General features: G+C 37.8%; 5 protein-coding genes across 9 annotated transcripts; 2 read left to right on the top strand and 3 right to left on the bottom strand.

The window, feature by feature from the left end:
• Nucleotides 1-3,063: 3,063 nt before the first annotated feature.
• lingo3a (leucine rich repeat and Ig domain containing 3a) lies at nucleotides 3,064-7,360 on the top strand (the record flags this gene model as incomplete). Its single annotated transcript, XM_038299207.1, has 2 exons — nucleotides 3,064-3,179; nucleotides 3,849-7,360. Coding segments are annotated over 2 exons (2,005 nt in total), but the record flags the coding sequence as incomplete, so codon positions are not given.
• Nucleotides 7,361-23,360: 16,000 nt separating this feature from the next.
• On the bottom strand, nucleotides 23,361-34,495 carry nfil3-4 (nuclear factor, interleukin 3 regulated, member 4). Its single transcript, XM_038299270.1, has 2 exons — nucleotides 34,285-34,495; nucleotides 23,361-24,355 (listed from the first exon to the last, which is right to left on the bottom strand). Exon 2 carries the CDS (start codon nucleotides 24,352-24,354, stop codon nucleotides 23,623-23,625), a length of 732 nt encoding a protein of 243 aa, XP_038155198.1. The 5' UTR covers nucleotide 24,355; nucleotides 34,285-34,495; the 3' UTR covers nucleotides 23,361-23,622.
• A 2,008-nt stretch (nucleotides 34,496-36,503) lies between these two features.
• si:dkey-172o19.2 (nuclear factor interleukin-3-regulated protein) lies at nucleotides 36,504-38,683 on the bottom strand. 2 transcript variants are annotated; one of them, XM_038299269.1, is made up of 3 exons: nucleotides 38,404-38,683; nucleotides 37,420-37,918; nucleotides 36,504-37,272 (listed from the first exon to the last, which is right to left on the bottom strand). In XM_038299269.1, the coding sequence occupies exons 2-3, from the start codon at nucleotides 37,912-37,914 to the stop codon at nucleotides 36,883-36,885; spliced, it is 885 nt and encodes a 294-aa protein (XP_038155197.1). In that variant the 5' UTR covers nucleotides 37,915-37,918; nucleotides 38,404-38,683; the 3' UTR covers nucleotides 36,504-36,882. The 2 variants fall into 2 exon arrangements, with proteins under 2 accessions (XP_038155197.1, XP_038155195.1); XM_038299267.1 differs by having other exon boundaries at nucleotides 36,504-37,918.
• An 18,639-nt stretch (nucleotides 38,684-57,322) lies between these two features.
• atp8b3 (ATPase phospholipid transporting 8B3) lies at nucleotides 57,323-91,861 on the top strand. 3 transcript variants are annotated; one of them, XM_038299247.1, is made up of 29 exons: nucleotides 57,326-57,545; nucleotides 57,715-57,738; nucleotides 57,955-58,020; nucleotides 58,358-58,449; nucleotides 58,567-58,680; nucleotides 59,287-59,385; nucleotides 59,997-60,058; nucleotides 60,558-60,630; nucleotides 60,880-60,950; nucleotides 63,495-63,586; nucleotides 63,685-63,843; nucleotides 67,023-67,111; nucleotides 67,201-67,394; nucleotides 70,164-70,372; nucleotides 74,130-74,161; nucleotides 74,835-74,991; nucleotides 75,380-75,568; nucleotides 75,673-75,785; nucleotides 77,414-77,581; nucleotides 77,774-77,885; nucleotides 77,993-78,068; nucleotides 78,161-78,284; nucleotides 82,521-82,707; nucleotides 82,812-83,035; nucleotides 83,321-83,404; nucleotides 83,482-83,706; nucleotides 88,244-88,382; nucleotides 88,646-88,776; nucleotides 90,852-91,861. In XM_038299247.1, exons 3-29 carry the CDS (start codon nucleotides 57,993-57,995, stop codon nucleotides 91,044-91,046), a joined length of 3,438 nt encoding a protein of 1,145 aa, XP_038155175.1. In that variant the 5' UTR covers nucleotides 57,326-57,545; nucleotides 57,715-57,738; nucleotides 57,955-57,992; the 3' UTR covers nucleotides 91,047-91,861. The 3 variants fall into 3 exon arrangements, with proteins under 3 accessions (XP_038155176.1, XP_038155175.1, XP_038155174.1); XM_038299246.1 differs by lacking the exon at nucleotides 57,715-57,738; XM_038299248.1 differs by lacking the exons at nucleotides 57,715-57,738; nucleotides 88,244-88,382 and having other exon boundaries at nucleotides 57,323-57,545; nucleotides 90,852-91,035.
• Nucleotides 91,862-94,309: 2,448 nt separating this feature from the next.
• Nucleotides 94,310-121,377, bottom strand: onecut3a (one cut homeobox 3a). 2 transcript variants are annotated; one of them, XM_038299249.1, is made up of 2 exons: nucleotides 119,907-121,350; nucleotides 94,310-99,722 (listed from the first exon to the last, which is right to left on the bottom strand). In XM_038299249.1, exons 1-2 carry the CDS (start codon nucleotides 120,943-120,945, stop codon nucleotides 99,430-99,432), a joined length of 1,332 nt encoding a protein of 443 aa, XP_038155177.1. In that variant the 5' UTR covers nucleotides 120,946-121,350; the 3' UTR covers nucleotides 94,310-99,429. The 2 variants fall into 2 exon arrangements, with proteins under 2 accessions (XP_038155177.1, XP_038155178.1); XM_038299250.1 differs by having other exon boundaries at nucleotides 99,505-99,736; nucleotides 119,907-121,377.
• Nucleotides 121,378-137,949: the final 16,572 nt, after the last annotated feature.

Genomic DNA, 137,949 nt, shown 5'->3' with positions numbered 1-137,949 from the left:
TTTGATGCCACGGTGAAGAAATTCTTTAAAACTATAGGGTTTTTGCTCACATCGTTGTTCGGAGCTGTTCCTCCCATTCAAAAAAGCCTGAGAGCTAAAGGAACGATAGTGTGCGCTTTTTTCTCTCTGTCACTGACAGGCTCGTTAAGCGTTGTCAAGGTAACCGTGCTTCAAACAGATTTTACCTCTGCTGTTTTAAACAGCACATATTAATCTAATGGAGGGTGAAAGCACTGATTTAACATTGGGAAATGGATACTATATGACTGATGTCCATGACACTTCCCTTGCCACTCAACACTGATAGACTTTCAAAATAAGACTCCAGGGACCCTACAAAATAAAAGCCTCTATATTTTTTACATATATTTATTGCCCTATATGGCTCAACATTATGACCCAAACACAACCCCATTTTAGAGAATAGACTCTAGGAGACTGTTTAAAACACACCCTAAGGCAAATTTCAAAATAAAAGCCTCCCATTTCCGCTTCATCTACTGCCCTAATAACATGGAAAAAAGAGTGATTTAACGATTGGAAAGTCATCAACTATCATTGCTGGGTCTGAACATTTTCTCTAAACACAACTCTGTTGGACTTTCAAAATAAGACTCCAGGGACCCTACAAAATAAAAGCCTCTAGATTATACTAATGCAATAATTGATGCAAATGGCTCAACATTATGACCCAAACTCTTCCAGGTTGTTTTTATTAGACTCTAGTGACCTTTTCAAAACACACCCCAGAGCAAATTTCACAATAAAAGTCTCCCATTTACTCTGTAATACAGCAGCTATTCACCTAATAACATGGAAAACCAGTGATTTAACATTTGGAAATGGATTCTATATCACTGCTGGGCATGACCCATCTTTTGATGCACATCCATGATAGACTTTCAAAATAACACTACAGGGACTCTACAGAATAAAAGCCTCTTCCTTATACACACTCATACATTCTGGCATATTGCTCATAGCCATTTGTAATTTCATCACTGCAATGGCTCTGAGTATGCGGGCGGAGCCCGCCATTGGTGATTTCATCACTGCAATGGCTCTTAGAAGGCGGGCGAAGCCCGCCAATGGTGATTTCATCACTGCAATGGCTCTTAGCAGGCGGGCGGAGCCCGCCATTGGTGATTTTTTTCATCGCTGCAAGGGCTCCTAGCAGGCGGGCAGAGCCCGCCAACTGCGCTTTACCCACTGCGGTTCAATATGGACAAACCATATTACCCTTGTGCATCATACGCTGTGCACGTCTATTTCCCAGATTTCAGCACAAGTGGCACACAGCTCTCTTTGCCCATGACCTAGCCCTCTTTCCTTCCCTCAGCAGCCCTCAAAGGCGTAAGCAGTTGGTCTGGGGAGCCCCAATGTCACTTGCCAGGGCCGTATTGGCCCAGTTACCCAGACGGGCAGTAGGTGGCCCCCCTCAAAATTTCTTTAGAAATTTTCTAGTTAGTCTTTAGTATCTAACAGCAGTATACTGCAAAAAATAGAAATCTATATAAGTCATTTTGAAATGTCGAAAAAAAGCCCCAGAGTTAAAAATAATTTGGCAAGCCAATACACTTACAACAGCAGATATGTTCCCCGGAAATGTCATGAAGGAGCTAAATATAAGAAAAATAAGAAAATAATTAAAAAACAATATTTCAAAATTTGAGGTCCCAAACCAAACCATCTAAAACTATAGAGAAATGAATTTTATGGTTGTTATCGGAGGATATCACTGAGGACACTCTTTAACTCTTACTTTAGGTTGACCGTAATTATTTTATGTTACATTGTTCAACCTGCACATCAGCTTACTATGGATCTCACTGCTACTTACTAATGCAGAATAATGCTATTTGCTATACAATTGTCCAGGGAACTCTGATTGGCTGGACACTTCTAACAAAATATGTGTTTGCAGAACAAATAGATAGATAGATAGATAGATAGATAGATAGATAGATAGATAGATAGATAGATAGATAGATAGATCATTTCATCATCCTCAGTTGCATTATTAATCTCTATTTATCACAGTAATATTTCTTAAAATTATCATACTGATTTGCATTGTGTTTTAAGCATTCTTGTTGACTTGGGACTTGTTATTCCTGGCTTGACTTAAGGGTTACTTGTGACTTATTGTGAAATATATATGTATATATGTTTTGTGCCAATAAATATTCCAATACAATTTAATATTAAATATATCTGTGTAAATGTAGCTAATTGATTCCCACCTCTTCTAGAACCCTCTAATTAAGGTTGCTGCCATTTGATTTATTATTTATGTCAACGAGAAACTGAGCAAGCACAGCAAATAAAGTGGTGAGAAAGTTTGCTGAAAAACTGGGTGATTAAAAGTGGACTGCTTAAATTATTATAATACACCTAATTGAAAATACTTTTCAAAGGTTTAAGATTTATCTCTGCAATCAGGCCTTTAATTACAAAGGGCTAGATATGTTTCAAATGGGAATTTGTAAACGATGGTAGTGGAATAAGAAAAGCAGCAAACAACTAAACCACAGTTTTTTTTAATGCCATGCTCGACCATTTAATGCTCTGTATATTCAGAGCAGATGTGTGTGAGACTTATGTAAGATACACAGTCCGATTCACCATTTCATTTGCCTTTGATAATGCACATCTGGGTGTTACCCTTGATGCTGTTAGCTGGCATGTCATGCTGGGTTTATGGGGAGATTCCTACTTAGTAGATGACATCCATCATGGAGAAATTTGGTGGAATTTGTTTATGTTTGTGTGTCTCTCATTGCAACCCATTGGTCACATGAAGACTTATCTCCATGGGTTTATAGTTCTCTATCCCATGGTTTTGTTTTTCAGCATGGATTTTTATACAAAATGGTTAAATCTGTTTTACATCCATTGTTTGACGTTCTGCATATTGAAATGATAAATTTAGAAATGGGCAATCAGAGTCCATTTGCAGGGCTATTTGCTGTTTGAAATCCAGTTTGTTTAGTTCATCATGTATTTTAGGATATCTTACACAAGGTTTCATGAATAGGATGATCCTAAAACTTTGTTACTCAGTATACAATGCAAGAACTGGAAGGACACACAGAAAGATTTATTACCCATCGTATTGCCATCAGATTTACAACTGACTCATAGGATAAAGGGAGACTCGATAGCTGTAAGAGCCATTTGTAGTTTGGTGTTTCATTTGGTTTGATCTGGGTGGCAATATTTTCACCTATATTTCACTTAACCTCTGGTGGCGGTGTGGGGGTGAAAGCTATGTAGATGCAGAGGTGACAGAGCAAAAGGTTTTGGCTGATTGTTTATCATATGGGTTTGACTTGCAGCTACACATTGGTTAACCTCTGTCTTATCTTACTGTAATTTGTCAACCATCCAGCCTGCTCATATCGCATCTTTAGATTTTCGACCGTCATTCATTTTCCGTTTATATTCAATAACTGGGAGAAACCCCAAAGCTACCTCTCAGTCTCGACAAAGTTTCTCTGAGTGCATTAGAATCTGGATAAGCCACACTCAAAAGTGATTAAAATGTAATGACTTGATAGTCGCTACAGTAGTTATTAAGATCTTTGTCTAGCATAAAACCTTACACGTTTCAATAAGGCATAATTAACCATTGTTAAGGTAACTCATTCACCCAGACATCAGAGCCTTTGGGGATTATCATTGAGCTTTAGCTTTCAATTTGTCATTTCTGTTCTTTGTCATTTGAATTGATAGAAATGTTTCCTGAATTCGTTTAATCTCAGTCTTTTTTATAGCTTTATCTACATTTGTGCTGCTTAATTTCACATTCTCCTTTGATTTAATCTTTTTCCTCTCTTTTTCCTCAGGTCAAGACCCAGTGATTGAAACCCAAAAAGAAGACAGAAGAAGAGAGAGAAAGGCCATGGGGATTTATAAAGGGAAAAATGTATGTTGGCACCAGCCTTTCTTCTTCTTGCTGCTGATGATCACAGTGTCACCCACCCAAAGTCAAGGATGTCCTCAGCGTTGCGATTGCATTACCAAGCTGAAGACTGTGTCCTGTTTTGCTAAACGCCTTTCCTCCCTGCCTGAGGGAATCCCACCAGACACCAAAGTCTTGGACCTAAGTGGGAATAAACTACGCTGGATAGAACAAGATGATCTTCTTCCATATTCACGCCTGGAAAAATTAGAACTTAGTGATAATATGATCAGCGTCCTGGAGCCAAATGCATTTTCAAGTCTTCAGAACTTGCAGACACTTTCTCTAAGGGGTAACCAGTTAAAACTGGTTCCAATGGGTGCTTTCTCACGTCTCTCCAACCTCACCTCATTGGATTTAAGTGGAAATAAGATTGTAATTCTTTTGGACTACACTTTTCAGGACCTAAAAAGTCTGAAGAATCTGGAAGTTGGTGACAATGACTTGGTTTACATATCTAACAAAGCTTTTCTTGGTTTGGTAGGACTCAGGGAACTGACAATTGAAAGATGCAACCTGACATCAGTGTCCAGTCAATCATTATCTTATCTACATAATCTAGTAACTCTGAGGCTCCGATATCTTAGCATATCCTCCTTAGACGACCAGAATTTTCGAAAACTTGGAAATCTTAGGGGTCTGGAGATTGATCACTGGCCATTTTTGGAATACATATCCCCTCATAGCCTACAGGGTCTTAATTTGTCTTGGCTGTCCATCACCCACACCAACATCACCTCTGTACCAACATCTGCACTTCGTAGTCTGGCTCACCTCACCATCCTCAATCTTTCTTACAACCCAATAACTGTGTTGGAGTCTTGGGGCCTGCGAGACCTCATCAGGCTGAAGGAGCTGCATCTAGTCAACACTAACCTGGCAGTAGTGCAGCCCTATGCGCTTGGGGGTCTGAGGCAAATACGGCTTCTGAATCTTTCAAGCAACAGGTTGGTAACCCTAGAGGAGGGAGCCTTTCAGTCTGTCAACACTTTGGAGACGCTTCGTTTGGACAGAAACCCTCTTGCATGCGATTGTCGTCTGCTCTGGATCCTTCAACGTAGGAAGACCCTCAATTTTGATGGTGCCTCCCCTGTGTGTATAGCCCCTGTTGAAGTCCAAGGACAGGCTCTGAGTGCTTTCACTGACTCAGCTCTATTTGACCACTTTACCTGTCAGAAGCCTAAAATCCGCAACAGGAAACTGCAGCAGATATCTGCACGTGAAGGGCAAGTCGTTTCATTTATCTGCAGAGCAGAAGGTGAACCCACACCAATTATATACTGGATTACTCCTCAGCGTCGGCGCATAACTACAAAAAGTAGTGGACGCTTGACTGTATTACCGGAGGGCACCCTGGAAATACGTTATGCCCAGGTAACAGATAGTGGAACCTACATTTGTATAGCTAGCAATGCTGGTGGAAATGACACCTACTTTGCTACACTTACAGTAAGTGGACTGCCGCTGGATGCAGCACTCATGGCTAACCGCACATATTATGCGGGGGACCTTAATGACACAAATTTGAATGACACCAAGGTGTTCTTGAAGTTCACCCTTGACCTTAAAACCATTCTTATATCTACAGCTATGGGCTGTATCATGTTTCTGGGAGTGGTCCTGTTCTGCTTCATTTTGCTTTTTGTGTGGAGTCGGGGGAGAGGACAGCACAAGAACAACTTCTCTGTTGAGTATTCTTTCAGAAAAGTTGACGGACCTGCAGCCAGTGGAGGCCAGGGGGGTGCACGCAAGTTCAACATGAAAATGATTTGACTCTGCAAAACTCTTGGTGTCTTCTATTTGTTCATTTATAAACTAAGATGAAAAGTAACAGGACAAATGTGGAAAAACGTAAAAAATTGATCATCCTATGGACAATTTATTAGATGTTTTTTTTAACTGTTGTATGCATGCAAAATTTCAAACTACAGTATGATGCTTTGATACATTTCTACAGCTATTTGTTTTGTTCATATAATTGTAAATATTAGTTCAATTCAAATGAAATAGGTCTCAAAACTTTAATGAGACTGTTAAAAACCAAACCACTTAAGCACTCTACATTCTTCCAGTATTAAACCTTCACAAAAGTCATGCTGATGCGTTCTTTCCTGAAATGATGTCATCCTCACCTTTGACCTCCAACCCTCTGCTCCATTTGAGGTGACTCAAGAACACCCTGCTGATGAAGACACAACTACAAGGTGGTGCTTAGTAATTGCCAAGGACTATAACTATTTAATGCAAATTTAAACCTGTATAAGATGCAGGCATTTCACAATGGATTATCCAATGGATTTTTTTGAAAATAGACCAACTTAGTACCAGTCTCTGGAACACTGCCACTTTCACTACAGAGCACATTGTGCCGAGCTGGACAGATTTATTTAAACCCTGGATAAAGTACTGTAAAAAATAAAAAATAAAATAAATAATAATAATATTTGCTTTAGTTGCAAAAGTTGGGTCTCACATTAGATTTGTTGTAAAAAATGGAACCTTTGAGTTATTTATTTAGCTATGGTACTTCTAATATCCCTTGAAAAACAAGAAAAACTAAAATCTTTAAACAAACTAATACCTTATTACCTTATAGCTTATGTATTCAAAGACAGAGACCCAGTTCTGTTAGCTACTGGCCTACAGTGTGCACAAAGCCTCATATTTATGTCTTTATGCCAGACAAACCTGTGGGTTAAGATGAGTTTAGTATTGAGATTTTAGGACAAAGAAACCCCACCTCAGATGGGTTTGGTATAAAACGCACAATAAATTGTGGAAATGTACCTCATTGAAGTGATGTATACTCTGTTATAGTGGTGGCCTGCTTCTCTTCCAAAAAGCCTGGGAACCATATTAGAGTTGATATTGTCATTACACTGTCATGGTTACAGAGCAAAATTAACTCTCTACTTTTAATCCATCCCCTTGGGGAGCTGTGGGCTGCCATTGTGTGGCTCCCGGGGAGCATTGTGGGCGTTAAGGGTCTTTGCTCAGAGACCTAGAGTGGCAGTCTGTGGGAGTGGGGCTCGAGCTCAGAACCTTAGAATTCCAAGCTCTATGCCTTAACCACTAGGTCACCACTCCCATCAGAGTCTCCTGTCCAGCATCAAGAACTCTAGGAAATACCAGGAATTTCAGAGTCTTTAATAGGATACTAATCTGAACCATATGCTTAGATCGACTTAGCAATGATTTGCTAATAGCGCTGAAACAATTAATCAATTATTTTAATAACCGTCAACTAATTAGTAAATAATTAACTGTTAACTAGAGTATAGAGACTCTGAAACATGTCTTTAGCTGACAGAGCAACCCAATTAGCAGTAATTATACCAAAATTTTTTTTTTTTAAATGTATAAACATGTTGCATTTAGGATAAGAAAACTTTCTCTTCTTTCTCTAACCAGAACTCCTCAAGTGAAAAAAATTTAGTTTTACCTGGTTTAATGTTGTAAAAAGTCTTCTTTAAGGAATGTTTTGCTGTTGGATAATTAATTGAAAAAATAATCAACAGATTTATTAATTTGCAAAACAATTGTTAGTTGCAGCCCTCCTTGCTATGCACAAAATCTACCCTTCATGTTAATCCCAGTCCTTGGAAGTAAATCCTAGAAAACCTGTGAAGGTAACAAAAGGGAGGCCAGCATATTAAAGAAAACAGGACTCAGAGGGCTCTAACCTTGTAAAATGTTACAGGAAAGACCATGCGCTCTCCCTATGACAAAAATTGAGGGCCCAAAGTCCTGATAGGAGGGTAACCAGCTGTTTTGAAATCAAGGTTTCTGTGGGAATCACTTAATAAATGTGCTGAAATTTCCAGTTGAGGAATAGACTATTACAAGAAAATATAGCTGATCTAATGGTTTATTCTTATCCATGGTTGCCAACAAACTTTTCAGCCACTGTAATAGCTCTATGGAAGCGAAAACTCACTTCTACCTGTATAAGTTAAAGCTGTTAAAACATTGCAGTCAATATACAGTATAAGCTATAATGGGACCCAAGAGAACATCTGTGTGCTGACAAATTACGAGGACTCATTGCTAGTTATGTCTTTCATGTTGTCTTTTTTGGTAAATATGTGCAAGGATCTTATCCTCTTTCTATGAAAAAATAAAATAAAAGTGAATTCGTGTACATACCTTGCTTCTTAGGTTGAAGAATTTGTATTTATAAAAAGAACAGCCTTTGGTGTGTATTGATTACCAAAGTTGTATGGACAAATGTGAAGTATAGAAGATGTATCATATATTTTGTAATAGCTGATTTTAACTGATTATTAATCTGATTTTACTGTGCTACTGTTTTTAACCTGCTAAAGCATCCCTCTGCAATCAGTGAACTTCAGTGCAACTGTAAACACAACTGTAAATATACAGCCATCATGTAAATGTTGCTGCTTGTTGCCGTTAACCAATCATAAAGGACATTCACTGTGCAGGAGGTTTCAGTTCAGTTGCCTATTTTTAGCTTTGTAAGTGTCAAGGTGAGGAGCTTTGACTGAGCCAAGGGTGAGGAACCTTTGTAAACATGTAGAGAAACTGCTAATGTAAAACTGAGCTGGGTTTATTTATACATAAAAGGCTGTAACTCAGGGGCATTAGACCCCTAAGTATGGACATATGAATGGTAGATGTATGAGGTGTGACAATGGGACATGGGACCACTTTAATATGCATCATTATGATCTAAATTAGGACCTAACTTTGCAGATGATAACCCTGCAAGACTGCAATACTCTAAAATTGTCCAGCTATTTTACACAATTACAATATCCAATATTGTTGCTCTGCTGCCCTCTGTTGACGTAAAACAGTTATTGAGTTTTGCATCAACAACCTGTAGACTACCCCATTTTCTCATAATGGAAACATTTAAAATTTGGAGATGACTGACCTGAATCTAGGGCTGCAGAAAATGTAAGTTTATTTTTGCACTTATACCCTGTTTCTAAGTTTAAAACTAAACATTAAACATTTCTAGTTCTCTACCAGATATATCATGCTTTAGCAATTTCCTTATCCTTAAAAATGATCCAGTGTATCTATAACATAGTTCTATCGACATTTTATAGAAAAAAAATTAACCACAATATTTTTAAGAAAAATGGGTTATTTTCATATAAAATTCCCATGTACAATTGTTGTTTTATTATGTGTTACAATGCCATTATGTGGTTTCATTATTTTTTAATCTGATGTACATTTGATTACAGAGTCAATATTAAACCTGTGACATTTATTCTCAAGGTTGATCTTGTAAATAGATGACATTACTTTTAAGAAATACCAGAATATTAGAATTAAAATCTCTTAAAAATTAGAAATCAGGTTCCACCATTCAGCTGAAAATGTTTTATCACTGACTCTTTTCAACTGGGTGATCACCCGAAAAAAAAAAAAAAAAAAAGATTATTTAAAGATTGTGCAAACAGGAATTGTCCGAGGTACCTTTCACACATTTATAGCCAAAAGACAATAAACTACTGCAAATGTAAAAAAAAAAATCACACTATCATGTTACATGATAGTGTTTGAAGCAAATGAGGAAAGCAGCCCCATTAAGCCTCAATGGTAAACAATAGAAGATTTTCTACTTTGAATTTTTATTCTTGTGTTTTTTTAATCTGTACAAGAGTTTTACCCTTTTGATTTAGACATCTGTAAATGCATGTCCAGACTGTGCTTCTTACTTTGAAAATTTTTGGATTGATTAATTTACCACCAGCCAGTCAGAATTGAATTGTATTGAAAGAATAGACTTGTGAAAGAAGTCATACATATTTTGTCGTTTCAGAAAGTACAGAAATCAATAAAAGCTTAAGAGCAGATACAGTATAAGCATTCACTTCATTGAATTGTTTGTATATAACTGCCTCTCCAGACATAGACATAAAGAAACCTGAACTAATCTAAAAATAAACAAACAAAAAAATGTCAAATGCAAAAATACACTGCAAAAAATATAAATCTCAATAAGTTATTTTTTCTTAAAATAAGTGTGTTTTTCCTTGATTTGAGGAGATAAGTAAGACACTTTGCCAATGGAACAAGACAATTTCCTTTTAAAATAAGAAAAAACTATTTTATCGTCTTATTTCAAGTAAATATTATCTAACTATCTTATTTTAAGAGTGAAAATACTCATTCCATTGGCAAATCATCTTATTTACCTGCTCAAATTAAGGCTAAATATACTTAATTTAAGCCATTTTTTACTTATTTCTGGATTGTTTTTGCAGTGTAATCAATTTTTAAATTTCGAGATTTCTCCTTATTTGAGTAGAATGTGGAAAAAAGGTAAAACGCTCTCAAAGAATTTGCTTCCTGATGAAAAATTCTTTGCCTGATGAGGTGCCTCCATTTTTGGTGCCACCAGGGAGGAGGAGAACCTGTAAGATCTTTGAATTCCCAAGACTGGTAAGTGATTTACCTCATCATGCTCCTGTAACATCACTACTATTATGGAAAAATTCCAGGTAGTTACACACATTTAAAGTTACTGCTGTTTTTTGTGTGTGTGTGTGTGTGTGTGTGTGTGTGTGTGTGTGTGTGTGTGTGTGTGTGTGTGTGTGTGTGTGTGTGTGTGTGTGTGTGTGTGTGTGTGTGTGACACATGGTTAAAATGTACTTACCGGTGTGCATATTTTTACATATGTTAGTAGTTGGGCTACCATCCCTGGAAAAAACATAGGCTTTTTGTAGCCCTAAACACGCTTCTGCCATAGTCTTAGTTGGATTTTTGTCAACTCTCATCTAGTCAATCCTTTCTAAAGATCCAATTTGATTTATGTTGGGCATTGTTGCCCTTTCAAAACACTTTATCCAATTGTTAATTATGAAGTTGTTAAAAGAGATCAAAATAAACATTTCTAAGTAATCCTAAATTCTGAACACTTGGTGTGAAGCTACTGCCATGTTTGACAGCTGTTTTTGTGTTGTTTGGTTTGAAAGCCATACATCTACTTGTCTAAGGCAACGATGTGTTTCACATGGGCTAATGGTGTGAGAAACCTTTGACAATTAAGCTATCTTAAGAAGGTCTGGCTATTTAAATTGGAAATCACTGTTTTTTAACATGAAGCTAAGGCGGAAATTCAACTGAAGAAACTATGATTACTTCCATTCAATCTGAGGCTGATCCGCCTCCAACGCAGCCAACCCGCTTCAAGCCACTTTCCTTGATGCCCAATCATCTTCCAGCACCCTACTTAAAGCCACTCCAAATCATCTCTAGGCCTGCTCTTCAACAAGCGCAAGATCCATCGCTCCTATGTCGGACTTTGATTCAGACAACCCACCTCCATCCCCTTCTCCACCATTGTAGTAAGCTCATCCGACTCCTCCTCGATGCTCCTTCAACCTCACCTCCAGTGTGTACTCCCTCCAGACTTTCATGGAGTTCCCTGTCACTTTAAACGGTCCGGCAGAAGACCGCCATGTTGAGCCTGGTTCTGCCAGAGATTTCTTCCCAAAGGGGAGTTTTTTCTCTCCACAGTCGCTTCATGCTTGCTCTTCATGGACAGTTTATGCAAACTTTGTTCATTCAGTGACATCTAACTCAAGCATCACCCTGTACACCAGCCTCTATGGATTAACCAAACTTCATCTATCTAAACTCCACCACCAGTTTCAGGCCCGGGGGGAATATCCTTATTCTCATACATCAGTTTATCTGCATTAAAGTATAAATCAGCGTTTATGTTTCCTGCCGAGGCCTGAGCGCCAAAGTTCAAACTATTGTACCAATAAACTCTTCTAATTGCATCTTTCTCTCTCTGTGAGTTTTTCAGATTGAAATAGTTTAATTAAGATTTTAGATCTCCCCTTTAATTTCTGTAGTTTTTTAGACATAACTCAAAATTTTTAGTATTAGTAATAGTCATATTGAGTTTCCATTCTGTCAAACAATTTATTAAGGTACACCGGTGTTTTTGTGTCCTAATGTATGGCACCTTCCTGTACATTTCTGCTTTTATGTATAATTTAGAGCCCATGTGATATCTCGAAAAACTGGAAACACATTTGCATGTATGCATCCAGTTCATATGTAGGAAAATCAGTGAACATGTATTTTAATCAAGCCTAGGCAGAAGTTAAACTGAAGAAACTAAATTACTCATCTGCCTCCAACGCTAGCCAATCAGCTTTGAACCGCACCTCAACGAAGCCCAATCAGCACCCAGAGTTCATCTTTAAAGGTCTTCAAATCCACGACTCAGCCTGCTACCCAGCCAAAGCGCAAGCAGTGGTTGCGCATGGCTGATTTTGACTCAGATGACCCCGATTCAACCCACCTCCATCCCCTTTTCCACAATCTTAGCTAAGCCCCATCTGGTTTTTCCATGGTGCTTCTTCAACCTCGTCCCTATCAGAGTGAAAATCCTCCTGGAATTCTCTGTCACATCTCAATCAGTCCAGCAGAAGACCGCCATTTTTAGCTTGGTTCTGCCAGAGGTTCTTCCCAAAGGAGAGTTTTTCCTCTCCACTGTCTCTTCATGCTTGCTCATCATCGACAAGTTCATACAAACCTGTATTTATCCAAGCTGGACATCTATCTTCCAGGTACACTGAGTGAAGCACTAGTATCAGCTCACACCCTGATACTAACCAACCGGCAGTCTATGGTCTGAGCCAACTTCATCTATCTCCACTCCACCACCAGTTTGAGGCCTGGGGGGAAACATCCCTGTTCTCATTCACTTGCTTATGCATATTAAAGTAAAATTAAGCACTAATGTTTCCTGCTGAGGTCTGAGCTCCAAAGTCTTAAAATAATTGTATCAACAAAATTCTTCAAACTGTCTTTTTCTTTCAGTGTGAGATTTTCAGACGGAAATGAACCATCATATCCTAGGGAATAGACAAGCTTCAAATTTACTGATAAAGCCACATGTTAATGACCAAATACTAAAGTTTTAATTAAAAATCCACCAATTCTTATATATATATTTATAAACTATCGCTGACAATGTCATTTGCCATTTTTGCTACTATTACTAAATTTTCACTGCTTTTCTTATAGCAAACATGACAAAATCGAGTTCCACAAAATGAGGAAATTGTACATGCCTTTGCATAAAGAAGAAAGGGAAACAGCACAGAAAGAAATCCTTATTGCAAATTTTTAAATACAAGTAAATGCTCTTTCAGACGTAAGACCTACTAAAAACAGTTTGAGTTGACTTTCAGATGACCATTCCTCCTCAGAATGCATAGCTCAAATTGAAAGGGGAAAAACGAATGTACAACGCCTGCGCTGCGGGGTCGGTTGCTGACACTTCTAACACTTTGTTGGTGCTTAATGCTCTGACAGTCCCCACACTTATGTCCACAAATATGGCAAAGTATGACTCATCGAGTGATAAGTCCACACCTCAGAGGACTGTGCATAAAGGGCTTTCGCACCTTTGATATCATAAATATCTTAATTTTTGAAGCATGCATTACATATTCTTGTTATGGTAATGCAACCTTCACATCAGTATTTTTGCCTAGTGACTACGTAGATGCAAGATTACCCCCCCCCCCCCCCCCGACACACACACACACACACACACACACACACACACACACACACACACACACACACACACACACACACACACACACAGGTGTTATCATTGTTGGGTTAATTGCTAACTCTTACTTTACTTCATCAGATGCAATGACAGAGACCGTAGCTCAATGACAGCTGCTTTCATAAAAAAAAAATACAAATAAAAACAAATTATCTATAATTCTTGACATTGCCTCAATTCTGCTTAATTCTATTTCTCCATTTATGCATCCAGGACAAATGAATCGGAGTATTTATACCGTCAAGAAGCTGTTTTCCTCTACTACTAAATTTAACAAATGAACTGCTCTCCTGCACAATACTCATTTTATTTCTCAAGGGAGGAACTTAAAAAGGTACCTTGTGGAACATTACATTTGACAGATAAAATTGTATTTTTTGGTTTATTTAAAATTTTGAAGCAATTAACTTTAAGTCTTTAGTGTCTTTATGTGAAACTCCCTCCTACATTTGTGTGTGCTGACTGCAGCCACCTTGCAGAGGAGGGGGTTGTTGAAGAGGAATTGACGCTTTTTTTTGCATAATACCTCAGATCAGAAGTCATGGAAATATGCATCACCAGCAACGCCCTCTATACTGGCATTCATGTGAAATTACACCACTGAACTTAGTAGTCTGCAGAATTTGATGTATACAATAAGTCACTGACTCAAATAGGGTACAACTGGCAAAATGTGCAGCAACTTTTTTCTCTCGTGCTTCTGTCATTTAGTTAGGAGAGGAAATGATGTCAGAATGCACTTTAGCACAGTGATACTGAACTTCTGTTTCAACTGAGCTATTTTTGGTGGTACGCTGGAAACATTGATTGGGTGAGCAAGATGATATAACGTGGTGCGTGCACACGTATGAGTGTGTACGTTTGTGTGTGCGGGGTGACTACACACATTGTGTTACCATGGTGTCGAAATGCGGTGGCCTAAATGGGATTGTAGTGGTTAGCAGTTGCTGAGCAGAAAAAAAAGTAAATCACCTGCAGAAAATATGAGCATTTCTTTTTGTCTTTTCATATGTAGGCCAATTAGGTGCAAAACATTATTTCGACATTATTTCTTTTGAATAATCATTATGTTCAAATTTCCGTTCTAATCCTGCATTACATCAGCCAGGGCCGAATGACACACTTTTTCAGGTTTGCTTTAGTTTTCTTTTGACGAAAGGGTGGCAGAATCAGTCTTGTATAGCTTCCTTATATTTGTTGCTCAGAATAATAATGCTCAGTTGTTTTGTTGTTGTTTTTTCCCACATATTTTTTGACAGTGATTTTTAAAATTGCTATTTTCAAAATATCAAATTAGGCACTTGATTTGTGTTCAGTGTCTAATAAAGGTACTGCATTATCATTCCATTGTGTGGCAAAACCAAAAGAACAGAGAGGAAAAGGATACTTTTTATAAAACATTACTATATTGCCTTGAGTTCCATTAGTAAATTAAAGTCTAGTTTTTCTTATTGTTCTGGAGGAAACAACTGCAAGTTGTGAACTTGTGATTATTGGAGTGAAATTCTATACAAAGTTCCAGAAATATGATTGAGATGGCGGTGAAGGGTGGAGAATGAATGTGAGTTGAAATAGTTGTGAAGAGATCCAAGCAGCAGGTCTGAGGAGGAGCAATCGGAGGAGCTGTGATGGGATTCATCTGAGGGGATCCAGAGTAAAGTTCACAGTCTGGGACACAAGGAGGCAGAGAAAGGAAGACCGGACCTAAGGCTGCAAACAGGAATAATGGTAATTTCCGGAAAGCTCCTTGTGTTTGTAAAATAACTAAAGCTGAAAGGACACAAGAGCCAGTCTGCATTGTTTTAAAGGAAAAATGGTAAGGAAGACACTGCCTGCACACAGACAGCCCTGTAAAGATAACACTCCACCAGATTTACTCAGACACATTTTCCTTTGTGCTTCATGAGTTAGTTCAAGCACAGTCAGGTCCTGAGGAAAGCTTTTGTAAATATACATTTTTAGGTCTTTTTTAAAAATGTTCTAACTGAATTTATGTTTTTGCTTTGACTGAGCCATTCTAACATTTAGTCACACTTCTATATAAATAGTTGCTTAATGGACAAGCACATCTCAAAAAGCTTGCAAAATTGAGGACATGTTCCACTATTTAAACAGATTTAATAGAGATAACTTATTGTGTAAAAGTTTTGAGCAAATATTAGATTTTTTAATACAGTCCAACAACAAACACAGGAAAAAGTTTTTTTTTTTTTTTTTTTTATCTGTTTCTCCCTCAGCAACTCCCTCTCCCTGACTATTCATGCTTTAAACCATGATACATTAATTTATAAACGGATCAACATAAAGGCCCATGACTTTCCGTATTTTAATTACTGGTGTTGTCTTTGTCTGATATTTAACTTTTTTGACTTAAAACAACCAAGACCTTTATTTTAAACTAACTAGTAGCTAAGTAGCAGCATTGTTTTATAGCTAGAATGTAACCCTATAACTTACAGAGTAAAGCCAGGTTTATATTTGTCAAACCAGAAGAACTTGGTTCGTTCATTACATGGGACTTTATGCTGTTAGCTGTGGGCTGGAGCTAACTTACTATATGTAAAATGGAGCCCAGGCGGAAGTTAAACTGAAGAAACGAATTGCTCTCCTACATCCACCTGCGACACAGCCAATCAACTTTGAACCACACCTCCATGAAAACCAATCGGCATCCAAAGTTAATCTTAAAAGGCCTACGCAACTTGTCTGCTCCTTTGCGCAGGCAGTGGATGGGCTGTGTGACTTCATTCAGATGACCCCGTTTCAACCCACCTCCATCCCCTCCTCCACTATGGTAGCTAAAGCTTCATCAGGGTTTCATTACTCCCCGACTCTTACTGCATTCCGCGTCGCGTTTCAACCTGCCTGGCAGAAGAGCACCATGTTGAGCCTGGTTCTACAAGAGGTTTCTTCCCAACGGGGAGTTTTTCGCTTCATGCTTCCAAGCTGGACTTCCATCTTCAAGGTCCCTGAGTGAAGCTCTAGTATCAGCTCACGCAGTCCACTGGATCTCCCCATGAAGCTCAGCATACCGTCTCGCTAGCCAGCTGTCTACAGACTTACCCACTTCATCTATATCCACTCCACCACCAGTTTCAGGCCTGGGGGGGAACAGCCCTATTCTTTGCTCCTGTTCATGGATATCTATCAAAATTAAGCGCTATGTTTCCTGCCGAGGTCTGAGCGCCAAAGGAAAAGTAATTGTATCAATACATTTCTTCTAATTGTCTTTTCTCTTCATGTGAGTTTTTTAGATAGAAATATTTACATATAAAAGTTTGGGGTATGACAACTCTTTCTCTCAAATGAATTTGAGAATTAATGGAAATCTAAAGAAATTTGTTTTGTTTCTACTTGGTATCTCATGGAGGATGAGATACCAAGTAGAGCTCTTTAGATCTCTACTTGGTATCTCTAACCCTAACCCATCTCATTTCGGTCAACCTGAGTCATGAGTCTATTCATATAGGCTTGCAAATTGACCTACATTTTACTCAATCTTCTCCAGTTAGTACAAAACGTTGCAGCTGAATAGTGCACAAAAACAAACAACAACAAAAAGAAAACCAGTGTTGGCTTCCTGTCTCTTATAGTAGCTTCCTATTAGAATTTGTATCCTTTCATCCTAGAAAAAATAATCTGATACTTGGTGAACTTGCCTTCTCCATCATTACCTTTGCTACATCTCCCTAACAACTTTTAAAACTCATCTATTTCTACGATGATACTCCTGCAGAACCAAAGAAGTACGTTTTTGGCTTACAGTCTTTGTTTATAAATGAGGCAGCAGGACAGACGGCATCCCAACCCGGCAGCAATGTTGCTCTCAGCAGTGTTGGAGTAAGAGCCTGGAACCTGCTGCTTTCTGAGCTGCTACTGACTTAAACAGCCAAGAGATAGAAGAAGGAGGGGAGAGGTCTGCTGCTCCTTCTGTTTTGATTTTTTTTCAGTCTTTGGTTTGTTTGACTAAAAATAATTTCACCACAGCAGACTTTAAACCTACTCATTATGTAGTTTATTCACTAAAACGCAGCACCCGAGTGTGTTGGGGTGGTAAGGCTGATCAAAACAGACATGTTCACCTCAAATAATGATAATGTCACTGATAGGTTGATTTATTTCAATAAATGACATTGAAATCTTAACTATAGATTCATAACATACAATAAATTGCAAGTGCTGCTTTCTGTTAATCTGGATAATACTGTAACTTGGTCATTTAGTCAATAATGTTTGGACTGTCACGCGTTGCTCTCAAAGACAAACCCAGCAATCTGCCTGTTAGGAAAGCAGATCTAGGTTTGATTTAAGCTCAAACCATGGTTACAAAGTGAACTCTTCACATGGAATGAATTCACAACAATGTCCATTAAAAACAATGTAAGAATTATTTAATAAAAATGATACTACTGTAAAAATGAAGAAAAACATAAAAATTGTTGAGACCTATTGTCAACAAAATCATGCATTGATATCAAAGTTTGCCATGGATTTTCATCTTCTAACTCGCTTAATCCCCAGTGGGGTCGCCTATCTCCAGCTGTCTACAGGGGAGAGGCGGGGTACACCCTGGACAGGTCGCCAGTCCATCGCAGGGCGACACAGAGACAAATAGGACAAACAACCACTCACGCAGACACTCACACCTAACCTAAGTCATGTTTTGGGACTGACCCAGAACCTTCTTGCTGCAAGGCAGCAGTGCTATCCACTGCGTCATGCGCCATTTTATGTTAAAGAAAACAAAGTTTTTCTTGAATAATTTGAAATGATGTCTAATTATCTTTGCTTTTAGAATAAATTAGAAAAGAAGAATGTGTTCAAACCAATACACAATGCAAATCCAAGAGGTAAACAAAACATTATTTGTCAGAATAGTATGTTGTTAAATGATTCGGGCCAATCAGAAGTCAAAACTTTCTGGGTAACTGATTCTTAACATTATTTGATTATCCCTGAGGGAATAACCAAAACAAAAAAATTATTAATGGTTGAGACCTAGAAAGCTGCCTAGACAAAGAGATAGTTACCTAGCAGTCATAAAGATACTTGTCTTAAACTGACTCTTAAGTCCTATTTAGCAGTTAAATGTGATGAGTAGATCAGAAAGCACACATGCATCAACACCATGTTGCTGTTTACACCTTTGTCATAACCTTAAAAAGTTATGACATGGGTTTACTTACTAGAAACCTGGTAAGACTCAGAGAGAGAAAAGTGTACTGTAGATAGCTTTCTCTTTGAAGCAGCTGTAATCTTCAGGTTTGAGTTTGAAGAATGAGGTACTTTCGCCAGAAGACATTCAATTGGTTCGTTGCTTCCAGGCCTAATCAGATACATCACAGATCCTGAAGCAAAGCAAAAGAGGGGTATCTATGTGTGTTTGCTCTCAATACTGTTCAGTATTCTATCTGTAAATATCTCATGGTTTTGTCCCTACAGATGATAATGGCTTATAGCAGATGAAAATCCAAATGTGTTTTCTTAGAAAGTTGCAATCTTCTGTAACATCAATAGAGGATATAATATCCGAATAAAATGCATTATCCTTTTTTAATGAAAAATGGGACTGTGGCCTAGTGAACAACAGCCCAGTCCAATTTCTCCTGAGCTCTAAGATACTTCTAAAGCTGCTTCTGGTTAAGCAGTGCATCAATAGAACCCAAGTATTGGATTCATTTAGTGACACCTGGGTGCATCCACAGCTCCCAACTTTTCACATTCCCCTAGATCTCTGGGTTTTGCTTTGTAATCCTCTTGAGCCAGCTCTTCTCCTTGCTGCTAGTGCACTTATTTTCAACCTTCAATTCAACTTTACCTCATTTTGCCTTAAAGGAAAAGTCTGGTCATATTCAGAATTCAAACTTCTGAAAGTACATTAAATATGAAATTATTACTTACTGATCAACAAATGATAACTGTGTTCTATTAAGAGTAATTTCATTTGAATGTGCATAACCGGAGACATCCACGTTTGTCAAAGAACACTACTGCCACCACTCGGTTGGTGATGTCACGGTGCGGTATCGGCTGTTGATCAAGTCCCAATGCTGTATCTGGTGTTTGTCACCATGTGCTTTTAACCAAGTCATCTTTAAAATGTTGGCTACATATTACGTGTTTTGTCTCTGGCCAAATGTTTGATGCCAAATCCTCCTTCTTCAAGTTGGCAATCCAACGACAAACCCACGGTGGATCATGAATTGGAAAGATGAAATAACAATTTTCTTTCACTTTTACCCAATGTATTACAACATCCAACTGGCATGCACATAGGCATTGTCAGTTTAACTTTAGCTCTCACGAATTTCAATGGTGAAGTCCTCTCGAAACTTTAAATAATTTTTGTTGATTGCAGGGGTCTCCAGTTGCTCCCATTGATTTTGCTTGTAAAGCGGGGAGAATGACGCAAGGCTTACCACACTATGACGTCACTGCCGGATGTGTCAGGAGTGAGATGCTACTCTATTTATATAAATACAAAAATCTGTATAAATACAGACTGCAGAAGAACCACAGTGCTGGTACTATTGGACCTTAGTGCAGCATTTGATACTGTCGAGCACCCCATCCTGTTAGAGTGCCTGGAAAACTGGGTCGGCCTCTCTGGTACAGCTCTCAACTGGTTTAAATCCTACTTAAAGGACAGGGACTTTTTTGTATCAGTTTGTAACTTTACCTCAGAGATGACAAAAATCACATGTGGGGTCCCCCAATGGTCCATCCTGGGTCCCCTCCTATTCAATATCTACATGCTCCCCAATGCCTGGATGTGCCATAATTTTCTTCAATTGAATAAAAACAAAACTGAAGTAATAATCTTTGGACCAACAGAGGAGAGATCTAAAGTTAGCACACAGATTCAGTCGCTTCAGCTAGTAACCACTGATCAGGCCCCAAATCTAGATGTAGTGCTGGATTCAGACTTGAACCTCCAAAAGCATTTAAAGACAATTACAAGGTCGGCTTTCTATCACCTGAAGAACATTTCCAGGATTAAAGGACTAATGTCTCAGCATGATCTAGTCAAATTGATTACTGCAACGGTGTTTTCACAGGTCTGCCTAAAAAGTGGATCAGACAGCTGCAGCTGATCCAGAACGCTGCTGCCCGTGTCCTCACTAAGACTAAGAAAGTAGAGCACAACACCCCAGTTCCAAAGTCCTTACACTGGCTCCCTGTATCTCAGAGAATAGACTTTAAAATACTTCTGTTAGTCTATAAATCTCTGAATGGCTTAGCACCTAATACATCACAGACTTGCTATCAGTGTATCAATCCTCCAGACCACTCAGGTCTTCTGGCTCCAGCCTGCTCTGCATACCTAGAACCAGAACTAAACATGGAGAAGCAGCATTTAGTTCCTATGCTCCACTTATCTGGAACAAACTTCCAGAAAACTGTAAAAGTTCGGAAAGCCTGAGTTCCTTTAAAGGTACACTATGCAACCGGTGTTGATTTTCCAGCGAGGCTCCCCCCAGAGGGCGAAAGTAAAAGTGCATTGTCGTAAATATGCACAGCTGTTCTCCTGGTTTCTCCGTCAAGCCAGGCGCGGTTGTTTTGAGCTTAGCAGACAGGCGAACGCAACGAATGACTAATGCTGCGTTCACACCGCAGCTGGCGCGACAGAAGCAGCGAGTTGACATGCAAAGTCAATGGTTGACACGCGTCAAGGCGCAGCAAAAGGTCCGGCGGCGCGTTTTGAGCAGCAGGCCCAGCGCGTCTGAGCAGCTGAAGCAGTGCGTCGGGTGCGTTTAAGCATCTGACGCAGGGAGAGAGACACAGCGCTGATGATCACTCCTCTTAAACAGTTTATTGACGCCTAAATTAACTTAAAATGCAGAAATCTGCCGGCAGAATATGCAGTTTGGATTATTTAGATGAAAACCACCTACCAGCTGCAGCGGTGAACCGCGAGGAGGCCAGAGGCTGCTGATGAAGGGATTCCTTCTGTCGGCGCACCGCTGGTATGTGGGGGTCTGAGCGGCTCCGACAGAAAAAGTATTGAAGGCAGGATAATAATCTGAATGAACTGACTGCACTGATTACGTTTTCAGGTGTATTTTCTCACTTAAAAACATATTAAAACTACTTTATTCCCACTGATCACAGCAAATATAGCTGCAAGGCAGAGAAAGGATAGTGAAGCTCCGCCCAATGCACCTCAGACACACTTTTGCACAGCGCAGCCAGAGCAGCAAAGCTGCTTCAGCCGTGCGTCAGAACTAACTGGTACAAGCAGCAAAAATGAAGCAGCAGACGCGATTTTGCTGCTTTTGCTGCGTGAACGTAGCATAACTGCACAAAGATCGCCACTGTGCTAGCAACGAGAATGCTTTTAACTGGGGGGTGTAGCCGTTCTCGCTGTAAAGCAAGACTGACTCTCACGAGACTTCTGAGCCTGTGGGTGCGGGTCGGTGCTCCTGCAGTTGCAAGTGCAGTATTTCCCCCACAGACCACCAGGGCGGCCCAGAATACCTTTGTTCAACCTGAAATGACTCATTTAATCATCCAAAACGTTATGGAACACATTAATTAACTGAAAAATGTTGCATAGCGTGCCTTTAAATCAAGACTAAAAACACATTTGTTTAGGATTGCCTTCGACTGTTCTAGTTAAACAGTTCAACTGAAACATCATTAGTTCAACTTTTTTTATTTTCTTTAGTCCAACTGTTTTTATGTTCTTTTTTGTTTCTGCATTTTTTATTTATTTTTTTTTCCTACTTGCTTTGATTCTGTTTTATTGTCCTATATTTTAATCATGTAATGCACTTTGCATTGTCTTTGTACTGAAATGTGCTATACAAATAAATTTGCCTTGCCTTGCCTACTGTATTTGGGCAAGAATGGCAAGAATTTCTGGACTCGGTGATCGAGACGAAAATGAATAGATAATGATCCATTGATCATTTCTTGCTGACCGGACTTTTCCTTTAATATACTATGCTGGGATTTTTAAATTATTGGTGCCTATTTAGCAAATATAATTGGTCTCTATTCTACATAGAGCAGTTTAAAAGACACCTGTCATCTGTTATCTCCATGATAATTTAGATCATATCATAACCCTTTTGTATTAAAACTAAATTTTGTGATATAATAGATGTATTTCTTTAGGTTTCTTTAGGCATTAAATAGCTGAAAGTCAAACTCATTAAAAAAACAGAACATTATTTCTTTTTTTTTTTAACCACAGGAATAACATTTCAATGATAAATCAGATTTGTACTGTAAACCTGTTTTTCCCCTAAAGAATTTGTGAAATTAGTAAAAAAAATACAAGTATTTAACAGTTTCAAACTTCTGTTTATTTGAATCTTTACAACACAATTTAAATCCTGTTTGCATTTAACACTAAAACATTCAAACACGCTGTGGTAATGGGGTTGAAACAGATGACTAAATGTGTCCACACTAGAAAAACCAAACTTCTTAGAAATTATATCTCTTTCTTCTACTTACTGCATAATTTGAGTCTAATGTAATGTATTAAAACACATTTTTAATGATCAGAGTTAAGTAAAATGCATAGAAATACTCAACTAGGCTTCAACGGCTGTGGGTTTAGAAGTCCACTTGTCAGTTTTGATCAACCACCAGATGTGGTAAATATGCTAATACTTAAGCTGCATGGAGAAATTTGGTAAGCTGAAAGTCCCTTTAGGTAATTCACAGTTTGTATTATAGCAGATGTGCAGAAAGGTTATGTCTAGAACCGCAGCTATTTATAAAGACGGCGTTTTAATCTTAAAGCAAGAACAGGCTGTAAAGCTGCAGAGGTCAGAGATGCATGATGAGCATGTTTTTTTGTTTTTTTTTTATACATTTACACATTTTTGGGGGCGGGGTCAATATGTAGTGTAAATGGTCATCTTCTTGTATATTCTGGCACAGCAGAAGATGATAGACTGTTCACTGCAGGATATGTCAACAGTGTGTTCTTTTTCTGTTTTAAATAGAATTGTGTGGCATCAAATTAAATGATTTTTTAGCAATATTTCAAAGATGTTAGTTAAAAATAGCCTTGTAACAAGTAAGTTTCACTGAAGTTCAAATAATCCCTCTTTACTTGTCAGTCTGAGATGTATTGCCTTTGTGGAGAAGATTTGTCTCTCCTTGTGCCAGCTTTGTGATGTGGAGCGGATCCGTGCAGCACCCCCGGTACCTGTTGCTCCTCCTCTTCATCAGAAGTAGCTCGGTTGGGAAAGGGCTTCAGAAGAGGAACGCCAGGAAAGGGTGTATAGGGTGGCAGTAGATTTTGAGGAAGGACAAGAGGAGCTAGAACACTAGATCCACTAGTACCAGATCTGTTTAGGTAAGAATATCCCCTCAATGTGTGAAGGGAGTATGCAGGGACTAAAAATGGGTTGAAAGACTGATGGCCCGACACAACAGAAGAATCTCTGGCACCCCAGTAGGAGTTCCCCTGCAGGGATTGGTGAAAGGTGCTGGGTGTGGCACTACTGTGGGGATGTAGCTGGTTGCTTTGGTGAGCCGTGTAGGCTGAGGATTGGGACAGACCAAAGTGAAGTTTAATGGCCATCAATTCAGCACTAAGTCTGGCGTTTTCTTCTTTCAAAGCCATTAGATGAGTCTCCAGGGCATAGTCATTCAACCTCCTCTTCTCCCGGGACTTTTTGGCTGCCTCGTTGTTCTTGCGACGCTTTTCCCAATAGAAGGCATCCTTCTTCTCCTCAGGTATGAATTCCCTTTTGCGACGTGGTCCTTTACGCACCAGATCACTTTCCACATGTAAAACGGGGCTCTCTTGACCTCTTTGGAAAGGAAGGGAAAGGGACTCCATGCTAAGGGTAAAAGTAAAGAGGAGATTATTATTTACAGAAATGCACAGATCAAACCCCCCTAGGTAAGGCTCTACATCTGCCCCTCCACTATACCACACCCAATCATCTGAGAAAGTGTAACACAAACATGCTGAAAACAGAGAACTGAAAACATTTTTTTCTAATGTTTAAAGATGAATTGTTTTAATAGCTAGGTATAGTTTTACAGTAGAGCTAAAATATACAGACATAGTTTACTATGCTTTTTAAGAAAATCATAGCTCGTCATTTTTTTGGGTTAGTTTTTTGCACACTCTTCAAAAGTTAACAAATTGCAAACTATACTAAATAAGTAATATGCCTCTTTTCCATCAGCTCCATTTGGCCTGGCTTTACTCCAACCACCCCGTGTTTAAAATATACCATTACTGCTTTTTCAGTACTGGTACTGGCTTTATTTTTTTGCTCTCACCTCAGATCGTATCATTCAGTGAAAGATTTTTACACCCTTTTTGTAAAAAGTGCTACCGCAGGCCAGTCATCCCTCCTGCCATCAAACCACAATGCGTCACTATAATGGCAATAACTTGTGCAATATGTAATGTGAAATTACTATTTTATACTCTGTACAATAACCTGTTTTTGTATTTGATAACCTGTGCAATAACTATATATATAAATACCCATTTATACAAATACCCATTTATTACAATTTGCAATAACCCTGCATAATGATCCTGTTAAATAAATCCAACTGTTGACTATTGAGCCAATGTAACGAGTAAATTACTCTACTGTGAGATCAGTAAAGGCAATCAGTCAATTAGTCAATCAATCAAAAATCTATATATTTTAGTAAAAGGGGCCTAAAAATGGTACCCTAATTATAATTTGTTATTTGTTTTTATGCTGAAATTTATGACTACCAACTGGCACAGGCTAGACATGATGTGTTATTCAGTCCAAGCTAAAACTTTTATGGTCAGCCATGTCAAACCCAATCCTGAGATTCAGTAAAACTAAAGCTGAAGTGTTTGATGCATGCTATTTTCAGTGATTGTGTTTAATAAAGCCTTTCAGAGCACCGCACCACAATATATCTCTATGCAGTAATGTGGTCAGAAATTTGACTGAGAACGTTGTGCTCTTTATTTCGTGCTCCTTTTTTCTACCTACCGAAAATAATAATAATATACTTAGACATAACTATCCCAAAGAATTGTATTCCACTAATATTATTTTTATAAAGCCATGAATCATGTGCATGTTTAAGAGTTTCTTAATGTAGAACAGAACTAAGTTTTTTTTTTGTTTTTTTTCAGCTCCAGAAAACCCATCAAGGCTACTGTGGTGCAGGCACTGTAACTGAGCACGATCATTCACGATCGACATCTTTGAGTTGCCTGACCCATTCTCACCTCCCACCTGTCTAGACCACTTGAGAAATGCAACAGGAAACACTGAGTACATAAGTCTTTCCTTATTCGCATTTTCGATGTGTAAAGGTTTTATTGATATTTAAAGTCAATGGGCTGTGGTACTGGTCAAGTTGGAGTCATTCTAATAAGTATGCTATAATATATGCTTGCAAAATTACTGTTTAGAATGCCTCCAAACCTCTCTCTCTCATGTGTGTATATATATATGTATATATATATATATATACATATATATATACATACATATATATGTGTATATATATATGTGTGTATATACATATATATATATATATATAAATATATATATATATATATATGAAGGATAGCATAGAGTTACTGATCATGGCAGCAGAGCGGCAGCAGGTTCTGAGTTCGAGCCCCACTTCCACAGATTGCCACTCTGAGTCTTTGAGCAAGTTCCTTAACCCCACACTGTTCCCCGGGCACCCCACGAGGGCAGCCTACTGCTCCCCAAGGGGATGGGTTAAATGCAGAGGTAAATGTATCCAATGTGAGATCAATAAATTTCAATAATATATTATCATTATACCTGACAAATAGATCTACCATACCAAAAGGATCCCAGGTGCTGCCTTGCTAACAGACCCCAGAAACAATCCAGCATCCTATAGCAGGGTGTATAATACTGGCAGGAAGGGAATACATGGAACGTGGCAGGTATAGTGTACAGAAACATCTGTGCAGAATACAAACTGGAGACCCCCAGGTCAAAATGGGAGCCACCTCCCAAGGTAGTGGAGAATGACAGAGCTAAGATCCTGTGGGGCTTCCAGATAAAACGGACCAAATGGTTGTGGCCAATAGGGGTGTAAATAATAATCGTTTTGTATCGATGCATCGATCCAAAAGCCGACGATCCGATGCATCGACACGTCCGCAAGATAATCGATTAATGTTTTTTTTTTTCCCTCCGGTCTATTTTTATCCATTTGCTCCTGGGCGTAATTCTTCCTCCCGTGCTGCGGTGGCGCTAAACCTATTTTCCCCTCCTACCGCGCTTCCTGGTTATACTCTTACAGCAGTTTGTTGCAGCAAGCTTCACACAGACATTTTTAAATTATGCTCAGTATTGAAGCGTGGTCTGGGCTACACGCTGTGGGTCTAGATACGGCCGAGGCGATGAGGAAGTGGGGGCGAGTTTAGTCCGACGACGGAGGGACAATGGGGCAAAAAGAGCGGAGATTCAGCTGGAAAAAAAGGCTCCCAGCGTTCTCGCGCACCTCGCTCTTCTAGCGGGTCAGACTTCACGAGTTGTTTTCCGCAATTTCGGTCATAAAAACAAAACTAGCCGGCCTCCTGTCTGGTGCACTGTTTGCGGTCAGCTACAATCTGGGAGAGGTGCAGCGGAGCGTCTTTCTTTCTTCTTGTTTAATGGCGGTTTAGCGGAGCGTCTCTCAAGGGGCGGTGACGTCAACACTCTGGAGCCTTCTTCTTCTTTTTTTTAATGGCGGTTGGCAAACAACTTATAGGTGCATTACCGCCACCTTCCAGAATGGAGTATGGACCAGACAAACTATTATATTCTCCCTAAAATACCCGTTCTTCTTAGAAAATTAAAAATACCCCCAAAAACTACATCCCCAGATGACCTTTGAAACAATTCCCTTATATGTAGTTTATTTTTATTCCTGTCTAACTCTCTACACAACATCTCTCTTTCCTGAATATATTTATTACATTCTAAAAAAATATGTTGGACAGTTTCTCTGGAGCTGAGGTATTGCATTGAACTCATTACACTGATATTGTGCAGTATTTTTGCAGTATTTTTTGATGCAACTTTTCTACTTCTGTTATTTGCTGTTGTTTCTAAAGAAAATGCATAATGATATTACAGCTTTCATTGATTTATTTCAAACTTGAAACTTTGTTTAGCCTGTAAGGTGTAAAAAAAAATAAAAATAAATAATAATAAAAAAAAAATTAACCGATTAATCGAATCGAATCGAATCGTGGTGTATTCTTAAGTATCGAAAATAATCGAATCGTTGGGTCAGGAAATCGATACTGAATCGAATCGCCATGATGGATGTGATTTACACCCCTAGTGGCCAACCAACCAGACGTGATCTTTGAGCTGAGGACAGTCGTAGTGATTGATGTGGCCATCCAAAATGATTGAAACATCGGAGGGAAAAGAACATGATAAACTGGAAAAATACCAATAGCTTAGGGAAGACTGAGAAAGAGCCTAGAAGGTGAAGGAAACAGTAATGGAGCCTAGGTGGAAGCTAATTGCTTTCCAACATCCACCTGCGACACAGCCAATCAACTTTGAACCACTCCTCCACCAAACCCAATCGGCATCCTAATTTTTTTCCCTTTTACCTGAGGTATTGCAACATCCAACTGGCACGCACGTAGGCATTGTCAGTTTAACTATAGCTCTTACGATGCTGCACCGATCTGCTCATCTTAAAAGGCCTCGATCCGCCCTAGTCTGCTCCTGTGCGAAGGTGGTGGGTGGGTTGCGCTGTGTGACTTCATTCAGATGACACTGTTTCAACACACCTCCAGCCCTTCCTGAGTCATCGTAGCTAAAGCTTTATCAGAGTGTCATTCTTTCCGGACTCTTACTGTGTTCCCTGTCAATCAATAAATTTCTCCTAACTGTCTTTTCTCTTCGTGTGAGTTTTGAAGATTGAACTGCCTTTTGTTATTGCAGCACTGGGGGCAGTAGGCCCACAGTGGAGAAGTGGCTGCAACAGATGCCTGGAGAAACATCAGAGATCTCAGTCCATAAATGCGCACCTCTAGGGACAGCTAGGATACTGAGAAGAACCCTCTAAATCCGGGCTATCGGTAGAGGAACTGAGCTTGTGATTAAAGATCCACCCACCCTGCCCAGGTGTATGAGGGGCTGGTGAGAGATGGGGATTTTACTGTATGAGTTGTTTAAATATATCAACCTTCTAAGTTAATTATTCATTTTTCAGGTTCATATTTTCTTCATCTAGAGAACAGGAAGTGCAGAAAGGAAGAACTGGATAAAGTTCAGGGTTTTCCGCTGCCAAAAAGTTTCCCTGGAACTTTACATAAAGGCGTTTGGTTGCTAATGTGTTTCACCCTTGGACCAGACCCAGTCAGAATGATATCAAGGGGTCATTCTAAGGTCTGTTTCTTTTTGCTGTTTTTTTCCCACTTAATCCCACCTATATACTCTATTTTAATTACTTGATTTAACCTGCTTTAAGCTTAAAGGGGAACACCGTTTTTTTTACATTGGGCCCTTGATTTTACGTTATTACATCGTGTTCTATTCACACATATGAGTTTTGTGTCATTTGGAGCTGTTCTGAAGATATTTGGTTTTTGTTATATCCAAGTAACGTCTTCCTATGGGCAACGACTTGAAGGCACAAACTAAACTGTTCATAATCTATCATTTATGGTACGCCAGCATTCATAACATGTTGACGAATCAAGGTCCCCCAGACATCCGCAGTTATATTTTTTATATTTATATCTTTTAAAAACGAAGCGGAGTGTGTATGACGTCATCCGCTCCGCTACTGTTCCTTCATCCTGTCTGCTGAACTGCTGCTAGTTTTACTCATATGCCTGGAAGATGTCTAGTGCTACTACCACAAATGATCTCGCTGTTGAAATTGAATTGAACGATTCAGATTACTGTAGCTAGCCAAATGAATAGAAGGGGTAGAGCGTAGCCGCCTGTGGCCCGGGCTGCCTGTCACAACTCCAGTCCGGCGTGCGGATGACGTCATACACACTCTGCTTTGTTTTAAAAAAAATATAAATAACAGCGGATGTCTGGGGGGCAGTGATTCGCCTACATGTTATGAATGCTGGCGTACCATAAATGATAAATAATAAACAGGTCAGTTTGTGCCTTCAACTCGTTGCCCATAGGAAGACGTTACTTGAATATAACGGAATATCTTCAGAACGGCTCCAAATGACACAATCTCATATGAGTGAGTAGAACATGATGTAATAATGTAAAATCAAGGGGCCAATGTAAAAAAAAGAATGGCATTCCCCTTTAACATTTGGATTAAAAGCCTCCCAACTGAGATTATATCTTTATCAGCTGGAACTAAATATTGACAACTTCTAGCACACTCGCACTCAACGTAGATTTATGAGCTGCTTTCTGGGAAGCCTTGCAAGATGGGTATACATCTTGAAACCATAGTGTTCACACTCTGCTTGTGATCACACACACTGACTTTAAGGCTATGTCATTTCAACTATCAATGTTTTCTTCACACCTTTATACTTGTAAAGTAATTTCAATTTGACATCATGGGCACATCGAAGGCTTGCAACTGCCACTCTGTATGTTGCACATAAGTCCTCTCTTGGGAGCAAAGTATTAATACAAAATAAAAACGGTTTGTTTAAAATATGTGTCTTTATATATAAGTTTAGTTTCTTTGTCCTTTCAAGCTTTGCTTGCTGTCTTGTTGTGAATTATTAGCATGCAATTGCAACCTAGCGCCTCATGCATCAAAGCCAGAGTTTAAAAGAAGACCAGCCAAGCACCCTGTGTGTGGTGGTGAGAAAACACATCAGGTTAAAAATATTCAAACCTATGCCCAGCAAGAATGCATACCCTCTGCCTGTGGGGGGTTACGTTTGAGAGACCCTGCACACCTGCATGTTTACTGAGACACTCTGACTGTTGTATATTTAAAAAAGCATCAACAGGAAGAGTGAGAACAATAATCACTCGGGGAGACACAGATGAAGAGAATATAAAAAAAAGGGTTCCTGAGTGAAAACTCTCTTGAGGTTGAGCCTGCTCTCCACCCGTGCTGCACCTGTTTCTTATTGACTAATTATAGCCAGTCTGCTTTTTAGTAAGGAACTTTCAAACTTCTTCTTTTGGTGTCTATCCGTTTCCATGCATTCTGCCATCTGTTGTTTTGTTGCTCTATGTGCTGCCAGTCATTGTTAAAATAACGTCTCATAGGAAGGCCTTGCTGCTTCTAATATATATGACTATGACCTGATTATACTCTGTTAGTGTTTGTTTGAAACTGTCATCAAGGAAAATTTGAGCAACTTAACACACATTTGCGACTTCACCCACATTTTTTAACTCTCAAACTTGCAGCTCTTATTTGATTGTACGAGCACTTTTACGGCTCCAACTATTTGCAGCGTATTGTTCTTTTTGCTGTTTTCTGTAACGTTTTCTGAACCATTTTCCCCATTAATAGCTTTAATTTACATAAAGTATTGCAACAAAACATATTTTGTGTGTTTACTTAAATAGTTTCTAGTTAAATGCCACTTACATTGCTATCATACTCTTCATAGAATTATATTTAAATGAGCTTTTAGTGCTGTCAAATAAAGGCTTGTGTACTGCACTGTGCTGTACTGTACTGATCCTTATACCAACTTCAAAATAGTTGTTTTAGGTCAAAATTAGGTATATTACAATAGAGTGACTCACATTATCATTTATATTTAGAAAGGAAAAACAGGTGTCTTTATAAGCTCTCCTTACTTAATGTGCGGTTTTTAAAAAAGCAGACAGAGAGTTTGGGGATAAATGCAAGGATCCAGTGCTACATTTCGACTTTAAGTGCATCACAGTTTGGATAGCTGCATTCAATCCTGAAAGGAAACATTAAATATTTTTTTAAAAAAAGTAGAAATAGTGTAAAAGCAACAATCTCAGTCACAATATGGTTTTAAAAGTAATTAATGAGAAATAAACTTCAATAATGTGGTAAAAAACAAAACAAAATAAAACAGCAGTTTTCCTTGAATTAGCCATCTTCTAGCATGTGCCTGTGCAGCCAAAGTTAATAATCAGAGATAAAGGGCCCCCTATAAGCCGCCAATCATTATGAAAAAATCTTAAAAATTAAAGTAAAGTAATGGAACATTAAAGTAAAGGAAAACTGATAAATATAAAACCCTGCCTATGTTATTGTATTAGTGATTAGCACATGACGATGTTTGCATACAGTAGCATAACAAGAGTATTAGGCCATTTAACGATCATCATGCCATTGCTGAAATACAGTGGTCGTGTCGTGGCACCATCATGCCGTGGGACAGATACTGGGGAATTAGCAAGAAGACTCTCCTTTCTTTTCGTATTCTCTGAAATTTCAGTTTGGAAATGTCAAAAATGGAAATCTTAATTAAGGAGCTTCTGATCAAGTACAGTTCAAGGTACTTCAAGTACAGCTTACAATTTGTTTTTGACATTTTTAATCACATTTGCTGTCTCTAATTTTATTTTGTTTTTATGCAGAAAATAATAAAAGTTATGGCTTTATTACTGAAGTCTCAATCATAGGAATATATGGTTCTCTCTTTTATCAGCAGCTTTTCTACCTCTGACTGATTAGGGTTATATTCCATAGCTGTCCGCATAGATTCCTTCAGTGCTTGAACACTATCTAACATTCTGCTTTTCTGATTGGTATAATCTGTAGTTTCCTCACTGCTAAATGTGAATGCATGCCAGAACCGGGCTGTGGTCTCTCATTCCAGGAAGGTGGTTGCCTTTGGTCTCTAATACACTTTGTGCATTTCTCAAAATAATCTTCAGGGACTATTCTCTACACTCTAATGATTTCCCCCACCTGCAAAGTTGTCACTTTGGGACAGGGTTGGAAAAGCGTGCTTTTAGTACCTCTCCTCTGTTCGGCTTATCAAGGACTAACCAATTTAATAATTGCACAGATGTAATAACATTGTTTTAACGTCTCTTCTGCTCTTTCCAGCTAATCAGTACAAATGTCTAAGAACCACAGAAATGTGTTTACATGTCTGACTATGCATAGAAGAAGAATGCCAGTCAACAGCAGTTTGCATCAATAGCGGTGAATGCATTACGGATTTTGAGAAGTAAAGGGTCCATAGACTATCCTACTTATAAAAAATACATTAGTTAGTAATAGAAACCCATGCTGTTGTTTGAGTGTTGAGTGCTGCATACAGACACATTCGGGTACCCCTACAAATAATCCAAAATATCGAAGGCCATACAAACAGGGGTTCATATTTTATAAAAGCAACTTGTCATCTCTGATACCAGATTCATCTTTAGATATAGTGTTCATAGAGTAAAGCTACCCTGGTATATGTGGAATGGCTAATATGTATTTAAAATAATATAATACTAATAATATGTCGATTTTGCCTCATTGTAGAATTGGCTTAAAGTTGAAAATACAGCAAGAAGTTAAGCAGATTAAAACTGCCTTTAAATACATACAGTTTTTTTTTATTTTATTTTGTCATGAATTGTCCCCAAATGTTATGAAAATTCTAAAAATGAAAAATAAAAAGCACTCAATGGGTTGTGACAATCTTCATATATGAAAACATAAGGAAAATGGAAAAATAAAAGCAGGTTTTATATTTACTAAATTCAGGCTCATTGCCATAAGTTTTACTAAGAGTATAAATCACTGATGAAATGAGGTTTCTCATTCAAATATCTATAACACTGTTATATTCAGATAAGCCTTTCTGTAGGTTTTCACTTAGCGGATGGGCTGCTCAAATGCAAAAAGATATTTATAAAAGGTCCCCTTTACTTTATGCCACACATTGTAATACTGTAAATAACACCTCTTTTAAGCCAAGGAACACTTTGAAAGCTGACCTTTTATTTGCCTTTTTCTTTCTGGATGCATTCCAGAGTGGATCTTTAGACCGTGCAATAACATAAACTAAAAAATATGCAAAATGTATTAATGAAGCTGAACTTGTGATTTAAGATCAATACTTGTCTGATATGCCACAAACAATATCACATTTATAAGAAATAAATGCAATAATTACAGCATTGAACAAGTTAATCAAAAAATGATTGCGCTACTATTCGCAGATGAGCATTATCTTCGTAAACGCTGATCCACTATTGCCTTGCTGTGCAGTAGATCAAAGTTCTACATCTATATTTTTTTTTCTTATTAGCTTATTATCAATATATGAAGAGAATAAAGAAAATTGATGGAAAGTATCTTAAAGAGAAACCCTGTATGGGTGTAAAAACTGTAAACAAAAAAAACAAAAAACAATGCTCTTTTTTGTTATACGGAATGAGAAATTAAAAAATAATTCATGATCACCTGTGTAAAAGTGTGTTTTACTGTTCTTTGCTTAAAGAAACAAACAAATACATATAAACGCTTTTGCGTAATCCCGTCCAGCCTTGCAAAGCACAGAGATACTTCCTCTTCTACCACCTAACACTTAATAGTTGATAATTCCTTTTATCTAACACATGACCATGAGAAAACACATTCAAGTTTGATGCTACAATATATTATAAGTTATCAAACCACTGAACACCACTTTTGATTGCACTTGAATAACATATTTGGTTTATGTTTGCGGACGTGACTTGGTTTTCTCACCTTATCTAACTACACTGAGTTGCAGTCACAAGTTAATGCTCATAAATACATAAGAAATGTATGATGATTTTTGGTCACTATTGCTTTAACCCTATCCTTCCCAAGGTTATTGTGAGCAGAATGTCAGCCTTACCTTCAAACACCACAAGCTGTTGGTGAACCTTATGCAGAGTTGAGCGTGGTCTCACTGAACATAAGAATCTGAGCTAGGTCCCTAACTCTACTCTGAGACTGTTTCAGGTAATAAGGCTCACATGTGCCAAAGGAGATATCGCAGTAGCTTGCTGCTCACCTCTTTCTTTCTAAGCTTTCTCTCACCCTTGTGTTGTTTTCCTGTACTTAAGTCTGACTGTCCACCTCTGTTGTCACATGAAAAGTAACTGACTCCCCCCTTGATCATAATCATACTGTGGTATCAGTGGCTTTCCAACACAGGGGTCTTCCCTCTGCAACGCTGCTGTCAATTTTAGACACATTCTGTGCATTGCACCATAAAAGTGCATGAGTTTAGTAATAAGCATTTAGTTCATAGATATATCTTTTATAGTCCAAAGTTGGGAAAAAGTAGGTTAATATAATCTTTAGACAAGCATAGTCTTTACAGAATTGCTACGTAAACTTAAGCTGCATTTTTTATATTAAGTTGTAAGTTTTGTCCAATGACTTCACAGTTCAGATTTTGACCTAATTCTTGTTTTTTTTTCCGCTTTAGAGTTATGGTTGCTGCAGTAAAAGAGACAGAACCCAAAGCTTTGACTTACTGAGGCTCAGTGAAGATGAGAGTGATCTAAGTAGGTATTTTTTCTGCAGCAGTTTTAAATAAATCTTGTTGCCTTCAGATTCGCAGAAAAAAAAACAGAACTATTTAGTTATCTGTGTAGATGTCAAAGGTGACAGAACATGTTTGCAAGTGTGTTTCTGCTTTTTTAAGAAAAAAAAAACTCTTCTTACTAGCTTAGATGTAACAGGCAAACGTTCAGTCAATTCACAGTTATAGCAACTTAAATTTGCACAACTGGAGCCTTTTATTCTGTCCTTACTATATATCTCTGCATAGACAATGTTGCATATCTCAGAAAGGTTTTACATTGAGGTAATTAATTTTTCCACCTTTTACAGTTTTAAAATTTGGGATAATGTAATATAAGTGTAGTTATGGACGTGCAACACAAAATAGAATCTATCTTTATTCAATCTTTTTTAGGATGTGCAACAGATAAGTTGAATGAAGTATAACAGTAATAACAAGTCTAAATGAAATATTAACATATTGTAAATGCTATTACAAAACATATCTTCTATTTAAGAAAATACCTTAAATACCTGTATGTGGTCTTTGAGTATACGTGAAAAAATAAATAAAAATGATAAATTGTGATGCTGCATCTGCGATGGACTGGCGACCTGTCCAGGGTGTACCCCGCCTCTCGCCCATTGACTGCTGGAGATAAGCACCAGCACCCCTCGCAACCCCACTTGGGACGAGCGTGTAAGAAAATGGATGGATGGATGTGATGCTGCATTAAATTTAGGCATTTTGGACTTAAATTAATCATAATAGTTTAATTAATTTAACTTTAAACCTAAACATTAAAGCTGCAAAATAAGCTGACCACTGAAACCTGCTTTTTTAATTTATGCAGAGCAACAACTCCAACAGGGGCAAATGGTCAGATGGCAATAAGTGCGAAATGCTTCTTGTGTTGTAGCGCCCTCTGCTGGACACTCCCTGACATCTCACACTACAGTATGTTATATTCCACAGAGGTCGAGAAAGCACTGAATTATATTTGTTTCTTGCCTAAGAATATTTAAATTAGAAACTAATAAAAATCTATACATGGTTTTGAAGGCTTACTATAATGACATGCAGGGTTTTGAGAAAAAAATATCTACTTTACCAAAAATAATAAACAATGCGGGTAAACGAAATCCAAATTTGTATCGAATGTGTTAAATAAAATGTGGATCTTTAAACTTTATATATTTCCTCTTGCATCAGAATTCAACGTTGATATAAAACGGGGGGGAAGGAATACTTTTTCTCAGTTTCCAGCAGCATCTCGGTTTTTTTTTTGGTTGCTTCCCACTTTTATATGAAAGCTGCGGAGCTTGCTCAGGGCGGAATGTTTTTTCGTTAAACTGTTGGGCAGGTCGGTTGAAGGTTTGTCTTTCCATTGAGTGAAAGTGAGCTGGGGAAACACGCAGTGGGGATCAAGGGGAAGACCAATTACTGCAGCACTCGGTTTCACTGGCGCAGTTTAAGAATTTTTTTTTTTTTTTATAAAGACATGTAGAAAATGAAGAAAAAAAACAAATTGAATGAATCAAATGAAAAACAATTAAAGTGATTATTTTTATTCCACCAAAAAGACCGGAATATGTCACGCTTAATTTGATTATTAAGCACAAAGGTACTAATGATTTTGTTAATAAAACCTCTAAACCATGTAACTTTATTACCAACAAAAGCATAAAAACCTCAAAAAAGCCACAGAAAATCGGTTTATGTGAACCAATTTGGCTGTAAGGGAACCATACATTAAATGCGCTCCGGATAGGCTACATTTCTACCCTGCAGGATAGGCAATGTCAATTTAACAACATTTCAAAAAACTTGCATATGTATCAATTTTAAAACTTGTTTTGGCGCATTTTCTTCTAAACAGATTTGTCAAAGCATCACCCTTTGCATATTTGCACATTTCAGCTGCATGTGTCCCTCTTGCTCTCATTGTTCCGTGCTCAAACGGCTCATCAATCTCCTTTGGATGTGCTCCTCCACGCCGACACGCTGGGCATGCCTCCCTTGCATCTGAACGGACCGGCCTGGGTAGACGGTGGGTTTCTGTAGATACGAGGGGCGCCACATTGCAGGGTGGTTCAGATGAGGTAGCACCCAGTTCGGATGTGGGTATGGAACGGTGGAGGTATGATGTGGGTCAAATGGGGACAGAAGCCCTGGCAGAGCTGAGAAAGGCTGAGGGGAAGCGTCAGCAGACATGGAGATGTCCTCACTGTTGACCTGTCGATGGGAGTCAATGTCCACCTCTGCCGGCCTGCACACCCCTGCACTTTCTCCATGGGAGAGGACCCGGGGCCCGGATAGACGCATGGGGCCCTGTGCGACAAGATAATGATGACCTAGCGGGTTATAAATTGTGTTAAAACAAGGAATCTTGCCCTCTAATTGGTTCAACGCGGTTTCCCGTTGCCTCACTCCAGAAACAGCTGCTGAGCTGATCCCAGGTTGACGCCAAAGTCCCACCTGTAGGAAAGCAGGGCTGTGGGGGGATAGAGGGAGCGTGGAAGCCAGCACGGATGCAGGGGATGCTGCACATGCAGATGCAGTTTTGCCTTGTTCCACACTCAGGTTAGTGTGATACTGCAGATTGAGCACCTGAGCTCGCAGCTGGGCGTTCTCCTCACTCAGAGCCAGCAGCTGGCCCTCCATCAGCAGGTCGTTGATCCTGCGCTTCTCCCGGGACCGTTTGGCCGCTTCGTTGTTCTTGCGCCTCTTATCCCAGTATGAGGCATCCTTCTTGTCGGCGGGGATCATCTCCCTCTTGCGGCGTCTAACGGGGCTCAGGTGGCTTCGGCATGCCCGTAAACGGACCAGGCGTCGTGCCAGCAGTGGCGGCCGCGCCACGGGGACCGCTCCGAGGTCTGGAGCGGGGTCCAGGACTCTGCTGCTGTCCAGACAGGAGGACGATGGCTGACAGGAAGCAGGCGCTTCGGACACTTTAGGGCTCCTAGTGGACATGTCACTGATGGGCAGTAAGGAATAAACATTATCTATCGAGATTATAAACGACACTTCTTAATTTTTTCATAAACATGCTCAACATGCAAAAGCAAAACAAAAAACCCTCTTATTTTATAATCTAGAGATGCATCATTAGTTACTTCACTAGATTTATAATACGAATAATCAGACATTATAATAATATGTTTATACATTTAAACGTGAATATATGTCTAATTAAGACCATAAACCATGTTTAGTTTCTGTGTGCATAACTTTAAATAATAAACCATCCGGCTTTATTTTCCTTAGGACAGCCTATGCACTATATATATACGAACCCATGGTCATTTCATCTGATTTATTTTAAATGTACAGCAATAAATACAGAAATACACATTTCAAAATATTACATTAGTTTAGTAAGTTGTATTCAGTTAGCTGCATGTAAACTTTAAAAAACAGATTGTGAGCCTGACGATCTAACAAGTTTTTAGAGACACTGACCTGAACCCAAGGATGGCACCTGGAGGAGGATTTGAAGCGAGTTTCAAGAAGTCTGCTGTCAGTGGGCACACACACACAGTTATACAAAGTAGCCCACTTTGATAAGAACCTTGATTTTTTTACCCACAACTTTATGGGGGTTGTGTGAAAGCCCCGGAGAGAGCTGCGACTAAAGTCTTTTGACTTTGAGCGCAGCGCAGCGCGCTCAGCTGCTGCTGCGCATTCAGCCTCCCTTTCTCAGCCAATCGCGTTCGATCCCCAAACAGCGCGTCTGTCTACCTTGCTGTGGAAACCGATCAGGGAAGTTCACGGTTAAGTTGTGGCCACGATTAAAGCAACAAGTGATGCTGAGATGAGTCTGGATGGATTCACTGTCCTAGATAATATTCTTATGAAGTTTCTGCGAATTGTTTTCTCTTGTATTCGCTTACCAATGGTTCTGTGTTGAACACAAAACATGCTTTAATCAAGAGAAAGTAAAAATCTATTAAACATAGCCGGTTCTCTTGTGTACCAAAGTTTATTTTCATTCAGTTTTGTCATCTTAAAAGTCTTCAGTCAAACTTTAAATTTCGTTTTTTGAGATCGAGATTAGAAACATGCATTTTGGAAACCAAATCCAAACTTACTTTTCCTCAGAAATGATCTAAAAACATTGTAGAAAAATGAAAGAGAATCAGAGTAATGACACCATGTTCCACTGAAAGATGGACAAGAACATCTAATTTCCCTTGAAATAAATGAAAGAAGCACATAGATATATGTAAATCACTCAGCTATGAACCATATTGTGGATTGATTCGTGCAAATTCAGATCCATTTGTGTGAAAACTGTCTACTGCATTGGTTACATCACTTATCACCCCTCTCCATTGCAAACTTCTCCATTTACTCACTTCTCCATCAGCTCAACCTCTGCACTGCAGAACTCCCCAGCCTGCAGAGGTTCTCACATGAGTCTAACTCAGTATATAGTGGATACATATCTTTGTAGGCTTTGGGGGTTCCAAAACGAGCATCTGGAACTGATGTTTACAGAGTGGATCCTTATAAGTAGCTGGATATTCACCTGAACGATAAATTGGACTGAAGGGACACTGATGCTCTTTGGGTCTGAGCAGACCAGGAGCGGAGCTAGATATTCTCATCCTCAGGGGCTTAGCCCACCAAATATTCAGTCATTATGAGGGAGATTTGGTTTACCAAAAAAAAAGGAACTATTGAATCTACTTGTGCACTCAAAAAATAATTAAATATCCACATTTACTTAAAGTTGAATATAATGGTTTTCATTAATAGAATTCATTAATATGTTCTCATTTGAAGGTAAAAGGAAAAACACTAAAACTGCAATTCATTCTTGGTGTTATTTTTATAATATTTGCAGTTCAGAGTTGGGTCCTTTATGCCACCTATGTATTAAAGGTATAGCGGAGGATGTTCTTTTTCCAGGTGGATCAGCAAAGTAAGTGGTCATCCTAATTGTGAATCATTCTGATGATATGTTTACGTACGTCCGTCCTACTTGCTCGTCTCCATTTTCACTTACCAGTGGTGAGTTTGACGTGATAAAATTGCAAATCTTCTTTTGGAAAGAAAGCGATGCAAACAGCAACTTTGAAACAGAGCGTGCACGAGGAGAAATGGACTTGTGCATGCTTTCAGAATCATTTGAAATTTTTTTTAAAGTGGAGAGGACGGGTCTTTTAAAAATTTGCAATAATCCTCTACTATACCTTTAAAAATGTATTGCATCTAATTCTGTCTGTTTTTCTTTTTATGTTGTTTTCTTTCCTGGTTTTTGTTCCACACCTGTGCCGTTCTCATTCTTGCATCTGCGTCAATCATCTTTCCCTTTCTGCACTAAGACCCAAAGATCAGCCAGAAGCACATGAAAAATATTATTTTTCAAAAAAATAAACTTGATATGATACACTCTTATATTGCTTACAATTATAAAGTTACATGCTCTTTGTTCGCATCTTTACCCATCTTTTTGAATCCAAGCATAGTGAGGGGGGAGGCAGGACAACAATATTGCCTGCTAATAATTTTTCTATTAACTAGCGTAGCCTTACTAGTGTGACTTCAAATAAATTAACCTAAATTGTCATGAGTTTAACATCAAATGGAAGTACAAAGACTATGGTAAGTGTGTTCTACTTTGTGACATCATTGTGAACCCTAGCCCACAGACTGATAAACCCAGTGCACTGAATAAGGTTGGTGCTTACTAGGGAATCCACCAACCCATACCACCTTCTGCAAACTGCACTAAATACTTACTGATTTGAGGTTCAAACTATCACTTACTTGTGAAACTAACCTTAGTAAAAGTACGAAAATTGCATCAGCTCCCCTTTGAATGAATTTAAGGTGGGTAAGTATGCCAGGTGAAAGTCAGGTAAACCTGGACAGGTCAATGGTCCTTTGTCCTTTGAAATGATTGATTCACTGTTACTGATTTAAATACATGGTTACTAAAGCTAAAGTCGTTTTTCGAAGCACACTCTATGTTGTCAGCAACCAAACAGATTTTTTTTGTCAAGTTTCCAGAAACAGGCCGCAGACAGCACGTCTTGTCTTCACCACTTCTTACCAGCTGTTAGATCATTTTTTTGTTTCCCTCCTTATTCTGACCTGTTTCTGTCACTGCAATCTCTCCCTGTTTGCAATAGAGTCATACATCGATCAGAGCATATCATTATTATCCACTGTTTTATGACTATTTATGACATGAAGATGTTTTCACACTGGTGCAGTTCTTCTATCCCTTGAAAAGTGTAATCAAACTTGCTGGTTATAGAGGTTCATAATCAGATCATGAATTATTTGCTTTGACGGGTTTTTAACATGATGTTTTTTTATGAACCCAGAATCTAAATTTGTCATTCAAGACCATTTGCACATTGTTTTTTTTAAACCTGCCCCGGAAGTCTTTGTTTCTAAGGTTATGCTTATTGTGTAGCTTTTTATTCCATTCTGTTGTAAACTAGCTGCTTTTTTGCCTCAGCTTTCCTTTGCCGCATGGTTATTTTAGGGCACATCTGGAAAGAAACAGCTTCATGAAGACCAGGGATTACCAAACAAACTGTAGGGGTACTGGTATTAAGTTCAAAACCGGACAAGTTTCTAAAAAGGTATCCCAAGCCCCGAACAGCTCAGGGATCATTGTCTAATCCATCTTCCAAAAACCAAAAGAGTGGAATGAATTTGCAGAAGGTCTAAAAACATGTGGAAACTGTCATCACAGCCAAGAACTCCATGTTAAATATGAAGGTGCTACAAAAAAAATCTTCAAATGAGGTGTAACACTGTTGAAATGACTAAGAGTGTCTTCTGAAATTCTAATCCCCTGACCTTTTAACCCATTTTCTTTCCTTCCAGCTAAGTAAGGTTTTAATGTTTTGTAACCTTAGATCTTTGCAAAAAAAAAAAAAAAAAGAAAAATCTAAAATGTTAAAATGAGATGACAATTAGAAAAACATAAATAAAAAAGAATAAGAAAAAGTGAGAATAACTTAATTTTATAGGTTTATGTGTATCCACCCTTTTCCATGAAGCCCCCAAATCAGTGATCTCAAACTTCAGTCTTTAAGGGCTGGAGTCCTGCAGCTTAAAGATACATCTGTGCTTAAAAACACCTCATCAAGGCATCTCACCATGATGACTCTCTCCAAACAAACTCTCCAAACAGGTTATATAGGGATATAGTTGTCAAGAAGTTAACACCCATATGGGATCATGAGAAAATATCATAATCTCATTAGTGTTGAAAATAAGAATGCATGTTTTAACTTTGCCACAAATATATGTTGGAAATTCCCCCAGAGATACTGAGGAATGACCTCAGGTCAAATGAGACCAAACTGAACTTTTTAGCCACAAAGGAAACTTCTATGTCTGGAACAAACCCACCTTAACCCTTCAATCCAAGGACACCATCCCCACAGCTTAACAAGGTGGTGGCAGTATCATGCTGTCGGGAGGAAGCAGGAAGCTTATCTGAATCGAGGGAAAGATGGCTCTTACTATATAAAGACATTTCTTGAACAAAGCATAAGTCATTCTGTAAACAGCTATGTTCAATAAAGTTCCCTGTCATTGTTTCCTTAATTGTTCCATAATAAACAAAATTATGCATTTTTAAAGTTGTAGACATGTAAATTAGATTTTCCAAACTCTAAAACAATCTAATTTAATTCGGCACTGTGAGAAATGATTCTTTTGTCTAGAGTTCATTAGTCAGACCAATACAGACTGCAGTAGCCCAGTCAAAGCCTTAAATTCGCTTCACAAAGAACCTTTTTCAAGTAAAAACATTTTAATTGAAGAATAGACAATACATGCAATGGTCAGATGTGCAAAGCCAGTAGAGACACACCAAATAATATCTGCAGATGTAACTGTGGTTAAAATTGTTCCTACAAGGTAATATTTGATAGTGCCCTAAATGCACACATTGCTAATTTTTTTTTTTAAATTGATTTAAAAGTCTCTGAAAACTTTCTATCTTCCTTCAGCTACTCAATTAGGAACTGTTTTGTGTTTGGGCATCAAGTGAAATATAAATTCAATATCTTAGAGACGGTATCTCTAAATTCAATTCTCTTCCATGTAGCTGCACATGGTTTATAAATAAAGTGGTTTCTGGTAGCATCATACTTTCAATAGTGTGGGTGCATAACATCATCAAATGTTATCCAGATTAGCAGTAAAAGTGTTCCTGAGTGATGTTGGTTTGTGCCGTGTGCATGGTAAATACCATTCCTGGTCCATTTCTCTCAATGCACTTTCATCCTCTACTACTAATTACTTGTATCCCTCCTTATCTTTTGTTTAGATTTTAAACTAAGGTATATTGAAGAATTTCTTCTTTATGTTTCAGCTGTTGTAAAAGGTATTTTAACAAAGGTCCTTCCTCTGGCAGTGAAAGCAGCCTTTCCCCTCCAAGTGGCATAACTGGACTAAACATTGCCACCCAAAGGAAAACCACAGTACATTGTACAAGCTCCTGTTTGTGCAGTTAAGACTCAACACATCTTGTTGTGTTCAGAGCTCAAGGGCTGTCCAGATCAACACAGGGCTGAGGGTGGTGTTGGGGGAGTGAGAGGTGGTGGTGGTGGTGGTGTAGGGGGACAGGGAGGGGGAGTTGTATCAGGTCTGTGTTTATAGAAAACTCCAGCAGATTTTTCAGTCTGACTCACTGTAACCACACGTGCCACAGTCAGCCGTGTTTTAACAGTCAGATTTTTTCTTTTACTCGGAAAAGAATGTCCCTCAGATTTTTAAAGAGGCAGTCCCACAGCAGGCTTGGTGAATTACATCAGATGAATTTGTTGACTTACAGAAGTGGAAAATTACAAAACAACACCGAAGAGTAAATGAAGATATGTCACTTCTAACTGTCAAGTAGGAAAATAAATCTGTGCTGCGATCCTGAAGCAGTTCAGACTAAAAATGCAGAATATTATAATATATCAATGATTCTGGAGTACTTATCTTTGTCACTGAACTTAATCGGTTCCATTTCAGGATGTTTAATTGACAATGTGCATCAAAAACCTGCTCAGAAACCATTGTGGTGGTGGGGCTGCATGCAACAGCCACATCCTGACTGCTTGTTGCACATGATTTCTTCATCTGGATGTCTGATCATAAGCTGTATTTCATTTAATGGCTTTACACTTATATCACCAATTATCTCCTGCAGTTTAGCATAACAAAGTCTAATTATGTTTTTCACATACATAACTTAAATTCCTTCCTTGTTTAACTTAAGAACCAAAGTCATTATCATTATACAGTAGCATGTATTAGTATGCAAAATTTTGCCACTGTATGGCATGCTATTAATGTTGTGAAAAAACAACAGGACTGTAGTTTCTTATAAGTGCTGTATTAAGAATTTATGACAACAAGGCAGTATCTCTGCAACAACATTGGAATAGCTAAAGTACTAAAAATTACAGTAAAGCAGCCTGATATTTAAGACCAAAAGAAAACTGATCCAGCATCTTTAAAGTTAATTGCTTCAGCTGTTGTTTTCCACTCTTACACTAATTGTTAAACTATTGCAGCATACTACTCTGATTCATCATCTAGCTGACAGGTAAACCACATCTTTTTTACAATTGCCTTTTACCATTCCTTCTGTTTTGACTAATTTCCTGCCATTAAAAACCATCCAAACAGTTTGTGGTTCCCCCTTACACTCAAAACATCAAACCTGTTGACGTGGTGCTGTGGGCCCCTCAGTGCTCTGTGTAAACAAATGCCCAGAGAGAAGGCACAAGATTGGATGAAGGCTTTAAGGCGAAATCCATTTACGACAACGTGATAATGCAATCTGCTTTAGAGGAACTTAATATTAAAACCTTTTTGAAAAAAAAAACCTTTTTTTTATGCCTGAAAAGCATTGACAATAAAATAAGCCTGAACCTGAAGCCTGTTTATTAATTACATACTATTGAAAATTCTAAATTGGATTTCCGTTTGTCAGATCCTCTTAATATTACCTTTTTTAAACAATGGTTTTTTTTTCTTGCCTGCTTATGACTCTTCTTTTAATCATCTTTCTAGGATCTACTCTTCAACTTCAGCTCCTGGTTTTTTGGAACTCAGATTTCCAGGAAATATTTATTTTCGGGATGCTTTAGCAAATTCTTAGTCATCCGGATCATGGCAACCACAAAACAAGGAAACACTCCTGGATAGGTGTTGAAATATTCTTCAGAAAATCTAAACGAAAGTCCAGTTGCATGCAATGTAATCTACAACACAGGCTTAAGTTAGGGGCAACTGGAACCTTCTGTCTTGTCTGGCTGAACCTTTCTGACCCACATGCAGAATCAGGCATGGACACAAATTTAAGTGTGGATTTTTATTTACTAACTCGGCCAAGCAGGATGGGGAAAAGGACAGGGAGTCCCTTTGGGGAAAAACAGGCACCTGTTGTGTAGGAGGATGAAGGTTCAGGATGGAGGAGGTGAATGCCCAAGAGGTGGGTTTCCAATTAAGGGAATGAGCTGAGCCTGAGAGCTGTCTCAGAGATGGTGGAGAGCAGGCAGGCAGAGTGAAGAGGAGCTGCAGATGGAAGCAGGTAGCGAAGGTCGGCAAAAAGAGGGCTTGACTCTGCGTGATCAGTGCGGGAGAAACTCGTTCCAATCTGAAAATCCAGAGAGACGAGAGGTGAGTGATTTGAAAAGCAACAATGGGAAAAGAAACTACTTCTCTCATAGAGGCAAATGTTGGCTAAACTGGTACCGTAGTATGGGACCATCAGGCGATGAAGAGATGGCTGCAGCTCCTTAAATAACCAACAGATGGATGTGCAGATAGATCTCAGGTGCGTCTGACAGCCGGCCACACCCACATTGGGTGCTCCAGGGGAAAATGGAAAACCTTCCACACAAGGTTTTTGACACCTTCTGAATATTTAAATTTTTTTTTTTTAATCTAGGGAAAAAGAAAATGAAAACAAGGAGAATTAGCTTGGAACTGTTGTCAAATTTACAGGTAGTCTGAGAGAAAAAGAAGTAATACAGCAGGTGAAATCTTTATCATAGAGAAAATTTATATTATTTTTTATGTATACTTTGTTTTTAGGACCTATTGCTCCTTACAAGTACCAAAGCAGGGTAACCACAAGAAAAAAAAACAAGAAAAAAAAAAAAAAAAAAAAAAATATATATATATATATATATATATATATATATATATATATATATATATATATATATATATATATATATATATATATATTTGCCCAACATATATATATATCCATCTTGTTTTGATAAATTTTGATTAAAGTGAAAAATGTAATACCACTTTGATTAACTTTGAATCATAATTAAATTTGGAAATTGGAAGTGCTGTAAATAATTTCAATGTCTTATCTGAATATTTTTCAGGCAGACTTAGAAGAAAAATTTGCAGTTGAAAAGACAGATATCCCACAAAAACACCTTTTTTCTTTAGTGCTGCCAGCAATGCTATAATTCATTAGTAAAAAAATATATATATACTAATCAATATATTTTTTTAAATTTATCAAACATAATTTATTTGATAAATGATGAATAACACTATTTGATATGATATTAAATATAATCGACAGAAAGCTAAGGCTGATCTATCTGACAACTCTGTCTCCCAGACATGACAAAAGGTTCAAAACAAAACATGTTTTTTAGCTGCCTCATGTCTGAACCAAATCAAGGCTAAGTTGAATTTTCTTTTGAGCAATTACAGTGGGACTTAGTCACTCACCTCTTTATTACTCAATCAGTCTTGTTTGTCGCATCGCCTGACCTTCTTTTTTCAGCGGTTCTGCTAACGCAACCTGTCAGACGGTTATATCATCAGTTCACCCAAATCTGTCAAAGAACAAGCAGCGAGTAATGAAATATGTGTCAGTCAGTTATTTAAACAATTATTATGTTACCTAATGCGGAGTCTCTAATTTAATCTTTCTTCTAAATATACAATATTCCCCCTTAAGATATTTTGACTGTAATTCTTTTTAAGAGTTGTTCAACCTTAACCTTCTTCTCCTTTTCTCTAAGGTATTTACCTAATGGACTCTCTAGGAATTTGATTGCTGAAACATAATGGAAATTAAATATTTTTAATTTCTGTCATTTTTTTAGAGAACAAGAGAACATTTTTATTGCATATATTAGGATTATTTGCTTACTTACGTGGCACTTAAAATCTTTTTTGAATTGTATTTTTCTGCAGAACAATAACTTGTGATGTAAATATTGTCTTTTTTTGTTTGCTTTGTTACTTGTTATACTTGTACATTCAACAGTTCAGATTCAGTGAAAAGAAAAAGAAAAATAGATGCATAAAAGAAACCTGGAAATAAAAGTATAAATATAACATGCATCCCTCTTCATTGTGGTTGATGTTAACAAGGGAAGACAACTCAAAAAGCGTCTTTCACAAATTACCTCCCTTAAAAACTCTCAGGGATTAGATGCCTCATAGTTTCCTCATAAATTTGCAGTGGACATGGCAGTATCCCACTCAACTGTGATTTTCCAAAAATAAAACACATTGTGCAGGAGAACAGGAGTTGTCATGAGACTGTAATACTGCACATAACCTCTGTGTCATAAGTTTCCCCATAAAATTATTTTAAAATTCCTAATAGTGAAAGAACTCACAGACATTATTTTCAATCCAATCCAATTGTATTTTTTAAGCACTTATAGAATAACCAGTGCTGTACAGAAAAATTAGTAAAACATCACAGATAAAAGAGAAAAACAGCTCAAACATGGGCAAAAATTTTTTTTGCACAATCAATTCATTTTTTTTTTATATAGCCCCTATTCACAATACATGTCATCTGAAGCAACTTTACAGAGACAATTAAACCGCATCATACAGTGAGAGTGGTTCAAAGTTTACTATCTAAGGAAAACAAGCTGATTGTATCAACTCATTGACTTGAAGGGAGTCCCTCACACCAAGCATGCTTGTAGCGACAGTGGAGAGGAACACTACCTTTTAACAGGAAGAACCCTCCAGCAGAACCAGGATCAGTGTAAGCGGCCATCTGCCGAGGCCGACTGGGGTTCAAGGAGACAGAAGCAGAGAAAGAAACAAAGCAATAAAAAGGGATAAAAGACAAAAGGAATACAAGGGTTGGTGGTCAAAAAACACTGTAAAAAAAGTCTATTTGTTGGCTGACAAAACAGATCATATATAAATCAGATCTTTTAACATCTTTTTTTTATCCGATATTATTTCTTAGCCTTGTGCTTTTCGAATCCATAACTGGCTTTTCCCAAGAACCATACATCATCAACATCTCGGCCCACAAAGCTTGCCTGCTTCTATACAAGTCAGGCAATATGGGGCTGTAACTAACTTGTAGCATACCATGTAGGTGGGAAAAAAACGGTTTAGTTCCAGTGAACCACAAAAATCTGAGAGGCAATTTAAAGTTACATTTATTTTTGCATGAAGCAATAAGGCTTTGAGAGACCAAGAGAGAGTCAGAATTTAAATTCAAGAGGATGGGTGAACAGAGTACAGCAAAGCTGCTTTAGTCTCTATCTGACATGGATCAAGCTGAATTTATGTTTTCAAAAGTGAAATCTTTGTCCAAAGAGTCCAGTCAGAGACTGCAGTTTTTGTACTACAATTAATACTTAACTGAACTATACTATACTTAAAAACTGAACAAATCTCCAATAAACCTTGCTAGGCAACTTATTCTTGGTAAAAAAAATACTTTTTCTCACTTCCGGCGCTCATAAGAACATCGACTGATAACACCAGGAGGGCTGGAAAACACCTTCTGTATCCCATTCTTTTTCTATGTTATAGTTCTTGACACAATTACCAAACTAATTGAAAATAGCTGTGCATAAACATCAAAATCAACCCAAAATTTCTATTTGGTGCATGCGCTGAGAATCTTAGATTATCCTATTTCCCTCATTTTCACATAAGTTTTACGATCATAAACCCTGTGGCAAAGTCTTGAAACTGATTTCTTAATTCTAACCTGTTTGAGTTCACCCACAAATTTCACTTAAGATAACTTTACCAGCAGGTGACTCATCAGTAGCTGTTAGTCAGATCACTTTGTTCCTGCGAATTTTGATGTTGTTTTACCCCCTCACACGTAAAAACTCCCACCTCACCCATGATCTAATTTGTACACACAACCCTCTGCTTTCATTTATCTTAATCTCAACCTGTGTTTGCCGTCTTAATGCAGCCTTTTTCTCAGTCACCCTGTTGAGGAAGGTCAGAGTGATTGCTGAGGTTCACATCTGCTGGACTGATTCCCTCTCCTTAACTTACAGCTCAGCTTCTAACCACTTTTTACAGGAAGCTAAGCCTCAGAGAGCGTGGAGGATGTTGCTTCTTCACTCGCAACTGCAGTGAGACTTTTGTACACAGTCACATGACAAGCTTACAGTAGCAATTGAAGTGGGCCCTGAAAACTGCTGCATTGTTTCTTCCCACGGACTGGGCTTTTTCACACACTGCACTGAAGAATTGTTGCTCTGAAGGTCCTCTTTCAGCACCTACATTTTTTACCATCTTGCACACCAGCATCAGGTGCAGCTGTGCTTTTGTGCCAGATCTGCATCATTTTGGCTCCAAAAGCCCCAGCTTTAAGAAGTGATTGCTAAAAAGTGATTACTGAAGTGAATTCAGATATTTTAATTGACATTAAACTAAGCTGGTTTTGTATTGAGATGCTTTTTTTTGAAGCCAGTGTTTTAGGTTTCCTCTAAACGCTTGCTAAAAAAGAAGTTCACAATGATTAAACAATGATTATATATATATTCATTCGGTGATGACACATTGGTTGACTTAATTCAAGAAGGAATTATTGTCTATTATGGTATAATAAGATATGTAGCATCCTGGTTACTATAGAAGAAAATGTAATCTAATAGCCACATCATCTTTAAACAGCCTCTTTTCATTAGAAAAGGGAAGTTAAATTTAACAACTTCTCTTGCATTTCTCAGTTTGAACTAATGTGACAGGAGAACTGTTAATCATAACTAGATACACTAAAAAAAAAACATTTGAATTGTGTCCGCATGTGTGAAATGACATCCTATCTAATTAGTCAGTTCTAAGAATTTGTAACATGTCAGTGTAAATAAGAAGTGGCTTTAGCATTTGCAAAAATATGTTTCTGTTCACAGCTGCTGCATGAACTGGCTTCACAGCTGTTTTACGCTACTTCTGTAAGACGTTTTTAAAAGTTGTTATATTTGTTTTATAAATGAGGTCAAAGTCTGTTTTTGTATGACTGGATAACTGATAATAAACCAGATTACAGCCACATTCAATTTAAGAAAAACCTGCTCACTGTACATGCATAACTGAGCTTTAAGTTATCTATATATCAAAACCTCAAGTCTTTTTCAAGATAAGATAAAAAAAAAAAGGCAGTACCACCCATTGCAGGCCACTGCCACCTAATACAGGCCACACATTAACCACACATGATAGTGATTACAAAAACACAGGTTGTTGGAGAAAAAAAAAAGTGATTACAATCTACTGTATAAATTACACACAACAGAACAGCTATATAAAGAATTTCCAAAAATAGTCATCTTACAAATAGTTCATCTGATGCGCGCTGGTAACTTCCAACGTTTGTGCTCTGAGGAGGTTGCAGCTACCTAGTTCGATCTCAGGTTAAATGAGGGGTAAATGCAGAATGGATGGGTTCCTAATGTGAGATCAATAAAATTAAGTTATTCTTATATATAGATCTACATATACACTATATTGCCAAAAGTATTTGCTCACCCATCCAAATTATTGGAATCAGGTGTTCCAATCACTTCCATGGCCACAGGTGTATAAATTCAAGCACCTAGGCATGCAGACTGTTTTTACAAACATTTGTGAAAGAATGGGTCGCTCTCAGGAGCTCAGTGAATTCCAGCGTGGAACTGTGATAGGATGCCACCTGTGCAACAAATCCAGTCGTGAAATTTCCTCGCTCCTAAATATTCCACAGTCAACTGTCAGCTGTATTATAAGAAAATGGAAGTGTTTGAGAACGACAGCAACTCAGCCACGAAGTGGTAGGCCACGTAAACTGACGGAGCGGGGTCAGCGGATGCTGACGCGCATAGTGCGAAGAGGTCGCCAACTTCCTGCAGAGTCAATCACTACAGACCTCCAAACTTCATGTGGCCTTCAGATTAGCTCAAGAACAGTGCGCAGAGAGCTTCATGGAATGGGTTTCCATGGTCGAGCAGCTGCATCCAAGCCATACATCACCAAGTGCAATGCAAAGCGTCGGATGCGGTGGTGTAAAGCACGCCGCCACTGGACTCTAGAGCAGTGGAGACGCGTTCTCTGGAGTGACGAATCGCGCTTCTCCATCTGGCAATCTGATGGACGGGTCTGGGTTTGGCGGTTGCCAGGAGAACGGTACTTGTCTGACTGCATTGTGCCAAGTGTAAAGTTTGGTGGAGGGGGGATTATGGTGTGGGGTTGTTTTTCAGGAGCTGGGCTTGGCCCCTTAGTTCCAGTGAAAGGAACTCTGAATGCTTCAGCATACCAAGACATTTTGGACAATTCCATGCTCCCAACTTTGTGGGAACAGTTTGGAGCTGGCCCCTTCCTCTTCCAACATGACTGTGCACCAGTGCACAAAGCAAGGTCCATAAAGACATGGATGACAGAGTCTGGTGTGGATGAACTTGACTGGCCTGCACAGAGTCCTGACCTCAACCCGATAGAACACCTTTGGGATGAATTAGAGCGGAGACTGAGAGCCAGGCCTTCTCGTCCAACATCAGTGTGCGACCTCACAAATGCGCTTCTGGAAGAATGGTCCAAAATTCCCATAAACACACTCCTAAACCTTGTGGACAGCCTTCCCAGAAGAGTTGAAGCTGTTCTAGCTGCAAAGGGTGGACCGACGTCATATTGAACCCTATGGATTAGGAACGGGATGTCACTTAAGCTCATATGTGAGTCAAGGCAGGTGAGCAAATACTTTTGGCAATATAGTGTATATATATATATATATATATATATATATATATATATATATATATATATATATATATATATATATATATATATATATATATATATATATATATATATATATATATATGTGTGTGTGTGTGTGTGTGTGTGTGTGTGTGTTTTCCGTTTACCTGTATGTAATATAGCTCCTGTTTGATCACAGGCAGGCCACATTTTTTATACAGCTAAAATAGCTGTAAATGAAAAGAAAAATAAAAAGAAATTGTAATGGAATGAAGGCAACACAAATGATAGAATTACTAGTTAAAATAAGAGGATTCTATTTAAAAAGATAAAATTAATTTAAAAATTAAAGAAAAAGTGGACTGAAAAAAATAATAATGTTTAAATAGTGAAGTCAGAGGTCTCTGGAGAAATGTTGTTCTCATTTTAAAGCAACCTAGGATTTCAGTGATGGGTATGAAGACTAGCTTAGAGCCAGAAGACCCGAGAGGTCTGCACAGTTGACACACTGACAGTAAGTCTGTAATGTGTTTTGGCACTAAGCTATCCGGTGGTTTATAGATTAACAGAAGTAATTTGAAGTTTATTCTCTGAGATACCGTTGGGCAGTGTAACAACTTTTCAGTTGCAATGGTGTGCTCCACTTTCTCAGTTATAGTGAGGACACGGGCAGCGGCATTCTGGATGAGCTGCTGATCTTTTAGGTTGACCTATTACTGTTGCTTTAAACAATTTTACAAAGAATTTATACATGAATTTAGTTGTAAAAATCTGCTAAGACAGCAGTCCATTAATCCCTGAGATGTTCTTCATGTCAGGCTTTCCTCCTCAGTCCTCAGGGCCCACTGTCCTATATATTTCAGGTCTTTCCCTGCCTCCAAACCCCTTGTCTGAATGAAAATGCTTTTGCAGCATTTCATGGCTGTTTAGGAGGTAATGCGAAAATTTCAATTAGACACATCCAAAACATGAAAGAAAGTGGACCCTGAGGGCCAGCATTAAGAAACCCTGCTTTAGGTGATACAGTAGAAGGCTGACTTTATTACTGTGTTTATGTGCCTCTGATGGTTCGGTGGTCCAAAAACTATTACTTTTGTTTTTTTTCTATTTACTTTTTTTTTTTTTTTTTTTATTAAGATCTGAGTTGGGGGAGCATGTAGATATTGAATAAAAGGGGTCCTAAGATGGACCCTTGGGGAACATCACATGTAATTTTTGTGGTTACATTTTCCTTTTAACTTTTTTATAACTTTTTTATTATCTTTGTTATTTTTAAAGTCACCCTCTGACACAAAAAATGCCCCCATCCTCCATTTAGGATTTAATTCAGTCCAGTTCTCTATTAGAAAGGCTAATGCTGTTTTCCAAACATTCTAAAAAACAAAGTGATCAACAGTGTAGAATGCTTTATTAAGGTCGAATAACGCCACCACTGTGGTTCCTTCACAGTCTGCATTTATACGGATGTCATTGAACACATTGACAAAGGCAGCCTTTCTACTGTGGTGTACTTGACAGCCTGACTGGAAGACATCAAAGCAACTGATCATTGTTATGAAGTTGTTTAAGTGCTAAACAGCCTTTTCTTTAATCTCACTGATGTACTAAAGGTTTGAGATAGGCCTGTAGTTCTACAGTAGAAACTTGTCAAAGAAGCTATTTTTCAACTTGGGAAAAGCACTTCACAAAAGGGACATGTTTATTATTTGTGTTAAATCAGGAGGTTATGACAAGCAAAGCTTTCTTACAGGAAGCTGTGGATAAAAAGTCAAGATAGCTGGAAGAATAGATTGGTTGGCGTATAATTTCTTCCACATTATTGAAGTTGGTTAATATGGAAAATCTTGTCAAGATCAGTTCTAGTGACGGAAAGCTTTGGTAATGGTCTTAGTATGGATGTACAAATTGCTTCTCTCATCTTTTATGTATTTTCAGTGAAGAAGTTAGCAAATTCTTTGACTGTGGCAAATAAAGCACAAGACTTGTTGCTAATGATCTCAAAGATACAATATTGTCTTGAATTTTTTCAGTGGCAGGTTATATTTGTAAAGTTTCTCTTTATAGACGTTACAGTGAACTTTTGCCATCTGAGTTCTGCTTTTTAATACTCCCTTTTCTGATTTGTGATTGGTGGAGCACTACTCGACTCAGACCTATTTTTCCCCCAAAGAACCTTTAATTTATTTGGAGCAATTGAATTAATGATGCCTGAGATTTTAGAAGAAAAGTTATCTACCAGCTGATCAAGAGTGTTTGAAAAAAAAATGATGTCTACTTGGTTAACTGAGTCATTAACTATGCTTTCAAAAGTAACAGAAAAGTGGTCATATAGGGATTAGTCACAGACACTTTGGAAATTTTTAGATATTACTGGTCCAACACCACAAAGACCATGTAAAAAGTAAACATGTAAAGATAAAGTGATAGCATATAAAACATCTGTTGCGAAAGAGTTTAGCCTGCATCAGATTCAACCCTACTCTTTAGAGGTTCGGGTTTGATAATGAGAAGAAATGAGCAGTTCAAGATCTTTGTGAGGGGTGAGCGATGTGACAGTATTTTATTGTGCGTATTTAAGGCAATGGCTTGGAAGTTCCAGGAAATAGAATCTGCTGGCAGTTTATCATCATGTCCACATGATAACTGCACGATGAGATCAGAGGTGTTGATTCAAGAAACCTTTCAGTCATTCCAGAAAAAGGCATGGGAAGATAATTTGACCGTATGTAAAGCATTTGGTTAATCTCTGTAAATGACCTGTGTTTACATGGCACCTTTTGAAGTCAGTTAACTCTAAAGGGCTTTACACTACATGGAGTTATTCTTCCATTAGTATACATTCAGACACTGATGGTGGCAGGCTACATTGTACACACAGCTGCTCTGGGGCAGAGCTGCAGCACAGGGGCCCTCTGACCACCATCAGAAGGCAATGTAGTTAAAATGTTTTACCTGAGGACATGGACGGAGAGAGCTGGAGTTTTAAACCCTCTGGTCACTGGGTAAACCCCTGCATCCTATGTAACTGTTACCCACATCTTCAGAATAGATAAGCAAAAATTGGTTCAGCACAAAGAAAGTAAAAAAAATAAGCTAAAAGTTACCACTAGGTATAGCACCCAGGAATCAAATCGTTACCTTCAAGGTACCAATTGGCTGAAGTTTGTTGGTGCAAACTGCTTGGTACTGTTCCCCAATAGCTTTCTATAAAAAACAGGCACACCACAACCAAGACATTTGATAAATGAAAGTTTATGGTTGTGATGTGACAAAATGTAAAAAAGTGTAATTACATTTGCAATGAAATGTTTACATCATTGCTTAGGAGGCTGACATTAAAATAGAAAAAGACATGAAAAAGACAAAATATTAAATAAGAAATACAACGTCGAATTTAACTATTGACTTGAATAACAAACCCCAAACTCTACGTATAGCTTATTCTTTGGTGAATGATAAATGTAACCTGAGCTACATAGTTAGCATGAATAATTTATTTGTGTAAAGTAGCATAAACCATGGCTTATCTTGTCAATCTTAATCTCTGCAGAGAGAGCATAGGCTAACACTACAGTTAATATTATTATACAGCAAATGTTTCTTTTTTTTTCTCAATTCATCCTATGAAAGCGGTTCATTGAAGTCTGAAGGGGTTATTGCTGGGATTCCCATATCCATCTGCATTGGGAAAGCTGCAGGATACACCCAGGACTGGGCACATTCTATCACACTCAAGTGAGTAAGAGAAAAAAAGAATATGTACGTATGTATGTATGTAGTGTATTTTACAAAATAGGAAAGCAGGGTTGAATTAGAGCTTTGGTCTGATTTTTGTAAAGTATGCTATATATCACAGAAGAAAGGGTAAGAAGTCAAACAGTTTATGTCCAGTTGCTTTTGAGCACACCAGTGGATAGATGATCCACAAATCTGTAAATAAATCATCATTGTTCAAGATCAGTCTGTTCTCATTGTTTTGGTTATTACAAGATGAACTTTTCAGTCTTTTACTTCACCATTATGCATCACTTAGCATTGATTTATGAGATAAAATTCCAAAGGAAATTTGTTGCTGTAAAGTGAAAAATTTAGAAAATGTCAAAGGGTATGGATGTTTTTGCAAGGCATTGCATATAATATACATGTCACTGATGTTCTACCAAATAATGAATTTTATATTGTGACATATAGAAATTGAAAATAACATGGAACTACTTTAAACATACATATTGCCGGTAAGACAACCAGCCTTCCTTTAACAGCAGCCTATGCCCTTCACATACTGGAGAACCCACCACCCTGCTCAGTCCCACCTGCCACCACAATTGTCACTGTATAATTTTGCTTCTTGTCCATTGGTTATGGGGTTTGTCTGAGATGTTGGGCAACGGTTAAACTGTGGGGGAAAAGTTTGGCCTATCGACTCTCATTTTTATTGCAGAGGTCTGAGAGCACCAGTGCCACACCACTAGTATGTTACCCTAACCACTCTGCTGCACAACCCAGCTGTAAAAATAGATAGGAAAAGATCGCCCTAGATATGCACGCGCATTCACGTGCAGACACATATAAGACGTAGATGCGCACACGTTCAGGTGTTGGTGTGTGGCCTTTGTGGGGGGCAACCTCACTCAGGGAAAAGAAATGAGACAAAGAGATATGAAACCACAAATAGTACATTTAACTGTCATTTGACAAGCATAAATTCAGCAAACTGTTTTTTTTTTTCTGTTCAGCACTGCCATTGTTTACAAATGTAGCCTTTTTGACCCCTGTTTGATAGTTAAACTGCAGTTTTTACTTGTCTCCACCAGGTGGCATTAGATTCATAGAGAAATATAAATTCTTATTACCTTTTATAACTTACAGATTTATTTAATTTAAGAAAATAAATCCAGCTTGCTAATTTGGAAATATTATATATGTGCAACATATACCACAAAAAATAGAACTAAATCAAATTTTTTTTGTTTCAATTTTATAATTTTATTATACATTTGAAAGAGGTCATAAGAAAGTTTTCCTTTAAACAATATATATAACATTACTGTTAAATATATAAAAACAAATAGGAAAAGCTGTAAAGAGTAGCGAAGGTTTGCCTGGTTTAAGCTTTTACGGCTTTCACATAATTGTTAACCAATACTCCCAGTGCTTCCACTTTACAAAAGGACCCTTATCACATTGCCGGAAATACTTTCTAAGACATTTCTAAGAGATTTAGGTCTGTAAATATTCAGTTACTGTGGGTTAATATTTCAGTCTTTCAAACATGGACCATGACACATTAGAACTGACATAGATATTTAAGTTGGTGACCGTAAAACTTCAATTTCATTAAGCAGATCTCTGATATCTGACAGGTTAAAAGATACAGAGCTCCTCCTCCTGATGTTTTTCCCCCAGGTGAATGGAAATTACATTGTGTAATCCTGAAGTGCGCACCTGGAGGGAACATGGTGCACATGATGTTGAGAGAAATGAATTGAAACATGATTTGCATTATGCAAAAAGGGGATTCAGAATTGCTTTAAAAACAGTCATGTTAATCTCTCCCTGTGGAGCTTTGTGAATTACGGTGCAGCTATCTCACTGCCATAGAGAAGCAAGGACTTAAGCAAACAGTCCACGTAAGTAATCTCAGATTATTTCTCTTACAAACAATGCAGAATAACTCACATTTTGATTATTATTTGGTTTGCAGGTTAAATTTTACTGCCTGATTTTTAGCTGATTTTGTTTCACACCTAATTTGCCTCTTTCAAGTTTAACTGAGAAAGCTGCTTCATTGCTTTGTAGTTCAACACACAGAGGGGCTGCCAGGTTAGTCTTTAGTTCAACATAGGAACATTTTGTTTATGTTTTTTTTAAAACAGTCAGAAATTGAGCTAAACTGACTCCTGGTAGGGAACTCAGTAGCAACAACATTCTAGTAAATATGTTACAGTAGAGGTAAAAATGTTAAAAATAAGCAGTGAGGTAAAAAAAAACTACAAAACCAAACAGACTTGATTACATCTGGTTTTCCGCTCATTGCAGCATTACCTGAGGGCAGCAAATGTCTGACGCTGTGGAGCATGATGGCCAAAGAAGATACTGAATCTGGTACCTTTTTTTCTTTGTTTTCCTTGCTTTCTGTGTTCTGTTTATCATTGTCTATCAGAACATTCAGTATGTCTGGGTTTATCCACACTCATGAATTCTTACTTTTAGGAGATCATCTTTCAGTAAATTAATTTGATTATAAGCCATAAATGAGGGTTTAGTCTATAAGCAGTTCAAAGTATGATGCCTTTGTACTTCATTTGATTCAGTGTTGTTTTTTTAACATTCTGTATATCATGCATATTATACAAAAGGATAAGCATGGATTTATACTAAAATATTTACAGGAACTGTATGAAAAAAGTCTCTAATACAAAGAAAAAAACTTGTCTAACAGGCTTAACATGGGAAGTGAAGGCAAACAGCCATCACCACCATAAACACAAGCAGAAAAAATCTTTCCTGTGCTTCACCTGGGGACGATACTCAGTAAGTCTCTGCTTCGGTAGGGTCACTGGCCACATTTTTCCATGTGTTTTGATTTATGTTCTCTGTTGTCTAACCCTCTGTTTTTTTTGTTTTGTTTTTCTTTTGTTTTGTTGCTAGGACAATGTGGTGCGCAGCTACAAGTACTCCCCCCTGACTTTCTTGCCCCTGACACTATATGAGCAGTTCCAGCGTGCTGCTAATGTCTACTTCCTCCTCATGGTGGTGTTGCAGGTCAGATGAAGCCTCTGCTATCCCCTTTCACTCCATTATGAATTTAAATGAAGCATTCTGCAGTGAGCTGGGCTTCAGATTAATATCTGTTTCACTTTATGCAAAGATATCAGAGAGTGCAGTGCAGAAGTACTTGGCCCGCATTTACGTTTTAATGTATTTTCTCATGACATAATCACAGTCTTCATAGAATTTCATTTGCACTTTTTGTGAGGTAAAACCTCAAAAATGGTTTCAAACTCTTTTTAAAATGGGTTTTAAAAAGAGTTTGAAACCTTAATTTGCAGGTTTCAAACTCTTTTTAAAATATTAAATCCATTCATCTTTATCCGTTCTATGGCTTCAAACAACCTAATGCTGTCACATCAATCCCATGCAATCCACATCAAATAGCCTGAGGGTAGTATCAGAACCATACAAGAAATGGAAAAGGTAGAAGTGGTGTGAGTTCTTTTGCAAGCCGCTGAACACTACATCTGCCATATATTCTGCTCAGTAACTTTTTTTTGTTAGTAATGTATTACTTTTTCTCTTGCTATTCTTATAACAGAATTAAACATCTAGATTTTATCTTTATTTTATCTCGAATGTAATTGTTATTTCCAGTGTGTCCCTGCCATCTCCTCCATACCTTGGTACATCACCGTCATTCCACTCTTCATCGTGCTTTCTGTGAGGGGACTCAAAGATCTAGCCAGTGACATGGTGAGATGACTGATTAGTGACAAACCAGCTAAGTTTAATGTTTGTTGTCCAAAAAAGGAATGATAGCGACCAAACACAAAACAAAGCTTTGCTGTATTCATGTTAAGTCTGGTCTTTTATTTAAGTCTTTTATTCTCTTGATACTCAAGCTGGTGTGTCCTCCCTTTTTCTTCTCCTTCATTGTCCTCATCGACTCCTTGTCCTCTTCGCATTGACAGAAGCAGTCATCCTCATGGCATTAATTTTCTTTCCTATCATTAAAGCTTTTTCTTTTAAATGCAGGCGTGATGTTTTGCATGGAGAATTCTCTGGTTAAGTGCATCACTGAGTTACGGTCGTTAACAGCTCTGGGTGAAACTTTTGCTTGACCCCTCTTTATTGACTAATCATTTAGTGGAAGGTGTAAATCTCCCAGCTGGTGTCACTGTAGAGCCTCGTAATGGCATCTCTCCTTTCTCCTTTCTCCTGTTCAGCCTTTCATGGCCGCCCTCATTCCCTCTCACTTGCTCCTTGTCCATCACTCCAAACTCCCATCTTTTCCGCCAGTTTCCAGCTTCCCTCTAATGCTCTCTTTCACTCTTCCCACCTGTCTGTCTCTGTACCCGGTGCAGGCAAGGCGACGCTCTGACTCAGAGATTAACTCCCGACCCTGTGACATACTCATCTCCCAGAGGTGAGGACAAAGGCAGTGGGTTATTCTCGCAGGAGTCAGTACAGCATCGCTTTGAAACAGTCCACTAATGAATCCCTGATGAAGTGTAAATGAGTGAATCCCTAAATGGTTCTTTTGTGAATCAGAGGAGTGCAGAACACATAGTAAATTCAAAGAAAATCAGAGGACTGTGACAAACATGTTCTTACAGTTCAAATGAAAGGTTTACATAGACATAATATCAGCAAAAATGTAATAATTCTTGCGGATTTTTGTCTCTAAAAATGTTTGTATATAGAAGTTGGATAATGCACCAAAATGTGTAACCAGACAGCTTTAAACCTATATGTTTCAGAGGAGATATCAATTAAAATAGATAATGGCAAGCAAACTTTTATTTTTGTTATTACTGATTAATCCTGGGTTGCAACTGGGCTTATACCTTCTTCTGTCACTCTGGATGAATTTATAATTAATTAAAATGTCAATTTTTAATATACATTTCTTGTTTTTCTTCCAGTTTTAAAACAGCACAGTGGAAAGATCTGTGTGTTGGAGATGTGCTGCGGATCCACAAAGATCAAGTCATCCCTGTGAGCCTGTAAATCAAGGAAAATAAGAAATGAAATTCAATTTTAGTTTTGTTTGTTTTTTTTTTCAAAAACTATTTGATTTGCCTTTGGTTCAATCAGAGTGTAAAGAATGTTATACAAGTGTAAAGACTTTATGCCTCTGTGTTTGAAGTTTGCATTGAATATAGTAACTTGGGGTAAAAACATTTCTGTACCAAAACACTTCTATTTGCTTTTTGAAACTATTTACACTTCTTTCTCTCTTCCCAGGCTGATCTTCTTCTGCTTTCCACTTCAGAGCCTCATAGTTTGTGTTATGTGGAGACGGCTGATATCGATGGGTAACAAAATGTAGAAAACTAGTGAATTTGTTTGCTAAAGCTGCTGTGAGAAATTGTCCGACTTGATCCATATATTTAATTATCAGCTTTTGAAACACATTCTGAAATGTTTATAGATAAAGTAGTTGAGGGTTTTTTTGTTCTTTTCATTTTAAATGTAAAGCCAATTGTTGACAGCAACATAAGTAACACTAAGTACACACAAATCAGAATCAAATACAGAAACTCGATCAATATGGGAAACTATAACAGACGTGCTTTCAAAGAAAAGAAAACAAAAACAAGAATTATAGACATGCAGCACCCTCAACAATGTAAATTACTCCTGCTAAGCACCATTAAAAAGCATTAGAACAAATCCATGTTTTGTTGGGGTATATTCTCATTCAAGGTTTGCAGTGGTTCTTGAAATGAACTCTCAGGATTTGTTTTATGCACCTTACAAGCCTCCTAGTTTGTATAGATAGGAAGGTAAATTTGCATAATACAGACACATTTTGCCAATGAGTCAGCACTTTAGTTGGTTGAAGCATACACAGGGACCAATTCCCTTTATTCCTGATGTTCTTTTTTAAATCATTAGATTCCTCTGTCATGCTCTCTCCTCTTCAGGCAACCCATCCCTATAAGATTTAGGTCTAAAGATAGTTAAACTATGAAAGGTTTATTTGTGTCTTATTAATTTCTGTTAATTTCACAGTGTGTTTTAGATTACCCACTTTTTGAAAGACTAACTGATGATCAATTACAGTTTCCCGTCAGAGGCTAGTGTTTTGATGTTTGAAAAGGTAGATTCCAGCTAGTCTATTAAGGTCTTTGGAACTTGCATGTTTGCAATGGTAAGATATATAGACATATATTTTTTTTCTCCCTGGCATACTGTCAAAACAATGGCTCGGTTGTACGACTTGGACTAATGGAGATTTTGACAAGGTCCAAATAGCCCATTGAAGAAGTAAATCAGCAGCATTACAGATCTTCCAATATACTTAACAGTGAGGTCTCCTAAAAATGTTGATAGACTGCAAAACATTGAAATCTAAATAAGTATTTTTTTTCTTAAAATAAGTGCATTTTGTCTTGAATTGAGGAGTTAAGTGAGGTACTTTGCCAATGGAACAAGACAATTTAAATTTAAAATAAGAAAAAGCTACTCAATTGTCTAATTACAAGGGTATATTATCTAATTGTCTTATTTTAAGAGTAAAAATACTCATTCAATTGGCAAATCATCTTGTTTATCTACTAAAATTGAGGGGAAATACACTTGATTTAAGAAATGTTTTACTTATTTCTAGATCGTTTTTGCAGCGTACTTTGTTTTACACAAGTTGCACAAGGAGTGCTTGTTGCCAAAACTGCATGTTTAAGAAGTAAACGATGCAAGTGCATTGTTCCAGCTAGAGTTTTTCCAGAAGCCTTACATTTTGGTACATACAGGTTTAGAAAAGTAGGACTGAGATTTTTTTTAAGTTGGCTGTTTTGTTGTTGTTGTGGCATGCCTCCCAAGGGAAGAGCTTTAAAAAATATTTCATGTTTCTTTTCATCATCTTGATTATTTATTTCGGAGAAGAAAAACAACAAAAGAAATCTCGCATCCTTGTCCAATTCCTAATTCTGCCAGGGACATTATTACCGAAGTAAAATAGAATAATCGTTCTAAGAATGGGTATTGGTATGAAGCTATGTTTTTATTTTGTTTTCTTAAAAATCATCACATATTTGCCCTTCTTAATTGGCATCTTCCCGTTTTAAAGTGAAATCTGTTCCTGCTGCATATTTATAAACAACTAAAAAGTAGCCTACAGTATATCCTGTGTGTCTTCTAACGCTTAACATTTCAATTTAATTCAGTTTATATACATAGCGCCAATTCACAGCTGTCATCTCAAGGCACTTTACAGAGGCAATACATTATGACTGGTTAAAAGTTTCTGTCAGGGAAAACCAATTGATTGCATCCAGTCATTGAATTGCAAGACACAATCCTCCTGAAAGAACTTGCAGAGACAATTTTCTCTTAAATTTTGTTGTTGACTTTTCAGCAATCCCTCAGACTGAGCATGCATGCAGTGACAGTGGAGCGGGAAAAAAAATCCCAGTTAAACAGAAGAACCCTCCAGCAGAACCAGGCTGAAAATAATCAATAGATAACACATGTTTAATTATTTTTTTAAATATAATTTCACCAACAAAATCATAAGAATAGATAAATGTATACTTTTCCCTAACTTTGGATTTTTTTTTCCCTTTAGAAAAATTTAGGCTTAAAGTTTTAAAGTTTGTTAAAAAGAAATATTTACAATTTCACTAATTTACCTGTAATATACTATTACTTATTACTATTAATTAATATATTTGTAGACTTTACCCATCTTTACCCGGTATGTTGATACATTTGGAGGATGATGTTTTAGCAACATCCAATTTTTTACCATTGTGAATCCAGAACTAGAAACATTTTTCACCCCAAACAAATCCTGTTCATCATTCATTTAAGGCTATAATACTTTATTTTGAAGAACTTTTTTTTTCTTCCCTAAGTGAGACCAACCTTAAGTACCGGCAGGCACTAAAAGCAACACACAATGAGCTGACCTCTCACCCCTCAGAGGAGGCCCTTGGAACCTTTAATGGTGAATAAGTTTTTCATTTTTTTATTTTGACTACAGATCCAAGTTGTTCTTATTTGATAGAAAAATGTTATTTAATCAGTGAACATTTCTTTATATAGGTGTTTTGCTCTGCGAGGAGCCCAACAATCGTCTGTACACTTTCAGAGGTCAGCTTCATTGGCAAGGAGAGTGCTTCTTCCTGGACAACGAGCATATCCTCCTGAGGGGAACAGTCCTACGCAACACCGATTTTGCCTACGGCCTGACTATATACACTGGTAGAAATTATATAGAGTACTGAAGAAAGTATAGATTTGCTCACCTTAGAATTAGTAGACGAATGTCATTAAATTCGGCTTCTTTGAAATATATTTGAGCGTTTCCTTTTTGACAAGGTGAACAGATGATAACGCAAAAAAATTTCAATGTTTTTTAAAGCAAACCTTGGAACAAAAACTTAACTTTCTTGCAGAACCTGTCTAATCTATATATTTCCAAACAATACCAAGAGTTTCAAATGTATACATGCATTTCCAGTGATATTTGGTTAAATTACAAACATATTGTTCATTTTAAAAAGTGATTCAAGTTATTTTTACATAACTCCATTGTTAACAAATGCAATCCAAAGTGCTCGACTTGAAATATTTGTTCAAGAGCTGCTCTAAACTATAAGTAATATTTTTTTGGTTTAAAGGACCCAACAGTTTTTGTGCGTCTAAGTTTTTCAGGGAGTTTGTTCCAAGGCTGAGAATCATAGAAACTAAATGATGTCTCTCCTCTTTTAGTTATGGTCCTGTTAATTCAAAGTAAGCAGGACTCTGCTGACCTGATGGGTCAGCATGCCTTAAATTCAACAAATACCTTAGAATGGTTTTCAGGCCCTTTAGTGCTTCATGGACAAATTCTAAGGTTTTTAAACAAGTTATTGTACAAACAGGAAGCTATTGTTGTGATTTAAGAACTGGGGTGATACAATTATTATTTTTTGGTGTTAGGATTTGGCAGCAACATGTTTTTGGAGGAGAAGCAGCTTTTATTCTCGCAATGCTTCATGTGGATGTCAAAGTTTGGCTTCAAGTCGACCTTGCTACCGTGGTGCAGTGGTTAGTGCGCATGACCCATGTATGGGTTTCCAGTGGTCCTCTCCAGCCCACTTTACAATAATTGAGCCCCTAGTGCCATAAAAAAAGAAGTTTAGGTTCAAATTCAGGAAAAAAACACAGATTTTCCTCAGATGCTGTGTGGTCCTTATTCTTATGGTTAGTTAGTTGTAGTCAGTTGAGTGATTAGCAAGTAGCCGGTTTAATCCCCACAGCCTCCACTCTGGGTTCCTGAGCAAAACCCTTAACCCCACAATGTTTTTAACCTTTTTTTTTTTTTTTTTTTTTTGGTATCTGAGGCTTTGCTTTCTTGGGACCAAAAACAAGGATTTTTTATCTGCATTATGCTAACTAATATTTTGTTTCATCATCTTGTCAATATTGGTCAGCCAGCTTGATCCCTTTGAAAACCATCTGGAATGTGAGTTTGAGATCATTCCTTTAATTCAGCAATTTTACCATATTGTTGAAGAGAAAAGAGAAAATCTTTCTTTATTTTTTCACAAAAACAATAAATTGCATAAATACAGCTGCTACCATCACCTAACTTGAAAGTTTATAAAGAGTTCTCAAGTTTTGGGTCACATGGATGAAAAATTATCATTATTATTACCGTGGTCCGATGTGGACATAAAATAGCTCAAACTTTACCGATTCCACCAATAAAAATGGTCAAATAACCAGACAGAATTACACCAGAAACGTTTAGAGAAATGAAAAAATTGAGTATGGTTGAGCTCCAATTCTCTATTGGATGTTTATTACGGGGATATTTGTTACAGGGGTATATGCAAATTTCTCAGTCTGTGCTTTAAGCTTTCATACATGTTTTTGTGATTCATTGAAATTTCTTGTTGTATAGTCAGCAACTAAAACATGAATTATTAAATTCATTATCAGATTCCATCCATAGGCAGGAAATGTCACTTTTTGCTTAATTGAGTATTTGATCTCTTTATTCCAAAGGGTTAAAAAAGAAAAAAAATGTAAACAAAATTTAGCTGCTGTTAAGCAGATCAGCAGATCATCTACCTTCTGCTATGTTTTTTCTGCTCAGCTCAGTGACAAATTTCATTTCACTTAGTGCCATATTTAGAATACAGAGTATTTCTGTTTATGGCACTAAGCGCTTACCTCTTGCAGCTCTGTCTTTGAATAGTTAGTCTTGGAGGTTATAAATACACTTTCCTTCTGTCCTCTAAGCCTACATTCACACTGCAGCCTAAAGTGACCCAAATCAGATTTGTTTGGCCCATATGCAACCTGTACCTGATTTTTTCATGGCTGTCTGAACAACACAGATCCGATTTTTTCCAATGCGACCCAGGCCACTTGGCTATGTCGATGCTATACAAATCTGATCTTTTCAAATGCAATCTGTGTCTGAACGGCCCGGTCGCATCCATCCAACCTGAACGGCATTAATACCCAACAAAGGTCACTATTCTGGGTCTTGCTATAAAGAAGTGGCAAGAAAAACAACAACCATGGCGGTTGATGATGCGAAGAGCAGTATTTATGTTTATGCATCTTGAAAAAATTGTGTTTTAATGGTTGGAAAAGACTGTTAGATGCGCTCCGGCACTACCATCCATATTTACTTCCGTAAACACAGTGCATGCTGGCCTCTACTATCATTGTGTCCTCTACTGCACATGCGGGACACTTGCATTGTATGAGTGCAGTTCACACAGGAGATCATATAGAAGTCGCATATATTTGGAAATGTGAACGGCAATGCAAAAAAAATCGGATTTCACAAAAAAATTGTAAATGAGCATTAAGGCCTGCAGTGTGAACGTAGCCTAAGGGATTGTTTATTAGATCATACTAGGCCAGGCACCAATGCCAACTGACCCCACCAGATATAACTAAAGGGTTCAAGCAATGAAGATTATCTAGAGATTGGCATCTATCAAAAACGGTCGAAATTTTCCTCTCAGCTTAGTCTTAAAAGAACGAAGCAGTATCCTTGAACCACTGGGCAACACCTACAATAAATTCACTAAGCTGACAAGTTACTATTTGGTTATTTATAACATATGTATTCTGATGCTGAATGTATATATTCAATTTTCAAATGAACTTTAGTTTTGTTAGCAGTTTAGTTAAGTCTGACAGATTATCTCTGGAAAACATAATGTTATACTTTATTGATCCATGTGAGGTTCATTTTTTTTCTTCCCTTAACCTTCACCTTGGGGGTCACACATCCCCTTAAGGTTACAGGGATTCAGCATGTTGCTCTAGGCTACATCAGCAGAGACCCTGAACTCTAACCCAGAATGGTCCTCTGACTTGGTGTGCTGAAGAGGTTGCATGATGACTTTTTTTTTTTTTTTTTTTTATCCCAGGCGCAGACACAAAGATCCTGAGAAACTGTGGGAAACTCAGAGTTAAAAGGACACAACTGGAGGGAGTTTTCAACTACGTTGTGATTGGGGTGAGTACCTGAAAGGCAGGGGGAACAACCAATGGGCACAATTTTGGATGTATTATAATTATTTCATGCTTTTATTTTTGGTTTATCAGATTGTGCTGTCAGTTCTGTTCGCTGCTCTACTCCTTGCCATTGGTGGTGGAGTGTTTTCATATCAGGTCATGAGCAAAACACAGGTCTTCTCAGCACTGGTCGTCAACGGCAACCCAGGATACACTGGATTCCTTGTCTACTGGAGCTACATCATCCTTCTAAGCCCGGCGATGCCCATTGCACTCTATATCACGTTAGTTTCATTTGCATTACTGCAATACCTAGTGGGGAGCCAGATTTGTTGATGCAGTATTAATATCAAGAGAAGAATGATGATAAAATGTCATTAAAGCTTAGAAAAAGAAAAAAAAAGTATTCAATATACAGTGGAGCATTATAATCATATAAAAAAAAGGACTTTTTAACAGATGCCCCAATATTTCACAGTTTCCAATATACACTGAAAGAAAAAACTTGTTCCTTATCAGGTAAATGATGGCCTGGTTGTTTAAACAAAGTACCTGCAGTCTGCAGTTGCAGTTACCTAGTTTGAAGGCCTCAGATTTAAAATCCGGGTGTCACGGTGAGGGGGTTAGGTTTGAGAGGACCCAAATGCAGACATAAAAAGCTGAAGTTGTTTCTTGAATATTAAATAAGCGAAAAAGTTCAACTGAAGCAAAAATACAAAATATAAATCCACAAAAATAGAGAACCAGGAATACTTACAACAAGAAGAGGGCAAAAAATGACAACAAACCAGCAAACAGTGACTGAACAGGAGGAGAACATATGGCGGAGAGAAACAAAGACGAATCTAATTAGATGCTTGGGAGCAGGTGTGAACAGAGGCAGGAAGGGAGCTAGGGCAAAGGAGACTGACACAAGAAACAAACAAGTAATATCTAAGAACTCAAATACAATCAAAATAACTAGAACACAAGAATGGAAATAAGACCAAGGAAAACTCAGAGATAAAACCTGAACAGAACCAAAACCATGACACTGGGTTCCTGACCAGAACCCTTATCCCCAGATTGCGCCCAAGATACTGTAAGCTGCTAATTGCTCTCTAATGTTTTCAACACAAAGGAAAACATTTCTTTGGAATGTAAAATTTGTAATGACAAAAAAAGATGATCATAAACAGAAATACCTCTGCAATAACTTAAAACTGAATTATTAAAGAAAATCCATAGCTTTGAGAATTGATTCAGTCAAATATTTCATGTAATCAAACTGAGTATTTTATCTATAATAAAAGGTATCGATGGCATCCTTAATTTGTAATTTTGTCTTTGCCCCTTTTAGCCACAATCTCTGCCAACAAAAGATTACATTTTAGGAATACATGTAACAAAAGGAAGTTTAGGTAGCCTATCCTTTCACATGCATTGCCTTTCTCAGATTACCTCTCCATTATACAACCCCATACATATTCATCAGGTTTAAGATCTAGGAAAAGTCTTTATCCCAACCTCTCATGAGTGCATATAGGTCATTAAACTGATTGAAGACCCTTGACTTGTAGCTAAAGCCAAGCTATTTGACAATAAGCAATGCGTAATATTGCACAAAGCCTTTGTAGTTTTTCAGAATTTATAGATTTTAGGTTTCCCGTGCCAGTTGCATAAAAGAAGCCCCTAAACAAAGCCAAGGCCTTTTAATGGAGCCCTGCACAAAGTCAGCCCCCTGGGGACGCTGTCCTGCAGGTTTTAGAGGTTTCACTGCTTCAGGACAGCTGATTCTGATGATTGCAGTTCAGCAAAAGCTTTTTAATGAAAGTTTTACTTTTTAATTTCTGAAAGGTATATATTTAAACATTATTATATCTATTAATGTGGAAATGGTCTTGGTGATGAAATAATGACTATTGATTAAAGTGCTATTTCATCCATACTTAGCTTAAACTAAATGTGGATGGGACCTGGAGCAAATGAAGACATGGACAAGTCCATTAAAAACTGTCCATTGCTGTGTTTGAAAGAAAAACAGAATCCCAAACCGGCCCCTAAACACTAAGCATAAGCACTAACACTTCGTTTGTGTGTTCCTGCTGAGAGTCTGCCATATTAAAGGGGTCATAGAATGATTATATAGGGTATTTGGTGCTGGTCCTTAAGGTCTCTGAATTATGATGACCAGATTTTGGTTTATCAGATAAATATCAACTTTCAACAAAATACTCAAAAATTAAGTAAAATATTTTTTATTTTATAATCAGTTATTTTACATTCCACTTTTGGACAATCATTAATACTTTTGACTGAGAGGGGTACTCATGGCAAGACAAAATGCCCAAAGGGGTAAACAAGTCAAAATAGGATGGGAAACACTGGGATAGGGGACAGTTTGGGATTGAACCAATGCCTCATCATTCCAAGGGATTTTATTCCAGATATTTAGTAGCATTTTAATGTTAATTCTTATCTCTATCAATATAGTTGTTCTTTTAGATCTTTATCCTCGGTGTCCATCATGTTAACAGTGTGACAGACAGATCAATCTTGGAGTTTGTTTTGATGTTATTTGAATGGTGTCTTTGGCTTTAATACTAATGATGATTCTCATTCGGTAACATTATATACCTGGAAGTTTTTTTGTAACTTTTTAGCAGCCCAGTCCTAAAAAGGTTCAAACACTTTAGTAGAAGCATAACTATGATCAATAAATCGGCATCTCTTTAGCTCTACAAAAAAACAACTGATCTTCATATTAGACATTTTATTTGCCTTTTCAACTAAATACCAGAGGCATAAAGGTAAAGAAAAATATTTGTTTCTTAGAAGCTTGTTTCACGACAAAATGTCTCCACATTATTACAAGCATTGTTTGAATGTTATCACATTGTTCTAATCAGTAGTAGCCTTTTTTAATAGCAGCTTGACAGTAGGAAGGGCAGAGAGTCATTTACATCCTTTACTATATCCTCTGTATATTATGTGCTTAGCTAAGACATTTGGTGTCAATATTATGTGATTTTTTTATTCTAATATTCTTATCTACTATATATGTTTGTCTTTAGGTTTGAGGTGATACATACAATTCACAGCAATTTTATTGGCTGGGATTTAGAGATGTATTGGCAGAAGGCGGACCGACCTGTCGAGGTGAGGAATACCTCTCTAAGTGAGGAGCTCGGCCAAGTAGGTTACTTGCTGAGTGACAAAACCGGCACATTAACCCAGAATCGCCTGCTCCTCAGACAGTGCTGCATCGCTGGAACAATCTATGGTAACAATAACCAGTCCACTAATATAGCTTTAAATAATAAAACTTACCCAACCCAACTTACAAACAATTTGATGGAAAATAAGTATTAAACAGAATGTTTGTATTTGATTTTTAGGTTTGAAATCCATAGCTCCATAGATGCTCAAACAACTAATTCTTGTGTTATTTATTTTTTACCAAATCAAATATTGGCATGTGTTATGTTCCTTGGCTGAGTCTAGGGTGTGTAAGGAACCAACCTAAATTTAGACAGTGAATGAAGGAGTCAAAAGGAGGCATTTTAAAAGTTTATTCTGCCATTTCTTTAAGGATAAATAGTAAAGGCTTCAGGGAGAGCCCAGTCCAAAATAACAAACAAAACAAACCTAAAGAAAAAGAAAAGTGGACTTACCTAACTCCATATGAAACCAAAACATACAAACCTACAAAATAGCCTACCTAACCAACACATAAACAGGAGAAAACTGGGGTTAAACAAAAAGGCAGCTCTCCCCTACAAAACCCTTCAAGCAGGTTAACATGGTAGCAATCTTAACAGTCCATTAGATTCTACAATGAACACTAGGGTTGGGAATTGAAAAGATTTTCACGATTCCGATTCCCTTTTCGATTCTATGAAACGATTCGATTCTTTATCGATTCTTTTTTCGATTCCAATTTGGGGATAAAAGGAGAACAAACAGTTTGATTATCAGCATCAACTTTGTTTACTTAACTATTGCACAATCTTACAAACTCAACAAGATCAAGATGTCCACAGGAAATGTGAAACTGGAGTAACATCTGTGTTTAAATTAAAAATGAATACAAGAACAAACTTAATAACCAACAATGTCTAATAACAAATTATGGGATAATAACCTATTTTAAATAACAAAAAATACTAATTATAAAACAGTAGTAGGGAAAATTAACAGTTCTTTTGCAGAAAGATGAGCATATCTGCTTTTTCTGAAAGGATACGGGATCTTTCAGGGCTTATGGTGTCTCCAGCCGTGGAGAACACCCTCTCAGATGGGATGGAGGAAGCCTGCACACAGAGGTAGTTTTCAGCCAGTCCAGATAGCAAGGGCAGCGTATCTTGCTTGTTCCACCACCACAGTGTGCCGCTATCCCTGCAGGGGATGGAGGGCAAGCTTTTATAGAGCTGGATTTCCTGATGTACCCTCTGGGCTAAGGAAAGACGGGGCTTTGATTCACAAAGTGACCGCAGCTCGTTGTCTTCCTCCTCGAATAGTTCTTCCAACTTGCGTAACTTGCGTAGCTTGCGTAACTTACGTAACGTACGTAAAAAAAACGTGACGTAAGCCGTGCTCCCCAGAGCCGGCGCTCTAGGCTCTGGTGCTGCGGGAATCGAAAAAAGAATCGTTCAGCGAGCTGCCAAACGATGCCATGGAATCGGAAAATACGGAACCGGTTCTGAACAGGAACCGGTTTTCGATTCCCATCCCTAATAAACACAGAGGTGTATGGCAGATAAATGGCTCAGAGCCCCTGAAGTACCGCTTCACATGCCTTAAATAGTCTTCAGGTGATCTTGATTGGGCTGAGACTCAGGAAGTAGCAGACAGTCTTAAAGGCGGAGCCTAAAACAGAGCAAGGTGTTTATTGGAGCATTTAAAACAACACCAACAGCAGCATTAGAAGTAGAAACAGGAGAAATGCCACTAGATCTAAGGAGAACTAAACTAGGAATTAATTATTGGTTAAATTTGATGGGTAATAAATGTGAACATCCAACTCGGGAAATATGAAAATCATGTTGGGAAAAGGAAAAGAAAGAGTTGAGGAGTTATGGATGGAAAATTGAAAAGGACGTAAAAGAATTTAAAATGGATTCTCTGGAAATTAGTCAAACAGATCCAATATCAGTTATACCACCCTGGATTCTACCAGAAACTACAGTGGATTTATCAATAATGGTTAAGAAACAAGACAAATCAAATGTTGTAGATAGATATTCAGTGAAACACATTTAAATAATTAGTATAGTCATGTCCAAATTTATACAGATGCATCAAAAATCGCCGGAAAAATAGGAATATCGTGTACAATTCCAGAATTCAATGTGAATATAGGGAAGCGAATTACGGATGGGTTATCAATTTATACAGGTGAAATGTTAGCAATACTATTGGCTTTACAATGAATAGAGGATGTAAAACCACTGCAAACAATAATTTGCTCAGACTCAAGCTCAGCTTTGATAAGCATAAAATATAATAATACGGAAAGTAGGATGGACATCTTGTTGGAAATATATCATAATCTACTTAGAATACAAAATATGGGGTTAGTAGTAACATTTGTGTGGGTTCCAGCACATATAGGGGTAGTAGGAAACGAGAAGGCTGATAAAATGGCAAAGAAGGCAATACATAATCCTATTAGTTTTGCAGTTAGGATGAGTAAATCTGAAGGGAAAAGTAAAGCCAAAGAAGAGCTGATGAAACTATGGCAGAGAAGGTGGGATGAAGGGTTAACAGGAAGATGGTTTTATAAAATTCAGAAGTTTGTAGGAAGGAAAAAAAGGGAAGAAGGAGCAGGAAGGAGGAAAGAATAATAACAAGGTTAAGGTTCGGTCATACAGGGCTTAATTACTCACTTTTTAAAATACAGAAGCATAAAACTGGGAAATGTGATTATTGTGAGAAGTTTGAAACAATAGAGCATGTTATTTTAGAGTGTTATAAATATGAAGAAGAGAGAAGATGCATGTTGAGAGAGTGTGAAGATAATAAAGAAAGGTTTAATTTAACAGAATTTTTGAGGAGAGATTTGGGAAGTAGACACATATTCAAATAATTATTAGGTTTCTTAAAAAAACAAGGTTGTGTCATAGAATCTGAGTAGAGCAAGATGGTTGTGAATGTGTAAAGAATAACAAGGAGTAGTATATGCAAGCTATATGCAAGCTAGATAATATAAGTAGGTGTGTATGTGCGAATGTATATTTAATCAGAAGTTATTGTAGGAATTAGGTATGAAGTGAAAGTATATAGATCATCACAAACCACACTCCATACCAGTAAGTGGCGGTAATGCTACTAAAAGTTTGTTGCCAACCGCCAATAAAAACCAAGAAGAAGAAGAAGAAGAAGAAGAAGAAGGTGTTAATTAGATGCAAGAACAAAAAACAACATCCATCTTGGAGATGTAATAGAAAGAAAGTTAAGTTTTCTTTTGACTGAAGTCAAAGCTAATAATGTACAATTACTCAAAGGTATAAGATTTGTTTTTATAAGACCTGTAATTTTAAAATATAATAATTATGCTGTGAATTATACAATGTCAACAGAAGGCTAGCATTCAAAGGTTATACTCCTCAAAGGTTTAAACTCTATGTCAAGATATATGCAAAGGCAAGATGTTTTTGTTTTATCCTTGTCTGCACTTGTGCTTTATAGCTCTTGGATTGGAGTGTCCAATGTTCTGATAGATTTTAGAATCTGTGTGAGAGAATTTGATAACAAGCAGGTTTCTCATCACAAGGGAGAACCAAGGAAAGGTCTAAAATGCCGAAACTCAACAAAGCATAAACTAAATATTATCTGTAATTATACAACAGTTGTTTTAAGCATTTGGCTGTGTTTTTTGTGATTATTGGTAGAGAGTGTTTAATCACTGAGTTATTTGCAATTTTTTTGCCATTCTTGTAAAACAATATATTAGTGGGTTGTTCCTATAGATAACATGGTTTGTAATGTGATTTTTAGTAAACAGTTTAACAAAATAATGTATTTTTTTACTCCCATAGGTGACGCCTCAGTCAGAGCAGAGGATGTAAAGGTACACTCTAAGACACATATTCAGCCTCTGTTTTTTCTAAATTTTCTGTCATTGAAGGATTTGTTGACCTGAAGAAAAGAAAAACTGTAAGTCTTGCATTTACCTAAACACAAGTTTGAAGTGTCTTGCCCAAATACACAACAACTGAGACAGACAAGGAGGGAGTTTGAAGTGGCAACAGGCTACAGGATATCAAACAATATCCACAGTATCTTTAGTCAAAACCTTCCTCAGACCCACTGCAAGACAGACCGCTAGACACCATCATATCTGTCTTTAATTATTTTCATATACAATATGCTAAAAAACATAGAATAACAACACATAATTTCTCTTAGGGATCAATAAAATATTTTTTAACTAAATGTTGGACAGCAAAGATCCAAGTCATTCATTTTTTTTATATACTTTCAACCAAACAAGAAATTTATATTTGTTTATTTAATTTATTTACGAAAAAAGTTTTAAAAGATTACTTTAAATACATTTTTCTTGCATCTAGCAACGATACATTATTTTGCTGAACCTGAATGACCTCAGATTGGAAAGATTTAAATACAGTTTCCATGGAAAATTACTATACTTTCAAAGGTTTAATAGACCCAATTTCAAAATCTTCTGCAACAACGACACATTTCTTTGTTTGCTCATTGTTCCCAGTTTTGTTTTTCAGCCCGTAGATTTGAGTTGGAACCCCTTCTCCTGTGGCGGACTGCACATGTTCTGTCCCACACTTGTGGAGAAGCTCAGAGGACAGCAGTGTCCAATCACCACACAGTTTCTATCGGCATTGGCTCTGTGTCATACCGTCATGGCAGAGTGGAAGGAGGGTGAGGACTTTATGTTTGTTCTTAGCTACTTCAACAATCATTCTACAATTGACAATAATAATGTATGTTGGAAGTCATCAACTAACCTCATGTAGTTTCTACAGATACCACATCAGTGTTTTTTATATTTATCTATTAAAGGTGCTTGATTAACTAACTTTCCTCCTTACTATATATCAACCCTTCTAGAACAAAGTGTTTCTTTATATTTCTGTAGTAATATTGAGTTGTTAAACTTTGAATACTACTTTAAAATGTTATGTTGAAAGTGAAATATCTTAATAATCGATAGTTTTTAAACAGTCTCAGATTTGTAGAGATCTTCACATATTAATCTTGGAGTGTTATATTTATCGCTGGACTTTGTGCATTGGCAATATTTTTTCAGAGTCCCCAGTATACCAGGCTGCATCACCGGATGAGGAAACTCTTGTTGGGGCTGCAAGGGAGCTTGGCTGGGTCTTTCTTTCCAGAACAAGAGACTTTGTTGTCATCTCAGAGCTGGGTGTCTCTCGCCAATACCAGCTGCTGGCGTTGCTGGATTTTACCAGCAAAAGGAGAAGGATGTCTGTCCTTGGTAGGAGTGGCTCTTTAGTTAGCTCTGATTCAAGTTTTTGAGTCTGATAACATTTTCATTTGGCACTAAAAAATATAATTTTATTTTGTTTTTACTACTTATAGTACGTGAACCAGAGGGTGGAATAAAACTGTATTGTAAAGGAGCAGACATAGTGATACTGGAGAGACTTGCAAAGAACTGCCCAAACCAGGAAAGCACTGAGAAAGCATTAGAGGTAAAGCAGTTGAATTTTGATGGTAAACTGGCCCACTGTTATTAATTCCTAAATTTCAAGTTTTTTTCCAACTGTGTGTTATGAAAATTTTTGCCAGCTATTGGAAATAAGAGTGTTATTATCATATTTGCCATCAAAATGGTAATGCAATGGATATGTAATCTGTCCGATTGCTTTAGTTTAACATTCGACATTAAAAACATTCATATATGGTGCCTTGAAATATTTAACTTTCCTTCAATGTATTGTGTTAGAGCCACAGAGTATGTGGTATCTTATTGGAATTGTATGAGCTTGGCCCTTACAATGTATAATTTTGGGTTTGAGTGAAACAAAACATTATCCCGAAATACAGAGACGAGGATAAGCCCACTTTGCAAAACTACCCTTGGTGACAGAAAGCCATAAAAAGTCCTGTTTGCATTTTACCACAAGCTGCACACAGGATGGGGGGTCAAGAGATCAGAAGAGAGCAAAACTGAATTATTTGCCTCAATGCCAAATGGTACCTGTGAGGAAAAATTAAAGACATGTTCAAACTGAAAGCAGCCTCAGCTCAGCTGCACTTATAGGTATAGTGGAGGATGTTGTTTTCCCGGTGGGATCAGCAAAATAAGTGGTCTTCCTAATTGCCAATCATTCTGGTGATATGTTTACGTAAGGCCGTCCTATGTACTCGTCCCCATTTTCACTTACCACTGGTAAGTCTGACATAGTGGAAAAATTGCAAATCTTCTTTTGGAAAGTAAGCTTGAATGAGCGATGCAAACAGCAACTTTCAAACAACAAAAAGTGTGCATAAGGAGAAATTGGCCCATGCATGCTCTTGCACGTATTTAATAAAAGTTCCCTCTGTGGAGCAGGTACAGGCTTGTGCATGAACTTTTTTTTTTTTAAGTGGAGAGGGGAGGTCTTTTCAGAAAGTCACAAAAATCCTCCACTATAGAATTTTTCTACTTTTAGTAGATGGTCTACGCATCAGCAGTTTTAGTTGGACCCACTATCACAAGCTGGGAGGAGCTTGTGAGAGTTAACCTTGCGCTGCAAGCTGGATTGTCATGAGATCTAAGTTTTCAGTCTCACAACAAATAATGTAGAACTCAGCTCAGTTCTACTCATACCAATCTGGCTACTGCTAGGTCATGTGAAAGTTGCTATATCATATTGCATAGAAGCTTTTCTTAAGCAGAGTTAAGTCTGATAGATGAAAACCGTGTATGATTTTCCTCCTAACCCTATTTATTCTTCTTTTTTATTTTATTTTCATTTGTGAACAATTTAGAAGTGAATTAATGTATCAGTTTCTTCTTCACCATTATTAACAGTTTACAGACCAATTTTTGCTGATCCATCCAATAAAATTCTGATAGAAATTATTCTAAAAGTCATTAAATCTTGTGGTTTAAATGTTGGAAAATGTGGAAAAATTCATCAGGTATAAATGCCTTTGTAAGACACTGTAAAGAACAGTTAAACACTGAATAGTGATCAACACTTAATGATTAGTTGGATTTTCTGTCAAACCTCAGGTCTGTCCTTTTTTCCTTCACATTGGTTTTTGCTTTAAATATCACCCAAGGAATGATGTACAGTCTGTTATAAGGCCTTATTAACTCATCTTCTGTCAGCTGTTTGCTGAGGCCTGTCTGAGGACGCTGTGTGTTGCGGTTCGATCCATTCCCGAGGCGTTGTGGGAGAAGTGGAGTAAGACTCTGGCTCTGTCTGCTGCCATGACGACCTGCGAGCGTGACATCCTGCTGGAGAAGCTGTATGATGAGATGGAGAGAGATCTACTGGTGCCCTATGCCTGTGTTTCCTTCCATTTAAAACATGTTATTGATCTAGATAGTAATGATAGCCTAACCTTTACATTTTAGTTGAACACTTTCTATATTATTTTCAAGCAAATAAAAACTTTAGTTTTTAAGCATTTAAAATCTGAAATCCTGCTGAAATAAAACATTATTTGAAATAAAACAATGTTTTAGCTTCTGGGGGTCACAGCCATAGAGGACAGACTCCAAGAAGGAGTTCCTGAGACAATTGCTCTTCTTCAAGAGGCCGGGATCAAGGTATGGGTGCTGACAGGAGACAAAAAAGGTATGGTGACAAAGAATTTTACAAGTTTTTCTCCGTAAATTTGAGAGGGAAAATAACAGTTGATAATATGTTTCTTTGCCCTTTCTCTTTGCTTCTTTTGCCAACAGAAACTGCAGTTAATATTGGGTACTCCTGCAAACTACTGGATCCTGATAGCAGATTACTAGAGTGGCAAGAATTGAGGTTTGGATATAAAATAAAAGCAAATAGCCTAGAAACACTCTCATGCACATACTCTTGGTATCCCATTGATCATTGTTTGTTTGCTCATGCAGGCAGATCCTCCAGTCTGCAGACCCACAGGTCAGCTTCTTCAAAGCCAAGCAGACAGAGCTGTGGGCTACACACAAGGAGATGGCAAGAGCAAAAACTTCTGTTGTCCTCACCGGATCTGAACTGGTAAACTGCAGCCTACACAGTAAATAAAAAACATATAAGGTTTTCAGAGTTACGCCTGATCATTTTTTTTCCCATCATTTTCTATTGAAAATGCGTGTTGTGCTAGAGACATTGGGGTTAAAGAGCTGGAAAATATAATACTTGTATTTTGGCTTGTATAAAATGTATTTTTATGAGACTTTTTTTAATCCAACATAAAAAAGTGATTTTCAGTTGTTTTAACTTTTCCTTGATGTAAACCATGTTAAAAAAAAAAAAACCTATTATGTTAAAAATATGACGTTAACAACTGGACAACAACAACTAAGAGAAGCGTAAACAAAGACACCAAATTTCAATAGAAAGGTTCTATATCAGCAAGAGACAGGGATCAACCCTGGAGTAGTCATTTTGCAATTCAAAGGCTGTGAATTCAATTCCGGTTTTCTTCTATCACATATGAACCTTGGAGAGCAGTTAACTTCAAGTCACCTACAGTTTCTGTGTATTCTGGTTTGGGAGCGTAGTTGATTGGTTGGCTCTTCTGGTAACCATTTTGAGTGATTAGCATGACCAAAAATACAAACAAACAAAAAAAATCTATAAATTAAGTCCTTAATAGTCCATAAAATAAGCATATAAGAAAATGTTGCTTTTAAAAAGCAAGAATGATTTTGGGTTCAGAAGTCCATGTCAAAGTTTTTATTAACTTCAGTTTTTTATTACCCTCTGACAAACTGTTCCCTAATTGTAGGAAAATAATAAGGTAAAACAAAACCCTAGAAAAATGAATAACAAATCACTATGTATAAATCAAAACATGCAAACATCATATTTTATAAAATTGCAGCCATAATAAAGCTTTTAGACAGACAATTGCAATGTTTCAAAAATAATACACTGTTTATTTCTTTATGATTACAGTCTTTTTAATTACCTCTATAATTAGGGGAAAAAATATCATATTAAGCTCCCTGGTATGGCATGAAAGGTTTGAAAGGCCCCTAAAATAATGTTTCTATTTTTAAAAACTAGACACCAACAATTTAGCATGCGCAAAAATCTTCCGACATACAGTATATCATAATATGACCTTATGTCTTTTCACCACATCTAGCACTTGGTGCCTGATCTTCAGAGGGTTTTTGTGTCCTTAAAATGGTACAAAGTCATTTCCGCTCACAATTCAGCTGAAAAAATGTACAAACTTTTTTTAGGTGTGTGCCTTTTTTCCCATATGTAGATCATATTTTAATGACCAAAGTGCACAAATTTGTGGATGGAGGAAATGCAAACATATAGATTTACAACGTGCAAAGCCATTTGTGGTGGCAGTTTTTGAGTCTTCTTTAGTTCTTCTGTAAGTCAGGTGCAAACTGAAACAAGATGGAGAAATTCTATGTGCATGTAAACATATATGAGCCGTTGAAAATAACAATTAGAATTGAATTGACAAGCAGAATAATCTTTATAAAGAACAAAGTCAGTGGGATGCAGTGGGACAACTGACAATCTTTATACAATTAAACCTCATTAAAAAAAAAAAAGAAGCTAAATATTGATGCATGATCATAAAAATAGAATGTCAAAAAAGCCTGCAAAGAGACAAGGGGGGTTGAGTGGATGAAACTGCATCTCAGTGATTTTTCCGCCTCAATTTGATAAAAAAAAATGCATCAAGCATGGTCACATTTTGTGGGGGGGTTATATATTTTTCTTCTGTTTGTAACACGTTGGGATAGGCTACCTACAAGAGATGCTCTCTAATATTTTTCAACATTATCATTATTACCTCCAACTACACAGCTTTGAACCTTATCTGTATTTTATTGCTAATCTCAAACTGCCAGAAGAAAATGCAATCTGCTCATTTTCATAGGCGGAACTAAACCGGATGCACATCTTAACATTTGCGCAGCCTTTTGTGGATCACCCGCAACACACCACTTATGGCATGTAATTAAAAAAAATGCATGTGCAATAAAGACAACCAGAACACATTTTTTACTTCTAAAACAAAGAATAATTAATAGATAAAAAAAAGAAAACCTTAAGGTAAAGCTGATTTAATGCCTGTAGTGCTTGTAAGAGCTGTTGCAAAGACCTACAGAGAATCTAAAACAGATGAAAACCAGATCTCCTGCATTATGTGTGTATCAAGTCTAAAGGCAATAATTGCATTGCATTGCTCAACATAGCCACAAGGGCTTTTAGAGATCCTTAGATGATTTGTTAAGGCTAAGCTCATTGCATCACTGTGTCAATAATGTAACCTGGCTATAAATTATGAAGGTTTAAATCTATCAAATGAAGGCTGAATGTATAGGGAATTGTACAGCTCAAATCTGCCATTGCTATTGCCTTTTGAATTTGGATATATAATATGCAAAGTTTAACTTTCTGCTAATTTGAATGAAAGACTGGGGAAAACAAATACATAACATCATACAGTCTTCTGCACAGATTCAACTTGAAATATGATCACAGCTGTGCAAACAGTAGAGAATAATAGAGGAAACCCACAACATAATGCTTCAAAGCATAATAGCTTTAGCTTGATTTATGATCATAATGCACAATTGAAAAATAATAGAGAAGAGCAGTGGTTGTATAGAAAAAGTCTGTTCAAGCCATTAACAACATAAAGCCAACATATGCTTTCCCTTCATGCTCACTTCATGCTCGGATTTCATTTAGACGATTGTCTAATACACATAATTTTGAGTTTGCACCTGTAAAATCAGAGGCTAGAGAATTAATTCAAACATAAAAAGCTAACTGTCCACTGATAGCCGTGCTACACCAGCCTAAGCAGTCCTGCTGTTTTTTTCCACAGCAGCCTGTCAGGAATTAGGAAATAGAAAAAGCTTTTTATTGGATGCATCATTAGTGACCATTCTTGAATACAAAATGAGACATCAATATTCGGTGGCATTTTTTAAAGCCAAAAAGAGGTATTAAAACCTAATAAATGCTTTAGCCAAGTTTCAATGCAATTCAATTCAGTTTATTTATATAGCGCAAATTCACAACACATGTCACCTCAAGGCACTTTACAATTCAACCAGATCATACAGTCAGATTGGTTCAAATTTTCTTTAAGGAAAACTGGTTAATTGCGTCACCTCATTGACTCAGAGGCAATCCCTCACACTAAGCATGCTTGTAGCGACAGTGGAGAAGAAAAACTCCCTTTTACCAGGAAAAAACCTCCAGCAGAACCTGGCTCAGTGTGAGCAGCCATCTGCCAAGTCCAACTGGGCTTCAAGGAGACAGAAGCATAAATACAGAAAGAAGCAGAGGTACAAAATGCAACTGTCAACCTGCTGCACAGGTGGCCCTGTCCAGGAAAGACACTGCTAGGCAGATGAGCTCCAAGCCAGCTTCAATGCCAGAGGATGAAGAGAGCACATCCAGCCAGTCACAGTCAGAGAAACAGGGCTACACTGAAAAACAGGCCAATCTCCAACATCTATAAACAAAGGTCTTGATGGCAGCAGCACGGCTTATATTTCTCTCGAGGATGGTGTCACAACCAAACAGGAACAGACCAGATGAAGCTTCTATGAGAACAAGCAGAGAGAGCTTAGTGTTAGACATTGAACTAACAAATTCTGCAGAGTGGGGGAATAGAGATAGAATGAAGCAGAATTATGAAAAAGGGGTCCCTATGTCCTCCAGCAGTATATGCTTGTAGCAGCATTACTATAGAGATAGCTCAGGATAACCTGGTCCACTCTAACTATAAGCTTTATCAAAAAGAAAGCTTAAGCCTATTGTCTTAAAAGTAGGCAGGATTTTCTGCCTCACGGACTAAAACTGGTAGTGGCTTCCACAGGAGAGGAGCCTGATAACTAAAAGATCTGCATCCCATTCTACTTTTAGAAATTCTAGGAACAACTAATAAACTTGCAGATTGAGAGCGAAGTTCTCTGTTAGGAACATGAGGAACAATCATATCTCTCATATCTCTTGGCAGATGGAGCTTGGCTATTTAAGGCTTTATATGTGAGAAGGAGGATTTTAAATTATATTCTGGATTTAACAGGAAGCCAATGAAGAGAGGCTAGGATAGGAGATATAAAATCTCTCTTTTTAATTTTCATCAGAACTCTAATAGGCATTTAACTACAGTTTGTGGACCTTAGTAGATAGTGTAGAATTACAGTAGTCAGTTCTTGAAGTAACAAATGCATGCACTAGTTTCTGATGGAATAGTTTGCTGATTTAGCTACTAATTATGTTTGTCACATACAGGCAGAGTTTGAAGAGAGACCAGAATGGGGGGCCTCCTTCATGAGTGTGGCAGAACAGTGTCAATCAGTGCTGTGTTGCAGAGTGACGCCTGCTCAGAAAGCTGATATAGTAAAGTTGGTCAAGAAGCGCACCAGCTCAATCACCATGTCCATTGGTGATGGTGCTAATGACGTCAACATGATCAAGAGTAAGTCTGCTGAATAGCAAATACTTGTTTATGAAGAAAGCCCAGGACAAATACTGCACTTATTTTATTATGTTTTTTTTTTTACTTTGCTCTTCCAACACCAGCGGCTCACATTGGAGTGGGGCTGGCTGGTGTGGAGGGAGGTCAGGCAGTACAGAACGCAGACTTTGCAGTGTCCCAATTCAGGTTTTTACAAAGGCTGCTGCTGATCCATGGACGCTGGTCCTATCGCCGCATTTCCCTCTTCCTTTGCTACTTCCTGTTTAAGACCTGTGGTTTTGCTCTTGTGCACATTTGGTTTGGGATCTTCAATGGCTTCAGTGCTCAGGTTAGAAACATGCTTGCAAAGCTGAACGACTTAATCTCCTAAAGCAGGGGTCTCCAAACCTGGTGCTCAAGAACTATGGTTCTGCAGATTTTAGATGCATCCCCGCTCAGACACAACCTATTCAAATGACTGAATTACCACTTCAGCATACCATCAGATTCAGCAAAAGTCTGGATGGTTTAAAACCTGCAGGACATCTTGAGGGTCATGGTTAGAGACCCCTGCCCTAAAACTACATCATGATATGAGGTTAACTTTTGAGATAAACCATTTTTTCCCCCACAGTCTCTGTATGAGACATGGTTCATCGCACTCTACACTGTCTTTTACACGGCAACGCCAGTGATGTGCATGGCCATTTTTGAACAGGTCAGTATGTTGATTTTATTAAGCAATTTAAAAGATAAATATGAACACAAAGAGGTTGCATATTTTTTGTGTTTTAGGATGTGAGTGCAGAGTGCAGCCTAAAATATCCTGAGCTGTACAAGAGTGGACAGAGGAAGGAGTTGTCCAGTCCTAAAAAGCTAATCATGCATCTCCTATATGCTGTCTACACGTCGCTTGTTCTCTTTTTCATCCCATGTGGAGTTTTCTACAACACAGCTTATGATTACCAGACCATGGCAGTCACGGTTGCAATGGCAGCCACCTTCATTGCCACAATTGAGGTAAGGATGACTTTTTGTCACAAATAATGGTAACCTGTAATGACTTGTACCTTAAGTCAAACTCACTGGAAAAAATAAGAATCATTGGTGTTGCACAAATACAATGACTTATTAGAGGTATTTAATGGGGTTGCAGTCTCACCTTTTTTTATGTTTAAACCACAATTTCAATTTAATTTTTACTCCTCCTTTTTCCGATATCCTTGAATAAAACAAAGCATTACGCTTCGCCTTCAAAAGAAACATATGTTTTAATAGAGTCCTACTGTGTGCAATTTAATCCCAGAATAAATACAGTCATAAAGGTAGGAATAGGGATGAAGTTATGTAAAAATTCAAAATAGTTAAAAAGCTTAAATTGTATGTTTGGACAAGCTCATGGTACATGATTCAATCCATTCAATCCATAGACAGAGTAAGGTGCAGATTGTAAATTTACAAATACATGGCTGCCCACTTAAACTGACAAGCCAAATAAGGGGAGAATTAATTAATTAAACAAGAATTAATTAAACAAAAATGCATCTTTTTGGCAAATCTCAATGCCAAGAAAATGCCAAATAATGTGTGGGAAAAAATAGCAACACAACATCTTATTCTAAAAAAGGACATTCCCATGGTGAAGCATGGTAGGAGTAACGTCATGCTATGGAGATGTGTTGCTTAACAACCTGAAAAGCTGATCAGGATTATTCAAAGAATTAAGGGAGAGAAATAATAGAGTGGCAAGGCTGTCATGGCAAAAGAAATGTCTGTCATGAGATTTAATCAGTAGTCTATGGTTATTTATTGTGGGAGATGCAACCACAGTAAATTCAGTCTTTCCATGGATGGCCACTCATCCTACAGGATGACCACTCCTTTGACCGTTATCTGCTGTTTTTTCTCCTTTACTCAGCCATGACTTTCAGCATCTAATTTTAATAGCAAGTGCATTGATAAATTGCTGCAGTCTAAATTCTCCCATTATGCAAAGTGACAGAATTTACTGCCAACGTTCTGTTTCCCAGTGTGACACATTCAAGTCCTGCAAGATTATTGAAATTATACACTATCGGGCACCAACATTAAAATTTAGCAAATAACATAACATCTTCATATGTAATGCTTTTACCTCTCATAGTTAGTAGCAACCGCTAAAGATGACTTCAAAAAGATGAGTAAGTCTTCTGGATGGGTCCCTCTCTCTTGAAATGTTTTGTCCCTTATTTAAGAAATTACTTTAATCTTAAGATATTAATGATTAGTTCATGTATTGTGTATAGAGCCTTTAGCAGACAGAATAAGACAAAATAAGAATAGAAGTGGGATTAAGCTGGTGGTTATGAATATGAATTAGCGATGTATGCAGACAATGTGATGGTGGCAATATTGGAGGTTAGGAAATCCTTCGATAATCTAATGGAAGAAATACAACTATATTGTCAACACTCAGGATACAAGCTAAATACACATAAATCAGAGGTTATGATAATAGAGGAAGTGCACAATGAAATTAGAATTAAGTTGAATTTCAAATGGCACTGCGACCATTTAAAGTACCTGGGAGTATATCAAAATCAATTGCGATAAATTAACACTCCAGGTTAAAGCTAAGTTTAGTAGATGGAAGATTCTGATCTTATCAGTGCTTGAGAAAATTAAATCTATCAGAATGATTTCTTTGCCCAGATTCTTAATTATGTCTTAAACTTTGGCTAGCTACATACCACCCAGGTACTTTAAAGAATGGGATGGCTTGATGAGAAAATTTATCTGGGATAATAAAGAAAAAAAAAAAAAACGGGTGAAACTTAAAAAATTTAAATTACCAATATTAGAGGGAGGATTAGCACTACCAGATCTAGCGACATATTTTAAAGTAGCCCAGATGAAGTCAACAATAACTTGTGACTCTAATAAGTGACTCTAATAATCCTAAATGGCAAGACGTGGAAATGTGTAAGGCACGTTTAATCGAATCTTTTATAACTAAAGAGAAAGAACTTAAAGAAATAAAGTATAACTATTGTATAGGAAACAACATTAAGGTGTTGAAAATAATTATTAGATGCATGAATAAAGGGTTCACTTGAGAGAAATATTTAGGGATCCTGAATTTAAGAAGTATACAACAGATCAATTATTCAATAATCCATCCATCCATTTTCCGTCACGCTTATCCCAAAGGGGGTTGCAAGGGGTGCTGGTGCCTATCTCCAGCTTTCTAAGGGCGAGAGGCGGGGTACACCCTGGACAGGTCGCCAGTCCATCGCAGGCAAACACAGAGACAAACGGGATAAACGACCATTCACGCACGCACTCACAACTAAGGAGAATTTAGAGAAGCCAATTAACCTAACAATCATGTTTTTGGACTGTGGGAGGAAGCCGGAGTACCCGGAGAGAACCCATGCATGCTCGGGGAGAACATGCAAAGAGTTTGCTTGGAAAATAATCATGATACATTATGGTACTTCATGACTCCAGAAAGTTTGAGTAAATATAAAAAGGTAAACTGCAAATGTTGGAGGAATTGTGGAGAGGAAAATACTAATTGCGCAGAGATTTTCTATATTTGTAAAATAATACAACCTTACTGCAAAGAAGTATTTCAAATTGTTGAAGTGAAACTGGATTTAAAAGAAGAAAATATTATGTTAGAAAAAATCCAAACAGATATAAATTTATTTGAAAAGTATATTTTTCAGATACTAAGGATTACAGCTTTAACAATCATAACAAAGGAATGGAAAAAAAAAAAAAAAAAAAAATATATATATATATATATATATATATATATAATAATTTAAACTGAATGAGAAGATAACTCACAAAATAAGGAATATGGACCAGGATGTTAACAAAAAATGGTTTATAAAAAAAATGGAAAGTACATAAATATTGTGAAATGGCCTTATGCAGCAACTCTTTATTATTTCTTAAGTATTTAAACTATGATTGAAATGGTTGAAACTATACCTAAAACATAACTGAAATACATTTAAATGATAATGGTTATTAAAATGTAATGTACATGTACTGACCTAACTAAATTAATACATAAATATAATATGTTTTACAATTAATGCTTATTGCTAAAATTGAAATCAAGGCCATTTATATTAGATACTGTATATTATGTGAAAATGTCAAATGTAAACATAGAACATAAGGCAAAATTAACCAAACCCATTTCCTCCTCAGTAATTTATCACTGTCCTTTTATTTTTGATTTTTTTTTCTGTTTGTGTTTCTTTCTGTATAATAATTATTGTATATTACTTATTAAATTGTTGCTTATTATCTATTAAAAATTAGAAAACAAAGTTACAAAAAGATGTCATGATTACTCTCTGTGATAACACCCAAGTATAGTAGCAAAGCAAGGACAAAAATAAACATTTAGATAAAAATCTCGGATTTAGATATGAATACTTAGATATAAATTAGTATTCATATAAATTATAATTTATACTTGGTCCGACTAAATGTTAGAAAAAACATAATATATGTAAAAAAAAATGCACTAAATAGCAGAAATGCGATAGGGATTTTATTCACATTTTAGATGAATCTGTATTATTTATTTTATGAAATGCCTTTCACTGTGGAATTTCATCATTGTGTTTTCATCATTCTGTGCTGCCTCAACCAGGAGTTTTCAACTTGGTCCCCACTGTCCTGCATGTTTGAAATGTTGCTCTGCTTCAGCACACGTGACTAAAATCATATTACATCATCAGCAGCCATCTAGGGCCTTTTTAATCGACTATTTATGTATAAATGTAAGAATCAGCATTTACACAGTTACAACAGAATATTTTGAGTAGCAGGTATATGCTTTGGGTTTTACAGATGAAGCACACATTGCTTTTGCATATATTTCTGAAAAAACTCATTTTTAATCACAGCAACATTAATTGCCAAAATAAAAATAATGCAAATGCTAAAATCATTCAATAGATTCTTAAAACAGACCAGACTCTTGTTTTCTAATTTTTTTGTTTGACCTAAAAGTGTTCTTTTATATTTTATATATGTTTTGAGCTTTGCAAGTTAATGATCCATATCCCCTCTGTCTAATGTATACTGTGATTTGTTTTGACTTTAGAAATACAAATCCATTAATTTAATACACTATTTATCTGTGTTTGTTTTCATTGACAGATAAAGATTTTTCCACTGCCTGTCAAAGCATACAAACATTGTTGTCAGTAGCATTAACTGTTAGAATTGGCTCACAACTACTTTATCGTTTTTTTGTCAACCACATTCTGCTCTGTGGTGGGGTTTTATCATGCTGACCCTCTGTCTTACTGCTATACTATTTGTCCGTCTAATTATATTAATCTTAATCTGTTAACATTGTTAACATTTCCACAACAAAACCTCCCTTTCCATATTATTGTCTGCATTAATAAATAATGTTCAGTTAAAAATAGACTTTCTCACTGTCTTTAAATCTTTAAATTAAGATTTTAGTAAAAATGTTACTCTCCTTTTCTTTACATTCATCTACATTCATCTGCTCATTCTTTTCTCATTTTTTTTTCAGATTGTTATGGTGACCAAATACTGGACAAAGTTCAGTATTGCAGCTGTTTGCGTCTCAGTGGTTCTGTTCTTTATCTGTACTAGAATCACTCACAGCAGTCGGCTTTTTCAGAGCTCGCCTGCTGATTATTACTTCCTTGGTAATTTTATTTTCAAAGTATCTTCATTATATTTTTTTACTTCTTAATTATATATGATATTACCACTGAAATAGGATCATTTGCACTTCCATCCATCCATTCAGAGACTGAAGGATTTTATCTAAAATAGCAACAAAAAAGAAAAACAACTGGCTGTGCAGCAACGATGTACATTTAAATTATTCTTCTGTTCATGGATAAATTAAGGTGAGATGTTAGTATTCCAGTTGCAAGGTTTGAAGCCTGTGTTTGTTTTTCCCCAGGTGTGTCTGAAAAGGCCTTCATTGATCCGGTTGTGTGGCTCACAGCTTTTCTCACAACTTGGACTGCTGTTCTGCCCTCGGTCACGGCTCACGCCCTCAATGTCATTCTCACTGTGCACAATAAACACAAGGTGAGGCATCATTCCGTATCTAGCAGCAAAACTTTCATTAAAAAATTTAAGGACATGCATTATCAATTTAAATGTTTTTACCTTGATAGTTTCAGACTTGCTCATTTTCATTTGGGTGTCAGATTTCATTTTTTAAATATGTTTTCATGACAAATGTCAAAAAGGAAAAAAGGAATAACAGCAGAAAACTCTATAAAGAAAAGCACTGGACACACATCATCCGAGAATAGAGTCAACAGCTGCCAGAAAGAGATCTTACTAATGGCCACCTAACCATTAGGTCACTGAAATATCAGGATGATTTTGTGGTTAAAGGTATAGTGGAGGATTTTTGTAAATTTTTGAAAGGACCCGTCCTCTCCATGTTTAAAAAAAATGCACATACACAACACCAGTTCAGGGAACGCATATTAAATGCGTGCAAGGGCCAATTTCTCCTTATGCACGCTCTGTTTAAAAGTTGCTGTTTGCATTGCTCATACAAGCTTACTTTCCAAAAGAAGATTAGCAATTTTTCCACTATGTCAGACTCACCAATGATAAGTGAAAACGGGGACGAGCACTTAGGACGGCCTTACGTAAACATATCAACAGAATGACTGACAATTAGGAGGACCACTTATTTTGATGATCCACTATACCTTTAAATGTTAAACTAAGATGTAAGTTCATACCGTGGTTTGGAGTTTTCTAATCAACAGTTTTAAAGTGTTTGGTTGCGAGCCCAGCCTGCCTGTATTTTCTCACAGTAATTAAAACAATTGTAGTTGGAAAAAATAAATTAGGGCAGAAATCATCAAGTTGATGTTTTCCTCTCGCGATCATTGTCTTTCTGTTACACACCGATGTCCACAGTTTTGTTTCTTTTTATTAGCAAGCTGTTCAATGGTTTTGTAAAATCTGCCTGTAAAGGAAAACAGCTAAACGTTTTGTTTAGTTTTTTTTATGAATATTTCCTTTTTGTACACATTGGGCAAAACCCTTAATTTGAGCATTTTAGGTATCAAAACCTTAAGCTAAGGACAAAGCCATTAAAATTAATCCGAAACCTCGAGTTGTTAGAATGGAAATCACAATACTGGGAATAAGATAAATGAAGTTTTTCATGCAACTAATTACTGAGGTTAATATCTGGTAAGACTAGTTATTAATTAATTAAATTTAACATTACATGTCAGAAATCTTTTTTTTTTTACTAAAGGATATACATAAATGTTAAAACTTCAGTAAAATACATTTTCTTTAGTGAGAAAGTTTGTGCTCAAAAACACACACAGTCTCTCCAGTGGCTGCTGACTCAGAGTCAGAAGTTATCTATTGAGGCAATTTTTCAACATTAGAAACCATGAAAGTAATTCCCCACTACCTTTTCAGTGAGTATAAAAAACTCTGCCTCTGTCATCTGTTTTGTTTATTTTTCTTTTTTGTTTGTTTTTTTTTTTTACTTTTCTGTGTTGCCTCCTTACAGCCATGCCACCAACCATTTTAGTTTAATTCCTACCATTAATTGATATGTGGTCTTTAATGTTGATTTAAAATGTCAGAAAGGCTGGCTATTCCACTCTTACAAGGATTTTAAAGAGGCATGTCCCAAAAATATTGTTATTCTTTTGGCAATTAATGTTTTGAAAATTACTTAAAACTTTGGAATGTGTTGAAAAATTACCACGACTGAAGTCGTGTGGCTCTGCAAAAGAAGGATGTTGTATTTTAAAATGTAGCTGAGTTTTGCACTTTCAAATTTGATTTAGATTCACTGAAGTGTGTGCGGGACAGTGCACATTTTTTATTTCAATATCCTATACATACAATCTGGTAAAACAAATCATACTCACCATCATAAAAACGTGAAAATGTGTATTCCTAAATAGCTATTTGTTTAAACGTTCATATCTATTTTAAATGACAATCTTCACATATTTTGTTAAGTTGCTGTTTGTAGCTATCATGTTTAATTACCAGCTTTTTGCTTGAAACTAAATACTTGTTTGAAAATACAGAAAAAATATGAAAGTTTGAAACTCCATCCATTTATTTTCATGTTTATATTTATCCCTGATGTGTGTTTCTTGCAGATACACAGCTCATCCCCTCCTCCAGTGGAGTTAAGGTCAAAGTTCAGTAGAGGGTCATCACTCCGCCGGTCATCATATGCCATTTCCCAGGGTGCCGGGCCTGGGCGCCTCATTAAATCCGCAACTTCCATTCGAAATACAGAGACGTTAAAAGATGAGAAGGTGAATATCAGTAAAAAGCCATCTGATATTTAAGGGCATCTAAGAACAAGCAGTCTACAGTCTACTTTGGCAAAGTGCTTTATTTGGCTTTTTTAGGCAGATAGAGCCCAGATAGCTGTTTCCTGAGACCAAGAAATCTTAAGGGCTACCGTATATGGTGCCCCACAAAGTTGGCAGGAGGGTCATTGTTTCTGCCTAATAAACCCAGGGGAAGGTTTTGATTAGAAAATGCTGAATTTTGAATAGACTTGGTGATGCTACATTGACATGTGCTGCATGATTTGTATCTGACTGCTACAGTAACAGTACAGAAACAAAGTTCAGTTGATTGTTTTTTTTGTTTTTGTTTTTTTAGGAATTGTGCAATGAAATGAAAATCCTATACTGACTATGCATCTATTTGTACCCACTGTGGGAACTATGCTAGGAGCAAATAAACTGTTGATTTGAAATAGTCTTTATTTATGGTTTCTTCAGAGTCTTAATCATAGTCGTATTTTACCATAATGAATGGGCCAATCCAGGGATCCAAATCAGATTAAATGACAATAGAATATAATAAAAGATTTTCTAATAATACAGAATGAAAAAATACAGTTATTCTTGCAAACATCAAACTAGTTTGGGGTATGGAGAGAAAGCAGGAAAGAATAAAAAGCAGTTCTTACGGTTATTTAATGCTAAATTAACCCACATGGTTTTATTGTTCCTTCATGAGTTCATAATTATTGCTTCAAAGTCTTGATCATAAAATGTGGACACAATGAGTTGTTCATGTATTTTCTATATGATCTCTGAGTCTCTAGGATTTTAATGTTTGCATAGCCCTATTTTACTAATAAAGAATATACTTGAAAATGTAATACCGTAACCTGCCTTTGAATTAATTCACACGAAAGAAATCGACAGGCCCACTTTGTTTTACAATTGTTTTATTTGTTAATTTATTTCAAAACACGCAATTTACCCATATTATCCTTTTAAGATTTTTTATTTTTCTGTAACAGTTATTACTCAGGTTTTTTACCTTCTCGAGAGTCTCAACTAGAGTGAAACTAAAAGTCCTCCACAGGCTCTCCGGCTTCTGCAGTGGGAGGAGGGTGGGAGAGAGGCTTTCTGATCAGATGTGAGCAGGTTGCTTCCCCATTTCTACCTGGACGGATACGTGTCTGCATCTGTGTGAAGGTTTGAATCAGGAAATGTGTGTGTATCTGTGTGCGTTTAAGTGCAAGACATGGAATGTCCACATGGCCGAATAAATCACAGGAACCATATAGAACAGCCTGGAAAGCCATATATTGTCTTCCAGGTTTTGGCAGCCAGATTGTCGTACCTCTGATTTTATCTTTGGTTTCAGAAAAATAAGGAAACAAATATTGTCAAAGGGGCAGAGTCACCCTCCTCAGCATGTGCCTGTGTCTGTTTGTCTACCTGTAAGTCCATCTGAGTGCAATACGATCCACCGTCTCCAGACGACTTTGTAAACTTGAGTAAGAACAATGTTAAGCGTCTTTGCATTGATTGTGGCCCTTCCTTGGCGCTAGGGACAAAGACAGTCAAACATTGTGGGACAGTGGAGCCATGATCAGTGGAATGGGGCAGGAGGGTTGTAAGGAGAGGTGGGAGTAGGGGTCAACTTGCAAACATCGGCTTGGGCTACATTTTGGCGTCAGTGGCAGTTTGGGCTTTTGTGGTGAAAATACTGGGTGCTGCAGTGCCACTCTATCCCCGGCCGCTCAGAGCAAGAATGAACCAAGCGACTGGTGCTGCTTCACCCTCGTAAGACTGGCGGGGCGAAAAGAGGTAGAGAAGGGTCCAAGTGTGAGAGTTAAAATGTGGAGTGGGGGGGCTGGGGGTTGAGGGTTATACACTCTGACCCAGCAGCAACGATTAAGATTGGGGAGGGTCAGGTGTTTGCATAGTTCTCTGTGCAAAAGCCACCAACCGGAGCCATTTTTATTTCCTCGCGGCTGGCTACATCATCATTAGATCAGCAGACAGTGGGTGATGGGAAGCATGGTCTTTGCACCAAAGCTCTCTGGTTTTGAGGCAGGAGATGAGGCAGAGTTAACAGTAAGAGAGGGCAAAAAGAGAGATTTTAGCCAATGATGGGGTGAATAATGAATGTATTTGAGCAAGCTGGAGGGGGTTGGGGGTATTGGGGTGAGTCGTTTGGCAGTTGCACACTGCAGCTCATTTAGATCCAGAGAGCCTCTTCTCCCATGATTTTTACACTTTTATCCTCCCCTTCCTCCTCCCCACTGGCCTGCCCTCTCTCTACCTTTTTTCTTGTTTTGAAACTGATTGTCTTCTACCATCACAAAGACACTTGGTTCTGATTGATTAACAGGTAACAGAAGAGGGAGAGCACAGTGTGACTGGGGGTGTCTCTACATCGGTCCAGCCTGGACAAACCATAGAGTTCGGCTGTGAGACGTTGCCCGAAGCAAATGCTGTTTGACAGCAAATGTGGGAAACGTTTCAGGGCGGACACTGGTTTGCCATGGTACCGCTGTTGGTTGGTCAGTCAATCGGCAAGAAATGGTTTTAGATTTTTGCATGACAAATATTGCAACCCATAGCAATGAAACATAAAATAGAAAAAAAACACTGTTTTCCACATAGGTACAAATGAACACATATACACATGTTGAAGAAAAAGCATGTAGACAAACATACAGGCATATTCAAGGCCGCTCGGATCGGTGTGTGTCCCTCTGATTAACTCCAAGTAAACAGCCAGTCTTTGGAAAAGCAAGACACACGTTCCGAGACCCAAGTGTGGAACACGAGCTGAGGAATGAAGATTGAATGCTATTGATTAGGGAGGAGACAAATTTGACCTCCCCCAGCACACACTGCCCCCTACTGTCTGGATTTATATACATCAAAGAAACATTGGGGGAAGGGGGGAAGGGTTGCAACAACACATGCACACAACCAGTGAATCCAACAGTGACAGAAAATCTAAAAACAACAACCCCTCCAACGCCTAAAACCCAAATACCTCCCACCCTTATTTTTTTTTCTCGCATTTATTTTGATAACCAAAATATTCCCCCACCCCCATTTCCACCCACTCCCTAATCTGTCTATCCCTTTCCTCTCCCCACAAAATCACAGGTCATTCCTGTTGGTTTCTATACAGTTATACAATATCCATGCACAAAAGAAAAGGAAAAAGTGCACCTTCTTCTCAACAGTAGGTGCTGGTCTTTAATTATCTAAGAACATCAGGAGCACTTGAACACACCCAGGAACCTTTAAAAGTAACAGTTTTGTCTATTTTTTTTTTCTTTTTTTATGTATTTCTTTTTTTCCTCAGAGAAAAGACAACTAAAAGGCAGAAGAAAGCTAACAATGAATGCAAGGTTATTCCTCCTTTGGTTTATCACATCAAATTTTGGGTTATGATTTAGTTCAAATTGTGTGTTTTTTTGTTTATTTTGTTTTCTTTGAATGTAGCTTCCTGTGAGAGAGCTTAAAACTAGTTCCCTGCAAAAGTATTCACACCTCTTGGATTTATTCACATTTTGCCACATACAACCCCAGACCTTAATGTGTTTTGTTGGGATTTTATGTTATTATATGTAGCACATGACTGAGAAGTAATATTACAATAAGATCTTAAAAATTTAGTGGATGTATTCAGCCCCATTTTTTCCAACAACCCTAAATAAAGTCCAAGTACCACAGTTAAATATTGTCTATATATATTATTATTATTTTTTATTTTTTTGTGCATAAAATCAGTTATTATTTGAAGGCTGCAAAAGGTTTGTTAGAAACATAAGTAAACTGCTTCCGCTGCTTCCTAAAAAATTCAAGGAACACAACAGATTGGTCTTGGATATTCTAACTTGAAGGAAGATTACATTATAAATCAATGGAACAGAACTTTTTTTTTTCAATCCATCGTCTAAAAAAAATTTGAAAAAAATATACCGCTGTTGCTGACCTGCCATGACATAGCCTTTGAATTAACTGATAATCCAGGCAAACAGAGGATTAATAAAAAAAGCTGAACCTTTTGACACTCCTTGAAAAAAAAACATTATAGGGCTGCAGAATATGTTAGACTGATGGAGAGGTTTGCCTTCCTCCATGTAAACACCTTAATATGAAGCTAGCGCTGTTATGCAAAACTTTGGGTTAAACTATAATTATATGCAAGAATGGCCTGGCCATAGTCAAGATCTTGACAAAACTAAGAATCTGTGGCCAAATGTGACTGGTTTCCATGGACAATCTTAATTCAAGCTAACAGAACGTTAGTTTGTAAAGATTAATGAGGGAAATGTTCAGCCTACAAAGGAGTGAAGAATAAGAACTATTGATTCAGAAGAAGTTTTTCTCTATGACATAAGCTTCCACTTTAACTGCATTGAAGTTTGTGGTTGCAATGTCCCATGTGAACATTTTGAGGGGTGTGAATACAATTGCAAGCCCTTTTTAGTAAATAACCCTCTTTCTCTCTCTATCCTGGCCTTAGCCTTTGTCTTTTCTTTTTCTCAGCTTGTCCTCCACAGAAACATTCACAATGTCTTTTCCTTTTAAGAAAACAGTAAGTACATGCCGTAGCAAAAAACAAACCGAGGGAACGTACAAGAAAAATAAGCAAACGGATAAAAGGAATTTTTAACAGTATAAAGCTTCAAGTCACAAGTTCCAAAACTAACTATCATAAGTATCATAGTTTCATAATCATCGTTATCATTAGCAGTATTATTTTCAGTTTTAAATTACATAAAGTTTACATGAAAGGTTTTTGAGGTATTTCAGAATTAATTGTCAAACACAAGCCTACCAAGTCTTGGCACTAGCCAGGGGGAAATATTGTCTGGGCAGGAGAGGTGGAGGGAGGAGAGTTTGAGTCTTCCACACTTTTTTAGTGCAGCCTCTGTGCTTGCACGCAATGGACTTGTTTTTCTTTTTAAAATAGCAGATGCTCCGAGTGCTTAAACCCAACAGCCTTTTTTATGCTTCCTCTTTCTCTGTTACACAAAAATATCTCTGATGTGAGAAAGCCAAAAACAGCTGAGAGTGAAAGCACGTCAGGCAAAGGAAAGGAAAAACAAATTAAGAAAGCCTGGCGAGATGATTAACAATACAGTTACAAAGACTGAAAGATTTAGGAGTAACACATAGGTTTGTTTGAAATAAATGGTGTAGAGAAAATGTTTTATAGACTTTCTACGTGATAAAGTGCTTGTATTCTAGTGTATCAAGATGGAAAGTCAATATGAGAGAAAATGCTGACACAGCCCCCATTCTGTGTCCCTCTCTTTGTACCCCCCCCCACCCCTCGCCTCTGTCAATCCAATTATGGGTGCATTGTCTGTGTGAGTGCATGTTTGTGAGAATGCGTGCATGCATCTTTGTGACTGCACATGTTTTATGTGTGTGTGTATGTGTGTGACCAGTGCAGTCCCACCCGTGGTTGAAGGGAAAAGGCACTCAACTCTTTCTGCAAGGCAACCACCTCCTCCTAAGTGGCACGATGCAGTCTGACTGCACTGTCTGAAACAAATGTAATGTGCGTCTTTGATATTAATCAGTATGAGAAATTTTGAGGAGAATAAAGGAGGGGGGGAGTGTTTGTGTTGTTTAATAATTTGGGTTGGGTCCCCCTAGGCAGTTTGCGACTGGTAGGCTGCAGTATCTTTGGTATTAGTGGCGGTTTCACAAACCACTCAGCTTAGTGAGGTAGCCACACTGGTTCTCACTACAAACAAATGTCATTTTGTCAGCTTCATAACTAGAGAGCTGAGTCTATCTATCTACCTATGCTTACTTAATTGTACTAGTCGATTTTAGCTCATCTTCCTTTGGCGACGTTGACTCACTGCTTACAGCAGTATGACATTAGTCAGTGCCCCTCCATCAACTTCTCTGTAGTGACCATTTGTTGTCTAATCTGCACCGCTAATCTGACTACATTGTTGGAAATGCTACAGTTGCATCTTAAGACCACACAGATGACTATTAAAACCTCAAAGCCGTCCTCCTCTGACAGAGGAAACCAAGTAAGCCAGGACGTTCTGAGGTCAAATTATGTCCCTCTTCTAGAGAGAAGCACAGTCCTGACATGAAACGCCAGAAAGGATGAAGCGTCCATCATTTCTTCTTTTTCTTTCCTGCAGCTCCCTGTTTTCTCTCTTGTCCTCTTCTTCCTGGAAATGTCTCCTTTAAGTCTGCAAAAAAATATATCCTTCAGCAGACCAAGTCCTTGTGTCCCCCTTTTTTTCCATTGAAGAAGTCCTTCCTTTTTTGGTTCTTTGTTTTGTTTTTTTTAATTATCAACAAGGTGCCTTCCATATGCACAACAGAGCACAATAGTAACAAGAAATAGAAACTTTGTGTCTATGGTACTAATTAAATACCCGCATCAATATAGGGAGGGAGAGAGAAAGGGCGAGGGCCAATGGGGTTAGATTGGAAGGGCGAAAAAGGAGGTAGAGAACCAAAGATTTTGTGTGAAAATTTGTCCAGTTTTGTGTTTGAATCATTTTTTTTCCTGCTTTAGTTGTTTCAGGTTCTTTTTTTTTCTATTTTCTTTTACTAAAAAACAAGTATATTTGAATTAAGTTGAATGCTGATTGTTGCTATGGCACACACTGCCTGTCATCAGTGAGGTGCACTGTGGAGTGTGTGGACCTTAGTACCGTATTCTCACATTAAGGCAGTAAGCATTGGCACTGTTTGTTGCTGTGGGTGTGTTGGTTTTGCTTTGGGTTAGCTACTGTTCCATAACCGTAAGGTTTGCAATAAATTATTATTTTCAGAGTTTTTTTGCAGACCGAAAAAAATGAATGCAAAATATAAAGCCTCCAAACAAGAAACGCTTAAATTTAAACCTCCACTGAGTCTGTCTCGCCTTTCTGTTTCCCCCTGATGCACTTCTCTCTGCTTTTTCAGTAGTATTTTTTGATTTGTTAATTCCTGCCTACATACAGTAATTCCCTGCCTTTGCTAAATCCCTGCGTTATTTTCATCATTCGTCTCAACCACCCCCCTCCTCCAGCGCTGGTTGGATGAGGAACAACAATAGGATAATGGTAAAGTATTGATCCCCCTTCAAAGAGCTGTGAGGCCCTGAATGTGTTGTGCCGTGACTTCTCCTCAGCATCTAGTGCAGCATTTTTGAAATCTCCCACCTATCCCAACACCCCCTCCCTTTTTTTGTATTTTATTCTGCTGTTTACAGGTCTCTATTGACAACAGCAGGGGGCACTGTTGCTCTGCCAGTGTGGACAGGACCAGGACAGAGTGGTGTGCTGTTGGTTTGTTGCTTGCTGCTGTGGAGGCCTTTGTGTTGTCTTCTGTGTGCTCCTCTGCTTTTTTTTTTTTATACGCAGCTGTAATGTAGTTTGGCTGGATGCCCGAGCGTGTTGTTGTCATCGTTCGGTTCCCAGCTATTGATTCAGGCTCCCAGCAGAACAAAGAGCATGTCCAGACATCTTGCCGGCCCCTCCATTTGGTCAGGGAAACTCAGACTCTGTGGGCTCAGGCTAGGAGTAACAATGACATCTCTCCCTGCAGGCCCTTTGACATCTGTGCAAAAATATAACCTGGGCCTGGAAGAGGTTGAGATCTCCTGCTGAGAATCTTGAATTTCACCTTCACAAGGCAGAAAGGGGGGGTGGGGGTCAAGGAGCCACTTTCTCCATCTGCATCGATTCATTTTTCAATTCATTAGTTTGCTGTATGATCAGCCTGAGCTGCTCTCTGAAATGGCTGGTCATCAGGGAATACCTTTGGCTGATAAATGAAGGAGACTACAGGGGGAAAAGGGAGTGGAGGTGGAGGCAGCAAATTCAAAAACCTTCTTGTTTTTTCACAAGCTGCACAATTTTCTTGACGACGCCTTCCCTCTCTCTACATGTGTGAATGTGCAGGATGGGGCACTGATAATAAGGCTATGTGCTGTTGTCTCGTCAGATTTATTGCCGCTCTTTTGCCCTTGTTGCTTCCATAGAGAGGACATGACAAAGGAGGCAGACACAAAGGAGGTGAGTTAAGGGTTGTTGGTAGGGTGGCTAAGGAGGAGGCTGGCAAAATGTAAAAACCGTCCAAGAAAATGATCAAATCTTTGGTGTCTCTTTGCTTTGTCAGATGTTTTTAAAAAGATTTTTAAAAACAAAACACAAAAAAGACTAAATCAATGATTGTCCTTGTGTGAGTAAAGCAGAGTGAACCTGACTTCACACCTCACCTCTTAAATTCTACTTCTTTCAAGTGAGAGTTTGAGATTTTGACTGACAAGAATGATGATTGCATGGCACGAAGGTTTTTTTTTTCAGGCAGTCCAGGCCAGGTAGGGTCATCAGAGACAGGTTTCACAGCCACCTCCTTGTGACGCCTGCTGCTCCAAACCTGGCTACCCAGCACTCTTGAAGGCCTCCTCCTTCATCTCTCAGGCCTTGGAGAAAGTGGTGGTGGAGGTTCCCGGCTGCCCGGGGCTGGCCCCATGGTCGTCGTGCCAGCGATCCACGCACCGGCGGCGAGCATTCATGAAGAAGTTGCTGACGGTGCTGAGTTCCAGGCCAAGCTGCTGGGAGATGGTGATCTGCATTTCCTTGGACGGGCGTTTGTTTTCCTTAAAGATGGCGATGAGTGTGCGACGCTGCAGGTCCGTGAAGACTAGACGCTGTTTTTTAGGCGCTGTGTTGCGGTCCTTGTGTTGCTCCTGTTCTTTGCGCTTGCAGGCTTGGTTTGGGTGGCAGCGGTGGGAGGGATGTCGATGAGAGCAGGAAAGCCGAGAAGATAAGGAAATAAACAAAGAAAAAAATAAGGTAAATACACAGAATTGATTAAGAAAAACAAAAAGAGACCTCAGAGGATAATTAAAAAGTAAATCCTTGCAAATGTATTAATATACAATACTAAACTTTTTAACCTTTTTTCATGCCACCACCACAATATTTAATGTTTTCACTGATTGACCAACTCATAATCAAACATGATAGTGAAGTGGAAAAAAATGAAAACTTGATTTTTCTACATTTCTAACCAAAGCAAATATGAAGAACTTATGTGCATTTCTTGTGTGTGTTTGCTTATAGGAAGGTGCGTTCTAGCTACAGACGGATCACACTTCTCAGCCTCTGCAGGAAGGCCTTTACCAGGTTGATGGAGAGGAGTGTCTGTCTGATTGCTGAACCTTGGCTTTAGGAGGAGAAGTTTGGTTTTTGACCCAGCTGCAGGACAACGGACCACCTCTACACCGTCATGAGAGTGTTTGAGGATCTAGGGGAGTTTGCTCAATTGGTCCACATGTGATTTCTGAACCTGGAAAAGGCCTTTGACTGTTGGCTTTGTCAATACAATGGACAAGTTGGGAGATAGAATGTTTTGCCTTTGTGGTGCCCTGTGGGGATGACTCCAGGAGTGCTGGGTCAAGGGCCCCTTTACAAGGGTCCATCTGGTCTCTGTACAAGTGGAGCAGGAGTTTGCTCCACATAGCCGGCATTAAGTCTGTGTATGTTGGACTCTGTGCCCTCTGTCACTTGTCCCATTGAAAAACTTGATGTACAAGGCCTCTAGGTGTAGCCAAGAACGAGGGGGTCTGGTTTGGGAACCAAAGTGTCTACTTTTTGCAGATGACTTGGTTATCCTGGCTCCCAGCTGCTAAGACCTTAGACAGTTTGCATCCAAGTGCATACCAGCTGGGGTAAGGATCAACTCCTCCAAGTCTAATGCCATGGTTTATATCCAGAAAAGGATGGGTCGCCTCCTTCAAGTTGGAGGAGGGTTCCTGCCTCAAGTGGAGGACTTCTGGGGTCCTGTTCAGGAGTGAGGAGAGAATGGAGCGGTAGATCGATAGATGGAACTGTACGGCTGCTGCTATAATCAGGACGCTGCACCGGTCTGTTATGGTGTAGAGAGAGCTCAGCCAAAATTCAAATCCTTATTAACCAGTTTGTCTCTCCAGAATTCATGACCATAGGTGAGAGCAGGAACACAACTGAGTGAAGAGATCGCCTATTTGGGAGAGGATTGGAGTAGAGCCACATCTCCTCCCCATTAAGAGAAGTAAGCTGAAGTGGCTCAAGCATCGTTTTCAGATGCCCCTTGGGTGCTTCCCTCTATAGGTGTTCCAGGCATGTCCCACTGGGAAGAGGCCCAGGAAACCACCTAGGACACGATGAAGGGACTATATCTATCATTTGGCTTGGAAACGCCTAGGGCATCCAAGAGCGGAGTTGGTGACCTTTCATTGTAACTGTAGTTGTGTATTCAGGTTCATCCTTTACTTAAAGATAATAATCTATACAGTCTTAAATCTTTTCCAGCGACTACCATATTTGTTGGCTATCTATATTTCCCATCAACTCTGACTACCTTCCTTTTCCCTGCTGGAGAAAAACATCCCCACACCATAATACTGCCACCACCATGTTTCATGGTGAGTATGTTAGCTTACCTTAACATGTTTTGTTTTTACCTGCTGACCGAACACTTCCTACTTGTTTTCCTTGGAATAGAGAACCCTCTTCAACCCTCTTCATTTTATTTTCCCCTACTTGGCCTTTTACACATTTTAAACATACATTTCTTTTACATCCTGCTCCCTATCAAAGGCTTGCCCCATCTCGATCACGCTACACTCTCACCATTTTTAGATGAGGGGCTGAATAGTTCTGTGAATCATTTAACTCTTTAAGTGTTGTTTTATTACCCAAATGTGCCCTAAACTCCTTCAAACCTCCATCCCACAGAGGTCTGCCATTTCCCTTGGCCTTTCTCACAAGATGTGTTTACCAATCTTATTTAACAAACCTCCAGGGCCTTCCCAGAACAACCTCATTTATACTGAGAACATATTATACATCGTTTGACTCTATTTACACATTGTTTAAATTTTGCAATTGGGGTATCAAACTGAAGTGAAATCTTACAACTGCTTCAAGATTATTAACAAGTTTGGGTTTCTCTGCCATATCCAGTATTAATTAGACAAATTTAAGTTTCTTGATTTAGCATGACAGGATGTAAAAAAAGTGTTCGTGGCATGAGTATTTTTGTAAGGAACTGTATTAACTAGTATTTAGACACATAAAACCTGTTTAAACAGCAGCAGCAAGGCTACAGCTCCATCTCTATTGCCATATTAAAGTTGATTTAAAGCTAATCCATGCGTCCTTCCCAGTGGGAATATTCCTTCCATCCTGTGTAGTGCAGACAGGGAGCCAGCCTGCGGTGAGAGAAAGATTGGGTGGGGAGGGCAGGGCAGTGGGACTGGCTGTTGCCAGCTAGCTGGAGACACTGCTGTTTGATTCAATATTAATGCAGTTTGAGTCGCAATGGGGGACTGAATGACTGATGCACAAAAGTAAGCATTTTGTGTTTCAGTGTGTATGTGTGTGCGAGTGTTGTAAATGAGAGACAGAGGAGACATCGAAAGAATAGAGAAATGAAAATAAAAGATGAACGGGTAAGACACAGTGTGTGTGTGTGTGTGTGGGGGGGGGGGGGGTAGGTGTGTGTGTGTGTGTGTGTGTGTGAGTGTAAGAACCAAAGATGGGAGCCAAGAAGAGGAAGGCGGGGTGTTCATGTGAAGGAGAAAGCAAGATATTGACCGACTTGCTGTAGGAATTGGGGAGGGAGGGGTTCTGTAGGGACTGAGGTCAGATCCCCCCCAGCAGGTCTACAGTCTGTTACTTCAAACAGAGCCCACTAGAGCCCACTCTATAGAGCTCTGAGAGGGTATTTATAAACCCTCCCGTCCCCCCTTTCCTTCTCTTTCCCCAAACGCAAACACTTGAGAGGTGCTTGCACCGGCTACTATGAGCTCCCTTCCATACACAGAGCAATTTTCAAAAGAAAAACGGTGAGCTCCCACATTTGGGAGGGGGTCCAGTGGGGTGAAGGGGTTTGTGCAGCAAACGCAGAAATTAATAGTTAATTTCTGTGCTGTATGTGGGTAAGAGTTTTAACTCTATGTGTTTGATGTGTGGAAAGCAGCAGACAGGTGGAAAGTAGAAGGTAGAAATGTTGGATGGCTGCGGCTCCGCCTTAGAGCCACATGTTCCCCTGCTGACCAAGGATCGAATCCTCCATAACAGACCGCGCATCCTACTCAGCTTCCCCACTGTCTCAATTAAAAGAGAGCAAATCGGAGAGAGAAAGATGCCATCCCAGCGGGGCCTCCACCTGCTGCCGTCAGTATTGTCTCATACTTTCATACCTCCTTTAGTAAATGTCTCACTCTTGTGCTGCGTCTGGATGCATTTAGTGATGGATTTTTTTTCCTGTCTCCTATACTCTTCATCTGTGTGTGTGTCTGTGTGTAAGTGTGTTTGGAAGGTGGCTGTGATTATGCTGAAGTGGCTGGAGCCAAGCAGTGGCTCTGTGTGTCTAATTACAGTGGAACAGAGCCCATTGATCAGCCATTGCAGTCCAATCTGTTTACTACAGATGTCTAACCTGCACACTTACACATCCATCATCTTCATATTTCAAATCAACACTGGTGCTAATGTGCTGCACTCGGATTAGTCCAAAAGCATGCTTGTGTCTGTACATTTACATATCATCACATAGAGTACTTTGATTTATTAAAGGCATAAGAGCAGGGGAAAAAGGAAAGTGATTTTATTATTTGGCAGTTTTACAACATTTCTTGAAATAAAAGTTAGATTCATGTTCTCTGTCATCATATATCACAATATTTATTTTTTGATTATTGTGATGATTGTTCTGGTGGTGATTAATCTGCTGTTTCCTTATGCTTCTTTTACTTTTTCCCAACCTTAATTTCCTGAAGGTTTTCTTGACTTTTTTGCATCTCATCTTCCTGCTATTAGGTGTTAGCTTTAGAAAAAGTGCTAACCTTCCAGATGATCAAAAAAAGAATACATTACCCCATGAAAAATTAGCATGACAAATTGTGTATAGACTCTGTCCTAAACAATGGTGATATTTCAAAGAAGTTATGTAAGTGTAGTTTGGTATATTAGGCAGTTCCATCTTCTAACAGTGATTACTTTAAAATGTTTTTCTCCTTATAATTTCTGTGACATTTAGCTGCAAACACAGGCCAAAATAAATACCAGCTGCTAATTCCAAAAAACAAATACTGCAGGGTAGCATTCATTTGTCAGTCATCGATATGGCAATAATCTATAATTTGTTTAACTGCTAAGATAAGTATGTGTACATATATACATAAACACACACACACATATATATATATATATATATATATATATATATATATACATATATATATATATATATATATATATATATATATATATATATATATATATATATAAATACACATATATACACATATAGGTGAGGATTTCTCTTATTACACGTTTTTGTATAAGATCACAATGACCAGGGAGAAGTTACAGCTTTATACCCATCAAAGACATGTTGGACTGTCTGGATCAAACTTAGAATGGAAGAGGATTTGTTACCCAGCAGGGTGGCGAGTCTGAACAGGCGTCACAGCCCAGCCGGGTCTGTTTGAAGATCACAAAGGAGCTGACATGTTGGACATGTCTATCCATTCTACAGATCTCTACATCCCTGGCAGTAGTGAGAAATGCATAAGCTACTCACAAGAAACTCTAGAAGTTCATGAAAATGGGGAATTGCTATTAGTTTAAAAATGTATATATCTAAAAATGAAATTATTCAAACTTGGATTAAAAAATATTTACACCCCTACTTCTCTGACTGCATTATTGTGAATATAAATCTATTATTGTGCTTCGGGTGTTTTTCATGTGGTTTCCAATTCCTGAAAGAGCCTCTTTTTCATCGGCCAAATACAGCTTTACTAATGTTAATAAGATGCAATTTTATTCTACCCGTTCACTTCTGTCATTTATTACAGTAAATCAGTTTTTTTCTTTTTCGCCTGGGTTTTTTTCATGTATTAGTAGAATCATTTCTTTATTTAGCGAAGACATATCTACAGTCATCCAGAGATGCATTTTATCCTATTGTGGTCAACAAAGGTATTACAAAAACAAACGTGGAGCCTCTGAAATGTTTTAGTCAGTCAGTTAGTTAGGTAGTTAGCTAGTTAGCAAGTTAGTTTTTTTTTTTTTTTTTTTTTTTTTTTTTTTTTTTTTTTTGTTGGTTGGTTGGTTGATTAGTTGGTTATTTAGCTGGAGCTGTAAAAGGTAAATGGTTTATTTCTAAAAGCATAAAGAGGACATGTATTTTGCACATTGTTGGCTATTTCTCTGCCCTTTAGGACGAAAAGCAAAACAAAAAATAAAAACCATGTAAAAATGTGTGATTAATTGCTTGCCTCTAAGATCCTGAAATTTTTGCTTTTAAACTTAGAATATGGACTAATAATGATAATAATGATTATTGCTGTTGAAGATGTTGTTGTTATTTGTTTGAATTTGTTTATTAGAAAATAAACCCACATTTATCTGTAGTTACAGCAAGGGTTCTTATTTTAAAATAGTTTTACATTTCTATGATAAACCATGCAGTCTTTTTTCAGACTTAAGTCAGATTTATTTTTAAAAACATAAAAAAGGGGGAGGCCATCATATGAATGCGCTCAAGATAAATGCGCCTATTTTCTTCAGGAAGTCAGCGGGAGTAATGAGCGTCTTTAAATGTGCTTCAGTCCCATCTCCCTTCACCGGATGGTCACGTCTCTCATCCCTTCATCGACCGGCTCGCCTGGCGCCGTTAGGCTCGGCAGGGGGCGCTCTCGCCGCGGCCCGGCCACACTGGGGGCGCCATAGAGCGCTCTTTGCCTTTGCTACAGGCGCTGGATTTAGTAATCAATATCGATCGATCGGTGAGGAAGGGGGCCCTGATTACTGAACCAAGCTCGGCGTAGAAAGGGGAGGGGGAGGGCGGCATCGATCATTGCAGCTTTTAGAGCTACAGTAGGAACCGACGGACATAAAGTCGTGCACAAAGCAGCCCTGGCAAGAGCAGAAATCCTGGTTTGGTGTTTTTCCAGGTGCATATCCTGCTGATCGGATGTAATTTCTATAACTCGCTATAGATCTGTGAAGCTCTCCTTGTTCGGATGGATTCCTCAAACTCTTCAGTGGCCATAATTGATTAACAGCAGTGTTTGTCCTGCTCTTCTTTATTTAGGCCATCCCTTCCATTTCCCACACCTTGAGCTTCAATTTTATTTTTATTTTACTTTGTTGTTAAATGTAATCCAAATTATCCAGTGTTCATTCCAGTCGAAAACAGGTTAGATTCTGCCCCCATTTTATTATTATTTATTTTTCTTTTACTGATAACATTAATATTCTTCCCTTCATGACAAACCAAGTGAGGTTAAGAGAAAGGCCCTGGGTGTTCAATATCGATCGATATATTCGTGAATAATTCGTGTGTGAAATTCAGTTCGTCCAATTAATTATACCTTGGAGGTGGAGGGAGGGAGAAGGAAGGGGAGATGCTATGATGGGCAAATATTTCTGGGGAAAATATGTACGCGCTCAGGTTTGGGGGGGAGCTGCTGTAATGATTCTGGTTGCTGGTTAAATCTGAGAGGGGTTTTAAAAAAAAGAGAGAGAAAATAATCAGCAGCTATTCCGGCTGTGATGCTAAATATTCACAGCTGGCTGCAGATGTGAGCCCATCTTAAGCATTAATCATCTATTGATCATCGTTGCCCTTCCTGGTTATAATGAGAAAGTCAACCCGTCTAATATTACGCATAGGCACAGGCAACAGATTAAAACATTTACATCCTGCCCCGGAACTCTAAAACAACGGGAGTCACCAATTCATTTACCAGTAAGCATTTTTACTGGTTCCAGTTCAGCGCGTCTATGCTTAAACCTCTGCGGCTCTTTTACTGGGTGAATGTATTTAACGCTTTTTTTTTCATTCACTTAAATCCGCATTTTCACATGAACAGCTGCCCTGAAGATTTATAACAGAGTTTGGTATATTTTCCACAAAGCAATCTTCTCTCTGAATATAAAATTGTTGCATTTGACACTTAACTGAAAAGCAGTGCCAAGCCCTGTTTGTGTCTTTCACCAGTGGCCAGATCACTTCCAGCTCAATAGCCCTTAATGTAATGGGTGAGAATTAGTGTTAATATACTGATGAAGCGGGACAATTTGTTTGTTTGCATTTGACTCAGCTGCGAGGCATTTTCTTTCCAAGCACTTCAATAAGATCTCAACCTGAACTCAGTTAAAACTTCGCTTTACTTCTAAACCTGCAAGGCCTGGCTTTTTATTTATTTATTTATTACATCAATCCAAATGTAAAGGTGTAAATAAATGAATAAAAAAACAAATTCATACATAAATAGAAAAAGAAAACCAAGGTTTGGCAAATAAAGTGTTAATTAAAAAAAAGAAAAGCAAGGGTGATTCTAGAAATGGCACTATGTTAGAAAAATTCAATAATCAGTTGAGACTGCTGCCTGTGATGATCATGCTCCTTATGAGGTTTTAGATAATTAAATGCACTCAACCATTTAAGCACTTTATGACTGAGAGAACCTGACGAAAATTTTATCCCCCTCTATTATGATTTTGTCGCTTTCATATTAGCCCAGATATGCATGTGTTTGTTGCACTTTTATCAAAAATTTATTGATCTGAAGCAAAATTGCTTTGATCAGTTATGCGTGATAATTGCAGTATTAAACGCACTTAATTCTTTTTAAAAAAGTGATACTCTTTTGAAGCTGTTTTTATGTTGCACGTACATGTAGCGTTTATTTCCCATTTTTTGTTATATATTACATTTATTTATTTATTTATTCATTAGCATTTTTAATTAACAAAAACATGGTGTATGTTTGTTTTCAAAATCCTGATCATTTACTATAAAAAATGAAAAATAACATTATTCTACTTGAAACTTGTGCCTTGAGTTTTATTTTATTTTTTCCCAACTGCTGTGTTTTCGGATTTTGTTTTGTCATCCTATCAAGAAAATAGACAAAAACCACCCCCTAACCTTTTAAAGTGTTTTAGATATCACAATTACCAAAAGCTATAAAGTCTCGCGATATTATATGAGAGGATAAGCAGATGCTGTATAGTTCGACGTTTTCGATTTTCTTTATTATTTTTTTTTTTTTTTCAATTTTTTTCTAGAAATATCTACCCCTTTAAAACTGCAATTAAAAAATTAATTTGAAATATTCTTCTAATTCCATTGGGTGCTAGAGCCGTCACCTCCTCTCCTGATCTCCTGTTTTGTCACAGCAGAATCTTCTGGCTGATCTGCAGTCGAATGGCACCGCTCGCTGGCCCTCGGGACTGCAGAAGCAGGTTTTTTAATATGCAGGAATTCTCCAAATTCAATTCAACCCCTCCTTCCGCCCCATGAGCAGATACAGTCAAATGAAAACATATATGAGAGGCGAGAATTATTGCACTGATATAATCTTGTTAATAACCAGACTGCTTCTTCAAATTAGATGGAAATATATGAAGCTGAGAGCCTGTGTTGTATTGTAACAAACTGTTGATGCTCCTTTTTTTTTATTTAATTTTAGTTTAGAAATCGATGCCTTCCAATTAACCAGAAGCCTAACAATAATGTCGAATTTAAATGAGAAAAAATGGCTAACACTTTACTGTTTGGTTTTATTTTCTAGGGCGAAGACAAAATATTATCTATTCTCACACACACACACACACACACACACACACATATATAAATACATATTTATATACACACACACACACACATTTTTTTCTTTTTTTTATTTCTTTTATTTTTATTTCTCAAAAGCACACACACACACACACACACACACACACACACATATATATATATATATATATATATATATATATATATATATATATATATATATATATATATATATATATATATATATATATATATATATATATATATATATATATATATATATATATATATATATATATATATATATATATTGTCTCAAAAACATAAGAAGATATATTAACTATAAGGTTAGAGATATATGCTTGCACAGGCATATATCTGATTTTCCTATTTTCCCGGCAGGGATTTTTATTTCGTGTTGCATTTGAAACTACAATTATTAATCTTCGAATAACCCACAGCCAGTTTGTTATATGTAATAACATGTAACACACATGCTTTATGTGCTTACATCGATTCATTCATCAATTGATTCCGCAGCCGTTTTGTTCCTTTGTTGATCTTCGTGGGGTTGCCCAACCGGAGTTTCGGGTTGCATCTGTGGGTACGATTAGCCGCGCGTGTGTGTGTGTGTTTGTGCGCGCGCGCGCGCGCGTGCATTAGTGTGTGTTTGTGGTTTTGTTGCGATAGAACCTGCGGACAGAACCACTGCTTCCTTACACACCAACAACAGCCTCTTATATCTTTGGCTTTCATTTGTTAATATAAGATTAAAAAATAATATTACTTTAATTTTAATTAATCCAAAAATACAGATATGCTTCGTTCAACTGAGGGCCCTAAGGTCAGGGCCTTACCATTTTACAGTTCTGTAGCAAAAATCTTATTTATTTCTTTATTCATTTTTAAACTATAAGGAGAATGAATTTTGGTATATTTATTCTTATTGTGAAGATTTAATCTTATCTAGTGTTTGAATTAAAATGCAAAATTCTGTTCAAATTAATTAGATTTAATTATTTATTAATTTAAAAAAATTTTTTGTCCTGCACTAGGCATGGTAATAAAAATAATTTCTCTTACATCCCCCTATCACATGAAAGCTCGCCTCTCTTTAATTGCGCGGCCGATATCTTTGCATTGTGTTCTTAGCCATGCGCATTAAACGAGCTATTATCGCCTCTTTAATAACCGATGGCCTGCCAGGGGTGCAGATAAGCTCGGAATGAGCAGAATCAGTGCAGCTTCAGCTGATTTATAACATTTTGGGAGCAACTCTTCCAGCTCACACGGTTTCCAAAGATAGATAAATAATTGAAAGACTCGGTGTTGGAGCAGGAATATCTGATCCTTCAACCCTGTTTATTTATTTAGCTCTAATTCCCAACTCATATTATCTCAATACTCTTTACAGAGACAATTCACCATGATCATGCAGTAAGATTGGTTTAAAAGTTACATACTTCCTCACAGCTGATTTGCTGATTTCTTTCTGGGCAAACTTAACTGAAGTCCCACTTTTACTCTGAGAGATGTGGGCAGATATACCTGCACAAAGCAGACACTGTTATTTATTTATTTTTGGAGAGGTGCCCGTTGGTGTTACATAACGATAGTCTGAACCCAATCAGCACAATGCTGATGTAGACTGATCTGCATTTGAATTGCGCAATAATCTGCTGTTTGAAACCTCTACTTAAACTGGCTCTTATGCAAACTGCCACAGATTGTCAAAGGTCAAAAACTCTCCTTCTGATTAGTTTTTTTCCCCCATTTCCCTGTTTCAACACATTTCTACACACAATGGCTCACACCCCAGAGAAGCATAGAGCTGGGGACTCACACACACCCTTCATAAGAAAAATACGTTTACTAGTCCAGTAGGGCTATTTCATATAAATAGGCTCCTCTGGAACAGTACTAATGAGGCTTTACCTAGATCTAAGCCTAAACCTTTTTCAAGGCCTAAACCTAGATGATCTTAATTTCAAATATGTCTTATTCTGCTTAAGTTTGGTATCAGGTTTAATATTATGTTTATTGTAAGTTTTTTTTTTTGTGAAAGATGTGGTTTTACATGAAACAAAAATTAAAAAATACAATATTATCATTAGCACATATGTTATCAAAATGTATCTCATTTATACTAAGCTGAAGAAAAAAAAAACTTTTGACCTTAAAGGGAGAGTTCTAGGTGCATTTATTGAATATTCAGTTTTCAATACTTGACTTGTAAAGTACTGATGTGAGCTGATTGGATATCGGCTAACAGAGTTTTCTCATTTTGATTAACTTCTTTCATCTCAAATATAAATCATAGTTTCCTATTCAGCCATTAAAAAGAGAGAATGTTTTTTTTTTTTTATTAGGGCTGTGCAAGTTAACGTGTCAATTTCACGTTACTTTATTAGATTAATAACACTGATATTTTCTTTATCGGGCATTAAGGTACGTTGCTTTTATACTCCAAAACAGAAGGTGGCGATAATGCGGCAAGGACCTGGGTGTCAGCCCGCTGGTGTTTCAAACAGCAGAAGAAGAGGGCAGTGCTGGCTGCTGTGAAACCAGGAAAAGAAAAAGCAAAATGCAGAAAAACCAAAGCAGACATGGAGAAGCGTAATGCCATTAAGCTTTTAAAATGGCAATTTTTAGTTTAAAGTGCTTCCCGGCGGCGGATATGATAGACAAAAGTTATTTGTTACCATTGCCAAGCTGAATTTTCTTATCTCCGAAAAAACTCGAGCTTAAGCCTCAATGAATCTGGGAGTGAAGCTTCCGGCAGACCTAAGATAATGCAGTGTTTGGTAGAACTACCAATAAACAAAAGCAAGAGAAGCTAATCAATGCTATAGCGAAGTGGATAGCTACACACCGTAGACCGCTTAGGGTTGTCAAAGACATTGGTCTGAAAAACATTATGAGAATCACAAACAATTACAGCAGTCACTAAATGCTCTTACAGCGGACTACTGGACATCAATCGGCAATCATAACTATCTCGGAGTTATGGCACATTATATAGATGAGAAGAGGGCGCTATATTCACAAGATTCCTAATGAAAACAGAAGAGCAACATTTTGCTTGAATATACTTCACTGAGGTTATTCTTGTGTACCTTAGCAACTGGCTTAATGCTGAGGAATTAATAGAAAAAAAAATCTCCAGTAAAACATGCACTTTATGTTATAGTCCTCTGTAAAGGAAGTTTCAAAGGTGTTATTTTGTGTGCTTCAAACTGGTATTGAACATAGACTGGGCTATGTCAATACCTACCCCCTGTTAAAAGTTTCTGCTGTTACCTCCGAACTGTGTCCTATCAGTGGTAATAAGCTTTAATTTATTGTTACTATTATTTATTATATATTATTTTTTGTTTAGAGTTACACAAAATGTTACAGATAAGTGCTGATGTCAAGTGATTGCATGATAAATGTTATGGTACTTTCATTCATATGGCAGAACATTGAAATAAAACTTGCTCTTAAAGTACTTTTTATTTAATACTTGCAATTTGCATCTACAATGCAATTAATCACAGTTAATCAGTTAAATTATGTGATTAATTGTGATTAAAGATTTTAATTGTTGCCCAGCCCTGCTTTTTATATGAACTATGTTTGATTATGTGTCTGTCCATATATGAGTTCAAACCAGTTTTATTTTTCAGTTATAATGTAACTATATTTACAAGTCTTAAGGATTGACAAATAAACTATATGAGGTCAGTATTGTTCACACGACAAACCCATTTGCAACTGAGCAATTTCGGGTTAGAAACTTAAACTCTAAAATGTTGACAAATTCAAATTTCATTACTTGATTTATAATTAAAAATGACTAATGTATGAGGTCATTTTACTTCATCAGTAAATTTGTTTCTGAATACCATTTAATTTTTTTAGTGGTAAAAAATTGTCAAATGTTGCTATACTAAATCATCAAACTAGGGGTGATAAATGCACAAAACTGATTAGTCCTGGGGATCAAAATTATATAATTTCAAATAATTATGGCCAATGAGCTTGTACCGATATCATGATTTCCATAGACTTTCATGTAATGTTGGCTGGTTTTGTTTAATAGATTATATTTAAGAAGTATGCTAATGTGGTTGATGGTATCTATGTTTTTCTTAATTATGTTTTTTTATTTGTTTATTTATTCATTTTTTATTGTTTTCTTTTTACAATGGATTCAGTCTGGGGCTGGATGTAGGGTGATTTGCTAAGGAACGGTTTGCCCAGGGCAGTATTCCTGCAAGGACCGCCCCTGTTCTCAAATCCTTGTTGCACAGCTCTTCCACTTCAAGACACACACTTACAAACTGAAGTAATAGGATTTAATCACGATTGTCTCAGATTTTCTGGGCCTTTTGTGTATGTTTGCGCGCGCACGCGGTGCCATTAACCCTTGGATGCTTGGCCGCGTGCATCGCGTTGACTCTGCCAGCAATTTGATTTAAAGGTCATTCTCTCCTATCGATCCGCTTCGGCGAGGGGGCGACTGAGCAGCATAGGGATTGATCATCTAAAATAGAAAAGACGGGATCCAAGAATGTACAGAGTCCAGACCTCTGCCGCATTCATAATTGCCAGCCAGCCACATACCCTCGTGTGAATTTGAACGCGTATGTGTAAGTGTGTGTGCTGGGTGCGCTGGAAGAGAAATGAGCAAATATATGAAAGACAGTATGCACCCTCCACGCACTAGTATTAAAATTCCCTTATTTTTGAATATGTTCGTGTGGTCTGAGTATGCGTGTGTATGCATAAAGGCGAAGGATCATTGTGGGTGGGATGCGTAATGAGTGAAAAGAGGTTAAACGAGTATGAACTGTAAGTCGTCTCATGTTGCTAATCCCACTCTTTCACAGAAGTCGAGGGGAGCCGTTAAACTGCTCAGATTTGACAGTTTTTGGCCAGATAGTGTGTCGGGACTATGTAAGGGATTTGAACCGAGGAACTGTTTTAAAATGTGAGTCGTTAATAAGAGGAAAGGTGTTGCACTGTGGGGATGGATGGGAAAGGGGGGGAGTGCGCGAATCATGGCGATGGAAAGACGAGGCAGAGGAATGGAAATCGATACAGATTCAAGGCTTTAACAATGTGGCGTGCATATATATATATATATATATATATATATATATATATATATATATATATATATATATATATATATATATATATATATATATATATATATATATATATATATATATATATATATATATATATATACATATATATATATATATATATATATATATATATACATATATATACATATATATATATATATATATATAGATAGATAGATAGATAGATAGATAGATAGATAGATAGATAGATAGATAGATAGATAGATAGATAGATAGATAGATAGATAGATAGATAGATAGATAGATAGATAGATAGATAGATAGATAGATAGATAGATAGATAGATAGATAGATAGATAGATAGATAGATAGATAGATAGATAGATAGATAGATAGATAGATAGATAGATAGATAGATAGATAGATAGAGTCTGATTAGTATACACATATCTAAAACAGCGATATATTGGCAATATGTTGTCCATTGTGGGATAGAGATTTAATGAGGCTGGACGTGAAGTGTCATTTCATCTGGAATGAGCCGCGGATTTAAAACCAAATAGCCCCGAGGTATAACCTGCACGAAAATGGCTGTTGCTCCCCCCACCTGGGGATTGCAAAGGCGATGCTTGTTACATGTGTGTCTCGGTACTTACAGCACGTTGATGTGCTTAACGAACGAGGAGGCTCTGAAACCACAGATGCGCTGTTTACGCCCCCCACCCCCCCACCCCCATCCCGTGCATCAATTATTAAAGTCCCCCCAATCGATCATTTCACAGACTGACATCAAGCCGTTTCTTTATAAACAAAATCAGGAATCAGATAATCATGCATTGAGCACATGCTAACGTCAAGTTAGATTTTTATGAATAAATGTTCAAGAACGGCACCTTTAACCTGGAACATATTTTTTTTTTGCATTTGGGATATTTTAGAAAGTGCTGCAAAATATAGATGACCTTGCATGCAGGCTCTTAGAAGAGGCTGGAGACGTGATTTAAATGGAAACCCCGGTGGGCTCGGTGCAGGACAAGAAAGCAGGATGCAGGGTGGTGTGATTGACGCGATTGTGGATTGTAATATTGATCGATGGGGGAAAGCTGTTGGATGAAATAATGGTGTTTATAGGGCCTACCAGAATACTATTAAGGAGATACTGGTAAAACTCCAACAAAACACCTTGAACTGTCCTCAGCAGAGGTGTAAGGAAGATTTCAGCACCACGGACAGCACTTGCTACAATGAACGCCCTTGCATTGGAGAGAGCCCAAAATAGTGCCATGATGCAACTTAAAAAAAACTCTGTGATTGATCAATTTAGTATGTGTTGAATAAAAACATTGAAAGAGTACACCTTCAACAAATAAACACGAACTCAATCCAAATTTAACAGTTAATTAGTTGAATGCCGCAGCTTACTATGCTTTGTATTTCAGCACCATAGACAGCACTCACTGTATTAAACCGTGATGCTGTATTAAACCCTCAGCCATGGAGAGCTAAAAGTTCCATAATCAAAAAGAATTTGTGAAAATACTCAATTGGAAATTGGAAAAAAAATATATAGCTAAAATCTACAAAAATGCATAGTTCGCTCAGTCATGTTACTTTCTTCCTTACTTGTTCATTTGATTTATTCAATGGCAAATGGAGAAAATTAGTCACAAAATTATCTAATACTGAAACATTACTTATGGTTTTAAGGTATAACTCGGAAATTACATTATTTGACATTCATTTGATAAACTGATATGTTTCAATAATAGTTAATTAATCATTAATATATGTTTTTAATCTTTTGACTCTTTGTTTCAGATATCAGTAACAAATTTAAAAATTATAATTCATAATTTTTCCTGTTTCCTTAGAATATTTCAACATGAGAACCTTAAAATAAGATTAGGCTTGAATTAGTCTCAAATTACTACCATATCATTTAGTAGAAAAATCCTTACCATGCAGCCACATACACTAGACATGCATGATGATGGTTCATAGCCCTGAAAAGGAATAGCGTAGGTTGATGGAGTGAGTGAAGTATTAATATTGCTCTTGTATTAAGCCTGTGCAAACTGCTTGCAGTCCATTGAAACATGAATAGAGGCCTACCCTTCCCTAATTTTCCACCATGTTTGTCCTGTGTCCTAAGGGTCTTGACCTGCACACACTAGCACGTGCCGTTGTCATTCAGATGGTAATGAATCTAATGCTGCTCTTTTTCCGCCGAGCTCTTTTGTTTATTTCCAGGAAGTGTTAGCTCAACATGCCATAACATATCTTCACTTGCAATATAGAGATATGCTGTATGACAGATTGATATAGCATTTAAGTGTTTATCTGACTTACAAGTGGAAGGGAAAAATATTGCCCAGATGCCCTGACAAGTGATGTGAGTGTGAACTACACTCAACAGAGATGACCTGATTAGAACAAAGAAAAAAAAAAGGTGTGCACTTTTTTTTTAAATAACAGCTGTCCCCTCTCCCACAACCTTTTCCAGCTCCCACCGCCCTCTGCTTCTCTCTGCTCCAGGGGAGAGACCAATGGGTGAGAGTGCTGAGGCGGGATAATTGATAGATGCACTGGCTATCCTTATTGATCAGGGGTGTATTGATCTGACCAAATACATTGAGATGGAGTGTGGAATTCAACACAGATGCAAAGACGAATTGTTTTCATCGCTAATGCGATCTTTAAATGCCTTCCAAACCTCACCTTTTCCTGAGTCTGTTGTACACCTGCAGCTTTGCAATAAAGCTGTTTGTTTATAAACTTAAAGTAGACTCTCTAATGTTCAGAGTGCTGTGGAAACAGCCGTGCTTTTCAAAACTGTAAGGCAAAACATTCCACGTCCCTTCCCTCGTTGATTTAATGTGAAGGACACAGCATAAGCCCCCCAAATAGTGCCCACATCTCTGTTCTGTTTTCCTTTCAGGAGTGGATTGTCATTTGAGTGTGTGGGTCGGTGTGTGTGTGTCTGTGCAGACACTGGCGTTTTCACATTAGCTAAGCAGGGCAACTGCATTGATTTGTGTGACTGTGATGAATTTGGAATAGTAATTTCAATTTATTGATTGATGTGGCCGAGCGAGTATGGCCCAGCCTCACTTTCAGCAACACAACCCCCCCTTCCAATCCCCACTAACTCCCACTCCCAGCCCACATGTGCTCGGAGGATAATCGTGAATTTAAATGCAGTAAGTAAAATGTAGCCCCCAATATTTGCATAAGAGTCATTTGTCATTTAGACCAACTGGAATCTCCCTGAGATCTGCTCTGGTGGCAGGGGGATGCACATTAAGGTATATACTTAAACAATGCAGCAGATATGAAGAGAAGTTTGAAGGATGGCCTTAGATTACAAGCATGGCCTGTGAATACATTAAGCTTAAAGAATGTGCTTTGTTTAATGTAGGTTTAGCTGTGCCACGATCCAGCACAAAGATTTTTGATTATATATAAAACAAACCTTTAAGTATTTAAATCTATAAAAATTAAAAATAAACATATAGATAATATATAAGATATGTTCTACATCACAGTCTTTTGCAAAGCCAAAATAATTGTTTGATTCACATATTGGCATACACAGGGAGACTTCCAGAAGGTTTTCTAAAAGGCAGCCAGATGGGAGACACTAATAGTCTTGGCTTGATCTACCAAATCCAAAAGCCTTAAAAGAAATATATTTTATGCTACCTACATACCAAAAATGCTTTTCAAAATATTTTACATCTTTCTTTTTTTTATAGCAAGCATTGAAAATAAAAAAAAGAAATTAAAATACAGTAACTCCTATTTGTTGTACTAAGTTTGTTTACAGGAAGTGATAGGCATTCAAAAAGCTGTGAATGACAAAACTGACAGCTTACTAATGTAAAGTGTATTATAATCACTCAGAAATCTGATTTTTTTTATCTTAAAATGTGTGTTAATGCTGGGCCTCAGTTATAACCAATGATTAATACAGAGTTTGACTTATTATTTTTTTCTTTATTAGTTTCGTTGTTGTTGTTGTTTTGTTTTGGTTTTTTTGTTGTTGTTGTTTTTTTTATACATGGGCTCTTTATTCAAACCAGAAAAGTCCACAAGGGTGCGCTCTCCACACAGAGCGCAATTTTCTTCCTTGATTCGTGTAATTTGTGGAAGAGATGTAACATAATCCAGACTTGCCATCACCACACCCATATTCCACCGAAAGAGGCATTTCCAACAATCAGGGGCTGACCTGCAGACATTGGTCCTTCTTGTGTAACTTTTTACTTATTGTGTAATAAACCAGGAAACAATGGTAAAGAAAACTGCTAATGTTGCTAATGCTAAATCCACATGAACATATAACAACACGAATCAAATTTTCAAAAATACCCTTGTGCTGAAAAAAGTCTGCATCAAAAGGATCTAAATTAGTTCTATTTGAGTTTTTCCTCCTAATAGAAAAAAAAAAAAAATTTTAAGAGGGATTTTATATGTAAAATACCAGGTTATAACTCCTCTAAATAAATGATGGCACCTTTCATCCCTAAATGTATGCACTTTATGAATGCAAAGATACTTGGTGTGTATGAGGGGGCAACAGGGAGGTGCATATTTATAGGCTGAATAATGTTCCCTTATGCCCCTTCAGCCAATGCATTCTACATGTCTCACATGGCATAATAAAATAAATAAATAAAAAATGTATAAAACGAAATCATGATTGTCGTGAGGTTTTCACATAAGACAATATATTCTATTTAAATGTATCATATGGGCTACTTTTTTATTTAGCTATAGGGTTGTGGCACAACCTGCCTTCCATACTGAAGCGCAGGAAAGCAGAAACATTGGATTTTGCCACCTTGAGAAGGCCTGAGTCCTTCCACCGTGAAATATGCAGTAGGTAAGCACTTGTACAGCTCTGAGGCTTCAGTTCAACTGGAGGTTTTATCCTGATGCCGCCAGTGGAAGATATAAAACCCCACAGCCCAATTAGCTTTAACAGCAGTGCCACTTAAAGAGACAATTGTGGAGTGTTTAAATCTTTATTTACCAGAACCCCCACTAAATACGCAAAGGAACAATTTACATGCCATTAAGCGCTTTTCAATAGGGCATTGACTGGAACTAAAATATGCCACTATATCCGCTTAATTGAACTGTTCGCTGAAATACGGCGGAGAAGCGCTGATTGACGTTTGGAAGCGCAGCTCGTCTAAACAGGGGTCTTTACACAAACATCGATGAGAAGGGGGGGACCTTTCACTCACATCGCTGTGGCTTTTTCGTTTTTCATTTATGTCCCGTTAATCAGGTGTTAAAGGGGGTTTAAAGTGAGGGCGGGGGTGTGAGGGTTTCAAATCACAGCCTTAATGTGATAATCTTTGCGCAATAAAAATCGAAACCACTGATCAAGCAGTGAAATCAAAACGGAGGGACGTTCGTTGGTAGACGTAAGGGTGGTGGGGGGTTGGGGGGTATTGTTTAACAAAATAACTACAAATAATATTCTCTGAGGCTGCAGAGAGACCGTGCAGGCCTTTAAATCAAATTTGGAGACGTGATGTCCCAAAAGTACACAAGGGACACAGTGCAGGGCCAAAGAAAGACGCATCTGTTTGTGTCCCTGCCTTTCAGGTCCAAATCGATCCTTTATCAGTGCGCTACAATGAAAGGGATGCCTGGACCTGAAATATTGATCCATAGGAGGTCATGCTCCCTTTGGCTCTTTGGCCGGGCCTCACACTGCATCCTTGTTGGTAAGGGCGGACGAAATGCTCGTTTAAATACTTTTTTTTGACAATTAAAAGCTGAAAATCAGGAGGGAATTCTCATTGCTATTTGCTTTACTCTTTTCGTCAGGTTTTACTTTAAATATGCAGTAATGAAAGAGAAAAACAGACAAGTGAGTATATTATTTCCCAGTTTGCGTCTGTGCTTAAATGTGTTGCAGGAGCGCCAAAGCCAACCAGTCTGCAGACTGCGGTCGCACATGTCCGCTTCTTTGTTTATCCCTCAGCTTTTGTTTATACAGTCGTGGATTGTGGCATTAATCAAAATATAGATCCTCCACCACATTTAACACCCCAACTGTCATGATGAAGTTTTACTCGATACGATCGACTAATAACTTCAAGTAATGTCTGTTTGAGCAGCTATTGGCAGTCTCGCCACATTGACTACAGATTGATCCCTCCACATCACTCAGGTTGGTAGCTGTCTCCTCACTCACCTGCAAGCCTGAGCGCTGACATCCGCTGAAACTCAGGCTCCTGCAGCCACTTCCACATCCTCCTGAACGTCTCTCGGCCGGATTTGAGTTTACTCCACGGTTTAGGGTTCCGCAGTAGGTCGGACAGAGTTCCCTGGGACCGGCACAAGATCCTCTGCGCGAAGATAGCCTGCGGAATGCTGTAGCGCTTGAGCTCCGCCGTTATCCGTTGCGCCACTTCCTTGGTGTTTATCTCCTCCACCTGTCCCGACCCGGCTCCCTGCCCTCCACCTACGACCGTCTGCCTGTCCCGGTCCGACAGCATCGATCCGTTTGCCTGAGTGTGAGGATGGCTGTGATGGTGGATGCCGTTCAAGGATGTCATGAGCCCGGCCCCGTGGCCCCCGAGACCTCGAGCCAGGTGATCCTCGCCCCGGGACAGCATGGCTGCGTGGGACTCGAACCCCCCTGACGAAAGCATCTTGTCGTTAGACAGGTGAGCTCCAGGACCATAGGCGCTCAGGGTCTGCTGCGACCCGTGTAGAGAACCAAGGCCATTAGAGAGCGGGGACAGGGGCTGCCCCATTCCGGACATGTCTTTGGGGTAGTGGCCATAGAGGTTACTCATAGAGGCGAGGCTGCGGTCATCTCTCATTAGGGTGAAGCTGCCGCTGACATTCCCAGCAGCGAGCCTCTGGTGCGCCGGATGATGGTGAGCATGAGGATGAGGATGGTGAAATTTCTCCGATACGGTGGATATGGGGGGCAGGTGCTGCAGCGGCGTCAGTGTGGTGTAGGTGCTGCTGAGGCTCATTCCTGAGTCGCAGGACATGGTCATGGCCGGGTGCAGGGGCCCGGAGAGAGCGTGGTCTGTGCGGTAGTCCCCGGCTCCCTCCAGTATCGAGGCCATGCTGGACACCATGGCTGAGCGCCCGTGCGACACCAAGTTCCGATGCGACGCTGTTGACTGACGCGCGTGCGGGGAGTTCATTAAGTCGCTTGTCTGATGAGAGTGAGACACGCCGTGCAGATTTCCGATGTTCTCCATTGTAAGCTCCATCGCTGAAAGGAATCTTTATTTCCAACCCTCTCTCTCGCCGCTCTCTCCCTCTCCCCACTGTCGCTCTGTCTCGCACTCCTTTCCCAATAATTTTTCAACGATTTCAAAGCCACGCCATTGATTACAGCTGCTTTCTCTAAGTCAATCCAGCATGGTTTTAAAAGATCGCCAACCCCCTCCCAAACAAAAATATATAGGCTATATATAAATATATATCCGCGCCGCCAAAAACCTCAGCTAGGCGTGTGGAGTGTTTCTGCGCCTGCCCCAGATTACTCTCACTCTTCAGCACCTTCTACTATACCCAAAGCGCTGCTCTGCTCGGCTCGGCGGTGTGTATATTGACGCGCCCCTCTCGCTCCTGTTAAGTCGAGACCGAGTCTGTGCGCATGTGCGCGCCCCCGCGGGCCGTGCATCCTCGCTCTCGTTAAGCTCCGTCTAGGGGGGCAATCTGACGTCACTACCTCCCCTTTCCAACGAGTGTCATGCGTTTTGTTGTTCATGTTGCAAACTGAACCTAGAATCGCCGAGAAAAGATTACATTAGGCGGGTCAGATAAAAACACAAAAGTGCAATCCTTTAAAGAGTGTGCAACATTTACACTCGAGCGGATAAGAAGGTCTTGCTCCTTGTTTTCCTCTGATAAAAGGCGCCAGAAGCGCATGTGATGGCTCTGTTGAAGGTTAAATATTAATTGACGTGTCACACCAGCCTGTGAGTTGGAGGAGAAAATAGCTCATACCTTATATATCAACTCAAAGTATTTCTAAGATGTTATTTTTATTTAAAGATAATTAAAATCTTAAACCGCAACATCTGTTATTTTATCACAACATAGTTTACATCTGGACTATAAGAGCTGTTAAGTCCTGTCACCTTCTTGCCATTTAGCGCGCGTTCATATAAGTTATTTTCTTTCCTACTGCATAAAATCTATGGATTGTTATTTCTTTATAGCCTCTAGGCTTTGACCCCTCTCCTGCATATCATGCAACTTGGACTGGCTGAAACCATGAAAATCAAACTCTGTGCGCACAAAACTTCTCCCGCCCTTATTGCAAACTTATTGCATGAAATCTGCCGTTCGCTCATGTCAATCCAGTTCAGTCATCCATCAGTGTCAGAGTGCGTATGGATCAGGAGCTGCGTCGATATAAGTTGGTGTGGTGCCTATGGCAGGAGCCCCGGATATATGGGTGCAATACAGCATCTTGCACGTCTAAGATCAGGTTGTAAGGGGAGATAAGAGTGTCAACTTCATCAAAGGGTCAAAATGTTAACAGAAATATATATTGCGCTTTTTTTAATCATCTTTATAACTTTTGCCTTCGTTTTTTTCCAATTCGAGGCAGCAGCACAACTTATTTTATTATTATTAGTTTTATTCTAACCGAAGGGTCACAGGCCTTAAGCCTAAAATGTTCTAATGATCAACTTTGTGCAGTCTAACCTCGATTTATTAATTAATTTATTCTGTATATTTATTATTTTCCCATGGCAATTAAAACAAACAGTTCATTGGGTCTTGACGCCCTTACTGTGTCAGATTTGGCAGATTTACTTTTACTTTTACACCAAAGTAAGCAGAGAGTGATACTCTCACCGCTAAAAAAAATTGACTTTCTAAAATCCAGGCATGACAAAACTATGTTGGTTCAGGTAAAAAGGAGGACGCTGATGAACAAAATTGTCCACACATGAAAGAAAAAAGGTGATTTATTTTCATTGCGTGGATCTGTGTGTTTACAGACTGTCAGAGGTTTGTAAGAAGAGCCAGATATCAGTTAGACATAATATATTATTAAATCTGCTTTACATTTAAAATAATATTTTATTTTCTATATCTTTCATTCAAAAGGTTCAAATCAATCTTAAAATAAGTGTTTTGGTCAGTGGAATTACAAAATTGAACCTTGAGAAGTCATTGATGTTCGAGGCTCCATGCTCAGCAGCAATAGGTCGCTGATGCCTTGGGCTGGCCCTGCATTCAAATCCTAAACTAAATCAAATCGGTTATTGCTACTTACATTATGGATTTGACACCCCAGCTTTTAAATACCCCCATACAAACATTGACTTTGAAATACTTTGTTGAAAAACATGTTTGGCATGTTTTACTGCTGTAAATTCAGATCATTAGGAATTCGACCTGAAGTTGGTTTAAGAAGAAGTAGCCAAATAATTCAGGAAGTGAGTCACTTATCTTCTGCTAATTATATAAAACAATCCTGATCAATTTTAGGTCAAGATCATCCATAACCTTTTTCATAATTGCTATATCGCTGGCCTTGACACGAAGTTCCTCTCCTATTGTGCATGACACAACAAAAATAGAAAATAAAAATAATCTTTACACATTGCCAACCAGGGAAAAGGTGGCTCGGTGGCATCAGGAGAACAGCAGTGTCCGCCTGGGTTAATGTCTGCCTATTGATCCTAGTAAGCATGGCTATCGAAAATGAATTACCGAAACCCGCGCAGCAGCGAATCCGTCATCTGTGCACGCTCAGTCGGCCACAGCAGCGAATTGGCCGCGGTGTTGATGGATGTTAACTTTCACTGCCGCTTCTTTTGCTCCTAATTCATCGGTAACCAGAATCCCCAAAACGACGTAAAGAAAAGTTTTAAACTTTCACCTAAAGCACCAACACTTTCTGCGCCGTATGCAGCCTGATATAATCCAATGCGTGGAGTTATTTCCCAGAGATTGAAACAATGCATGCTCGGGGTCAAAAGGTTATAGGGAACCGATCAGGATCCTGTGTCAATTTTAAATCAATCACTGTTGATTCTATCTACGTTCTGGATCGAATCTATTCCAGTCAAAATTAAATTTAAATGTAAAATAACCCCAACACACATACACACACACACATATTTTACTTCTTAAACTATGCGCATCCGCCTAAAGCTTAGTTTTGATTTGTATTTTAATGCACTGCTCTCAGAACAAAAAGAGAATATCCTATGGCAAATACAATATAAAATATTAACTTTGTCAATATCGCCATTGTGACTGGGGCGATGCTGCACAGAATGGTGATTTTATATTAATAAATGCAGCCGAGCACCATTTTGGCATCGACTCTGCAGTGATTGTGCAGTAGGCTGTGGGCGCGCTTTAACGCACATGTTTATCACTCCAGGTTCTATTTTCTAAAGTTGTGGTATATTTTCCAGCAGTAGCGATTAGTGGCTGTATCTTTTGATGACTTCCAAAATCCCATTTCGCTTAAAAAAAAAAAAAATGATGTCGATGTAGTAATCAATGATGGACCAATAGCACAGCTCGAGGATTTTCTGATGGCTTGATGGTGACAAAAATACCCAAATGCGCAAAAATGTTTTCCATGTCTGTATTTTATCTTAATTCGCACAGCATTTTTAGAACTCGTTTTACCTCATGACATTAAGGTGAAAGTCATTTATTTTTGGTAGCAATAAATAATGTGTTGAAGAGATGTCATGTCGAGACAAAATACTATCTAAAATTGTTTTGCGCACACATCGTATAGAATTATATAAAGTATCTTAATATATCCCGTGTAAACAGTGCAATGTGCTTTTTATTTTTTAATGGTAATTGTTTTTCATTTAATTTTATCCATGTCTGTTATTTTCAGATTTCAGAAAACAAACCCAGCTTTTTCTATTGTTTTATAATGCTAATAAAAGACGGTTAGGATTGCACTGCAAAAAATGTAAATCTATATAAGTCCTTTTTTTTTTTAATAAGTGCATTTTTTCTTGAATTGAGGTGACACTTTACCAATGAAATGAGATAATTTACATTAAAAATAAGAAAACAGTACAAATTATCTAATTATCTTATTCTAAGAATAAAAATACAATTTCCATTGGCAAACGATCTTATTTACCTGCTCAAATTTACTTAATTTAAGACATTTTCACTTATTTCTAGATCGTTGTTGCAGTGTAATTGTCTTTTTTTAAGCTAAAACCTGACAAAAATATGTTTTCAATACTTTTTCAAAGGACTCTTTGAATCTGATAAACCCTGTCTGTGGAAGTCCTGGGATTGAAGAGCAGACGTTGCACCTTAATTTTCTTTTTTTTTAAATTTCATTTTCTTTAAAACTTTCATTAAAGAAAAGTAAAAGTTCAATAAATTCATATCTCCACTGTATCTGGGCAAGTGTGTCCTCCGTTGGATGAGCTTTTCCCCCGCTAAGCTTGTCTATTTTCCCAGGAATCACTCGATAGAGACAGACTAATCTTTTCATGACTTCTTGAATGACTCCACGGCTGATGCATCACGCCTAATGTATTCTAAAGTATATTTACTTGAATCTGGCTATTGGCAAAAGTTAAGTAGCGGTGTTTAGTAATGTCGCATTGATCAGGCCTCTGAGCAAGTCAGCGGGACGCTCTCTTCCCCAATCCCCACACTAGTGTGGCCCTTCTGGAGATAAAACTCAAAGCATCTGCATGTTTACCCGTGGCTTTGCCCTAAATAAGCGGAGGCTGACTGGATGTGCAACACCTCACCCTGAAGTGCAGCCTCCACAGTTTATTCAGCATATGTAGGAACCCTTTTTTTATTCTAAGACGTTCTTTACCGTGTAGTATATATATTTTTCTTTCAATATTCGCTCAGACCTTTAACTTGCCTAAGATTTTCTCCAAAGTTTCAATAGCCCACAGGCCAAATCAATGTCACTCCGCATTTTGAATGCACCGTGTTTGTCCTGTTAAATCTTTAAACGGCAGCCTACTGTTAAACAGTTTGTTTCACAGCCAGCCTCTGCGGCCAGATATAAAAGACCTTACATGTTGAATGAAAGGAATGAGAAAGAAAAAAAGAGGAATCAGTTGCACATTGAATCGCTGTGTTTGTAAAGCGTTTGGCTGCAGTTTGTTAAGGAATTAGTGTGTTGCCATAGATTACTATTTAGGTGCATTTGCATTTGAAAGCGCCCCAGCAATATAGAGGACCATGGTGATCAATAGCCCTGGTGCCATATCGATCTATCCGCAGTCTGATCGATCGGCAGGAAGAATTGGACGCGCATTACCACCCCTCTGCTCTCTGGCTTTTCGGTCAAAAATGAAAAGCAACCTGTTCGGAAATACAACCATGCACTGTAAAATATAATTCCACGTTTTCATTATAGATATTAATTAGAAATAACCAAAAAATTGAAACCTTAATTTTAGTAAAACATCCTACCTAAACATAATATAAGCGCTATGGTGTTCCTGCTGGTCAATCAGCAGAGAACAGTAAGCATTTAGACTGTATGATGATCTTATTAATATCTATTAAATGCAAGTATTTAATTCGAAAACGATTCAGAAATGCATTATTGATCCTATCAGGAAATTAAATATTAAAATAACTCTTTTTTTTTTTCTTTTTTTTTTAACCAGTTGTTATAGGTGCTGATAGCTGTAGGCAGGAAGTATCTTCTGTATTGGTCTGTCTTGCACTGGATCAGGAGGAGCCTTTGGCACACTCTGTTGGTGTCTAACAGTCTGATGTATAGGATGCTCACTGCTATCCATAATGTTGTCATTTTATGATTTCTTCTATGTGAAATCATCTGGAGGAGTTGCCAGAACAGAACTAGCCTTCTATGCTTCTTTAAGCCATTTGCTCTGATGCTGTTACAGCTATGAGATAACACTCTTCACAGACTTTATACAGCATCTTGCTGCAAACACCAAATGACCTAAAAGCTTCCTTAAGTATACAGTCTGTTCTGTCCCTTTTTGTAGACAACTTCCCAGTTGCATTGCGAGTCTGTTGTTCAGGTGAACACTGCGGTGTTCCTACTCCTCCAACATCTCCACTTCTTCTCCCATGATATTAACAGCACTTAATTGTCTCCTGTTTTTACTCAAATCTACAGTCATCTTATTTTTTGAGTTATAAACAAAAGAGAGGTTATTTTCCAAGTTACTTCCATCAAGACAACCCAATATAAAATAAACTTAAAATACAGTTATAAAAATGTAATTTACACTGTTTTTTACTCAGTACTTATAACAATATATATATATATATATATATATATATATATATATATATATATATATATATATATATATATATATATATATATGTGTGTGTGTGTGTGTGTGTGTGTGTGTGTGTGTGTGTGTGTGTGTGTGTGTGTGTGTGTGTGTGTGTGTGTGTTGTATACTGTATTTACGTGCAACTAAAGTGTTGACCGATAACCAATCAAAATAATAGGGGTGGGTATATTTAGCAGCTGAATTATTTGACAATAGTTAAGTTATAAAATAAACATATTAAATGATCAAATTATAATTTGACTATTTAAGATTAGTTTCCTGTATTAATAAATCTCACCTGGTATTCATGACATCCCCTTCATGGCTGCTAGCATCACTGAACTTGAGAACTCAGGTGAGGAAAGTTTTGGAGCCCAGGGAAAATAAAAAGATAATAACTTTTAATAATAAACGCTATCGCTGCAGCTAGGTTTATCTGTGACTATTGTGGTTTTGGTTTTTTGGGGGGGTTTTTGTGTGTCAGAAAAAAAAAATACTGGATTTCTGCAGTACTGAACTATACAAAGCCCAATTTTATCAGAATTTTTCAGTTTTTTAAAAGGTGAGCAGCCATTTCATTTCTAACTGGGGTGTATACATTTTTTTTACCTATGAAATAGGCCCAATAGGTGCTTCAGTTTTCAGTTTTATTAATTGTCACTGAATATGCAAGTAAAGATAAAAGGATGGAAGGTGTATTGGGTTCTCAATTACTATTTTTTTGTCAAAGCTGAGCTCAAGAGTAAAACAACACAGTGCAGATATTATGTCATTAAAATTTGAAAACTAAAGATACAACTCCAAACTTGCATATTTAAAAAGTTGGTTGCATTTGATCTTACTGTAATTTTATATATTTTTATAAAAACTTATACGGTAGTTCTTACTGGGTTAGATTTAACTTATAACTTCAATTCTTATTTATTCTCATCTTTAACTAGGAAGTCAAAACTTCTATGTCATTTCTAATTACTTGCATTTAACTAAGTTAGGTAAGTAGGGTATATCTAAAAAAAAAAATGGTTGAAATTGATCTAACTTATCTAAACTTCCTGTGGCTTTTTAAAGTTGGTGCTTAACTCATCATGCAAAGCAAAGTAAAACTTCTAACAATTATCCAAGTGCTCCCATGTCAGATTCATGGATACCTCTGCTGTGGCTCTTCCCATAATATAACAGAGGTTAAAATCATAGTTTGGATTATAAATCTTCACAAACGGTGATTTTGGCCTATCCATTTCTTTCTTTATTCTTTTTTTCCAGCCATGTGTCACCACCAGGATGCTGAGGTCAATTGGTCAGTGTATGGTATATGTCCCTAAAATGCTAAAAAAAAAAAAAAAAAAAAAAAAGAAGTGATTTGTTTGCATTGTAATAGGATCAGATGAGAATTTGACTTAAGGATATCTTAGATTCATATTATTGTTATTTTTACTTTTTTTAAGCTGTCATTTTTTTTTGTTATTGCCTGTTTTAGCCTAAATAAACCCCTTGTATTTCTTGTTTACCTTGAAAGTTCTTTTAAAATGAAATTGGCTGATTTACATAAAGTGAAATAGTTTCTACTCAATGATAATGATTATAATCTACCTAATTAAATGGATGCAAATTGTAACACCAATTGCATTGGTTAAATTGAACAGTAGGTTGAACAGTGAAGGCCTCTGTGTGTGGACTGGCACTGAAAAGATATGAGACAACAGGTGCAACCGCAGAAGGCCTTTCATGCAGCCTCTAATTAGAAGGAGTGGTGGGATATTTCTATGTATTCTGAATTCTAGAAAATTAATAAAGCAAATACTCACATAAATATTTAAATAAAAGCGTGTTCTTACTCTTTTTTCTATTGCATTTTCTAGTTAAGTTTCAAAATAACTGAATGGTTTTATTCCTCAGATTCTATAAATATACAATTCCCATATGAATAATCATTCAAAAAGCCATCCGGGCTCAATTATCCGTCAGTTGACCAAATTGGAAAAAGACAAATGCGCTCGAACAATCGCCGCTGAGCGTCCTTTAACTTGTAAATTATCGGAGGGAAAACGCAACTGGAAACAATAACGTCGTGAAAAATACCTACATACATTTTTTTTATATATTTATAAAGGTCGTGGAAGCCCCGCGGATTTATTTTGAATGTGACAAGCTGTTTGCGAGCGAGCTATCAGTCAGGTGCGCCTCATGTGATGTTACCGCGATCAATACAGCTACTAATCACAAACACAATCAATACACCATCGATCCGATTGGAGATGGATTACACAAAATGTTTAATGTTCCAATTAACTTCGGCTTTGGGGATACGTTTATTTTATTTTTTATCATTTTTTATCTTTTATTTAGGCTGTTTTTGTTTTAATTGTGAGGATACAGAGAACCCCCCCCCCCCACACACACACACACACACACACACACACACACAAACACACACACAGGCTGTCCGAATGTCTATAAGGCTGCATGCATATAACATGATGCAGTGCATTTAAAATTAATTCCTTTTTCTCTCTCTTTTTTTTTTTTGTTTTTGCAGACATAGGGATTGTTTAGTGAGAAGCAGATGAATGAATGGGAAATTGCACAAACCTAAAAAAAATTAGAACTATAAGAATTAACCAACTAAAGCTCATTTGCTGATCCACATTTTAAGAAGTCTTCCAAAATGGAGGGGGGAGAAAAAGAAGTGAATATCTTCCAGCAGTTTTTATGTTTTCTCTACTGGAAGATCAATATATTTGTTTAATTAAGCAGAGGATAAAAGAAAAGTACATGAAAAAGGTTGAAATATCTTAATACTATTTCTTAACAAATTCAGAATAAAAAGGCAGAACTAAATTGTTTTTGTCAGGAAAACCAGCTGCCTACAAATATAGCACAGTATTGATGGTGCTATATAATTAACAAATATAAGGAATGAAATTTTAGGTAATCACATAAAATTAAATGTGAAAAAGGATCAGGTTCTATATATTGTTCCTGAATTGTTTTTTTATATACAATTATTTACAGTCCTCTATTTCTTTGTGCGAGTTTTTCAGCATATGTGTTTTAGAAAAAGGTTATTAAAGAAATTCTATATTTATAACAAGACTTAAAAGGAAGCAGAAGAATGTTTCAAACACAAAGACAAACCAAGAGTGTGCTGTTGTTTCTTCCAGTACTTACCACACAAATATAGTTAGTTTACATCCTCCCTACTTTAGGTTAATCTGCACAGCCTGATATGCATACATTTAGAGGCTGCTGATTAAACTGATCGTAGATGATGAAATGATTATGTGTATGCATTATCTCCCGAGCTGGTTAAGAGCATCACTTATTGTTCCTCCACTACCTTCCTGCTCTTTAAACCACGCAGCTTTTTTCTCGCCTAAGTACTCCTAACGCTGGATTTATTGGGCTTAAAGCATTGCCGACACGTCTTCCTCTAAGGGGATCAGACATTAAGCGTAGATCAAAAGGATAAAGTCTTAAAAACAGAACAATACCTCTTTGCACATAATTTTTGATCTTATTCCCTTACGCATGTTAACGCGGGGATTGTGTACCACAACGCTTCAATTTTCAAATTAATTTCCTATGTAAAGGCACTGCAAGAGGTCTCATGCACCAGATTTAAGAGGATGTTAGACTCGCTGTGTTGTTGTCTATTAGATATGAATAAAGTTATAAGGTTTCAGGTAACAGTTTCAAAGGTGGTGATTACAAACTAAATGTGCTTGAAGTGTTGTCTTTTTGTTGGGGGAAGGGGGGTAGAAAAGCGGAGGCGTATAGCTACATTTAAACTACAGGCTCACTCTGCTGTGCTTTTGTGTTTTTCTCAGACGAGGCTCTCTGTATGAAACAGTGACACAGCTTGAGGGAAGATGATGGACTGCTTGGCTGCATCAGTAACATTCAGATGCGCACAAAAAAGAAACACAAGCGATGACCTACCACTATACTAGTCATCCTGGCTCAGGCATCAAACACTTTCTTCTTTTCGTTTTTTTTTTCGTATTTATTTATATGTTTTTTTTTTCCAGCTGCAGCACATTCTTGTCCAGATAGAAATTTTCACCTAGGATAATTTTACTGTCATGTGATTTGTTCCTCCACTGGGGTTGAAAAGCTTCTCTCTCAAACTAGAAGTGTCAGTGCTTTACAAACTAAGGAACTACAACTGACTCTCCCCGCGCCCCCCTCCACCCCATCCGAGTCCACCTACCCATGCATGCCCCCCCCACTCCCCCAATACCTCCTTTCGACCAACCCCTCCCCTTTTGAAACTCCTACCCTCCACACCCGATAGAGCACCCGTTGCTAAGCGACAGAGGGAGAGAGATGGATTGAAGAGACATAGTCAATCAATTCTACAGAGAGAGGGTGAGAAAGAAAAGGAGGGTTAAAGAAAGAGGGAGAGACATAGAGAAAGAGAGGAGAGGAGGACAGAATGCAGAGTGATTGTAGTCGTATTAAGGTTCCAGTTGAGGCTAAAGATGCTCCCTCTAAACATCTATCTTTGTTAACTGTATCGTGCCTCTGAAAATAAATCCATCTCTGCAGCTGTCCACCCTTCCATCTTTGTCCAAGTGCTTTCCTTTAATACTTTTATCACCACAAATTACAGTCTGCACAAGCAGCCTGTGTTTAATATTCCCTCACTCAAAAGAGAGTTAATTGTATATTGCAAACGTTCTTTCTCCCCAGGCTTCCTCTCTTTCTCCATTAGTCACTGCTCCACATACACACACACATGCATACACACAAACATGCAGATGCCCAGCAATACCACATGCCCCTCCATGTGTATGGGTGTGTGTGTGTGTGTGAAGTTGGGTGTTGAGCGCATCGACTGAGTATCGATCCCACCACTCACCTCCCTGCAGTCAGCTCTTGTCCTACATAGCATGCCCTGTCTGATTTCTCCCTTAATGGCTTTTATCCAGCTCCAATCTTTATTTAAACTGAAAAGTAAGAATTAGCACCCACTTCTATCCTGGTCTCTCTTACCTTTTTTCTTTCACCGTTGTCCCAGAGTTTGAATCTACTTGTATCGGTCCATTGACCCCTTCTTTCCCTCGGCTATGAATACCTTCCCCACATGGAAATGTGCTGGACAGCATTTTATTTCCATTTCTCCTGGGTTCCCACTGTTCCTTACATACCTCATATATGGCTGTAGTGCAGCATGCAGTGCTGCAACTTATGTTTTCTTTTGGTATCGACAGAACTACCCCATGCTTTGTTGTTTCACTGTGTTTGGTCTTTAAAATGAAAATGTCACCACAAAGGATAACCATTACTCCCTTAAGTTGAAGTCTTTGAATTACTCTTTGTCGAAGAATCTTACAATGAAAACATGTGGCTTTATTTTTTGATATTATGGAACTTGAATCCCACATTTGTAGGACTTTTTGTGAGGTTAGATTTGTCGACCTCACTTTTGTTGTATTGTCTTTAGGAAGGAAACCAAACTTCCAAAGAAACTAGATTTAAAAAAGTTAAACTAATAGATACATATATATATAAATAGCAACCACCATGTCAGAAAAATACAAATACTAAAAATGGATACAGCAAAACAGGATACAAAATACATGGGAAAGGAAAAGTGTTAATTAATATACTGTACATAGAACTAATGGGTGTAAATCCTTGGCTCTTAAACTGCTGTGCTGCTGCAAGTGGTAGTCGTGCTGCCTATGATATTCACAAATTGTATGCACTATAGCTGAGTGAACAGCTATTTATGAAGTGATCTTCATCTGCCAAAATAAGGGTATTTCTTCAAAGAATTTTAGCAAAGACTAAAGCTCCCCATTTACTGGTCCTTTAGGATTCTTGTGCTCATAAGATATGGATCATAGCTAAAACTACCCATACTTGGTATCTACAGATCAATTGTCTCTTTCACTCACCCCCAAAAAATCATACTTATTTATATGGTGCAACACCAGTAAGTTTGCATTCTGTTCATTCCCAATGAAGCTAACAAAATAATAACATTCTCACTGCTAGAAAAAGTTCAGTTTTTAACATAATTGTACGGGTTAAAGACAAAGACTCGCTGACCTTTGTTGACCTTTTGTAGTATCATAGTAAAGTAAAGTAAAATAATATATGGTTTTCACAAGTTGAAAAATTCAGCTTACAGAGTCTGGCCTTTTTGTATGCTGCCCCATTAAGTCACTATTTTGTAGAACAAACATTTGTTACCATTACATATTACACAATTTGCACGGTGTAAAAAAATTCTTAAGCTCCATCAGAGTGGATGTGTAGTGGATGCTTATCTGAATGTAGATCTACACTTTAACTAGACCATTCTACCATATGGATATACTTGATCCAAACTATTCCATTGGAGCTCTTGCTGTGTGTTTAGAGTCATTGCTCTGTTGGAAAATGAACTCTACATCGGTCTGAAGATGTTTTCCTCCTCTATAGGAATTTATTCAGGTATTTAACCTACATGGACAAGTTGGCAAAAACATAAAAAGGATGATTTTACCAATTGTTTGCTGCAGTGGAACCTGGAGAGCTTAAACCACAGGGTCCAAAAAACTAGAGACCATCTGTATAAAATAGAGCTGAAGCAGAATTGGGCAAAATATTACTATCCACCACAGACTGGATAAGAATTAAGCAATGCAATATCCTCATCTTGATCTCCTTGAGATGATGTGCAGGAATTGGACATGGGATGTTTATCCAAGAAAACCAGTTTAACATCTCCCACCTGAAAGTGTGAAGCAGGTTGAATTGTCCTCAGAGAGTCGTAGATGGCTGCTTTAAGTGACTAACGGAAGTTATTCCAGCCAAATGTTTTGGTTATGTGCTCTAACCTCTTAGTAAAAAAAAAAAAAAAACACATTTTTGTTAATTTATATTTTAGTGAGTAAAATATGGAAAACATTTATTACAAGATTCCTGGACCAGGGTCTTTCTGCATGGAGTTTGCATGTTCTCCCTGAGCATGCATAGGTTCTCTCCGGGTACTCTGGCTTCCTCCCTCAGCCCAAAAACATGACTGTCAGGTGAATTAGCTTCTCTAAATTCTCCTTAGGTGTGATTGTCTGTGTGAATGGTTGTTTGTCCTGTTTGTCTCTGTGTTGCCCTGCGATGGACTGGCGACGTCCAGGGTGTACCCCACCTCTAAACAACTGGAGATAGGCACCAGCACCCCTCGTGACCCCGATTGGGATAAGCCTGTCAGAAAATGGATGGATGTACATGAGTCCATTTTTCCGGGGACCAAAAAGTTAGAATAGAAATTGATATGAATAAGATTTATTTAAAATAATTATTTATGACAATTTCTTATCTGATTATTCTTGTAACAGTAATTGTTAACCCAATGACTAAGCCTTACATGGAATTAGTAGTGCCCATTAAGGGACATCTATAAGCATAGAATCCCCTTTTTGCGTGTGTTTCTTCGGGCTAAAAAGCAGATATCCAATAAGGTAAAATAAGTCTGCCAGTTTTCTGCCATCTAATTTACAAAAAGGCTATTATTAGTCTCTATGGCTATAACAAGAAATAGCTTATATGGCTAAACTATAGGTGCACACTTCTGGAAATCATGTCAATTGTAACAGTATATATGTTTTGTATACAAAGCATATATTCATATCCTGAACATCAATGGACATAATTTGGATGAGTGAGTCTTCATTCCCCAGATGTGTTCAAGATGTGTTCCTGGAAAGGTATCGCATGTATTTGTATTCAGCCCCAGACAAGCTCCTCAGAGGTGTTGATTTTCATGTACGGAGTTACATACTAAAGATGTAAAAAGTCATTTTTTTTAAATACAGTTGAAAGGCTGATTTCAAATTATTTTGAGAAGTATTTAAGTCCAGTTCTAGACTCATATAGCATCGCCATCTTTATTTTAAAGGTGGCAAACATCTCTTCAGATCTTACCATGGTTTAAACTCCCACTCAATCATCAGGAGCACACCAAACTAAAGATCTAAAATCTAAACAGTGTAAACCTATAGAAAAATGTTGAGTAACAACTTTGACATCGTTTGTACCTGACCTGATGTCCCTTTAGATGACTTTAGCTATTCTATTGCCTAATATGTTCCTAACCAGAGGTAGCATTTCCTAAACCAAAAAAATCTATTTATGTTGTCCTTAAGTTTTTCTGCATTTTTTAATCTTATACGGATTATTAATTGAACATAATATGTAAAAACATGCAAGCTTTCACAGGGTGTACTTAGTTAACCGCTGGTAAAAAGACAGAACAGAAACCCAACAATAAACTGAAGCCTCTCACAATTTTAGAAGTCAGTGAGATCTTTGTACTGAAAGGCTCTCTACAAACACAGTTTTTCTCTTATGCCTATCAGAGACAGGCCTATGGTAAAGCAGGGCCTTGTAAAAGCTTGAGTGTAAAAACTAATCCTTTGGTTGATCTTTGAATCAGGTTTCTTGGCACCAGCCCTACAGCTCCCACTCTTCGTGTCTTTTTCAGTATTTGTTGATTAAAACCTCCTTATTCAGTCATCATAAGTGTATTAATTAACTGAGAAGAACTAATAAAAATGCATTCTCTACCTTACACTGTCAACAGGGCAGACATTCTGGCTCTCGATTGGGCCACATTTATTCTGGTCACATAACTTTTCACATTGATGCCATTCCCTTAGTGTGATCAGCCAGGCACAGCCTGGGGAGGAACCCTCTGCATGCCGTCACCCCCTTTTCGATTTGATTTGATTTGATTTGTTGCTCATAGAGCAAAGTGATGGGAGAGACTCTTATCTTGGTCAAGCAGAAACAAGCCATACCAAATAAGACACATCGGGCTATCTGTGCTGGCACACACAATGGGGATTAATTGATCTCCTAATACCACAGATAAATCAATCCCTTCCTTCCCCCCAGTGCGCTCTCTGGCCAATTGGACTCCCCGCCTTCTGATCCACACCGCACGTTCAGCCAATGGTGGGACAGCCAGAGTTTGACTGACAGCTGGACCAGAAAGAGCCCAAAAAGAAGGTAAAGCGAGAAGGAGTCCATCAGAAAGCCATCGGCAACAGGAGTTAGGAGTGTGGGTAAGCAATCAGCAGAGAGCAGGAACATGCCCAGAGGTGGAGCGCAGCAGTTTGAAAAAGACAGAGCATTGCTCTGATTACGGAGTATTTAGAGAGAAAGCACTCGTTTTCATTTGTGCCAAACCGATAGAAACATGATTTTAACTGTAAACAAAAGCGAATATTAAACTGAGAGGATATTTGGCCTTGATCTAAGGGATCACACGCCCTCATAAAAAAAAAAAAAAACCTCTCTGCAGTAGTACTCCTGCAGGCTACTCCAAGCTCTATCACCAGCCGAGACATCAGCCATTTTCTCCCATCTTATCTCCACCTTCGTTTGATCCATCTCCATTAGACACCCCCCTTTCATGGCCCAGCACCACCATCATTCTCAGCCCTCTTCCTTTTTCTTTTTTTTTTTTTTTTGCTTCTCTCCCACCCTATCTTTGTCTTACCAGCACCTTGGCATTTCTGTCATTCCCACAAACACCATTTTCCTCATGCAGCTCATATAATAACGGGCTAAAAATATGCCTTCTGTGTGTGTTTTTTTCCCTTTTCTACTATTGATTTTGCCCATAGCATTGTCTATGGAGAGCAAGAGAGGAGAGAGACAGAAGGCGGGGGAGAGAAATGAAGTAGAAACAACTGGGAAAAGAATTGCTTTCTATGTATGTGGTAATGCTCTCACCTTTCCTATTTTACTTTAAGTGGGAAGCTATACCCTTCTTTACCTCGGTGTAGTACCTTTCAATTAAAAGGTAACTGCGGTCAGTGTGGTCTTTTCTAACACATCTTTACCTCTCAGCATCTCAGAGCAGCAAGACACTTACACACTGTAGGCATTTAATAATAACCCGCTGAAATTAGAGAAACCTTACCATTGCAAATATGCTCTCGATCAGCTTTTCAGGGAAAATGGTTGGCTCTTTTGGCACTGGTGTGTAATGGGAATGGAGAGAGTTGATCAATAGGCTATTGATCGTAGCCGGCCAGAGTCTGGGGAATTGAGAGTGAGAATAGAGGGGAGTCAGGGTGGGGGGTTGGCTCCAGGTTGAATTTTTAAAAATGCTCTATTTCAGAGATGACAAATAGTCTATTTGAAAAGGGAGAGACAAAGACAGCGGAGAGAGTTCTTCGTAAAGACTCAGAGAAAGAGTCTCAGCTTGCATTTCTCCATAAGCAGAGAACTGAGATCTCCCCATTTCCCAGAAGTTACTGTATTTTGGGAAAAAGACGCTGAACTACAAAAGACAAAGGGAGCAGGGACTTCTCAGGCTACAGCAACATCATGTACTCTGACTGGGAGAAAGGGGGAAGGGGGGCCTTCTTAAAAAAAAAAAAAAAAAACAAAAAAAAAACATCCTTCAGATCTCTACTAGAGAGAAGAGGCTTTACACAAGGCTGTAGAGAAATGATTCACTTGTAGACTACAAATGTAGTTTGCATGAATACATTCTACATTATGTGAGCATAAATGAGGCAACTCCTTCAAGCTATTTAAATTTTCACATCCCCAGAAGTTCTGGGCGAGGAGGAGGAGTAGCAACAATCTTCCAGTCTGACTTACTGATTACTCCCAAAACAATTAATACCTACAACTCTTTTGAACATTTAACCCTTAATTTCCCTGATCCAAATTTCAAGGCAAGAAAACCTCTTCTTTTTGTAACTTTGTATCGTCCACCAGGTCCTTACTCTGAATTTTTAGATGAGTTTTCAGAGTTCCTTTCTGATTTGGTATTAAATACTGACAGGGTCATCATAGTGGGAGATTTTAACATCCATGCTGACATTGAAGGCGATAGCTTAAGAGCAGCCTTTATTGCTATCTTAGACACTATTGGCTTTGTTCAAAATGTGAATAGTCCCACGCATTCTCATCTTCATACTTTGGATCTTGTGCTGACATACGGCATAGAATGTG

Source organism: Cyprinodon tularosa, unplaced genomic scaffold (genome assembly GCF_016077235.1).
Source record: "Cyprinodon tularosa strain WSP-4 unplaced genomic scaffold, ASM1607723v1 ctg420, whole genome shotgun sequence".
Taxonomy (NCBI): domain Eukaryota; kingdom Metazoa; phylum Chordata; class Actinopteri; order Cyprinodontiformes; family Cyprinodontidae; genus Cyprinodon; species Cyprinodon tularosa.
The sequence above is the reverse complement of the archived record's forward strand: the minus strand, read 5'-3'. Positions and strand labels throughout refer to the sequence as shown.

Excerpts from the sequence above, each read along its gene's own strand:
- nfil3-4 (XM_038299270.1), bottom strand. The coding sequence starts at position 24,354 with ATGGAGTCCCTTTCCCTTCCTTTCCAAAGAGGTCAAGAGAGCCCCGTT.
- si:dkey-172o19.2 (XM_038299267.1), bottom strand. The coding sequence starts at position 37,914 with ATGTCCACTAGGAGCCCTAAAGTGTCCGAAGCGCCTGCTTCCTGTCAG.
- atp8b3 (XM_038299246.1), top strand. The coding sequence starts at position 57,993 with ATGATGGCCAAAGAAGATACTGAATCTG. Across the intron at positions 63,844-67,022 it reads CGGCCTGACTATATACACTG|GCGCAGACACAAAGATCCTG; the intron begins GTAGAAATTATA and ends TTTTTATCCCAG. Across the intron at positions 83,036-83,320 it reads TCAATGGCTTCAGTGCTCAG|TCTCTGTATGAGACATGGTT; the intron begins GTTAGAAACATG and ends TTTCCCCCACAG.
- onecut3a (XM_038299249.1), bottom strand. The coding sequence starts at position 120,945 with ATGGAGCTTACAATGGAGAACATCGGAAATCTGCACGGCGTGTCTCAC. Across the intron at positions 99,723-119,906 it reads GTCAGCGCTCAGGCTTGCAG|CCTGCAAGCGCAAAGAACAG; the intron begins GTGAGTGAGGAG and ends ACCCAAACCAAG.